The sequence below is a fragment of the Pinus tabuliformis genome, chromosome 7 (assembly GCF_031772625.1).
Source record: "Pinus tabuliformis cultivar Carrire ecotype Pingquan chromosome 7, CPIR1, whole genome shotgun sequence".
NCBI lineage: Eukaryota > Viridiplantae > Streptophyta > Pinopsida > Pinales > Pinaceae > Pinus > Pinus tabuliformis.
In genome coordinates, this window is record NC_142293.1 from 12,736,721 (window position 1) to 12,880,899 (window position 144,179).

General features: G+C 38.9%; 3 protein-coding genes across 3 annotated transcripts; 2 read left to right on the forward strand and 1 right to left on the reverse strand.

Annotated features, from left to right (window-relative positions):
* The first annotated feature begins 22,164 nt into the window (after positions 1-22,164).
* LOC149244890 (bidirectional sugar transporter SWEET16-like) lies at positions 22,165-23,778 on the forward strand. Its single transcript, XM_089455517.1, has 5 exons — positions 22,165-22,283; positions 22,387-22,423; positions 22,519-22,729; positions 22,937-23,098; positions 23,220-23,778. Exons 1-5 carry the CDS (start codon positions 22,250-22,252, stop codon positions 23,361-23,363), a joined length of 588 nt encoding a protein of 195 aa, XP_089311643.1. The 5' UTR covers positions 22,165-22,249; the 3' UTR covers positions 23,364-23,778.
* Positions 23,779-48,028: 24,250 nt separating this feature from the next.
* On the reverse strand, positions 48,029-51,214 carry LOC149244891 (uncharacterized). The gene has a single exon (XM_089436453.1). The coding sequence runs from the start codon at positions 51,212-51,214 to the stop codon at positions 48,029-48,031; it is 3,186 nt and encodes a 1,061-aa protein (XP_089292579.1).
* A 15,840-nt stretch (positions 51,215-67,054) lies between these two features.
* LOC149244892 (uncharacterized) lies at positions 67,055-119,040 on the forward strand. The gene is made up of 5 exons (XM_089457591.1): positions 67,055-67,398; positions 68,726-69,026; positions 94,197-94,355; positions 118,131-118,429; positions 118,534-119,040. Exons 1-5 carry the CDS (start codon positions 67,204-67,206, stop codon positions 118,744-118,746), a joined length of 1,167 nt encoding a protein of 388 aa, XP_089313717.1. The 5' UTR covers positions 67,055-67,203; the 3' UTR covers positions 118,747-119,040.
* The last annotated feature ends 25,139 nt before the right edge of the window (positions 119,041-144,179 follow it).

Consider the following 144,179-nt stretch of genomic DNA (forward strand, 5'->3'; position numbering starts at 1 on the left):
TTCTTGTTTTGCTTGTCACTCTTTGTTCTGTATATTTCAATTCTATATATAGTATCCGTTTGTTCGTTTAGACCTCATCATCTATAGATTTCATTATCATGATTTTTTTCTTCTTGATCACACATAGCTTCGTTTGAATTCTCTATTCATGATCACTTTTCACAGAACAAAGACACCACAATTGTACCAACAATGGTTCCACAAAACAACTTGGACTTCATAGTATTAACGACACCTAGTTGAACACCTTCACACATCTTCCATAGACTTCATTTTTCAGACTTAATTTGCACTTTTCATATAATAACCATCACGAATGATTGCATACAAAAAAAATGCTCTAGTATTAATTGAAAAAAAATCACACAACTTCCAAACTTCCCTAGCTTAGTTATATTACATTGGCACAACAGAATCTGGGTAGGCCATGCAAGATGATCCGAAAAAACTTGGAATATTTATTTTTTATTTATCAAATCGAAATCTAGTCCAAAGGACCTGGATTAAAATTATTTCAATCACCCTTGACTCCTCAAGGTATTCAATTTAATTCCTTGAAACCACATGATATGACCCAAGTTAAATAGAAATTTTATTAAATATATGTCTAGGTTCACTTGTATGTGAAAAGTTATTGGATACCGAGATCATTTAACTTCTCGGATTACTTTTAACTCCAACTCCAGGGGCTTAAAAATTATCTGATATGACTGAGTGCAAGGACCACTTGACAATACCACAATCCTCAAGTATGAGCTTATGATATCTGGGAATTCAGGTCTTCCTTAAGTTACACACTTGCTTGAGGCTCAGATGGACCGGAGGCTAGATACAATTCAATCACTACTATACAAAATCATGAAAACTAGAACATTGGCTAGTATTCATATGTAATTGAATCCATATTTCGGTTTCAATTTCATGTGCAAGTTGCTTCGACCCCAAAACCATTAGATGCTCAGATGGCTCTGTATAGTCCCTACTTAGGAAAATCAAAATACAAAAAAAAAAAAAAATATTGTCAAACCAACCCCTGGCACGAATCTCGAGACTTTAGGAGCTACCACGTCAAAATTTTGAGAACTAATCAAAACTTGCCGCATGTTTTTATTACCACCTCATCTCTACCATGTCATATCCCAATTCAACACACTACCAAGTCTCATTCTTTTCTACTGCCATGTGTCCAAGTACCTTCCACGTGGCATCTTCCACTTGTCCAATTGACCACCTAAAAGTGTAGAAAATGGGTGCCATGTTTCATCACCTTTAGCTGCCACATCAACATCCTATGCCACTTGCCATGTTGTCTATATCACGAATTCATTTGGGCCCCACTTGTTGGATAAGGCAAGGAAATTTGGATCTGGTTGTTTTCTTAAGAGTTTTCCTATCACACTCCTAGAGGTTTGGATTCCCAAATGAAAACAACTTATTCAGATGTATCTCGTACCTAGCTATTAAGTCAATGTGATGCACGGAAAAGGGCCTATATGCTCGAATTCCTTAATGCATCCCTGGATGGCCTAGATTCATCTATAGGATGGAACTTTGACCATTTGGAACCTTGCTTTAATTTCTTCACTTCAACTTCATTTTCGTATTGATTCCTGTGGAGTTAGGAGAAGTTCCATATACCATTGGAAAGGTCTTAGAACAATCTATTCAACCTTATAACTTTCATTCTCATCTAAACTATGTTGTTAAATAAGAAATGTCTTCAAAGATATATTATCCAAACTGCAACTTTGACAACATTATATTCATAATGATAGCACACATTCAAAAATCTCCCATTTTGTTGGAATTTGACATCAATGATACTAAACTTGACATCAATGGCAAAATATGTTCAAAGGGTTAATAAGAGAGGCTTAACATACTAAAAAAAAAAAAAATCACTCAAAAAATTAAGATGTGAAGTTTCAAGTAAATAACACATTTGTTTGGCAAGTAACCACATAAAAAATAATGGTCAAAGACAAATTTAGAAGGAAAATGAACAGTCACTTACCTAGCTTAAGTGGGCTAAATGTAACACTGACAAGGAAAGTGAGGTGTAATACTCTGTCAAAGAAGTGTCTTGCTCCAAGAACCAAGAGATGTGATTAAATAAGGAGCTATAGGGGATTTTTAAAGAGTTATCGTGACCTTTAGTGTATTAATTACTCTAGTAATTTCTTTCTTTAACTTCACTTTAACTCGTAGTCAACTTAATGTTACAAGAGAAAAGTTAAGAGTGGGTTGTCATGAGTAAGAAAAACTTGTGAGATTGGTTATATATTTTGATTGAGGCTTAACAGTGCATTATAACACTATGCTAATGTCCAATGAAGCATTGTGTCACTCCATTGTCCATCAATGGAGTGATATCGTAAGGTAACAAGACAAGAGGACAAGTCAAGGAGCAAAGTGATAGGTTGTGTAGTTTCCTTAATGCTTAGATGAGTGATATAATTCTACATTAGTGCTCAATGGAGTGTTATATTGAGGTAACAAAGCCATATGACAAGTGAAAGCTCACAAAACTAGAGTGTATCATTGATTTGAAGGCCAAAGGGTCGTTATAACATTGGGTAGAGGCTGAGTGGGGTGCTATGGATGTCCAAGGAAGAGGAAAAATGAGCTTGAAGATCAAGTTATGGCATTGTGTCACTTCCTTTATGGCCAAAGTGGAACTATAGTGTTAAGTAAAGGATCCTTGGGGCACTACACTCAGACATGAAGGTTGTAGAGTGAGTTACAATTCAAAACATGAGACAATGTTATTGAAATGTGGCTAACTTAAGTGTTATGTTATTGCCTTAGTGGTGAAATGGGTGCTACACTAGCTTGAAAAAATAAGGATTCAAGAGGAAAACGCAATTTAAGCCATTTTTTGGAGTTTTGTAGTTTCCTTAAGGCTCGTTGTAGTGCTACATGGCCCAAGAAGTAAGTTTACAAGAGAAAAATAAGTTACAATTTCCATTCTTAAGTGTCAATTCACTACGCTAAAAAGATGTTAGGATGACTATATAGATAAACTAAGGTGTAGTGCTCCTTAGTACTATTGGCCTAGCTATAGTACTCAATCACGCTTATAAGTCTTCCTCTAGGATTTCAAGGCTCTTAAATAGTTGATCATAGCTGGACCCCACTGAAACCCCAAGCAATGAAATACATGTATGGATTGAGGTTTTTCTTATAGCAACCGCAACAATTGGTGACACACTTGTAGGACCTATGAATTTATGATTTTCCCCAATAATTTATTCCAAATTTCTTGATATTGTTGTTCCAGTAAAGTATATTGGTTCTACCACAAGTGTACCACTGCATAGAATTGTGTATGCTAAGTTATATGACTTCCCCTTTCTCGATTTTGGTTACATCCTAAGGAAGGACCATAAGGGTATAACTTCAATAGGGGTTTGCCTCTTCACTTTGGACTTTAATGCCACTAAGACAATGATATTTCAGGAGATTAAAAGCTCAATCATTAAAGTTAAGATCATGGTGTTTCTCCACTACTAACGAGCATCCATAGCCCCAAAAATAAACACATTTTTATCACAGGTATTGCTTCACTACAGGTGAGCATCCATAGCCCCCACAGAATCACAGGCATCACTTCGCAGTAAGCGAGCATCCATAGCCCCAACAAAGTTACCTACATGTTGACCAGTGCCCTGATTTGTATCATTTTAGCACCAATCCAAAACCTATATGTCCATCCTTTTCCTGCTTCCATCTCATCTTAATACATTTTTCATCCACAATTATGTATTTTTGGTCAAGTTATGATTGTCATCTTAATATGCCATTTCAGTGCTTATTCTTATGCATTTTTAGGAAAATAACACCTTTTTGTACTAACAATGGTATACGGGAAATAAGACTGCACATGCACCCTCCAAGCGTAGGTGCTACAACTCTCTTTATAGTTGTTGCTAGCATCAGGTTTTCACCTTTCCTTAAAGGTCCAAAGGCTATATTTATCAGTTCATTATGCAATTTCATGGTTATGTAGAAAGCCTATAAAAAAAATGAGTAAATTTCTCTCTAAGCCTAGGGATATGTCAAAACAAGTCATTTCACGTAACCCTAAGCTTTGCATAAGTTTTCATAGCGAAATTAGCCTATCGCAAGCCTACAGCTACAGCTACGAAATATTTTCGTAGCACTCACTGAAAAACTTAAAAGTTAGTTTTTTGAGTTGCCAACCCCATCATTTCAAGTGCCTAAGTATGTTTTCATGAATCCCTATCCCTTTTCATCCATGATTTGACATCTAGATGCATTGCAAAGAAGAAGAAGGAAGTTTAAACTCAAATCTTAAATTGCTCAGTTTACCCTAAAATGGTAATTTCCAGCAAAGCCATAAATTTGTTTACAGTGCACAGGAAATTTCTAGAGGTGTTTGTAGCATCTGCCCAAAAGAATTCAAAACTATAGAAAGATTTAAAGTTTCAGAGACTTTGCAAGATGGGTCGATCAGGTCATGAAAATTAAATTTGAGCCTAATGGGATGAATTTTGAAGTGTATCCAGAGATGTTGGCTCTATTCATAAATGCAGGATGGTAACCAAAGTTCTAGCGCTTCAATGGACACAACCTGAGTTGGTGCCATGATTTCATCTATTCTTTGGATGGTAGCATATCAAAAATTAGAAAACTACATTTTCCAGTCACCGAAGAATCCATTACAGAGGCCACTGGTTTTCCAACTAAGGTTGAGAGATGGTTTAAGAAACGGAGATTGCAGAACGTGGACTTGAATTTTTTCTTGAAGGAGGAATGTCAGAATCAAGAGTGGAATGTGGGAGTCCTCTAGAATATGCTGAAGCCCAAGTGGTCTAATTCCCTCAGGACTATGTATCTTTTCTTCACCTGTGAAGGAAAGTATTCTAAAGCCTATTTGTATCACATGAGGATTTTATGTCATTTAGCAGGTTTTAGTAAGATGAATTTGCCTTATTTTCTTCACCAAAGTTTGTTAAAGGCGTCCACCAAAGCAAGAACCAAACTAGAGTTGCAACCTCATGACATATGTCATCACAGCCTAATAAAAATACTATATACAAATGTGTTAAATAAGCAAGTGGAGAAATTGAGACAAAGAAACATAAGACAACCTGCACCTAGAAGACGAAGGAGAGGCCAAACTAAAGTTTCTGTTCAAACCCTAGCCAAGGAAACAAAGGGAGATTCTAGCCACCCCGTTGAAGATAATTTCGAAAACCTTGTAAAGTAGATAGAGGTTAGGGTCTATGAAAGAAGGACAAGAAGACAACATAATAAGATGTTAGAAGAAGAGGAGGCAAAATAGAGAAGAACAAAAATTGAAAAAGGAAAACAAAAAATGGAAATAGGGGATGAAAAAGTGGAAACAAAGCCTTATTTTCTTCACCAAAGTTTGTTAAAGACGTCCACCAAAGTAAGAACTAGACCTGAGATGTAACCTCATGACATTTTTCATCACAACCTAATAAAAATACTATATGTTGATGCGTTAAATAACTAAGTGGAGCGATTGAGACAAAGAAACATAATACAATCTGCACCGAGAAGACCAAGGAGAGACCAAACTAAAGTTTATGTTCAAACCCTAGCTAAGGAAACAAAGCGAGAGTCTAGCCACCCTATTGAAGAGCATGTTGAAAACCTTGTAAAGTAAACAAAGGTTAGGGTCTATGAAAGAAGGACAAGAAAACAACAGAATAAAATGTTAGAAGAAGAGGAGGCAAAATAGAGAACAACACAAATTGAAAAAGGCAAACAGAAAATGGAAACAGGGGATGAAAAAGTTGAAACAAAGCCTAGGGTTTACTCCAGAAAACCTCACACTCACCTTACAAATAAACTAAGGTTGAGTTTCAAGGCCAAAAAAAACTATAAGTTGAAGGAGATAATGATTATTGATGAAGAGGAAGATATTTTCCAAGCTTCAAAGAGTAGAAAGAAAGCCACCAAGCAGAGGAAAACAGAGCACAGCAGTTGTTTCACCCGTTGATCCGGAACCACTAGTAACCGTTTACATAGAGTCATAGATTCGAGAGACGATTGACCGAAATGAAAACCTTAAACCCTAGATGAAAGAGAAGCTAGCACGCTAACAAAAAAGGGAAAGAAACCCTAAAAACTGGAAAAATATTGCAAAAAGCTACCAAAGGGATGACAAGAAGTGAGGATAAGTTAGACCTCCTTACTCAAGCTACAAAATCTATGGATAAATGATCATTTTACTTTATGGGGTAGATAACTATACAAAATCCTAATTTTGTTGAACAAACCCTAATTACACCTCAACATTTTGACCTACTCCATTTTAATTTCTTCTTACAGTGAGTTATTTTCAATGTTATGATAATTTTTCAAATGGTTTTTGTGGCTGAGGAGGTGCAGAGAATACGAGTCGCCAAAAGGAAAAAGTGCCTTGAAAGGAGAAATTAGTTACAAGCACAGTAGCACAGTTTCAACATTTTACAAGTTCATGTACTAGTTTTGCTATCAAGAGGGAAGATGAGTTGCAGTTCTAGATATCAAGCCTACAAAGTAGTAAACAGTTCTAGATCCTACAATGTAGCTATGACTCATCCTTGTTCCATAACAATAGCAGGAGATACGCACAACAATTCCACAATATAATTTGACCAATTGTTGGGAGCGGGATCCCCCAAGGGCAGTTTTGGGGCTAAAAGCCCATGTTTAAGTCAATTTTTGTAATATAATTCTAAATACTCCGCATTTTGTGGTCGCAGAGCGTGACGGTGTTATGTGTCAAAAAGGGTATTCTGCCCTTAGTTTTGTAAAGTAAAGTCGGTTGTAAGAGATCTACCCATGGTCCGCAGACCATGGTATTGTATAAAAAGAGCTAAGCTCTAAGTAGTTAGAAGAACATAGAATGATACACGATGTAATGGAGTCATAGCTTGGAAGCAAGAAGTTTAAGTCTTGGGTTGTAGTGTAGGTAGAGGCTCTACAGCTGAGTGCACAAAGGCCTAGGGTAGAAGTTCGCAGCTAAGAGCGCGGACCCCTGGAACTATGTGTGCAGGGTGGACAGAAGTTGTAACACTTGGAAGATATTAATAAAAGGAGATATTATGCAATTTCTGTGTCTTTGTTCTATTGATGCGTTTGGATATTTTATGTATGAATTTCCTTTATTATGCTTATATGATGCACGAATGAATGCAATTACATTGAATAATTGAACGCAGTTACAAATATCTTCTTGCGCAGTGTTAACTTTAAAGTATTTGATGAGATAATCAAATCACTGAGACTAAGTGGGAACTCTACACAGCACGCTGCCATAGCAGCGCGAAAGTACCTGAGTAGCAAGCTAGGGATGCGCGAAGGTCGATCGTATACTTTCGCAAAGGTATTGAAGGTTGGAATAGAGGGTTTGTCTTGCAAGCCTTAGAAGGAAGCAACCCATGTGAAGGCAGGGATAGAAGGAATCAAACGACATCACAACCATCATAGGGTGTGGAAACTTGGTTCCAACATTCCCCCCATATTGCTTTAGGTGAGATTTCGGTCCGCGCTCCGCGTGATGATGCCGGAAGGGCCAGTAGTGTATGGATTTGTTTGGTTAATCAACGTTGAACCTGGGTCAGGCCCCCTCAAGCCAACAAATGGTTCTGTTTCCAGGACCAGAATCTGCATAAGAGATGTGTGATGTCGTATGACTAGAATCCAACTAAGAAGGAGATTGGAGACTGGCTGGATAGAAAGATCCCTGGAGCTAATACAGAAATTGGAAGCATCTGAGGACAGGATCGCTCGTGTTGTCAATCATTGGCTCGATCACGTCATAGGACGATTTGTGACTGAATTCACGGTCGACACCTTAGTCAGCTACAACGAGGTGGAGCAGTGCTTTTTCAAAGGACCGCGAGGTAAGTACGTAAAATCTTTGAATACCTAGATTAAAATGCTATTGTGCGAAAAATGGGTTATGTAGCTACCTTGACGTTCGGGACTACGTAAAGCGGAAAAGCTTATAGGAACGAAGGAAAAAAGGGCCCGGAGTATAGTCCATTGATTTCACCTCCGCGAGGTTACGAGGAATGGATAGCGAAGATTTCTCCATGAAGTGCTATTCAGTTAATAAGACAAGGATTCCCACGAATACCACCTCCGCCCACACCACCTCCAACTTCACTGCCATGACCTCCAACTTCACCCGTAAGACCTCCACCTCCACCACAGTTCAGTATGGAAAATACAGTGAAGTTTCCTTTGTTCAAAGGCTTGGGAAATGAAGACCTAGACCAATTCTAGTTTGTTGTGAGGGCTGTATGGGAAGCTCAAGGTGTTACAGATGATCATATAAAGAAGGCAACGCTGGTTAGTTCTCTACAAGATCACGCGCTAACTTAATATATTACGTACTCTAATGATAACCTGAATGATAGAGTGGTAGACATCCAGGTAGCACTGAATAAAGAATTCAGTAGGCCTAAATCTGAGGCACAGTTGATTGTTGGATTCAAAGAAATCATGATGCAACCAAGCAAGAAGCCTTGGGAACTAGATCAAAGGTTGAAGTGTACAATATGTGAAGCCAATATGAATTTGACAGATGGACAACATTGCGAGTGGTTTGTGGCTTCACTACTACCACACTTAAGGAGTGCATTGTCGTAGCAGAAGATAACCACTAGGCAGAGACATTGGAGATTGCCATGAGACTACATGAAACTCTAATGCAAGATCCAAATCTAGGAGTTCAGCAGATCCATGCACAACTGAAGAATCTATGCCTTGAGATGTAAAGTCTGAAGCAGGATAGGATGGTTTGACCAGAGGTGCATGAGGAGGTATGGTGCTTGAAATGCAAGAGTCAGGGTCATGACAAAGACCATTTCCCGGTATTTGTAAACTATATTGCAGGAGGAGGATCGATGCCTTTAGGGCAAGAAGCTCAAGTAGGACCTAGTGTGGAGCCTACATTATGGTGCGCTATCCGTCAGGTAGCAGGAAAAAATGCCATGGATAATTTTCACTTGCTATAGAAGTTTGTACAAACACCACAACAGATGTTCTGCAACTTTTGTAGGTCGGTAGGGCATGATGAGTGTACTTGCAGGAGCTATGAATTGATGATGGATATAACTCCCGCTTATAAGGTTCAAACCAAAACAATGCCCCTTGAACAGAGCACAAGGATGGCGTGGACAAGGCCAAGACAGAGGAGGACCTAGCAGAGGTCAAGGACAGTTGATTTGCTACAATTGTGGAGGACCAAGACACTATGCCCGTGATTGCACTAATATAACGCGTCCATCATGCAAGTATTGCATGTTGTTTGATCATGAAACGGAAGACTGTCCTACGCTAATAGCTAGGATACGTGACAAAGGGCTGCTACCACCTCCGCCGACTCAAAACCTCCAGATGATGAGGTCTGAGCCGCGCGAAGAGGATCCAAATGTAAATATAGTGCTCAGAAGTGGAATCACGACAAGAGATGACAAGGGGAAATAGCTAGAAGACAGTATGTGGGTTCACAAAGCTCTGGAAAAGGAAGTTGAGTTCGATTTGGAGCGCACACATGAAACCTTCATGAAAGCTAAGAAAGGCTTCGCTGAGGCCTCCACCTCAAGAAGCAAGGGTAAGCCTGACCAAGAAATGGACCCCTTTATGCTCACAACTTTCCTGGAGACCTGTATGAAATTACTGCGTGATAGTAAGGCTATGAAAGGATTACAAGAGCTCATCAATAGATGTGTTGGAATCGTGTTGGGTGAGTTGCGCATAGTACGAAAGATTGGCAAGCATAAAACAAGGACGGGACGAGAGATGAGACTGACCACGCAGATAGGAGAGTATTAAATGGATCAGGTTATTTTGGACTTGGGGTCAGACGTGAACGTCCTACCGAAGTAGACTTGGGAATGAATGGGGAGACCTGCACTGCAATGGTCTCTGATTTAGCTAACGATGGAAAATAAACAGAAGATCATCCCCATGGGGCGACTGCAGGGGGTGAATATGGATATTGAGCGAGTGAGCGCGCTAGATGATTTTGAAGTGATAGAGATAGTGGATGACAACAATCCCTATCTTGCCCTCCTGGGAATTGACTGGGCTACTGATATGAACCAGGTAATCAATCTGAAGAAGTGAAAGATGACCTTTGAGAAGAAATCATTGTGCGTAATAGTACCCCTCAATCCTGTTGAAGGATTGCGCTATACTGAACTAGTCCGCGATTATGAGAGTGATGATGATCTGGACTGTATCTATAAGATAACAGCATGAGACCAAGATTGGGTGAATCCCACTGTGGATGGACAGATTATATGGGATCATGAGCGTTCCTGCGCTTTGGACTCCGAGGAAGAGATAGAACGTTGGCAGAATCAGTTGCATGAAGTAACTACGTTGAATTGCAACATGATGACCTGATCATTGCGTTGTGTGTCGTTAGAGGTCAGAAATTTGCCTACTTATGATGGTCTGATTGAGGAAGACATCGTTTTGGATGCATTTGAAAGGGAGGTACCAGAAAAGCAACACTTCCAGGTGTTGGATTGGGCACTGCGCGCTATGCCTGTAAGATGGTGGGGTACGCATAAACGAAGCTTTGATGATTGGCACGAATGCAGGAGGATGATGAGAACATGATTTGGGAAGCCTAAAATGCGAATAAAAGACAAGTATGATGGGCACGATGATCCGCGCACACATTTGGACAAATGGACCCGGGCTTATGGAGAAAAGCCCCGACCTGAATGGGTGCACTTGTTCTGTCACACCCTGGATATTGTCCTAATGAACTGGTATATAGAAACTGAGCTTCGCCATGGGACAAGTGAATGGGATATCCTACGTGAAGGGTTTATGCTAACATTCAATTTTGAAGGCGGATTTGACAGTATTGATGAAGAGCTACAAGAGGTGAAAGTAGCAATCTTTAGGATACAGCAGGATCCTTTAGACCCGATTTAGCCGAAATGGGCTACTTAGCTGAGCCGTGTGCTAGAATGTTATAATGTAACTACTGAAGAGGAGGATGAGGATCCATGGAAGATTAACATTCCAGAAACAGAAGGTCACCACAAGGTTGAAGGGTTGCAGATTGAGAACCCTGATATAACCGCATCATTGAAAACGAAACAAGTAAAAATTGGTACTGAGGTAGAGCCCAAATTCGCGAAGATTGGAGACTACTGGGATGATGTGATGGTAGATAAGGTCGTTGAATTGCTCCACAAATACCATGATTTATTCCATACCAAGTTTACGGATCTGAAAGGGATAATCGGGAACCTAGGAATGATGAAGATCACATTGAAACCTGACGCGAAGCCAGTTAAGCAAAGGCCTTACCGTCTCAATCTGAAATATAAGGAGAAGGTCCTCTTAGAGCTAGACAAGATGCTTGTGGCAGACATCATTGAGCCTATGGAAGAATCTGACTGGGTAAGTCCAATGGTGGTACAAGAAAAAAAGTAGAAGGATGAAATAAGGATATGCGTGGATCTCAAAAAGCTGAATGACGCTTGCTTGCATGATCCTTTCCCGACTCCATTCACTGATGAAGTGTTGAACAATGTAGGTGGCCAGGAAGCATATTCCTTCATTGATGGGTTCTCGGGATACCACCAAATCAAAATTAAGCCGAAGGATAGGAGCGGGACAACCTTCGCAACTGAGTGAGGTTGTTTTCAGTACACTATAATGCCATTTGGATTGAAGAATGTGCCTGCGATCTTCTCGCGCATAGTTGTTGTTGCATTCAAGGAATTTATTCATAAGTTCTTGGAGGTATATTTTGATGACTGGACTGTGTTTGGGCTGGTTAAATGCCATGTAGCAAGCTTGTGCCTGATGTTGGATACCTGTCGAAGATACCAGATCACGCTCAATCTCAAGAAGTGTATGTTTTGTGTTCCTTTTGGGAACTTGTTGGGGCATGTGGTTTGCAGACAGGGATTAATGGTAGACCCCACAAAGATCACGGTGATACTAAACTTTGAAGCGCCGAGGAGTGTGAAATAGTTGTGCGCTACCCTGGGACATATAGGATATTACATGAATTTTGTCAAAGGCTATGCCTAGATCACCGCGCCTATGGAGAAAATGTTGAAGAAGGATGTCACATTATGCTAGAACGATGATTGAAGAAGAGCTTGGATATATTGAAAGAAAAGATGGTCACCGCACTAATTCTAGTCTTCCAAGATTGGAAGAAAGAGTTTCATGTACATGTCGACGCATCATGTATAGCGCTGGGAGCAGTATTGACACAGGTTGGCGAAGAAGGCTTGGACCATCCTATCGTGTTCGCAAGTCGAAGATTATCCAAAGCGGAGAAGAACTATTCCACCACTGAGCACGAAGGGCTAGCTATGGTGTATGCACTCCAGAAGTATAGGCACTACTTGCTGGGAGGCCATTTTAAGATGTATACGGATCACTTTGCGCTGAAGTACATGGTCAATAAGCCTGTGTTGGGGGGGAGAATCTGCAGGTGGCTCTTATTATTCCAAGAGTATGATTTTGAAGTGGTTGTGAAGCCTGGATGATTGAACGCAGGACCAGACCATTTGTTGCGCATTGAAACAGGGGAGGAACCAACTAACTTGGAAGAAGGATTGCCTGATGCGCAGTTATTTGTAGTGTGCATCACGGATGATCATTTCAGGGATATTATACACTTCCTAACCACATGAACTACACCGAAAGGATACACTGTCCAGAAAAAGAGGGAATTAGTGGTGCGTGAGGCATATTTATCTGTCATTGCTGGGAATCTGTACAAGATGGGGACTAATGAGATATTGTGACGATATGTACATGAGTTCGGAAGAAGCAGCATCCTCATGGACACTCATGGGGGTGCCGCGGGAGGCCAATATGCAGGGAGAGAAATTGTGCAGAAGATTCTAAGTGAAGGGTTATGGTGGCCAACCCTTCATCGGGACTCAAAAGCATATTGCAAGGCATGCGATGTCATTAGGAATGGAATGCCCCCAAGGCATGTTTTAGGGCTTAAGGCCCAAGTTTTGACTGAATCTTGTTGTAAAAGCTCCACGAATTGTGGGCACGGGGCGCAAAAATATAATAGAGTCACAGGGTTGTCCACCCTAGTTTTTGTAATGTAATGTCAGCTGGATAGACCTACCCATAGTCTGCTGACCATGGGATTGTATAAGTAAAGAGAGGCTCTAAGTGTAAAAGAATAACTAAGAAACGAATAGAGGCATGAGAAGGCTAAGTGATTGAGTCAAAGTGTAAAAGTGTGTCTGCGGGTCATAGAGTAGGAGAAGGCTCTGCAGCTGAGTGCGAAGAGGCCTAGTAGTCCATAGCTAAGTGACCCCTGCAGCTGAGTGCGCAGGGCAGGTCAAGTCTGTAACCACTAGAGAATCAATAAAGAGAAGTTTTACTATAATTCTGTGTATCTTTTCCTGGTTTAATGCATGATTGAATATAATTTGCAAGTATGTTGTTTATTTACTGTGCGAACCTGTATGAATGGTTTGTATTGTTAAGTATAACTTAAGGCATTTAAGTAGGTGAAGGTGTTTAATTAATACTAGAAGATAACTAAGATCTCGAGTAATAGCGCAAAGCGCGAAATAGCCCCTGGTTAGGGCTGCACGAAGGAGGGATATCAGGTCGCGAGGAATAAAAGGTGCACGAAGCCACCTGCGTGCAGGAACAAACGAAGGACCAGTCGAACCTCTCAGACATTTAAAGGGTGCAGAAACCTGGTTCTAGCACCCTCCCATACTACTTTGGGTGAGACCTTAGTCAGTGCTCTGCGGGCTGTTGCCGAAAGGGCCAATAGTATAGGGATTTGTCTTGCTAATTAACTCCGAACTTGGTTCAGGCCCCAACAAGCCAACAAATGGTTCCATTGCTGGGACTGGGATCTGCATAGCTATGTCTGATGTCGTATCACTGGAATTCGATAAAGAAAGGAATTGAAGAGTGGTTGGACAGAAATATTCACGAGTTTGCGGCGGAGGAAAACAAGAATCCGCGCTTATCAAAGGAAGAGTGGTTAGATTTCTACTTGTATACGGAGATCCACGAAATTTTCTTTGCATCCTCCCCTACTGAGTTGTACAAGTGGATCGCGAAGCTAGCAGATAGCTAGGGTAGGTGTAAACTCGACAAACCTATTGTGTGGACTCTAGAATTGGTGCGCAGATTGGAAGCATCGAAAGATAAGATCACGCGCGCTGTCGATAACTAGCTTGATCGAATCATAGGAGGATTCATCACCGAATTCGTGGTGGATACTTCAGTCAACTATAGTGAGGCAGAACAACACTTCCCTAAGGGACCGCGAGGTAAGTACGTTAAATATTTGAACACTTGGATTAAAATGCTACTGTGTGAAAAATGGGTTATGCAAATAAATTGATGTTTGGGGCTACGCGTGTAGAAAGTTGAATAATATAACACTTATTCATAGAGATTATCCTGATTATACATTATTTGTGGAATGCATGCATAATACATAACCTCCTCTACCATTGATCATCAATTTGCGGAATTAAAACATTGAAACATAAATCACACATATCAACATAGTATGTAATGGGGAAAGCATACAGCTGAAAACCCCCAACTATCTGTATATTATAATGATAGAGAACATGTAACAATACATAGTACAATACTCCTCACAAGTACTCAGTACTATCTCCCCATGCTACACACAAACTAGCTCAGATCTGAACAAGTCACGGGTTCAAATCTCCTCCATTGTTTGCCTGCCTCTACTACGCAATCCAAGTTGAGAATAGATCAGATCCAAGTTCGAATTCCCTTGGCTTGTACTGTGAAATCCTCATTGGCAATCTCAATCAATGATTGTGCAAATCTCATGCACAGCTATAGTCACAACTAATAGTAGTCTCACCCTTCCACCGACCTCTAACACTTGTCTCCACTGAACTGTCCATGCACTGAGTTAACTGATGTATTCTTTAGTTGATTTATGAGTTAATAATTAGTGAATTAATTAATAACTAGCATTTGCACCAAATGTTGCAAAGGAAACGTCGTAAGGCATAAATTGAGGAACAATCAGGACATGGAATGGGCAAATCTAAATGAAATGTAGAGATGTAGTAGAAATGAAATTGATTTAGGGTGCCTTACACTATTTTTTATTAATTATTGAATTAATATTGCATATAAATTGTTGTTCATGACTATGAAGCTACCAAGTTGCTCAATGGGAAAGCTATAGCCAAAGGAGAGGAGAGGTAGGAAGAACACTATAAATTGTACATGTGAGTTAATTTGAATTTACTTTAAAATCATAGTAATTTAGTTTCAATTTGAATTTATTTATTTCTAAAGTCACCTTTTATTCATAAAAATTAATTAATGGTTGTGAAAGACATGAGCATCCTATTGATTGGTTGTATATCACTGAGAAAATAACTTGTAATCAGATATGCCAATCAAGAACAAAGAACTGGATGAAGGTTGAACACTTTCTCTGAGTGTGGACAACCGAAGAAGAACCTCGTGAGTAAGCCCCAACTGAATCATGGAATTCAAAAAGGATGAATAAAAAATAGCTGCCAGTTTTCCTCTTCTACCAAATCCCCCATTCTTATTATAGATGTCTTCGCAACTCCAATTTCTGACAGGACTTTGTGATTCCTTGAACTTACAACGAGTCTCGAGTTGGGGTGGTGGGTTAGCAGCAAAAAACCAAATTTCTTCCATCAACTGGGAACCATCTCTCAAAATTTTCCTTGGAAAAATGCTGGTAGCACGGACTGTTGAACATATATATATCGACCTCTCGCAGAGGGACGCTCCATCAAGAATATGTGAGCATTACAAGCATCCTCAGTGTGGACTAATAAAATGGAACCCATGATATCATGAAGCTCCCTTAACCATTCAAAATGTTCAGCGTTGCCGGAGAGATGTGAACATTAATATAAGAACATGAAAAATGGGCATTTTTCTGTTAATGGCAGATCTGAAAATTATGCTCTTACCCATTGGATACTGAGAATCAAAATGTTCAACATTGATACAGAGATGCGACTTTAATATAAGATTAGATGAAATGAACATTTTTATATTGATTTCAGATTTCATGTATCTTATTGATATGTAAAAAAACTATGCTTATACCCATGAGATACAGAGAATCCATAATCAACCTAAACTCAATGAAATAAAACAATCCATAAGAGAAACACCAAGCCATGAAAATTTACAAAAATAAGATCAAATATCTAATGAACGCATACCATACGTGTGACAAGATAAAAATGTAAATTACATTTTTCTAAATATCAAGAGATTTGCATTTCAAAGTAATTTCAAAATAATGGTTGAGAAGCTCATTTTACAGTCGAGTCAAAATATCAAGAGTACCATTCACCTAAGCTTCGATAACATTCATCTGTGTCTGAAGAAAAAGTACATTAAAAGGGAAAATTTATATCCAAAAAAGGGGTCAAAATCCAGTAATAAATTCGTTGTTTCCGGAAGTTGTGCATTTGGGTGGTTGTTAAAAAATACCTGTGCTTCAATGGCGAAATCCATTATAGTTTCCAAATGACAAATGTACTCACAACCCTCAACGGCAGCATGGAAGCTTCCCTCTTGGCGGAGGTCGGCTTTGAAGAGTCTGAGCCTCTCTTTTGCTCCTGGCAGGCACAGAATACGATGAGTTTTGCTATCGTTGCCTGCAGCATGTGAAAGACGGTTGACGGTTCGTATGGACCGTCGCGCTTGGCATTGTTCAATTCAAATCAACGGTTAATGATTACCTGATCATCTAACAACCAAATCGAATGGCACATATTTTGACACGACAACAGTTTGGAGAGTTCATTTCAGAGGGAAACGCCTTACGGCGTAAATATGTAAAGAAATAAATATGCTAGGCAATAAATATGTAAAGTAAAACTGAAAATAGAGCCGCGTGACGAGACACATCAAAAGGATGGATGGGAGGCTGAATTTTTATAAACAATTCATACTCCAATTTTTATAAACAATTCATACTCCAATTTTTATTCTGTGTAAATATAGACACAATGTGAAACAATTATCCACAATTATTTTCTCTAAATATCCTAATGGAAAAGGAAAAAAATATCACCTAGAAATTCCAAACTTATTATAGATCGATTAGTGGAACATTTGAAATAAGAAACTACACCTTGTTATCAATATATCAAAATATGATTTCAAATCTCATGCCTCTCCTATCAGTTTTCATCACATGCATAGAATCAAAGGATCCATGAATTGTGTAAGAACAAATCTAAATGCCATAGTTTAATTAGCTGATGAATTTTCTGGATTGTTATGGAAATTTAGGTTATATTTAGAAAATATGTGGTAAAGATTTTTGTAAATCCAAGTTATAGTTGTTAAATTTCAAAATTTTAAGTGTCCTAGACGTTTTTGATGGTGTTGAATCTATTTCTACTGATGGTGCTGAATCTATTTCTACTATCAAAAATAAAATTCAAACACTGCATCTACAAGATTTTTTGAAATTATTTTGCCCAGATTCCTACCACTTTTGGCCATCCAAACAATTCCTCCGTATCCAATTCAAATGGACAAAGGCAAAGCAAGGCTATTTAAACAAAAGGATCAACAATTCTCAGAACAATGTAATAAAATCAATTTTTCTTCAAAGAATGTAATAAAGTCAGTTTTTCTTCAAAGCAATTTACATGCTTTTTCTTTGATTGCAGATTATCAGGAGGACAATCTTATTTTCTCTATATTATAAACTTTGTGACTGGTTTTTATATGTTCAACAGAACTGATAAATTATATATCTTTCATACACACAACTATGAACCTTTATAAGAATTCTTATACCATATTATTATTTTGACATATCTGAGCTGGTACTACGGCCATATATACAACATAAACATGTTTTTAAGGCGGTAGGGTACTAATAACTGGGCAAAAATTATTGCATCTCGGGTTTTTTATACTTGTTTCAGTGGCTCAACATCAAAGATATTCAGGTATTTGGGGATTTAAAAAGTTGCATTGATGGGATAAAAAGGCTCAATTGCTTTCGGCCTCCAGTGATGTCATACGGGATGAAACTGTGTTAGTTAAAGGTTGTTGCGAGATTCTCACAAATCTTATATTCTCAGGATAAAGAGTGAATATTTTATGACCATAGAAACCCAACCTATGTAAGTAGGTGATATAAGTTTGAGAATATAGATACTTTGGAGATGAGTTGTTAGTCTAGTATGATGCTAGAGCCACATAAAAGATTTGATCATGGACAGATTTGTGATCCAGTGAATTAGTTTCCCTAATAAATCAAATGTCTTTTCTTCAATTCACTTACAACTTCATTCGTTGTTTGTATTTCATTCGGTTGTTGTTTTTCAATTCACTTATAACTTCATTCGTTGCCTGTTTTTCATTGTGTTGGATTTTTATTCCCAGCATGGCCAACTCCACCAGTTTCCACACTGTGCTCATATTGACCTATTTTACCACTTATTCATCCCAAAAGATTTCAATATTACTAACAAAATCATTTATCTCCCCGAGAGATAAAATTCAAAATCCAAAACACCATTACATTTCTCCAATATCTTCATACCCACAAATATGAATATATTTACATGAAAAAAGCTTACATACGAGAGGATATGACTATTTTTCCTCAGCTCAGAGACATTTGTATCCACCAGTTCTCTCCCAGATATTATAGATACTCTAATTCATGGCTTGCATTCAATGGAATGTCGAGTCTTGTTTTTGAGTCGGTCACTTCTATAAAACATTTGGTCCTGTTCAATAACAAGATTCTTAGTTAAAACGAGTGGACATATAGTGATTTAGAAATTGTTTTTTCCTATCAAACACAAGGTTGGACATAATATAGCATCACAGGGAAGTTTACCATGGACATATAATGGTAAATCAATATTTATAATTCTCCTTCACCGCAATATGCCACAAACGACACACGAATTTATGGTGGAATTTCGAACGCAAAGAAACTTATATTATACCTTGTTTTTCCCACGTGTCACTGTTTTGTTTTCACACATTTCTCCAAAACTGCCCAAAGAGAGATCAAACCATTTTATTTTTATGACAAAAAAAAATTTGACATTTTATTTTTAATGACAATTTTTTGTTTTTTATATATGAAAACATGAGACCTTAATCAATCAAGCAATTATATATACCTCTCAAGCAATAATATATGCCTCTGTTGAGGGTTCCTGCTCTCCTTGTTTCGATGTTTTTGACAGTACTTAGATGGCATAGAGACATGCATGGCGCAGACGCTCAAATCCTCCTCTGCCAATTTGCGTTACGAAGCCACCGGTTATTTTCTCGATCTCAACTAAATTTTATGCATTGGGATGATGCTAAGTCATGCGCAATTTTCACCTCAATCAAATGAATTTTAGCTACGGGAATATTGTAAGATGTCGTTACAAAAGTTTCAAAATCACTTACAAAGTATTTTTGACTGAGACACAGACCAAAGGAAAGCACGGTTCAGCCCCTCACTACTTCGAGAAGCAACCCCAACACTCAGAGACGGTTCCTTCGTTCTTTACGAGGCAATTGAAACATACATCCAGATAACTAAAGAAGCCTGTGTTGACCAATCTCTTTGTACAACATGGAGACGGTATTGCTCTCACATCCTTATCCAACAGTTGCGAAACAAGATCAACCATAGGTCAGGGAAGTTTACCATGGACATATAATGGTAAATCAATATTTATAATTCTCCTTCACCGCAATATGCCACAAACGACACACGAATTTATGGTGGAATTTCGAATGCAAAGAAACTTATATTATACCTTGTTTTTCCCACGTGTCACTGTTTTGTTTTCACACATTTCTCCAAAACTGCCCAAAGAGAGATCAAACCATTTAATTTTTATGACAACAAAATTTTTGACATTTTATTTTTAATGACAATTTTTTGTTTAAGGTTAAGGGCAAACATTTTTCCTTGCACAGGAGAAATTGCGATACAGGCTACATCCCACAGGGTCCTTTCATTTGCTATTGCAATGCATAAAATTTGCGAAATTGCATAACTGCATAATAAATGGAAGATGTCACGAAAAGTGTGTTCCACTTGCGAGCAAATCTGCCCAATCTGCCCAGGTTTTTCCTTACTATTGCAAGCCATCTCCTTCTCTCTTTCGGTTTCTGCCTTATGGGTATGGGAGCAGACTCCTGCATACGCTTAGCAAAGATTAAGCACGCAACCTTGCTTCGGAAAGCCTTTGAATTCTTTCTTTTATTCAAAATATTCCCGGCAGGGTTTTCGGTAGAATGAGAGGTCTCGGGTTCGAACTCTGTGAGACGAATCCGATTATTACTCGATTTACTCTTCCTATCCCTACCATCAGCAAGCGAAACACTAACCGTGGTTCTGTGGACCTCCGGCTCTGAATCAGATTCTTCTTCCTTCGTCTTAACAGAAAAGACATTTTCGATGTAGCTAAGAAGGCTGTGCTCATTTATGTTGTCCATGGAAACAACCTGAGTAAACTGAAAGGCCAGGTGCTTATCCACATCCGAGGAGTCATCGATATCCTCATCGAAGCTTCTGTCTGCATCAAGCAGCACCATCTGGCCTGCGAAGGAGTAGCCTGACCCCGAATGGTAGGACAACGCCAAAGCTAACAACTGATGGACGAAGCCACGAATCAAGCCGGGTACCCACGACACCGCCTGCGTCGCCACTGTTGCTATTCCTAGACGCTGCTTACGGATTCTGGGGAGCACTTGCCATACCAGAAGCGCTAGCCGCGTTATGTTGAACACATCTTCCAGTGGGCCGACCTCCAAGCCGGCCCACAGGGTGTACAGAAAATGCGCAAACGACATAAGCCTTGGGACGATATCGCTCTTGGAAACTATATGCACAAAGTGTCTTCTGTAACGCGAATTTATATGTTTTGCCAATTTTGAATCCGCGAAGAGAGGGCATCCAAACGAATAACATTGAACTTGTTCGTGGCAAAACTTAGGGCTCGATTCCAACAATCTGAGGGTCAGCAACGAGGCAACGGCTCCTCCTAAAGAATGGCCCGTCAATACAATTTTGTTCCCTTGTATTAACTGGCGCCTAAGATACTTCAATGGGATGCTCTTGGCTCTGTCAAGAAACCCCGCATGAGCAGCTCCCGCTCCCAGGCTCAAGGACCTCTGCATTATGTTGAGATCCGTTAGCGCATCCATAAACCCCGTAGTGCCTCTGCAGGTGATGATCATGTGATCTTTGGCCAGGTTTTAACGACCAAAAGAACCTGCTTTCGGCCGATCTCGAAGCCTTCTTTTCGCAGCTTGTCTTCTTCCATAAATTCATAGATCGCCGTTTCCGGCAAGCCGAATGTGGTATTCAGTGTTTCAAGTTCCTGCCGAGGATTGTCGCTGTATGCAACGGTTGAAAGAATCAGCGCATCGGCAAGCCAGATGGGATGACGGTCTTGCTTGATTATTTGGCTGAGCGTGGCCATCGATTTTGTGGTTCTGCGAGTACTAATGTCTCTCCCTCCACACCACCACGATGTCTCGCCTCCCCAGGCGCCTCACCTTCTCGTCTGTGCTCACCGCAACGTATCTTGTTGAAAGACGGTTGACGGGTCGTATGGAGCGTCGCGCCTGGCATTGCGCAATTCAAATCAACGGTTAAGGATTACTCGATTGTCTAACAACCAAATCGAATGGCACATATTTTGACACGACAGCAGTTTGGAGAGTTTATTTCAGAGGGAAACGCCTTACGGCGTAATTATATAATCTCATTGGTTTGATTTCTGCCATGAAATCCAGATCTGATTCTCATACCAAAAAGTTTAAATTGCCATTCAAATAAATTGGGTCCATGAAGAATGTTATATTACTTTACTGAAATTGCAGAATCTCATTTTGACCATCACCTCTCGTCCAAAAAGGCTATTAAGATAAGAAGCTATCTGACTTTTATCCTAAGACCAGAATAAGAAACGATCCAAATGGCATTTATCCCAGACATTTTTCAGGCCATCTGAATGGGCCACCTATGGCAGTTCCGGAAAGCTCCGGACTAACTCTCATGTCGAACTCATACACCTAACAGTAGGTACTGCCATCTTTGACGTGGCGCTCACTCCATTGCTGCAATTGTTTGGTTGGACGATGCATTTTAGGCCTTCAGAAGAAAAAGCCCTGCCTTATCATTAATCTCAGCATCTTCCACGAGAATAAGGAAAAAAATTGCATTGGTCCTCACCATATACTCGCTATGGCCGATGTGAGCTTCATTCTTGGTGTTGTCGGTCAGTACATACAATATATGATCAGAGTCGCATTTAATGTTTCTTTAGTGATTTGAATCGCTTGTTCATCTGAATTATTATATGTTTGGGCAATATGTTGCAGGAAATGTGATATCGTTCCTCGTTTTCATATCGCCGGTGTAAGCTCTTAAATGTTTTGAATGGTTAAATACATTTAGTTTCTAGGGAGTTTTGTCAATCTTGCAAGTGTTGTTCAATAATATTTTATTTACAGGAAGACATTTTGGCGTATAGTGAAGAATAAGTCCACACAGGACTTCAAACCTCTCCCTTATATCTGCACGTTGTTGAGCACTTCGCAATGGACATATTATGGATTAATAAAGCCCGGGGGACTGTTGATCTCTACGATTAATGGGGCAGGCGCGGTATTGGAAGCAGCATATATCATTCTGTTTATAATTTATGCCCATAAGGGACTTCGGGTTAGTATTTTTTTTTTTTTTTCAGTCACCTTCATATTGAGTGTTTCAGTTGATGCTTCCACGACTATTAGATCGAACACAAATATTAGTATGTCACATAGAGAACTGGAATTTTGATAACACTTCATAAATCCAAAGTGAAAGATGGATCTTGTCGACCAATAAATTTTATGACTCATGGTACATCTAATTGGTGTTGTTATGCAGCTCAAGACTATTATTCTGGTGTTGCTTGTGGATATAGTATTTTTTGCTGCTGTATTTTTGGTGACCTTTCTGGCACTAAATCAACAAACGAGAATAAACGTAGTAGGAATTCTATGCGTGTGTTTAACGTTAAGCATGTATGGTTCTCCATTAACAGTTATGGTAAGCTTGGTTTTCAACATTTAGGCACAGAAAAAAATTTGTCAATAATTCAAGGAAGATTAGTGCCATTTTGAATTTTACAGACTGACCTTGTAATCCCCACGTATGTGGGTGGCAACAGAAAAGTGTCATAGTAACGAAGAGCGTGGAATTCATGCCATTTTTCCTGTCATTCTTCCTGTTTCTTAACGGAGGAGTTTGGGCAGTTTGGGCAGTGCTGGAACGAGACGTGTTTGTTGGAGTTAGTGTTGAAGTTTTTCATTGAAATTAGATTTAGGTAGAATGCATATTATTCAAACAAATGTGTTGCTGTAATGTATAGATCCCGAATGGAATCGGCTTCGGCCTTGGAGCTGCACAGCTTCTTCTGTACTTGATTTATAGAAAGGGGAAGCCCAGGCGAGAAGGAATCAGAGACGAAGTTGTAAAGACTGAGGACTTTAAACTTGTGACGGATATCGAGATTGGCGGTGGAGGTGTACATCAATTCAGTGCAGAAGATAAGAAGTCCCAACCCAACAATCTAGAGATCTAGAGAAAGGATTGAGTATTCCTAAGGCTAATGTACAGGGTCTCAGAAAGCTTGTAAAATCCCTTTCTCTAGACTCTGGAATGTTGCAATCAGATGCAGGCCAAATGCAGTATAACCTTTCTCTAGTACCCCATCATGAAGGCGAAAATCCAGAACGCTATTGAAAATACTGAATGTGAAAAAGCAAATGTTGAATCTAGCCTGCACCATTTTTTAGTAACTAGGAGTTTACAAAAGCTATCCTTGGATCAATAAATCTATGTCAATAAAAGCGTATGTTATTGTATAATCTGCCACTGTAAACTGCTTAGAAAAACTCGCGCGTACCTTGAGCGTATCTTCATCTATCGAAATGTGTTACGATGCAACAGGCATAATTTGAGCCTTGCGAAATCTGCTATAATCTGCTATAAATTCGCAGCTTGTCTTCTTCCAGAAATTCATAGATCGCCGTTTCCGGCAAGCCGAATGTGGTATTCAGTGTTTCAAGTTCCTGCCGAGGATTGTCGCTGTATGCAACGGCTGAAAGAATCAGCGCATCGGCAAGCCAGACGGGATGACGGTCTTGCTTGATTATTTGGCTGAGCGTGGCCATCGATTTTGTGGTTCTGCGAATACTAATGTCTCTCCCTCCACACCACCACGATGTCTCGCCTCCCCAGGCGCCTCACCTTCTGGTCTGTGCTCACCGCCTGTGCTCACCGCAACGTATCTTGTTGAAAGACGGTTGACGGTTCGTATGGAGCGTCGCGCCTGGCATTGCGCAATTCAAATCAACGCTTAAGGATTACTCCATCGTCTAACAACCAAATCTAATGGCACATATTTTGACACGACAGCAGTTTGGAGAGTTTATTTCAGAGGGAAACACCTTACGGCGTAATTAATTCACATCACTCATCACTAGTGTATTTGGCAGTTAGACTAAATACAACTAGTTCAACTAAGTCAAACTAAACACAACTCCATCAACTCCTCAATCAACTCCACCAAACTCAATCACTTGAGTTCTGACTGAAGTCCATCATGCAATAGCTCAACTAACCCATAGGAAAAGCGTATTTAATTCTAGCAGTTGCATGTGCCACATCTGTAGCTCGAACTGAAGTGCTGCAAGAGGATAAGATAATGTTTATAGTCCAAATATTATTAAGAGCTAATAATATTCGACTGTTCTATTTTTTGACTGGCAGTCTAAAAATAGACTCCACCCATATGTCTAAAAATAGAGGTCCATCTATTTTTACCAACATGACCAATCATCCATAAATAGCATCCTGCAACTCATAGACCATGATCCATATGTCTAAAAATAGACTTTGCGCCAAAAATAGCATGTGGGCCCACTTAGTGAAGGTGACTTCTTTTCACTAAGCTCCATCATCTTGTTGCATTTTCAACAACGCGGAGTGGGATAATCTACAGAAACGAAGGTAACACAGAACTAGAAACTAGCCCCTTGATTTCACCTCTGTGAGGGGGCGAAGAAGAGCTCGCAAAGGTTTCTCCAAGAAGCGCGATCAATTTGATAAGGCAAAGAATTTCCGCGCATACCACCCCCACCCACACCACCACCAGTTTCACCATCTTCACCCCTAACTTCACCCATACAACCTCTGCCACCACAGCGAAGTAGTATGGCCAGCGCAATCAAGCTACTAGTGTTCAAGGGAGTAGGGAATGAATATCTAGACCAGTTTTGGTTTGTGATAAAAGATATATGGGAAGCACGGGGTGTCACAGACGACAATATAAAGAAGGTGACGTTGTTCAGCTCTACAGGATCACACACTGACCTGGTACATTAAGCATTCCAATGACAATCCAAATGCGGGGATAGCAGATATCCAAGCTGCGCTAAACAAAGAATTTAGCAGGCCAAAATCAAAGGCACAATCAATCATTGGATTCAAGGAAATCACAATGCTACCAGGCAAAACCTCATGGGAGTTGGATCAAATACTGAAGTGCACAATTATGAAGCGAACATGACAATAACAGATGGGAAACATTGGGAATGGTTTGTAGCATCGTTAACACCGCATCTACGAAACGCGCTATCATAACAAAGGCTAACTACTCAGGGTGAGGCTTTGGAGGTCGCAATGAGATTGCAAAAGACTCCAATACAAGATCCTAACCTGGGAGTTCAACAGATTCATGCACATTTGAAAAACTTGTGCCTTGAAATGCAGATTTTGAAACAAGATAGGACGACTCACCCAGAAGTGCGCGAAGAGGCATGGTGCGTAAAATGCAAGGGCCAGGGGCATGACAAGGACCACTTCCCGGTGTTCGCGAATTACCTTACGAGAGGGGGGCCAATTCCACTAAGACCGGAGGCACAAGCAGGACCAAGTGCGGAGCCTGCATTATGGTGTGTGATTTATCAGATAGGAGGAAAGCATGCTATAGATAACTGCCATCTATTATAGAAGTATATGCAAAATTCCCAAAAATTGTTCTGTAATTTCTACAGGTAAGTAGGACACGATGAGCGCACATGTAGAAGTTATGAACTGATGATGGATCGAACTCCTACCTACAGAGTTCAGGCCGAAACATGGGTCCTTGATAAAAACACAGGAATGGCACGCACCAGATTTCAGGGGCATGGACAAGGTCGAGGTGGAGGGGGACCAGGAAGAGGTTGCGGACAGCTGATATGTTACAGTTGCTAAGGACCGGGAAATTATGCCCGCGATTGTATGAATCCAACGCGGCCATCATGCTTGTATTGTACATTATTTGATCACGAGATAAAGGATTGTCCAACACTAATAGCGAGGTTGCATGATAAAGGAATACTCCAACATCCCCCGTCTCATAACCTGCAAATGATGAGGTCTGAGCTGTGTAAGGAAGACCCTAATGTAAATATCATGTTCTAGTGTGGTATTATGACAGGGGATGAAAAAGGCAAGCAACCTGAAGAAAGTACCTGGGTTCGCAAGGCCCCAATGAAAGAACCATAATTTGATTTTGAGCGCACTAAGGAGACCTTCGTGGAAGCTAAGAGGAGCTTCGTTGATGCCTCTACTTCAGGAAGTAAAGACACACTAGAGTCGGAAATGGACCCATTGATGCTCACTACATTCTTGGAGACATGCATGAAGCTACTGCGTGATAGCAAGGTTGTAAAAGGGCTGCAAGAACTCATAACTAGATGTGTTGGGACCACGTTAGGAGAACCGCGCGTAGTTCGAAAGCTCGGGAAACACACGATGCAAACAGGAAGGGAGATGAGATTGACCACACAAATTAGGGAATATGAGATGGACCAAGTGATTCTAGGTCTAGGATCGGACACGAACGTCCTGCCAAAACAGACATGGGAGCGCATGGGTAGGTCGATGCTGCAATGGTCTCCTATCCAACTGTGAATGGCAAACCAGCAAAAGATCCTACCTATGGGGAGATTGCAGGGAATCACAGTAGACATCGAAGGAGCAAGCGCGCTAGCATATTTCGAAGTGATAGAGATTGTTGATGACAGCAATCCCTACCCCACGCTATTGGGAATAGATTGGGCCACTAACATGAATGGAGTAATAAATCTAAAGAAGCACAAGATGATCTTTAAGAAAAAGTCACTACGTGTAGTGGTACCTTTAGACCCTATAGAAGGATCGTGCTACACAGAGCTAGTGCAGGACTATGACAACGACGACAATTTGGACTACATCTACAAGATAACCATGTGGGAGAAAGATTGGGTAAATCCAACTGCGGATGGTTGAATCTCTTGGGAGCGCAAAATCTCTTGCACATTAGATTCTGACGAGGAGATAGAACGATGGCAGAACCGGTTACACAAGGTAACCATGCTCAATTGTAACATGATGACAAGGTCATTGCGCTGCGTGGCAATAGAGGTAAGAGATCTGCCTATGTATGACGAGTTGAGCGAGGTGGATGACTTCTTGAACAAATTTGAAAGAGAAGCATCGGAAAAATAGCGATTTGACGCTCTAAAATAGTTACTGTGAGCTACACCCGCAAGCTGGTGGGGGACACACCAAAGAAGTTTTGAGGACTGGTGCGAATGCAGAAGGATGATGCTCATGCGGTTTGTGAAGCCTCAGATGCAATTTAAAGACAAGTATGACAGATGAACCGGCCCCAACACCCACCTATCCAGGTGGATACAGGCATATGGTGTGAAACATGTGCGAATACACATCGTCCTCGTGGTAGGAGAAATGATTGGTAAGCAGGTTCGGGTAAGGAAATGGTGTGAATGACCCCTCCTGTTGGGACCACGAGGTATGGAAAGACCAAGTGCGCAGAAGAATATCCATGCAGAAGCTTTTAACATAGTATGTGAAGCACTGAACAAGGTCCACAACATGAGGCAGACTGACTGGGACCTACGCACAAGCAGTGACTTGGCCATCGCAGATGCCATGAAGAAAAAATAAAAGGTGGTGAAGAAGAAAAGGGGCTACGCCATATCCAGCGTCAGTGACAAAGAAGTGAAAGTGGCAACCCAAATACTGGCTGGTAAGGTTATGCGCAAGTGCTGCACAGACGAAGTACCCACGCTGGTGGTCGCACTAGCTGAGTAGTGCGCAGAGGGGGTCTAGTTTAACTGGTTTGAGTTCCTCTGCAAGGAGTTTTTAGAGAATTGTCGCGAAGCTCAGGAATAGGGAAAAATGTTCCACTATGCATGGCTTCTGCTATCCATAGTGCTCGTGGCAGGGGAATTACCAGAGGATATTCAATTCCCCATAATTGACAGGGACCTGCCAAAGGCCATGAAGTATGCTTCGCTCTGGGCCACAAAGGATGCCAAGAGGATCCGTGACAGTAAAATATTCTAGGTGTTAATGGAAATGAGCCTTAGAATGGGGACCAACCACAAGCCGCGGTTGTCACCCACTATCTAAAACAACCTACAGAGTTTTGCGGAATTCAAAGCAAACATGCCAACAAAGGCGCGGATCCACAAGTTAGTAGTAGGGGTACGTGAGGCGAGGGAAGAAACGATAAAGGTTTAGCTAGAGATGAACCTTCAGATCATCGAGCTGCAGTTAAAGGCGCAACCTTCCACCCCCTGGAAGTCAGGAAACAGCACGCTAGCGCGATCACAGTGGGAGTGGAGGAAATTGGCAGTGCAGTGCAAGACTGCACCAACATGTTGGAAGAATCATTTGAGGTCCTCACAAATCTGCAGGAGGACCCCAACATCCAGTGCTTAGAGATAGAGGCATGAGAACTCCAACAGCAGTATGACAACATCAAAGGAATTTCACAAACGGTGGTCCTCACTTAGAGGCTCACGTAGATGCAATAGGCTAAAGCACTGAAAGAATAGGTGGACATGGCATGACACAAGGAAGCAGTCCTAAAGGCGCGCGTTCAGCCTTAGATCGACGAGGCCTTCACCATCATAGTAGAAATTGAAGGCAAGATTGCACAAATGCAGGGGATGCACACCTTAATGCAGAGAAGCACTTCCGACACAGAGGTCTTGGAACAATGTATGCAGCAGATCCAGCAAGCAGCAACTTAGTGTGTTGCTGACCTTGCCGCAGTTCGAGAACAGTTGGAGGGACTCCACGCAAAGATCTCTGCGCTGATAGAGTGACTCGAGGGTGAGTCAATATGTTTGTGTTGGGGGCCTGTTGGGCATGGAATCCTCCCAAGGCATGTTTTGGGGCTTAAGGCCCAAGTTTTGACCGAATCTTGTTGTAAAAGCTCCACGAATTGTAGACGCGGGGCGCGAAAATATAATAGAGTCACAGGGTTGTCCTCCCTAGTTTTTGTAATGTAATGTCGCCTGGATAGACCTACCCATGGTCCACGGACCATGGGATTGTATAAATAGAGTGAGGCTCTAAGTGTAAAAGAATAACTAAGAAACAAATAGAGGCATGAGAAGGCTAACTGATTGAGTCAAAGTGTAAAACTGTGTATGTGGGTCGTAGAGTATGAGAAGGCTCTGCAGCTGAGTGCGCAGAGGCCTAGTAGTCCGCAGCTAAGTGCGTGGACCCCTGTAGTTGAGTGCGCAGGGCAAGTCGAGTTTGTAACTGCTGGAGAATCAATAAAGAGAAGTTTTACTATAATTTTGTGTATCTTTTCCTGGTTTAATGCATGATTGGATATAATTTGCAAGTATACTGTTTATTTACTGCGCAAACCTATATGAATGTTTTGTATTGTTAAGTATAACTTAAGACATTTAAGTAGGCAAAGGTGTTTAATTAATACTAGAAGATAAATAAGATCTCAGGTAATAGCGTAGAGGATGCCATAGCCCCTAGTTAGGGTTGCGCGAAGGAGGGATATCAGGCCGTGAGGAACGGAAGGTGTGCGAAGCCACCTGCGCGCAGGAACAAACAAAGGACCAGTCGAACCTCTTAGACATCTCAAGGGTGCGGAAACCTGGTTCTAGCACCCTCCCATACTACTTCGAGTGAGACCTTAGTCCGCACTCTGCGGACTATTGCCGAAAGGGCCAGTTGTACAGGGATTTTTTGGCTAATTAACTCTGAACCTGGGTCAGGACCCAACAAGCCAATAGATGTGTGTCAAAGGACTGATAGGCCATCATGGAGGGATGAGATGCCTTTGAATCCACAAATGATGTTGTAACCCTTTGAGAAGTGGGCGATAGATTTTGTGGGACCTATTCAGCCACAAGGAAATACTGGAGCAAGGTATATTGTCACCGTGACAGAGTATTTGACTCGTTGGGCAGAGGCACAACCTATGAAGGATTGCACAGGTTTGACCACTGCATAGTTCCTCTTTGAGCATGTATTGATGCGATTTGGATGTCCAAAGATTTTGATGAGTGATCGTGGTACACACTTCCTGAATGAGACGATCAGCGCACTTACAGAGGAATTTCAGGTATACCACTAGAAGAGCACACCTTATCACCCACAGGGTAACAGGACAGTGGAGGCATTCAACAAAGTGCTCGAAAACACGTCGACCATGTTTTGCAATGCTCAAAGAAGTGATTGGGACCTAGGCATACCTGTAGTATTATGGGCTTATCAAATGACATGCAAGAAGTTGACTAGAAAAACCCCCCTTTAGGCTTGTTTATGGGGTTGAAGCAGTAATGCCTATGGAGTATATTGTGTTTAGTCTGCACATAGTAGCGCTCATAGGTATGACGCATCGCAGAGCCCTAGAAGATAGGTTCGCCTAGTTGGATGAATTGGAGGAAGAAATATTTTTAGCTGGATTTCACCAACAGGTCCAAAAGCAGCGCGAGAAGGCATGGCATGATCGACACATTAAGCTATGCACTTTAAGGTAAATGACCTGGTTTTGCTATATGATAGTAAGTTTGATAAATTTCTAGGGAAATTTAGGATGCAGTGGTTAGGGCCCTACGTCATTAAGGAAATTACCATTGGAGGAGCAATATAGTTGGTCAAATTAAATGGAGAACCCTTCCTAGGAAAGGTGAATGGAAATCGCTTGAAGCCATACATCGGCGGTCAGTCCAGGTGACTAAATGAAGGTAGCACAATCTTAGTGCTCTAGGAAGCTAAAAGGAGGTGCGAAACTATAAACTACATTGCCCAGGTTGGGGAGCTGCGCGATTGGTGAATGGTGCGTAGCAAGGAATTGTCACTGGGTCCACATTAGCGCGGAGGAAGTTCTGCTACCTAGGGAGAAATCGTGCAGGTTGGCCAAAAAGTGACCATTATGGTCATTGTTCATGAAAAGATGGCAGAAGTGAGGCAAAATGGAGTGGGCAACCGGCATTTAAGACAAAATTTATGGCTTAGATCGTTGAAAATCTGTTGCCAATCCGGCATTAATGAATCGATTTTGGGGGGAATGGTCGGATTTGAATTCGAAATGCCCTATAAATTACATGTGGCTATCCAGCAAGAAACACTTGGCATTTTGAGTATTCAGTTGTTGAGCTCTCAAGCGCCTATGAATCATGAGCAATATGAGCTTCTGATAGCCTCTGGGGTATTTGTGACTTTGCCGGCGGACACTCGGGAATTCTTGCAGAATATCATGTCTGCACCCCCTGAGATTATCAATACACAGTAAGTAGTAGAAGAGCTAGCACAAGAAATGGAAAAACAGGCAGAAGTAGCTGCTCCAAAAGTAGCTACCCCAAAGGTTGCTGAAGTATTGAGAGAGGTCCCTAAATCCCCACAAATGTTGAGACCGAAGCCAACCCCAACCAAGGAAACCAAGAAAGAAAAGAAGGGAAAGCAACCTGCCATACCAGTGCGTGCGTTGCCAAGGAGAAACCCACCAAAGCCCACTGCCCAAGAGAAAGGCAAGGTTATAAACCTAGAGGCAGAGGAAGAGGACATCGAAGACATCCCGATGGATGATGAGGATGTGGGGGTTGAAGTAGAGGAGGTTGAAACCCAAGGTGTGGACCCCATTTCACGGTTTTTAGAGTATGTCCCTCTGCGCAAGCCTAAGTCCAAGGTCCCAAAGGACATTGATGAGAGTAAGACTCCCCTGCAAACCCCTTTGCTACCAGATGAAATTACTTTTGACAGTTCACGCTTGGCCCAAGTGCCAATACTAAAGCTTGAAGATTGGGACTTAGCAGACCACGAGAAGTTCTCGCACCTGGTAACTGAGCAGCTGATGCACCGCATCATAGACACAAATACAGAAATGACCACCTTGGAGCCACAGAGGTGGCTCAGGGGGGTAGAGAAGGCAGGATTGTTGAACCTGCTCTGGGTGCCGCACTATAATGCACCTCGGTGATAGTTTTGGTCATCAAGTAGCTATTGTGCATGGTGCATGATTGGTGCCTGTGGCTGGAGGAGCCAATACCCATCACAGATATGTTAATCCACTGAATAATGCTCCTGATATATACAAGTGAAAATCCAGCCATGATCTTTGGCGGCAAGGGTGGTGAGCAGGTGCTCATAGAATTAATGAAAGAGAAATTCCAGCTGGTGAAGAAGTCGCACGGGTACACTATCTCCAGCATCTGCGACCCCGTTGTGAAGGTAGAAACGCAGATCCTTGCAAGAAAGGTGATGCGAAAGTGTCGTGCCTACGAGGTGTCGATGCCTGTCGTTGTGCTCGCACAACAGTGCGTGGAAGTAATCTAGTTTAACTAGTCAGACTACCTTCGTGGAGAGTTCCTAGCGAACTCCTGCAAAGCACAAGAGCAAAGCAAGACATTCCACTACACATGGCTCTTGCTATCGATTATGATGGTAGCATGGGAGCTACCAGAGGAGATCCAATTCCCTTCGGTCGTGCCAGACCTTCCTCAAGCAATGAAGTACGCTTCGATGTGGGCGACCAAGGAGGCACAATGGGTTTGGGACAACAAGATCTTCTAGATCTTGATGGAGATGAATATCAAGATGGCCATCAATCGCAAGCCGCGATTGTCACCCATGGCGTATGCTAACCTGCAAAGCTATGCCAAGTTTAAAGCTTATTTCCATCGAGTATCTATCAGGGCGCAGAAGGACCCTGCGCAGAAGTGGTACAACTTGTCGTACCTGGCCATAAATGATGCCATCGATGCAGTGCTTGATCAACAGTCAACAGAGTGGTGCACTACCACGGACTTGGCAGTGGGTGGAAGCAAGTCCGCCTTGTAGAAGAAGAAGGAGGAGGCCAAGCTGAAGATGGCGCAGCTAGTCAAAAAGAGGAAAAAGGAGGCCTCTGAGAAAGCCTAGGTGGAATAGGAAAGAAAGGAGGCAGGAAAAAAAATAGGTGGCACAAAGCAGGGCTCTAATAAAGGTGCGCGGCCGCCTTCACCTGAGACCGAAGAAGAATAAACAAAGTAGCACGACGCAGACCCTTAGGAGACATCCACCCGTATTAAGCACCCGAGAGAGCTAGAGAAGGGAGGGTCCAGAAAGAAATCGAAGGCAACCAAGACCTCGCTGGCCCCTATCACATTGACAGAGGGCGACTTATATGACATCGATGACATAGATAAGGATGTCACCGTGGAGGCCCTGCAGCAATTTGAAAAGCAGCAGCTAATCATACTAGGGGCCATCCAGACCGGGTTGCAGGAGTTGCAGACCCACGCATCGTAGGCTAGTACGATGTCTACTACCTTGGCCATCGGCACTTCAGAAGCTGCCGATATGCCACACACGAAGGCTTCCGGTGTGATAGTGTTGTCGGATGCAGCACTGATCATGAAAAATGAGGCTGACAGGCCCACTGTCAACACCTTGAAGGGAGTTGGACTGAACCTGGTAGCGCTTCTGCGTGAAGCACTCCACCTCTTGCATGATGGAGTAATTGTAGAGTTGAGGGCCCATGAGCATTGCGCCCTCCAGGTAATTAGTGAATAGTGGATTAACAATGAACAAATGGCCCTACAAAGAAATGTCGCCATCGCTGCTGAGACCAAGGCGACCAACCAAAGCAAGAAGATCATGCAGGTCATTAAGGAGGCATGTAGAATGGTCCCAGAGTTGGCCATTCCGAAGGAGGAGCCAATCGAGGTCCACATCCACAAATTGGCCACAGGGGTGCACGACACTTGGATAGAGATGGTGTGGGTTCAGCTAGAGTTGAACCTACATATTATAGAGCTTCAGTTGAGGGCCCTTCCTTCAATAGCGCCATAGGTAAAGGAACAGTGGGTGGTCGCTGTCATAGAAGCAGTCGCGGTGGTGGAGAGTGCAGTAGCAGGTTGTACACAGTTGTTCGAGCAATTGTTTGAGGTCCTGACTAGCTTATAGGAGGACCCAAAAATACGGAGGCTAGAGATGGAAGTGCTAAAGCTACAACAATGCTACAATGAAGTTAAGGGCACAACACAAACCGTCGCGCTGACACAGAGGTTAGCAAAGCTGCAGGAAGCCAAGAAGCTGAAGGAACAAGTGGATGCAGTGTTGCACAAGGAAGTAGTGTTGAAGGAGTGAATAAAGGCCTAGCTGGAGGAAGATTACACAATCACAGGAAACATCGAAATCAAGCTTGCGACTCTGCAAGTGACGCAACAAAAGCTTCAGGCTGACAACCCAGGAGCAGTAACTGAGAAGACAGTTGAAGATGCGAAGCAGGTAGCAACTCAGTGCATGACCGAGGTTACGGTCATCCTGGTTGACCTGGATGGGCTTCGCGCAAAGATATCTGTGCCTACCGAGTGGCTCGAGGGTGAGTCACGATGTTTGTGTTGGGGGCCTGTTGGGAGCGAGATCCCCCAAGGGAAGTTTTGGGGTTAAAAGCCCATGTTTAAGTCTTTTTTTGTAATATAATTCCAAAGACTCTACATTTTGTGGTCACGAAGGTGTTATGTGTCAAAAAGGGTAGTCCGCCCTTAGTTTTGTAAAGTAAAGTCAGTTGTAAGAGATCTACCCATGGTCTGCGGACCATGGTATTGTATAAAAAGAGCTAAGCTCTAAGTAGTTAGAAGAACATAGAATGACACACGATGTAATGGAGTCATAGATTGGAAGAAAGAAGTCTAAGTCTTAGGTTGCAGCGTAGGTAGAGGCTCTGTAGCTGAGTGTGCAGAGGCCTAGGGTAGAAGTCTGCAGTTGAGTGCGTGGACCCCTACATCTATGTGTGTAGGGCGGACATAAGTTGTAACACTTGGAAGATATTAATAAAAGGAGATATTCTACAATTTCTGTGTCTTTGTTATGTTGATGTGTTTGGATGTTTTATGTATTAATTTCCTTTATTATGCTTATATGATGCGCAAACGAATGCAATTACATTGAATAATTGAACACAATTATGAATATCTGCTTGCGCGGTGTTAACTTTAAAGTATTTGATGAGATAAGAAAATCACTTAGACTAAGGGGGGACTCTGCACAACACGCTAACATAACAGCGTGAAAGTACTTGAGTAGTAGGCTAGGGCTACGCGAAGGTCGATCATATACTTTCGTGCAGGTATTGAAGGTTAGAATAGAGGGTTTGTCTTGCAAGTCCTAGAAAGAAGAAACCTGTGCGAAGGCAGGGATAGAAGGAATCAAACGACATCACAACCATCTCAGGGTGCGGAAACTTGGTTCCAGTATCCCCCCATACTGCTTCAGGTGAGACTTCGATCCGTGCTCCACGAGCTGATGCTGAAAGGGCCAATGGTGTATTTGTTTGGCTAATTAACACTAAACTTGGGTCAGGCCCCCTCAAGCCAACACCAATGTTATGTGCGAGATAGAGATTCGAATAGCTAAAATGATAGGATTCTGATTATTTTTTGTTAATTAAACTTTCAGATATTGTGAATATTATGCAGTTATTGCTACCAGATTTTGTGGGTCTTATCTTTATTGTACTTTTCCTATATATTACATGAAAAATGAGGGAAAACGGTTGGATTTTGATGAAAATATAATTTATTGTTTGTGTTTTGAAAGCTTCATTAATTTATAATTTGCTAGGATTAGTAGATTTTGATCAGAGACACAAAGATTCATGTGATGGTATCTCTTAGTCTATATTTTCTACATGTTTTAGTTCTTCCATCTTTGTAATATCATTTGAATATATTGTCTTTTGATATTTGAATGAGAAAAAATGTTACAAAATTCATCCTGGTTTTTTATGATCTCTCTCGTAGAATCAAATATTTTCAATCCTATCTTCTAAAGCTACTTTAGGATTCATTTCATACGCCCTACTATAGTGGATTTTCTTTCTATTTTCCTCTTTTAGCTACAACAATGACTTGAAATGTCTATGATGTGGCATCTACCTTGCCTTTTCCAATCATTGATCATACAACCAGTATCTTGGTAAGTTGCCTCAAACCCTAACTTGTTGACTCCATTTCCAAATGGACTATCTCCCTCATGCCCAACCAAAGCCCATTTCAACACAACTCAACTGAAGATCTATCCATTGTGTGAATGTACAATCAGTCGCTAAATTTAGTGATTAGACTATCAGAGAGAGCCCTCTCTAGATTAAAGGGGCTAGCCTTCAATCTGTAATATTGGATTGAAAAGGTTACCTTAGAGAGTTCTTTGTTGCGTCCAAGAAAGTTTTATAGGTGATAATAGTTGTTACAATTCTCTTAATAGCTTTTGCAACTCCCTCAATAGTTTTTGCAACTCTCGAGTGAAGTTGTTCAATGTTGCCTGGGTGCAGGTGTTGTAACTCTCTCAACAACTACTACAACTCCCGAGTGTAGTTGTTGCAACTCTATCTGAGCATGGTGTTGTGACTCTCACATCACTTTTGCCACAACTCAATATGTTGTGACTCTCGCCTCACCTATGCTACAACCCTTGCCTTAGTTAAGTTGCTACAACTCTCACCCAAGTTTTGTTGCAACTCTAAAGAATGATGATGTAACTTTATGAAAATGACGTAAGAGCATCAGTCAACCAAACAACTCTCACCTATGGATCACCCAGGTAGTCAAAAATCGGATTTCTCACAAAGGAAAGTGATAAGGGAAAATGGGCACTCATAAAAGGATGATGACTCAAACAACAATTTTCACACAACTGATTAAGTAGGTTTATGCCGCGATTTTTTCTATGTTTTGGAATGTCAATGTAACAGGATGGAACAATATGATTCTCATGGTTGTCCATGAAATTATTTGATTAGTTTAGAATAAAAAAACATTATGTATAAAAAACCCTGCTCTCATTGAGTTGGGTAATCCAAGTTAGTTAGAATCATAATCAAAAGAGAATTAGAATTAGTCTTTTATTGTATTTCGATTTTCCTGCAAATACAAAGTTCCTTTCCCTTCTTGTTCAATCGATGGTGTGATAAGTATCTAGCATTCTACTGATTTCTTAATCCAATTCCTCATCTAAGGAGGTAGAACCCCCTCTTTAGCTAGGTATTGTTTGTACTCATATTGTAGCTATAACATTATTTACAATTTAATTTATTTTTGCAATTACTCGATCTTTTCTATCATTGCAACTTTGTATCGTAGGTTTATTTTTGAAACTCAATCATTAGTGTTGTTATTAATCAACAAATATTTTTTGCGGGGAGATTTATACAGCAATTCGTGACTTAAGCCATTGCAACAATTACGCGTTAACACGAATACTATGTTTTCCAAAATTGTTATTGCTTTATTTTTTATTTGGTTTAGTTTGACTTTTTTTATAGCATCTAATTCATGGTCCTTTGTTTTGAGAAATGTAGGGGCAGCTAGATTAGGTGATTTCTCTTACTTTTATAATTGCTTGTGATGTATTTTTACTTAACTTGATTATTATTATTAGTGTTTTCTATCACAAAATAGCTACAAAACAATGAAGATTAATGAGACAATAGGACACAAGATATGGGCTATCAGCCAAGGCAAAAACATCTCCTTTTGAGAGGAAAACTCACAATAACTCTTATCTTCTAATAGAACTTCAAATGACAAATTCCAAGACCTGGGACTCTTGTCAAAGTCCCCTCCAAGACCAAGAATCCTTCCTCCTTGATGAGCTTTCTTTTCTATAGCAACTTCGACCCCAGCAAATTTTGCAGCATTGACCCCCAATAGTTTCTTCTGCAACTTTGATCCCAACAATTGCTTTTGTAGAAATCCTAGCTCTTGTAATGTGGAGAAGATGGTGATTTATTCTTCTTTTCTTCTTTGCTTGAGATGGTAATTTCTTCTCAGAAACTCAGTTTGCAAAGTATGCCAATTGGAGCCCTAACTTGACTTCTGCAATTCAATCTTTAGTTGTTGCAATACATTCCCTAATTATCTCATATGTGTGAAGGATAGTAGCCCAAAGACAATCCCAAAACCTTGTTTTCTCCTTCTCCTTCTTAGTTAGGTATTCAACTTCCTTTTTCGTCCTCTTTTACTACTAGATCGAATTTCTTTAGAGTTAATTGGATGATCTTCAAATGAGGTAAAATTCTTCTTATGAAGGTTTAGGCCAACTTGTCCACTCATGAAGGTTGACTTCTTCTTTTGATGATGAAAACGTCTTGGAGGGTCTATTTGACACTTTTGACTTTACATAATTTTTCTTGACAAGATGTAAGGTTCCCAAGAGGGTCTTCCATACATGACAATGACTTAATTGACTTGTATACTTAATAACAAGCTCTAGAAGCACTAAATGGGTGTTGGACCTCTAAATAAATTTTCCTTAAGCATGAAACCCATGCCTCACGAATGACAATAATAAATTTATTTTTCTCTTTACATCAAATACATAAAATCATGATTATATATGTCATTATGAAGACCAAACCTAGTTACATATTTTACCACTCCTTCTTAAGTAGGGAGGTATTCATAATCCATACATGGTACTTGGACAATCTCAAACTGAAAAATTCTCATAAGAAGAGTCGGATTGATAAGCCATCTCATAAGCTACTTCCTTAGCTTATGCCAAAGCATCTCATCATATCAACCAACATTGTCACATAGCAAGGCCTTGACTAATAGCTCTATCTCTCCACAATATCAGAGCACAATGTTGGTGAGACCAATCACTGGTAGACACCATCATCATTGTCTCTCAAGGCACATACCCCACTTAGGTGTTCATAGGGTATGTCCTTTTAGGACAATTCCTATCATGGAATAACACATCCTCAAGGAATTTCCTCTTCGACTAATCTTACCTATTGGATGCCCTACAACATCCTCAAAGTGTATCAGAATCAATCCCATATGTTTACCTAATCCTCCATTCTTTATTCACAACATGAAGACAAGAATGATGTGTATATCTCTCCCTCTCAACTAGGGAAGATATACTCATTCCTATAAAAGGAATATACACAAGCTCCCTCTTACCCATGCACTTGTCCAAGATCCCTCTTAACTAGGGACTTGTTATTGTTGGGTGTGGAGCCTAATTATCTTTTGTATTCAAAGGTATCACCACATTGGACCCCAGTTCGAAATGGGGCCGGCAACGCCATCTGTAAAATATTTGCTGCAAGGGGGGTCTAGGGGGGTGGCTACGACCTTTGGGAGCCCCCCCTTGGTGGGGGGTTTCGGGGGCAGTGCGCTCGAAGCTAAGAATAGATGTAAAATTGCCTTGTAAAAGTATAGTAATTTCTAATCAATCTGGGTCGTTCATTAGGCAGAGATCTGATGGTAGAAGTTATGTTTAATTTAGGGTTTTTTGCCCTAGAAGGCAACCCCTCACTATATATGAGGGAATTGTATTGCGTCTATGTAGATCTGTATTCTGAGTGAGAAAGAGAGAGGAGATTGAGAGCGAAGAGGGTGTTACAGCAGATCTGCTGTAGGTTGTATCTCTTCAGTTTGCTGGATAATATAAAAGGAAGGACTGGTTGTTTCTCCGTGGACGTAGCCCAAACTGGGTGAACCACGTATATCTGTGTCTCTCTTATTTTATGCGTTTTATGTGTTTATATTTTTGCAATATTTTATGTGTTCCATTGCTCCGTAATATATAATTTTATAACAGTTACCAACATCATGTATTTTATCTTTGGTCGATATCATGGTATTATCAACTTCTTGTAGGGCCTTTGATGCCATGAACTTAATCTTCTTCATTATGGAGCCTTCATCTTCTAGATTTTCTTTGTAGGGCTTTAGCCATCCATCACTTTCCTTCAATGAACCATAGAGTTGAATCAATAGTCATGTCATTTTTCATTGGAAAGTGATCTTCTAGTCCACATCTAGCTTTCCTTCATACAGCTACCTCTTCCAGGTCATGTTTATTTTTGGATCTTCCATTCATTCTCATGAGAACTAGTTGTAGGTGACATCTACAACTCTCTTATGGTATCCCTGTTTCAACCCAACTAGATGTTTTTTTTTAATTAAAATGAACATCAAATCAAAGTTACCTTTTTATGTTGGCCTTTCATCATGATATTATCTTCTTACAACATCAACGTCTTTCACATGCATGATTCCATCTCCAATACACATATTACCAAGGTTTTTCCTTTTCTAGCATACCTATCAAGGTATTCATGCCTTCTTCTTCAGACTTTATCGGAGTATTCATACCTTTTCCATGGAGATGTCATAGCTAATTCTTCTAGTTATTGGATGTTGATCACTTTATTATCTTATGTGACAATGGTTGCATCTTTCACAAACTCTTCTTTCTTTCTTCACATATAGCTTCCCCAGGAACTTATATTCATAGTTCCTTCATCATCGTCAACCACCTCATATTCCATATGAGGTCATATTATGTTGATTTCATCTTATCAATATCTGAATGATTTCAAGGCATATTGTATTTGTTGGGTTGTGTTATAATATTTCCATGTAATTAACAGGCGGTTTGAGGGGCACCTGTAACCCCACTTTATGGGGTCTGGGGCAGCGACCCGGAAAATTTTGGTTTTGGACCCTATGTTAGGTTGGGCGGACCCACCTATGGTTTTGTGCATGATTTTTGCACATGTTTTTTGGACGCGATGGTTTTCGGTCCATGGTATTGGATGCTTCGGCATGTATCAATATGTATTGTAACATTGAAAGGAACATAATGAAAAATCAAGCTGGTAGTCGCAGTTTTGGGATCTAGGGGAAAGTTCCCAAACTCAGTATGATCATAGAGCAGATCTTACTTATCCCCCCAGTGTTTTAGGAACACGTCATCTAAGGCCTCAATGTCTGCTATGGACCTAGGGGCTAATTCGCTCAACCATTTTCTAGCTTCTCCCTCTAGGCTTTGGACAAAAACCCTCATCCACACATCCTCTTCATAGATATCCAGGTTATCAGCATAGCTATAAAAGGACTCAAGGTGCTCTTCAGTTATTACTCCTTCTGTATCAGTAAACTTAGCCATATGTTCTTGATAATCTCCTGCAGGCATAGCATTCAAAGGGACAGGCAAGACCAAAGGCCCGTACCTAGCAGCAACGATTCTTTCTATCTTTGTAAGAGCTTACTGACCTGCCATGACTGGGGTATATGAAAAGATACTGGTAGACTTAGTGGTATGGATTAGTGAAAGTGATTATAGAGACAGAGGAATATGATGGACAGCATGGATGCTTCTTTAGACTGAGATCCGAAAGGGAAATGAATGACTAAGGAGCTATATGAATCTTTGAAGGTGATTTCTTCACTAGCAGAGATACATGGGATTTTTAAGGCTTACCTGATCTTGATGCTCCTTTCTACTATGCTTTCTTCTGCTTAACGATCTTTAGGGTCAGGCACTGGTTCAACTGGTGATATCTGAGGAATTCTTCGAGCATGCCTCACAAACTGAGCTAGGACTGTGACGTGGAGTCGCCAAAGGTTGGTCTTCCTCCAGTGGCGTCACTAGATAGATGATTACAACCAGAAATGTGCCCAGACCTTGTCTATCATCAAAATCTGGAACTGTGTCGTTCTCCCAGGGAAGTTGAGCTTCAATCTCCTCCCCGGCAACGACGCCATTTTAATGTTATCACCCCTAGAAACTCTCCTAGGTTGTATCTCAGAGATGCTCGGGAACATTACAAACTCAACAAAATGTTGGAACTGGATGAATGGAAGGAATGATGCATATTCAAGCGAGATAACCACTTCTACTATGCTTAACCCCAAACATGGGTGAACACCCCCAGATTACAAGGTTTTAGACCACCAATTACTCACAGTTTGAGGATTAAGTGAACATGGAGAATATTGACCACATCAGCAGATGCACAAGACCATGTGATGGTCAGCTGCAACTAGTAAAGAGATCTACAAATCTATTTCCTAATGCACAGACAGGATGACAGCTCTCTGGCACTAAGTAAACAGAAACCTGCATAGCACATTCAATGATACATACTAGATTCTAACACAGAGGTGGGATGACAGCCCCTCTAACGCTAAACATCAAGAGCACATGAAAAATACATAACAAGCACAGCCTAAAACAGAGTAGAAATGGAAAGTGAGCAATTAACAACAAAATAAGCTTGTATTAGCTGAAAATGAAGACCAGATGCTGCAAGTATCACAGTAGTTACAATCTCCAGAAGTTGAACCTTACATTAAAACAACAACCATCAACGCTGATGACATCTATGTTCTGGGTATATATAGAGTTTCATTACAAATATATTTTTCTATTCTAGACGTGGATGGATCATAATGGACCACCAACCACTTTAACTCTCTGATGGAGTCTCTGCTACAATCTGACTGTTTTAATGAATGGATTTGATCTTTCTGGTGCTCGGCTGTCCTTCCTGAACAAATGGAGTGTAATATGAAACAAGCTCCATAATTGATAAATGCATTTAACTGCTCGAGGCTTGTCCTCTCGTTCTCGAGTACACAATGTGTTGAATGCAGTAGTTGAAGTAGTAATGCACCAGACACTGATAGATGGTCGCTTTTGTCCTTCGGGTGCACAAAACAGTCAAGGGTGCGAAGACCGCATGGCGGAAGCATGAGCATGATGGGAACAATCATCGGTCGTTGGATCACACAGATGAACGGTTGAGATCGTTGGCGGGAGGAATCGAGCAGAAATAGGAGGTCGGATCTCGGGCGGACAGATCTAACGGTGATCGGGTGGCAAAGATGCACGGGGATAACGCACAGGGACGGGCGAGACGACGGTAAGTGGTATTCCCTGCACCACTTTTCGGGGGTGGCGGTAAACGTACAACGGGCGTGCAATACCATTGAACGCGTGACACATGGCGTAGGGGACCGATGGCAAACCACTTTCCCCGTTGGTTAACGAGTGGGTAGCTCGCGCGATCGGGAGGAGCGACTACCGTCCGATCATGGCAGAGGTGATCAGACGGCGGGAGACAGGCGAGCAGGTTATGAGCGGCGGGGGAAACAGATACCGTTGGATCTCGCGGTGAGTGCAATCGACGGCTCTTAATAAAAGGCAGCAAAGGGTTATGGAGGGGCGGGGTCACGTGGTTATGGTGATATGAGGGTTCGGGCTTAAGAGCGAGGGCCCTCTACTATGGGTTTTATGAACCGAGAAGCAGGAGAAATAGAGATCATAGGAGGGCAAGGGGAATAGAATAGGAGAGGAGAACAACGATTATAGGTCTTTCCCTGAGCACGACCGAGGATCTAGCTTGCCTTCAGCTTCTAAGGATCACAGTTTATAACAGAGCTAACACTTGTTTGCGTTCAATTAATAGATATAATCAAATGCATTCGCGCATCAAATAAGCATTATAATGTAAACCCATATCATAATTAATTAGATGCATTAAACAGAGACAAAATACTTAGTGAATGCAGAATACTTATGTTTATTGATATCTCAAGTTTAGTACAGACTCTATCTACCCTGCGCACACCACTGCAGGGGTCCGTGCACTCAGCTGTGGACTTCCACCCTAGGCCTTTGCGCACTCAGCTGCAGAGCCTCTACCTACGCTAAGACCCGAGAACACTTAGAACTTCTTACCCACAAACTCTTTTTCCCTCCTTAGACTCTTCTAAGACTCCCTTTTTATACAATCCCATGGTCCGTGAACCATGGGTAGATCTTTATAGCCGACACGAGACTTTACAAAACAAGGGTAGAGAACCCTTTACGATTCTTGACATCTTTGCGCTCCGCGGCCACCAAATGCGAAGAATTTACATCTTTATTACAAAATTTGGGCTTTTTGCCCCAAAACATGGGCTTTTAGTCCCAAAACTGACTCTTGGGGGAACTCATTCCCAACAATGATCAAGAAAAGGCCTAAACAAATCATTCATTTCCCTCATAAATGTGGCCGGAGCATTACACAGTCCAAATGGCATCACCATCCATTCGAACAACCCCTATTTCGTTTTGAACACAGTCTTCCAAACGTATTGCTCAGCAATTCTAACCTGGTGATATCCAATACGCAAATCCATATTTGTAAAATAAAAAACATTTTTCAACTAATCTAACAATTCATCAATGCGAGGGAGAGGGTATCGATTCTTCGCCATATTCTTGTTTAGCACCCTGTAGTCTGCGCACATTCTCCATGTGTCGTCTTTCTTTGGCACCAACATGATCGATGATCCACACGGAGAAGAACTTGGTCTGATGACTCCCTAATTTAACAGTTCCTACACCTGTTTCTTGATCTCCTCCATCTCAATAGAAGCCATCCTATACATGCCAACATTCAGTAAAGGAGCATCCTGTTGTAAATGGATCTCGTGTTGGATTTACCATTTTGGGGGTAGTCCTCTCGGTTCCTGAAACAATCCATCATAGTTAGAAATAATCTCAAACAATTATTTCTTATGATCATGATCACAACCTCTGAAAGCGTCATCCGTCTCGGCCTCTTTCACTCTCACTACCATGAGCATGCACCCTTTATTGGAATTAATCAGTCGTTTAATCTGTCCCACACTGACAAGGCTAACATTAAATTTTGTATGATGAGCTCTGAATATATATTCTACCCCATTCTTTGTGAGGTGGTATTAGTTTTCATGCCGAAATAAAATTGCCTTTCTTTCGTATGGATATGGGCTTCCCAAGATGATTCCACAGATGTCTAAAGGTATAATATCTAACTCTACCTCATGAAATAATTTGGAAGCAATAACAAATCTGGCCCTACACTGCTTGGTTACTTGCAATTTGTCTTTATCGCTTACCCAACCAAGCAGGTATGGACTCGGATGAGGCTTAGTTTCAAGGCCTAACTTTTTCACCAAGGACTTTGAGATTAAGTTTGCTTGGGAACCTGAATCGAACAGAGTTTCCACCTTCATATGTTTTATAACAACTCTAATGTGGAATAACTCAATTCTCTTTCACTCATTACTTACGGGCTCATTCAAATAACTAGTACTTGCAATCAAATCAGAACTATCATTAACAGAAAGAGTACCTTTTTCCCCCACGGTTGTGATCAATGTCTCATCACCGTAATCTGATCCAAGGTCCTGCGTTATTTCCATTGTCTTTTGCTTCCCCTTTCCACTAAATCTCTTCGGTCTCAACTTCGGGTGCAACTTCCAGTAGTGATCCTCATCATGACCATCTTTCTTGCAATGAGTGCAATACAGTGTTGCTCCATCCCCTTTCTTGGCTGTGACGATCATCTTATCCTTTCCTTTGACTTTCTTCTAGAATTTTCCATGCTAGGATTTGAATAGTGTTTTCTTGGCTTGATCATCTCTGTCATTCTTACCTCGACTTTCAAGATGAATATCCTTTACACTGGCCGCATCAATTCTAGTAGGCTCGAACAGTAATAGTGAGAGTCTTATGTAACTATGTAGTGCACCAACATACTTAGTTATAGTCTCGGGCGAATCTAACGAGATGCCCAAATTCAATGCTTATTTCCGAAATTCTCCAGTGAAGCTTTGCACATTTTGGCCTCTACCTTGCCTTAGATATCTCCATTCCATAAGTGCCTTTTGTGTATAACCCAAAGGGTAAAATTGGTCTTTCAATGCAGAAATAAAACTAGACCAAGAGGACAGAAGGTTACTTAACTTTGTGTTGCCCTTCTGCAACTTACTCTCCCACCAAACGAAAGTAGTGTCCCTTAGCCGAAGAGATGCTAACTGGACTTTTGCCTCATCTTCTTAGATCTGTTGAATTTAGTAGTAAACCTCTATTTGTCTTATCCAATTATTAAGTTTTTCTGCACTACACTCTCCATTATACATGGGCAGGTCAAACTTTACATCTAACTTGAAGAACGATTTCTTAGATGAATGCTTGGAATTTCGATGAGAGTGATGAGAACTATCACTTGAAGAAGGAGAGGGAGGAGGCTCTTCTCCACCACCTTCATGATTTGTTAACCCATGGTCATCGACATCCTTCTTCTCATGCCCAAGTGCCTTCTCATACTCTGCGAACAACTTGTCTACTTTCCCTGCCATATTGTAGAATACCTTGTGGAAATTTTGTTCCTCTTCCCAACGAGCTTCTTCATTGGCCATGTTTCTTCTTCGTTGTGCACATCCTGCTTCAAGATCAAAGGGCTTAAGCATTCCTTCTCCTTTTCGTAGCTTGTTCCGGGTTAGCATAAACTCCTGCAATTCGCATATCCAAAGACCTGCTTTGATACCAAACTTGATCCAACATCTTTTACTTTTTTTTTTTGTGTAAGTCAAAAGTTTATATTATATAACAAAATATAGTACAAAAAAATCCGCCGAAGCAGATAAGAAGCAGGGATTACAGAATATCATCACTAGACACCTGCTCAGAGGATTCAAAAAGAAAGTTCAAAATGCACACCGCGCAGGGTGGCCTGAGCTAAAACTTGTATCTATAACCGAGACTGCCGAAACATTACAGTCCATTACATTAACACAGAGAGAGTGAGAACGAAACATAGCAAACGACGAAGGCAGCAGCAAAAGAGACTACCCTAGATAAACTTGCCCATATGACTGATGGTGTCCAGACCCATCTCCCGAACACATTTGTCCACCCTTGCCTGCAGTGCTTCGATTGGTTCATGCTCCTGCACCTCGGCGGTGGCCTGCTGCGGAGTTACTTGAGTTGTGTTTACAGTATCCCTCAGGATCCTGATGAGCAGAGTCAGCTTCCTATTGACTGTTTGAACAGCCTCATGTACAGTAGTGATTCGGCCGTCCAGAGCTTTGTTGTAGTCGATTATTTTTGCCATTTGAGCCTCCGTGAGGTTCACCTCATTCACGATATGTTGCTTTTCTTTCTCAAGCGATTCCAGAGCTTTGGCGATGAGAGTCTTGGTTCGCCAGCTCTCTGCTTTAGTTCTGATAAACTGAGTTGCCCTCTTCGAGGGGGTGCCCGGATCCTTCATCCAATCCACCTCCTCTGCAATCGCCTCCTCTGTGCGCCCCTGTTCCTGCAGCTTCACCTTGGCTTCCAGATCAGCCATTTTTCGTTTGTTCTTAGCAGCCGTGCGGGTTTCATAGCTTCTCTTTGCCTCTTGAAGGTCCTGATTGGCAGCAGCACACCGGCAACTTCCCGGATCCATAACAGACTCTCTATACCTCTCCCAGCTAATGCAATTGCCACTACAAGATGCGTACTCGACACTATAATGAGGGAATATGGAAAAAACAGAGTGTCTGCCCTCGGATTTATAGTGTTTTCCCTTGTGAATCCTCCTGAGGAGGGACTTAATTCCGCTGGTAGTGGGAGTACTGATGAAATAAATTTGTGTGAGGCTCGCACACGCCAGGCCGTCACCAATCGAATTGGCTCGAAGATGGCTGCTCATAATCCAAGTAAAAATATGCCAAGTGTCCTGTACGTTTGATCTGTTGCTATGGTGAATATTGGTGTTTGAAAAAACCTGTTTGCCTGCATGTCTGGCCGTCCTGTGCCAAATCTCGAGCCAACCCGCCTCTTTTGATGTCACCATAAATGTTATTGCTGCCACCCTATACGGAACCTTTCCATGTGTCTTATTTTTGATGCTGCTGACGCTACAAAACCTGTAGCTCGATCTGTTATGATCTTTCGTCTGGCAGGCCTGCCGCCGCCATGAATTCCACCTTCGGTGACGTCCTGTCATTCCATTACCTTGGTAATTATTGCTTCTTTTACCGGTGTCTTCAACAATCCGGTAATTTGAACCGAGACCTTCACCGGTTAGGTGTGATCGGCTTGGGTCAAATCCTTTTCCGCCAATTGTGCACATGTCACTTTGATGTTGGGGCAATTAACCTCCTGCCAACAACTGTCTAAAATCTCGTTCGGGTTGTCAATACCGTGGTTTGCCAAGAAATCTGCCACCCCGTTTGCCTTTCTTCTGACTGTCTGAAACACCATACCTCTCATTTCCGCTATCAGCTCCGCTATGCTTTCAGTAGCCTTAGCCAGCCTCCAATGTTTGGTGGCTTTACTGGCTCTCGTTCCTGCTTGTAAGCGTTTAGCCGCTGTGATAGCCAAAGAGGAATCCCCCTCAACAATGACACTCCCTTGTCGGGTTGTTCTAAGAATTCTCAAGCCTTGCTCAAGCGCCGCAAACTCTGCTTCATTGTTAGTGCTTTCGCCGAGAGCTCTGCAATAGACATGAACTATGTCCCCATCCTGATTTCGAATAACACCTCCAATCCCTGCTATGCCTGGATTGCCCCTCGAAGCCCCATCAAAATTCAATTTGAGGCCTCCTTCTGGCGGGCACTGCCAACTAAGGTATTGCGATGAAGGTTGAGTCCTGTTTCCCCCGGATGGTTGATTGCTGGAAGCGTCCAGTTGAAAGCTTTTCAATATTCGTAAGTCCTGATCTGAAGGTTGTTCATTCAATTCTATTTTGCATTTTGTTTGTATGAGCTGTTTAATGTTAATAGTGATAGAATCTTTTGCATATTCTATGTTTCTGACTTCCTCCTGAAAAATTCTACGATTGCGCTCTTTCCAAATTGTCCATAGAATAAAACCTGGGGCGCACTTCCATATACTTTCAACTCTTCGAATTTTAGAAAAATTTCTCCTCCAGTTGATGATGGTATCCTGAATGGAATCTCTGTTCCGATCCGAAGCCCCAAGTACTTCTTCCATCCATTGCCATAGCCGGGAAGCCCATTCACAGGAATTGAAAAGATGATTCATTGTTTCTGCTTCCTCCCTGCACATAGGACATCTGGAAGGTCCCCTGAACCCCTTTTTCATTAAGTTTTCCCATGTCAGAGTTTTCTTCTGCATGAGAAGCCATAAGAACGTTCTAATTTTTGGCCATTGAAGATTGTCCCAAACTTTTTCCGTCCAGGGCATTAGATTAGGCTGCTCTTCCCTCTCTATGATGCTCCTGGCTTCCTTCAAAGTGAAGTCCCCGTTGCCTTTCGGTCCCCATCTGAGCTTATCATTTTCAACAGCAATTCGGATTTTTCTTTTGAGGATCTGTTGATTTAAATCTTGAATGCTTTCCCGCATATCCTCGTTGTGGGTTGAGTTGAAAACTGTCCATTCCCTCCAAATCGGGTCTTCACTGGTTGGGTTCCAGTATTGGTTGACTTTGAGTTTGCCCTCATTTTGATTGCTAATCTTCACGGGAAGCAGTTGAGGGGTATCCAGTTTCGGGGCCTGTTGCCAGGCATCCTCCCAGAAGAATGCCTGATTTCCATTTCGTATCTCCCAGAAGCTATAGTCCTGAACAATACTTCTATTGTCTCTGGCATGGTTCCATATTGGCGAACCGTTAGGCGCTTCCTGCATTCTTATGAGTTCTTGAGTGGTGATGTTCGGCATATACTTTTCCTTCCAATGAGTGGCCCAAGGGAGGCTTGTTTCTGATACCCACTTCCACCAAATTTTGCCCCCGCAAATTCTATTAACTACTGAAGGATCAACCAAATTTAGTCCCCCTCTGTCCTTAGGTTTACACAGTTTCTGCCAAGCTACTAAAGACCACTTTTTCTTTTCACTGTTACCGCTCCATAAAAAAGATCGCTGGATAATTCTCATTTGATTTAAGATTCCTTTGGGAGCAGGAAGAATGGATAGCAAATACTGAGGGATAGCCTGCAATACCGCTTTTGTTAGTATTAATCTACCTGCAAAATTCAGAGCTCTGTTAGTCCAATGTTTACACTTTCTTTCCATATTGGCTAGGACTTTCTCCCAGTGAACCTTTTGCCAAGGTTTTAGAGTTAAAGGGGCACCAAGATATCTTGAAGGTAAGGTGCCAATTTTGAACCCTAGAAGTCGAGACAGATGAGATTGGATAGCTCGATGTGTATTGAAGAAGAAAATAGTAGACTTGGAGAAATTGATCTCCATTCCCGAGGCTTTGCTAAACAGATTAAGAATATCCCTGTAAGCTAAAGCTTCTTTGACTGATGGAGTACCATGTAACATGGTATCATCCACAAACTGTTGATGAGTTGTGGCCGGAATGGATCTGATGGGTTGCAGCCCTCTGATGTGACCCTCTGCTTTTCTCTTGGTTATCAACCTGCCTAGGCCCTCCATTAAAATGACAAACAAGAAGGGGGAAAGGGGATCACCCTGCCTGATACCTCTGGTAGGGCTGAAGGGAGCGGAAGGGGCGCCATTCACTAGGATAGAATATCTAGGTGATCTTATTAGGGCTAAAACCCATTTGATCCATTGTTTGCTGAAACCAAAAGCTTCTAAAACTGCTTCCAGATACGACCAGCTCACCTTGTCATAAGCTTTGGAAAGATCTAACTGCATGAGCATTCCGGCTTCTTTCCGCGAATGAAGTGAATGAATCATCTCTTGTGCCATCAAAATATTGTCTAGAATTTGTCTTCCTTCCACGTAGCCAGACTGTTCTGGCGAAATAATTCCAGGGAGGATCGCCTTCAATCTGTTGGCTATGACCTTAGAAATGATCTTGTAGATGACATTGCAAAGGGCGATGGGTCTGAATTTTTCTGGTGTGTTAGCTTCCTCCACTTTGGGTATAAGAGCAATGAAAGTTGAGTTTAGAGATTTTAGGATTGTTTTGGATCTTCTTGAGTCTTCCACTATCTCCCATATGTCTTGCTTTACAATGTCCCAGCATGCTTTGTAGAAATTGATGGTAAATCCATCCGGTCCAGGAGCTTTGTCGCTTGGCATACTTCTCACTGCCTCCTCGACCTCTTCCATAGTGATTGTTCTTCTTAGGGCCCAGTTCTGATCCTCTGTGATGGTTTTAGGTATATTATTGGTGACTTCTTTGATGGCCTCCTCTCTGTTTGTTCCTGGTTCTTGCGCTATGCTTCTAAAGTGATCCGAAAGGGCTACTGATATCTCGTTATGATTTCTAAGGATTTCTCCCTCACTGTTTTTTAGTTCTAGGATTTTGTTGGCACTTCTGTAGTCCATGGCTGATCTATGGAAGAACTTAGTATTTTGCTCCCCTTCCTTCAGCCAAAGGATTCTTGATTTCTGCTTCCATAGCGATTCTTCCTGCTTGCATCTATTGTGCCATTGTTGAGTAAGCTCTTTTTCTAGTTCATAGGTTTCTTCTTCTTGCATCCTGCCGCACCGGCTTTGTGAATTTGTTCCAGCTTGTTTTCGATGATAATTTTTTCCTGAAAGATATTTCCGAAAACTTTTCTGTTCCAGTCCTTTAACCTCATTTTGATGTTTTTTAATTTCTTTTGAAGATTGAACATTTTGGATCCTTCAATATCTAATGGTTCTGACCACCATTTTTCCACCATTGAAAGGAAGTTGGGGTGTTCTATCCAGAATTTTTCGAACCTAAAGGGTTTGTTCCTGGGGGTGCCCTGAAGCTCCACAGCAAGCGAGATCGGCCAGTGGTCCGAACCACCACTAGGGAGGATGTTCGACTCCACTACCATTCCATCTAAGATTATGCTTTCCGAGACTAAGAAACGATCTAGTCTGGATGATATTAGCCTTTCACCCCCCCTTCTGTTGTTCCAAGTAAATTTCCCACTCTTAGGGTAAACATCTATCATTCTTGCACTATCTATGAAATTTATGAAAGCCTCCGCGTCCCTGTTTAGTTTTCTGAGGCCTCCCTTTTTCTCCAGGAGGGAGGTTATCATGTTGAAATCTCCCCCCAATATATATTTAGCATCAGGGTGTCTATCTATAAAATTGGATAAGGACGCTAGGAAATTAATCTTGTCTTCTGACTTCTGGGGACTATAGACATTGATGCATAAAAAAGATGTAGAATTACCTGTGGGTTGCAGTTCCAGAGCTAAGTAGTTTTTGCTTGCTTCAGCTGTTAGAACCTGGTACTTCCTTGTGTCCCAGAACGTAGCTAAGCCTCCTTCTCGCCCTTGGCTTTCTATCTCTAGGACCTCCATGAATCTTCCTAGCTTAACTCGTAGGCGATCTATGATAACTCTATTACATTTGGTTTCTTGAAGAAACATAATGTTCGGGTTGTACTTCTGCATCTGCCTCTTTAGAATCCTCTGTTTAGCCTGGCTATTGATCCCCCTTGCGTTCCATGATACAATCTTCATGTTTAAACAGGTTTTTGGAAGGACGGGTAATCACTTAGCTGTCTGATCATACCTGCATTGTACAGAATCTCCCCAAGCTCCTGCAGATGTTCTCTGCTTGTCTTGCGACCTCTACGGCGTTTGTGCCTCGAAGCAGAGGCTCTTCCCAGGATTGCTTTATAGTTTGGGCTGTTTCCTTTGAAAATGCCTAACTTCTTTTTCTGTTTCTCTATTTCTGCATTCTGTCGTGCAATGAAGAGGTCATTTACCTTCCTGATTTCTTCCTCCGGTACTGCCTCAATCCCTTTGGCTTTCCAGCTTTCTACAATCGCCGTGAGGTCCATTCCTTCCATGGCTAGGGTTTCTTCCAGCTCCCGGTCTAGGTCTTCACTTCCCGCTTCACTTGTTAACATCTCTGTTTCTTCTTCCGTTTCTGCTGTTCTATCCTGCATATGGATTTCACCGTTTGATTCTCCTTCCGTAGTTCCTTTCTTTATCGGTTCCTCCTGTTCTTCTTGCCCTGCCACCACATGAGGTGTGTTTTGCTTTTCCTCCGAGTCAGTCTCAAGATCTAGGATCTCAAAGGGGTTACTGAAGTGATTTCTTTCTGTGCTACCTTTATTAATCCTTCTTCTGTTGGCACGCTGCCTGTTCTTTGGTTTTGTGAAGTTGTTCTTGTCTTTGTAGTTTTGTATTTTCTCGTCTTCCGCCTCCTTTTTGTTCAGTGGACAATCCCTTATCAGATGCCCATGCTCGTGGCATTTCCTGCATCTGAAAGGTATCTGCTCATAGTCTAAAGCCTGAAAGTATTCCTCATCCCTGTATTCGAGCCATAACCCTTCATGTAGAGCGCCAGATACATCCAGTTCTACACATATTCTAGCGTAGGAGGTGTATCTTTTCTGCATGGTTGCCTCTGATGCTTTAACAAAGGTTCCCAGCTTATCACCTATTTGCTTTAAGGCATTCAATCCCCAATAGTCTATTGGGAGAGAGAAGAGGCTGATCCAAACCGGCACCTGAGTAAAAGATTCCTTTTCTGGGACAAAGTTTGGCTTCCAAGGTCTCATGTATAAGCCTGCTGCTGCTAGAAAGTAAGGGCCACCTTCGAAAACTCTGTCTTTGTCTTCTAGACTAGTAAAGACAACTGTGAAAAATCCTTTAGCTCCTAGGTGCAACTGCACATCTCCTTTTGGCTTCCACTGCTGTCTTATCCATTGGCACAGAGTCCTTTCAGACGGCCAGATTCCCATAAACTTACAGATGATGGCATGTTCAGCCATGTGCTCCCTATAGGCCTAGATTTCAGGGTCAATAATTGTCACCCGCAGGTTGTCTTTTTTCTTGGGCTTGCAGGCATTACTGGTGATGGGGGTTCTGTTGGGACGCGCGCTGGATTCCCCTTCCTTCTCCGGCTGAGCCTCGCTGTTGTTATTTGGCTCTTTGTCCTCTCTTGGTCGTTCCTCCTCATTTTCTGAGGGTGGGACCTTTGCGGCCGTTTTGTCTCTTGTATCTGTTTGGTTCTGTTTCTCTTTAGTTCTGACTTCTGAGGTGTTTTCTGTCTTGTTAGACATTATTGGTGTCTTATCCTTGTTTTTTCTGCTATTCTGCAACTTGTTGTTCATTCCCTCTATTCTGACTCCTTCTTTCATTTTCTGTGGCTGTTTCTGCAAGACAACCTGCTTAAAGGTTGGGGTCCCACTGGACCCCTCTGCTCCCATCCAGTCCGACAGCAATTGCCCCTTTCGAAACAATGCTGCCAGTCTGAAACTGTGATTTTCCAGCCCTGTATCATGCGTTGTTTTGCATAAACCCTAGCTCGCTCTCCTCTCTTTGTTTTTGCTCATGTGGTCAAGAGTTCACATATTTTGTGACCCAACATCTTTTACTTACAAATGCATTAGAATTACATATAATAGAGCTTATTAACCATGGAACTTAAAAGCACATAAAACAATGTGGAAATAACACGATAAGCAAGAAACCATGACACAAAGATTTGATTACGGAGTTCGTCCAATTTGGACTACATCTTCGGGCCCTGATCAATAGTGGGGAGGCCTTGATTCATTAAGTGGCATAAAAAGAGAGAAACGTACAAGCAACATTCTTTAAAATCCTTATACCTCCAAGTTGGAAGATGGATGAAGAGTGGAGAGCCTAACTTCAGAAACGGACAGTACCACTGAACTCCTAGCGAAATTTTTGCAAAAACACCTATCCAAACACCCAATTTGGATAATCAAGCCTTCTGCAACTTCTTGGAACCTCCCTGCTGCTCAAGGTGAGGTCCCAACCTACTGCCAGGGTCAGGCTCTGTTGTACAATGGATTTTGAATTAATCGGTGCCTTCTTCCAACACAAAAGGGTCTTAAATAAGCATGGCGACAATCCCTCAAAACCTAGGTAGTTCAAACAATAGACCAAGTTAAGCAGGCGGGATAGTCTCAAGACCAAGGATCTCGAGCCCTGATTAGTATATGGAAACCACCAATTACATACATGGGAAAACCCCTTTAACTACGCTTTTATCTCGATGGTCTTCACTGTCGGTAGTTCTTCATCGGTGTTCCCAATCGACGAATAAACCAACCCATGCTTTAAGCACTCTACGAAATGGTGGACCCGTTGGGCTATAAAACACAACATATACAATTTTGGGTTCAGAAACCCCATCGCAAATCGCAATTGGTGTGGAACCAGGCTTGACACTGCCGGCTACTACTCCCCTTCCGTGAACTGCGATTACGATATGTATCACATCGCAACTGGACTCCACCAGGGCCAATTCGTATCCACTAGCCCTTCAGCAATTGCGATATGTGATATATCTCATCGCAAATAGGCTCTGTAGGGGCCAATTCTTGAATACTCATTCCTCCTCTAACCTGTGATATGTGATATCACAATCACATCCGGGATTCTATCGGGGCCGATTCTCCTTAAGCCGCGACCTCTTTTTCTGTGATAAGTGAAATGTGGGGACCCAATGGCAGCCTGCCACTTGGTGCTTCCCCATTCGTTGAGATTTTTCCATGTCATCTCCTCCTGCCACTTGGACAAGTCAAACTTGATCTTTAACTTGCTCTAACTTCTGCATATGAACTCGGATTTGAGTGTCGTTTACACCATTGGATTTAGGATAGCGAGCACTTCAATCTGATGCTAAGTTTATCCATATTATTCCACTTTGAGTTTTGAGCCTTTTATCATGCCACTGATACTTTTTGAAGATCCATAAAATTCCCTCGCACAACACTAATGAATGTTGCTTTAAGCAATCATTGTTGGCAGAGCTTAATGAGAAACAAACATAATCTGGCTCTAATTCTGATTTAGAACTGGATAAAATAAAGTTGATCATTGATGCAAAACCCAGTGCCACTATTGCCACCACCAAGGTCCACCAAAGTGAGTTTGAAGGCATAGAGGAAGGTGAGCGTCTCTTCCACTCACAAATGTGGGTGAAGGGTAATTTGCTACATTTCATTGTTGAAGAAGAGATTCAAAAGAACCTCATCTTAATAGAGGTCGTTAAGCGGTTAGACCTACCAACAACATCACATCCACAACCAACACTATTGAATGGCGCCACCAAGGACAAGATCTCACATCAACCAACAGTCTCACCTGCCTTACTGATCCGGATTTAAACAGGAACGCAACAAATTACAGAGGTAACCATATACACAAAGATGCAGCGGAAATAATACTTCATTAATGGAAAATACTGAAATATGCTTACAAACAGAAATGGCAATAAACTAGCTAGGGCGATGGTAGCTTATCTCTGAGAAGAGATGTGATGGCTACATGCCTCTAAACTGTTCCGAACTGTGTTACAATGAGGCTCGAAGGCCTATTTATTGTTGAGAAACAATGGAAAACCCTTCACATTCCAAAACCTAACCCTAGAAGATGAAACGCCAAATTGTGGGCCCCGTTTGGGTAAATTGGTACATCAATTTCCCGGGGTCGTAACTTTGGCATACGATCTCCGTTTGACGCGTATGATAGCTCGTTAGAAAGATCTATCCGAGTACTACCACTTTGGGAGGCAACATCGGTCCATGGACCCATGTTGCCCCAGAATCCCAAAAAAACGTCGTTTAGGGCCTCAAAACGGCTCCGGAAGTTCAGGACCCGAAAAACTGCTAAAAATAGTAAATTGTGCTACAATTAAGGAAACTGAAAATGCTGAGAAAGACAATGGTGGGGGTCCAGGTGGACCTGGCAGGTGGCCACCAATATCCACCTGGATCATTCCTCCCCCCTTAGGAAGCAATGGTCCCCATTGCGTTGAGTTCCTCCCTAAGATGAGGAAGCTTCTGCTGAGTTGGTTCTCTGGTGAGCTGTTCTGCAATCTCTGATGTGTCCAGAAATGGTGGAAAGCATGGTCGACGATGGTCCACATTGAATACTTGGTGCAAGCGAAGGAATGGAGGAATGTTGTGCTTCAAAGCATTGTTGCCCATAGCCTTGGTACTGCTGTGAGGACCATGTCGGAGTGGTCGGAGCTTCTGATGGGCTCTTGTAAGGCATTCTTTCTGCAGATGTAACCAAACTTTGTTGCCCACCTGAAACTTATGTGGTACCCCTGTGGGTGAGGAGAAGTTGTTCCTGTGTTCTGTCATGACCGTATCCCTTTTTTGCTGCTGCTGTGTGTAGGAACCCTTTGCAGGGGTCATGGATGTAGCAACGATCTTCCCCTTATTTTGGGAGTGAACCAGACAGATGAATTTCCTGGTCTGTGATATGAGCTTGCTGCCTTTCTTGGTAGTGATCAAAGATGTGGCGGTAGGTGGGGCTACCTCCGGTATCCTGTATAATGAATTATTCAAAGAAATAATGACAGCACGAGGCCTTGACTCATACACAGCATGTCGCCTCCACAAGTATGGCTGGCCTAATAATACATCACAAACATCTAGAGGTGTAACATCACATAATACCTCGTCTGTGAATGGTTTGATGCTGTAGGGAAGGCGGCATTGCTGGCGAACTTTCAGATCTCGTCCTTCATGAAGCCACCCGATACTGTACGGCTGTGGGTGTGGTGTAGTCGGTAGGCCCAACCGCTTCACGACCTCTGCTGAGACGAGGTTCTTTTGGCTGCCACTGTCGACAATGAATTGTAGCGGCGAACCCTTCACCCACATCTGTGAGTGGAAAAGACGCTCCCCTTCCTCTGGATTTTCGGGCTCATCTTTCTGGATCTTGGCAGTGGCAACAGTGGCGCTGGGATCCGCATCAATGATCTGCTTCCCTTTGCCATTCCCCTTGTCGGGTTCTGGCTCAGGATCGAAACATGCATCTGATTCGGAAGCCTTCAACCCAGCCACCAGCGACTGCTTGGTCCGACACTCACTTGTGTTATGAGTGGGACTCTTGTGGAACTCACACCACTTCCCTGTGTCCTTCTTCGGCTTCGTGGTGTTGTTCTTTTCTTGCGGCTTCGACGGGTTATCTTGGGTCACCCCGCCTTGGCTTTGTCCTTTGGCTTCGGATTTGCAGATCCAAAGTCTCGCTTCTTCTGTTTGAACTTTTGCTCGATTTTGACAGCGTATCGGTATGCTGTGCCGAGTGAGGGGATGTTCAAGAACCCCATCTCTTCCTGGATGTATCTGTGTAGGCAGCCGCGGTATTTGAGTACCAGATGCAGCTCAGAATCTTTGATACCCAACTGTGTGCGAAGGGTATGAAAAATGTTTGTGAACTCTGGCACATCTTGGTCTCGTCCCTGCCGCAGTGTGGTCCATTTGATGTATTTGTCCTCATAGCTTCCGACAGGGTAGTACTGCTCCTTGATGGCATCCTGGAAGTCATTCCAAGTGGGTGCGGCTGAAAATAGTGAGCCTGTACTTTCATCCTTCTGTTCGCAGTAGGTTTCCCACCAGTCCTTGACGTGGGGGGCTGCTTTGAGAAGAGCGAAAACAATCTTTTCCCGACTTGAAAATTCATGAACAGAAAAATACCCATCTAGCAGATTTAACCATTTATCTACGGCATCTGCGTCTATTTGACCCTCGAAGATGGGGATTTCAAAATTAACTTGTACCTTAAACGGCGTGGCGTTTCCAGAGTCGCTGTTGGAAGTCGATGCGTCGCCTCTGGGTAGTCGCTGAAGGATCTGCGCAAAGCTATCCATCATCGCGTTCCTTTGCCGCTCGAGCGCTTCTTCGAGCAAGATTTTGATAGGATCTCCTGCTCCCTCGTCTTTCTTCTGATCCGCCATGGGAGGCCGTCGGGATTTGCGAAGCTGATCTTGCAAAGGTTCGACCAGTTCAAGCCCTAACTCCTTATATCCCGACCTCGTTGGGGACATGCAAAGAAAAACAGAGAAAAAGCAGACCGCTCTGATACCACTGATCCGGATTTAAACAGGAACGCAACAAATTACAGAGGTAACCATATACACAAAGATGCAGCGGAAATAATACTTCATTAATGGAAAATACTGAAATATGCTTACAAACAGAAATGGCAATAAACTAGCTAGGGCGATGGTAGCTTATCTCTGAGAAGAGATGTGATGGCTACATGCCTCTGAACTGTTCCGAACTGTGTTACAATGAGGCTCGAAGACCTATTTATTGTTGAGAAACAATGGAAAACCCTTCACATTCCAAAACCTAACCCTAGAAGATGAAACGCCAAATTGTGGGCCCCGTTTGGGTAAATTGATACATCAATTTCCCGGGGTCGTAACTTTGGCATACGATCTCCGTTTGACGCGTATGATAGCTCGTTAGAAAGATCTATCCGAGTACTACCACTTTGGGAGGCAACATCGGTCCATGGACCCATGTTGCCCTAGAATCCCAAAAAAACGTCGTTTAGGGCCTCAAAACGGCTCCGGAAGTTCAGGACCCGAAAAACTGCTAAAAATAGTAAATTGTGCTACAATTAAGGAAACTGAAAATGCTGAGAAAGACAATGGTGGGGGTCCAGGTGGACCTGGCAGGTGGCCACCAATATCCACCTGGATCACTTACAACATCAAGCCTTTCGTGAACGAGGTATTGTGTGATGTTGTTCTCCTTGAAGTTTGTGATGTTTTTTTAGGACAACCTTATATGTGGAAACATTATGTTGTTTATGAGTCTTGACCCCGTAGTGTCATTGTTACTCCACGGGATCAACTCTACAGGATACTATAAGTATTTCTGACTGCTGCAATTTCATTGATTTAAGAAAAATAGTGTAAGAAGGTAGTCTCTCACACTTCCAAGTTTTTCCTTTCTACGGTTCAGTTAGAAGGTACACAACAAGTCACTACAACCACCACAACTTCAGTACAAGCTCTCTCTACAAAACACAAGTAGTTGGACAAAGGGCCCAGACATATATTCACATCACCTACAAAGGCGCCCCTACTCGGCCAAGTCACACATCCACTTACACTGGATGACAAACTTCCATAAGTTAAGTGTGGTTGCAACAAAACTCTTTACAACTCTATTAATTCTTTTGAGACATGTTCAGGATTCCAACTAGCATTCCCCATGGATGTCACTTATGAGACTACATCTTCACCAACAAAGTCCCCCCATCGAGCAACCAAATTTGTTAAACGATTTCAACACTTCCAAAAACAGGTTCATGCTTCCCCACCAATAGCCAATGCCAAGTACAAACAACGACATGACTAACATCAGTTTCGATGTAAGTTTCAAGGTACAAATGGTGGGATTATGGACACCAAGATGAAGGGTACGCACTAGCAAAACATACAACTCTATCAAGTGGTTAACACAAGGAAGCTTCTTCATCAGGGCAAGTGGTTCACTAAGAACCAAGTTCAACAAACATTTCCTTATCTAATGAGGGAACTTTATGCAATAGGGACCGATGTTTCCTAAGGGGAAGGATTGATCTAGGTGGAAAATGTTAGGTCCCTATACTACTAGTTTAACCCCTTATTGTTATTAGTACAACCCCCTTATTATATTGTTGTACCCATGTAGTCCCCATATTGTTATTATTGTGCCCCATAGAAGCCCACTATTGTTATTATTGTGCCCTTACATTATTATTGTTATGTCAACTCTGATTATATTATGACCCCTTAGACTCCTATATATAGAAAGGAGGTCTTGTCATTTGTATCATCCAAGAATTGTTGATTTATGTAATGTAAATGAGGTTGCCCCCTTGAAGAGGTTGATTTATAAAGCGTTCATCTATCTTTTCTATCTTTTTGTGAGCTGGTTCCATAACATTTGGTAATAGAGCTTTGGATTCTAGGGTTTTGCTGCTCCAAACAGGTCATCGCGGCATTTTCGCTATATATATATATTTTATTTATTTATTTTTTATTTCTTTGCGGCGTTTCAGAAGATAAAAACAAAACCCATTTGAGACTAAATTGCACTGAAGCTCGGGTCCAAATTTCAGATTTTGTCTTGCTATGTTTTTAGAGATATGATTTGAGGAAGGTAGGGTTTTTGCAAGCTCTAGAATTTCATCTAAAATAGGTCATCGTGGAAGTTTCACTATAACTCTTTTGCTACAAAGTTTCAGAAGCTAAAAAAAAAACCCATTTGAGAAGAAATCAGTCTGAACCTTGGCTCCAAATTTCAGATCCTGTCTCGCTATATTTTCGGAGATATAATCTAAGGAAGTTAGGGTTTTTGCAAACCCTCGAATTACATTCCAAACAGGTCACCTTGGGAAAATCATCATAACTTTCGCTCTGAGCATTAGACTGAATTTTTGTAAGATGTTACAGAAAGAGGACGGACTATAGCCTTTCGGGTATCATTTTCAGAACCTAAGGTTGAAACAATGACCCGCGGAACGTCGTACAAGTTCGCTTTACTGAACCAGTCTATACTCATGTCATCGTGGGAGATTTGGCATAACTCTTCATTGGAGAATCCAATCTTCATTAGACTTGCGGGGTTATAAAGACTACTCAGAGGGTTACCGCAGGAAGAAATTTCAGAACTTAAAGATCTGAAAATACAGAGTTACAGTTGTTTCAAGATCGACCTCCTAAAATCAAGAAAAAGCGAGATGAGGAAGTTTGATGGTAAGGATCCGGTAAATTGGATATTACAGATGGAGAAATATTTTGATCTACATGGTGTACCACTGTTACAAAAGGTATGTATTGCATCTAATTAGTTAGAACCGAATCAATTTTTATGGTATAAAGGGCTTTGTTCTTGTAAACCACTTGTCACGTGGTCAATTTTCACGGAGGAAATGATAGCACATTATGAGGATACAAAGAGCGACACCTTCTTTAGCCAATTGAAAAATCTCAAACAAAAGTGTTCAATAGCAGAGCACATTGAGGACTTCAAAAATTGAATATAAGGGTAAATGATATTCTAGAGAAGAAAATGGTTGATGTCTTCATAGGGATTTTAAATGATAACATTCAACACGAGGTTCGTCTTTGGGAACCTGATGCATTAGAGAAGGCATTTAGCTTGGCAAGAAAAATTGAAAGCAAAATTATGGAAACAAGGAATCCCACCACTCACGACTATAATTATGGAAGTGATTTTTCTCCTAGCCTTCCACAACCTACAAGGTTTACACCACAATAATTGGAAGAAAAAAAAGAGAAAAAGGGCTTTGTTACAATTGTGATAACAAATGCACTAAAGGTCATATGTGTGCTGAGAAGATATTATTTTACATAGATTATGAATAGGATGAAGAAAAGGATCAAGAAACATCAAAAGAAGAGGATATACACCAGGAACCCACCCTAGAGAAAGAAGAAATGAATCTGATCATATTGTAAAGCATTGGAAAGAATTACCACTCCTCAAACTCTCAAGATAGAAGGACATATCAAGAAGAAAAAGGTTCAAGAAGTGAAAGATCACATCGAGAAAGAAGAAATGAATCCGACCATATCTTGTAATGCATTGGCCGGAATTACCACTCCTCAAACTATCAAGATAGAAGGACGTATCAAGAAGAAAAATGTCAAAGAAGTGAAAGATCACATCGAGCATCAAGAAATGAATTTGACCATATATTGTAATGCATTGGAAGAAATTACCACTCCTCAAACTCTCAAGATAGAAGGCCATATCAAGAAGAAAAAGATTCAAGCAGTGAAAGATCACATTGAGCATCAACAACAAGTTCTCCAACTTTTAAAGGATAACACCACTTTGGTGCAGAATCGAATGAAACAACAGGCAGATCAACGTCGTAGTGAAAGAAGTTTTGATGTAGGCGATTGGGTATTTTTACGGCTACATCTCAAGCAAGCGATTTATGAGAAGGAAATGTTGGCAATACTACATGCACTTAAGAAATGGCGACCTTACCTAATGGGAAGACACTTCAAGGTGAAAATGGATCATCATAGTCTTAAATACTTTTTAGAACAAAGATTAATTTTAGAAGAACAAAAAAAAATGGGTCACAAATATGTTGGGTGATGACTTTGAAATCATCTACAAAAAAGGGAAGAAAAATTTTGTTGCAGATGCACTCTCAAGAAAGGATGAGGATGTGGAAGCGTTGTTTTGTTCTATTTCTATTATCCAACCAGATTGGATACATGAAGAAAGGGATGAATGGAAGAAGGATGAAGAAGTGTGGCCACTCATTCAAAAGTTGCAGAAGATCCCAGTTCAAACAATATTGCCAGAACTTGACGAGGAAGGGAAAATCATATTGGAGCGTGGAGCAGTCACAGAAACAAGAACCCGATAGCTATGAAATCGATCAATTTCAGAGTATCTCATCAAGTGAAAGAACTTACCCGCTGAAGATTCCACATTGGAGGACAAGAATTTTATACAGAAGCATCAAGAACTACTAAGCGTTGAGGACACCACTTTTTGAAGGAGAGGGGCATGTTAGGTCCCTATACTACTAGTATAACTCCTTATTGTTATTAGTACAACCCCCTTATTATATTGTTGTACCCATGTAGTCCCCGTATTGTTATTATTGTGCCCCATAGAAGCCCACTATTGTTCTTATTGTGCCCATACATTATTATTGTTATGTCGGCTTTGATTATATTATGATCCCTTAGACTCCTATATATAGAAAGGAAGTCTTGTCATTTGTATCATCCAAGAATTGTTCATTTATGTAATGTAAAGGAGGTTGCCCCCTCGAAGAGGCTGATTTATAAGGTGTTCATCTATCTTTTTCTATCTTTTTGTGAGCTGGTTTCATAACATAAAATAATTACCAGGGTTACTAATTATTTTTCTATCAATAGTTGTTAAAACCATGGATAATGCATGATAATAAACAAAATAAATCCTAATGTTAAAATGACAATTTAATTCGCACGATGATTTCAATTTTACCATCCTAATTATGATACTCACCCATGGATTTTGTAAACCAAGGTATTTACCCATGGGCTCATAATTTATTATATTTATCCATGGCGTCGTAATTTATTATATTTGCCCATGGTATTTACCCATGGATTTTGTAAATGATGGTATTTACCCTTTATTATATTTGCCCATGGTATTTACCCATGGATTTTGTAAATGATGGTATTTACCCATGGTATTTAGGCATGGCTCTCGGTGAAAGATACATGTAAAAAGTATAAATACAAAACTTCACTGTGAAGTAAATCATCATTTTCCTCGTAATGTAGTGTCATGGTATATTACCTATTTCAATAAATATTTGAGTTCCTCTTGTGTTATTTTATGAGTATGAGTATTGGGATGCATGACTTGTTGGGAAATTTTATTTTTTATTCTCGTATCCATATTTAACTCTCATTTCTCCTACTATCTAAATCAGATATTGGAAACTTTTAATAATATCCTATATGTACTTGAACTTTCATATGATATACTTAGAAGAAGGCCTTTTTAGAATCTCCAAAGTATGTAATTGCCATTATTCGTGTTAATGATTTTTCCAAGTTTCATGCTATTAACAATCTTGGATCATCTTCACCATCTTCACCTTGGATTATCTTCCCTTTCGCATATTTTCGTTGCTCATGGTTTGGGCACACTTTTTTCATGCTAAGCAATTTTGTCTCATGCTCCTTGCTACAATTTTTCGCTTTTTAGTGCATTTGCAACTTAAACACATCCAATTTTTTTGTTTGCCTCCACCTTTCTATGTTTGTACTACTTGTTTTTGGAGTTTTGATCATTGACAATTTTTTTGTCTTTTGGAGTATTCACATTTTGTCCTTCTAGCTTTTGGACCTTTAATCCTCTTGGCAATGATGATGGCAACCTTGTGTGCTTCTTTTGTGCATTTGCCTTTATGATGCAACGCGAGTTTGGTGCATGTGTTGTTTGGAACACATGTTCTTAGTATGCTTGGATCACTCTTGTGGAGCTTTGACATTTGCATGTGGCTTCATCTAATCCTTTCAACTTCAACATTACCATTAATTATGCCATCTTTTGAACAATGTCCTTTAGTAAATTTATGAGTTTTAACAACCATTTTGATTGTTTGTTCCTATGCTAGAAACCACTGACATCTTTGCCAATCTATGGGAAGCATTTTTGGTGCCTTGGAGGCTATGATTTTGATAGATACCATGTCAAGCATTGTTTTCACTTCATTGTGATTAATATGTTGCTAGATAGACATATTAGCATTGCATATTTGATTTCATTAAGCACGTTGACATAGACATACATTTTAGTGAGTAGTATATTTAGGTCAAGTTATTGACTTGGCATTTCCCAAACATAGGATCAAGTTGCAAACATCTTTCTTCATCTCCAAGCTTTATTAGGTGTGTAGGAAGTCATCATCAAGGGAGAATAGACTTAATATCACCTCCCTCTCCTTTTGTTCCTTTGTAAATCCTTCTTTCTATCCTAAGTTTTTCTTACAAAACAAAGTTTCATTATAGACATTCAAAGAATAAGATCAACTTAGTTCAACATCTCGCAATCATGTGCGTTGGATGGTTATTTTCCAACACAAGTCATCATCTTTTTGGATGGCTTGTTCTCATAGGTTATAGAGATAAGATTAACTCTTCTATTATCTCATATTGATTCATCATGATTCCAAGTTTGGATGATTGCTTAACTTGGTGATTCTCTTAGCATGCATGTTATCCTTGATAGTCATAATATAAACTCATTTTGGTTGATCCATATTCCTTATTTAAAGAATTGGAGAGGACCACTTCGATGATGGTCATGATAGTGGGGATGTATTAGATGTAAGCATTTAAGTAGTAATACAACTTTGTTTGCATGGATGTTCCCCTCTTTGGGGGTTTTACCACATAAATTGGTGTCTTGATCTTTGATTTATGTGACTTGTTTCTCTATGGTGTTTGTTCATGTGGGTTGCCCACCTATAAAATCCTACAATGCCATGCATGCTAATTGAATTGTTAATGGGAATGTTTCTTTAGTGATAATTGCCAATGGAAAATAAAAATGGCCACTTAACATCCTAAATTATCACCCAAATTGTGAACAATATGTGATTAAGTGCAAAAAAACCAAAGATAAAGACTACTATACTAGCCATCGAGGTGGCAAATTTGGTGGCAACTTGCCTAAAATCTAGTAGTTCTATATACATTACCTTGTGATAAACCTTCAACGTAAACTTATGAGGGTGCTTGGGTGGTATCATTTTATAGATAGCTATAAAATGTTTTGGAACAACATAACCATGAACAAATTATAATGAATGTTTGTGTGCATTAAGAGACATGATAAACTCCATTCAACCCTGTCACATAAAGGTGCAATGTCTATGGGACTCGCAACGCCACACAATTATAAGGATACACAATAAAGATGATTACAAAATAGATTAAATGACCCAAGGCATAAAAAACTAAAGCACTCAAGCCATTGACAAAGTTCAAAACCATTTTAAGCTCCCTTACTTGGGGAACTATCCTTTGTATTTATGTATTTTCTTATTAAGGGATAATCATATGACATTCAACATTCTTTTTATTTATAAGTGATTCCTAGCCATCATGTCCAAAAAACTATGACATTGTTCGTTGTCATGGAGTCAACTATTTACAAAAGGTCAATTATTAGGAAAGTGCCAAATTAACTTTTAAATTAGATGCCATAAATTATAATATGGTGTGATCTACTTTCATGGGCCAAGTTATTTGCAAATGATTAATTTCTTGAAAGTGCTAATTTTGCTCTTTGATAATATGCTATTAAGTACAATATGATATATTTTTGTACAAAAAAATGACCACAAAGTTTTAAGTTCATAGAAATTGATAAATTTACTCTTAGCTAATATATCCCGGCGTCTGTTAGATCTGTTATGTCTATATCTCTCTAGGTTTTTGATCCCAGCTAATGCTGGAGATATTTTGTGTCTTGGCTATCTGCTCTGTAGACTCATCCTATGGGTTATATGTCCTATATTTTTATATTTTGTATGATTGTTCTATTATACAAACTCAATATAATACAATTTAGCTTTTCTTTCTAAAAAATAACAAAAACAAACCATTTTACCCCTATTAAATTAACACGAAATTTAAATATATAAATATATTTATACCTTCTTTACCTATAATTATAATTATAATTACCATTACAAATTATGAAAAGTTCAAAATAACTCCGATGGTCATGGTTGACCACGTAAAAGCCCGAAAAGAGTCCTCCAAAGAAACCTCAACTAACCATAAAGGTGAACCAAAAGTTGCTATCAACTATCAATTCAAGAGTAATACGAGTAATACCCTAGTTGTGTGGAACATTTGAGAATTCTTTTTTTTCTTCGCACCAAACCGACAGCAATGGCCTGCTTTGAAGATATAGTATTTTACTTCTTCCACAAGCAAAATATATGCCTCAACCGCATTCGAGATATACACATTATATATCTATTTACAGCTACGCAGCGGTTCTTATCATATAAAACCCTGCATTTCTTCGTGGGTAGTTTGGCAACATGGCGCGCAAGCAGGCTTCATTTGCACAGGAATTGATATTATACGCCATTAGCGCTGCCGTAAGTTGTCTGGTTCTAGTTGTAGGGCTCAAGCATCTCGATCCTAACAAAGAAGCCTCAAAAAAGGCGGCAGAACGAAAGAAGGAAATCGCAAAACGTTTTGGTCGTCCTCGGATACTCACAAATCCTTACGAGGTATTCATCGGAAACTCTTGAGGTACTCATCAATATTTGAAAATTCTTGTTCCCCAATCAAACCCCAAGAAGATATACGAATTTTACTGGTCTGATCTTTTGGTTATTGCATCAGCCCTTGAAAACTGAATTCACGGATGTTCTCAGAAATTACGAATTATTCATACTTCAAAAAATGGAGATTTTTGCTTTAAACCCTGGGCTTAAAAAATGCTGGATTTTACTTCAAATCCAAGACCAATGGGTCATAGTTTATCTTCACAATTTACCCAGTATTCATGCCATAACTTTTTGGTTTATTTCTTCTCATACATTGATTTTCATTTTGAACTTTTAACTGGTTATTCATTTACTTCTATGCGTTTTTCTCTATTTCTAGTTCCAAAGTCATTGATGTTAATGTTGTTGATGAAAGTTCTTGCCCTAGACTCTGAGAGCATTGCAATTGGTCTGAATAATTCAAGCACCACAAGCGGCCTATTTCCATGGGCATGATACCCCTCAAAGGGTAAATGACTACTCACATGCACTTCTTTCATCTAAAAGTGCCGTGTCAGCGGGTATTCTTCCGTCGAAATCATGCTCCCCCACCAAATAAGTAACTTAGGGCCTACCAAATAAGTAAATTAGGGAGAACCTTACCTTTCTTCCCCTCAAAAAGCTAGCTAGAAGGTCCCCGAGATTGAGTCCCCTCAAGATTAGCTATTACGCTTTCTTTGAAGGATGGCTGCTTCCAAGCCCGCCTTCTTTTCTGTTTGTGATCGCTCGAGCACCTGCCCCCAACTGCTTTTTGTGTCTTAGGGGAATTGGACCTTGGCAGGTGGCCTGCCACATCACCATTTTTGCTGCTGAAACATAACCCCATTGACCAAACCCTGAACATAGGAATCATTTATGCTCTTGAACTTGTTCCCTCGGTGTTCTCCTCCTTCATGGACGAATTTTTTAACGAAGTCTAAATTTTCAACTTTGTGTAGAACTCTAATTTTTTCCCTTTCAATTTTAATTCCTACGTTGCAAGTGCTTGATCACGCCGCTCTGTATTACTGCAACAAATGTGCTTTTATAGGATTTTAGCTATAATTTCCATTATGACAAAATTTACCTGTTTGGAAATATGTGAATACCAACTGTTGCTATGTATGGATGAGAGATATTTGGAAGGTTGAATCATTTTGATCTCCCTGTAGACTTATCAATATTTGTTTAGCTACATATCCCAATATTATTACACATATAGTATTTTTCTGTTCGCTGTATTCTTATTTTTATTCCAGTTTGATTGTTACAACCGTGATTTTTTGATTGTGATTCCCTTCTCTTACAGGATGTGATAGCTTGTGATGTTATCAATCCAGATGAAATTGATGTAACCTTTGACTCAATTGGAGGGTTAGACAAGGTTAAACAGGAACTTTACGAGCTGGTTATTCTTCCATTACAGAGGCCTAAATTGTTTGGACAGTGTAAGCTCCTCAGCCCTCCAAAAGGTGTTTTGCTGTATGGCCCACCTGGAACTGGGAAAACATTACTTGCAAAGGCAATAGCAAGAGAATCAGGGGCTGTTTTCATTAACGTAAGGGTAGCCAATCTAATGAGCAAATGGTTTGGGGATTCTCAGAAACTTGGTATGTTAACATCCCTGTCTCATTTTTGTTTGAAGTCTTATAAGTTATAAGCACTTTATTGCATTGGCAATATATTTTTCTGCTAATTTTCTCTTTCATTCTGACAACTTGATACTTGCTGGGGCGTTTTTTTGCCTGTTCTGTTGGTTTTTGTTTTAGTACAGATTGTTACGATAGTATGCCATTTTTGTATATATGCCCTGTTTAAAATCTAAGAAATCAAAGAATTTTCCCTTCCTGCAATAGTTATCATTTCTGTGGTTCTTAACTTTATAGTGCAATGTGTTTCACTTCCTGTAGTGAACCTTAATCTGTCTTGAGATCAGCTCTCATTGTTTAAAGGACGCCTATTGTTGAAACTTTATAAGCCTCCTAAACAGTACAGTGAGTCAAAATTCAAGGATATAGTTGAGAATAAAAAATAAACCATACACAGAAAATGTATATTGCAGAAATCCCGCCACATTCAGTAAGCAAAGATATTTTTTGGGAATAACTGCATTAAAGTTATTCAATTCTATTGACCAAAGGATGAGCAATTTGAGTTTTCATAGCTTTTATAAGGAAAACCTCATGTTGACAAGGGTCTTTAATTTACTGTTTTTTTGTTTCCTGTAAAAGTTTATTTCCCATACAATTGGGCAATGCATGTGTCAGATTGCTTTATTTACATCTTTCTAGTTGGAAACTTTGCAAGTTCTTCACAAACTTCTCTTATAATGCTCAACAATTTAAGTTCATTAAAGCAGATTTCTTGCAAATATTAGGAAAATTTGAATGAATTGAGATGCTATCATCTGATCCTAATGCTCATTTCAAGTTTTCATAGATTTTATAAAGAAAAGCTGAAATGTTCCCAAAGGTTGTCCCAAGACAACACATGAACATTAATAAGAAACAAAAGTGCTCTATCTGCTTCTTTCTCTATTGGTGCGTGCATTAAGATTTATTATGTTGGGATTTTGAGAGTCAACGTTTTGTAACTGTAATACATGATCCATCTTTAGGACAAGAGATAGAGAGTTAAATGCAGAAATCGATTCATGGTGATTATGATTGTGGCTTGGGATTTAAAACATGCACAAAAAACATGTAATCTCATGTAACAAGAGGACTAATAGATGTTTGTTCCTCTAATTGCCATGGAGTATTGTCAAAGATTAAATTGATTTATGTCAAAGCCAATAGTGCTTAGAACCATAATTGAACTATACAAATTGAAGGATAAGTCATTGAATTGTACAAAGGGCGGAGTTGCAAACCTTTTCAAAGTGAAAATTATCAAACAAAGGTCTTTTTGTAATTGAATTGGGTGGTCATTTTCATCAAAGTCTAATCATTATAAAAAGAACACTTTGTGGTGCATGATTGGTAATACCCAACACCCTAAGGTTGTCAGAGACAATTGCAAATGAGGGAGACACAAAAGCATCAAACAAGTGCAAGTAAGGGAGACACAAAAGCAAACAAGTGCAAAAGAGGGAGACACAAAAGCAAACAAGTGCAAGCTAGTGAGTGCAAGTGAGTGTGACACAATTGCAATTCTAAAATGGGTAAAGGAGGAAAGCGTTAGCAAAATTCCATAAAAAAAATTAAAGAACTTAAAGACTCCTTACATGATTTAAATGATTGGATTGTTGATTTTCACAAGCAAATGGGTATATGAACGATAAATTAATCGAATCACTTTGGTGATGCCCGACATTTTAAGATTGCTAGAGACAATTGCAAGTAAGGGAGACACAAAAGCAAACAAGTGCAAGTGAGTGAGCACAAGTGAGTATGACACAATTGCAATTCAAAAATGGGTAAAGGAGGAAAGTGTTTGCAAAATTCCAATAAAAAAATTAAAGAACTTGAAGACTTGTGATTTAAATGTTTGGATTGTTGATCTCCATAAGCAAATGGATATATGGAAGGAAAAATTGATCAAATCACTTAAACAAAAATAAAGTGACAGAGCAAGAGATGCTAACAACGCAAATTGGAAATATAAAACAATATAAATCAATGGTTGATGCTATTTTTGAGAGAAATGACCTAATGCAAGTGGTTGATATTGTTAAAATTGGTAACTAGGGCCAAACTCCATGTGGGTCATTTTATTAATGGCAGCTAATATTTTTCTTGGATCCTTCTCATCGAGAGGTGTAGGATTGATCTAAAGATCATCCATTTCCGATAAGTATTCATGGAGATATGAATTTATTTGTGTTTTGGGACAATTTGTCAAGGTCAGCCAGCAACCAAATAACCCCCTCTTGTGCTCAACGTTTTAGTATAAAAGGAGGTGGCATGATAGCCATTTAGACACACTCTTGAGATCTCTCCTCTCCACTCGTCTGGGTTTTGGTGGAAGGAGACATCACCAAGAATCTTCGCTGCCCTAATGCAAAGATGCTCTATGCTAAGGCTGTCATGGTAAAGAAGGCCTAAAAAGCAAACATGAAGATGATGAGGATGCCCTAGCTAATACACTGTCCAGAGAAGCCTAGCCGCAGTCATGAAGGAGATCTGGCCGCAGGAAAGAGGCTCAAATATGCTACTCAAACCTGCGCTAATATGCTGCCTAAAGGATGCCCTAAACTGCAGTCAAATGAGGCTTCTTAGCTGCAGCAAAGAAGGGAGATCTACCCACTGTTTAGGGGAACTTCTACACACAGCAAGGCAGCCCTAATTCGTACCCACTGTTTAGGGGAACTTCTACACACAGCAAGGCAGCCCTAATTCGCAGATCTAAGGAGCCCTATACGCAGCCAAGTGGAGGCTGTAATCCGCAGCAAAGAGGGAGCCCTATATTCAGTCAAGTGGAGGCCCTAATCTGCGGTTAGAGAGGTCCTAATACGCTGTCCAAGAGGAAATCATACGCAGTCCAGAAGGAGCCTTAATATGCTGTTAATGTAGGCCCTAATACGCTGCCTGAAATAGCCCTTATCCGCAGTCCTAAAGGAGCACTCATTCACTGTCAATAAAGTCCTAATTCAACAACAATCACAGCAATGTTTGCTGTAGGTGACTAAGTGTTAAAGGAAGCTGATATAGACATTAAGCCACAATTATACAGTGAAGGAAAGTGTTGAAGTCTGCTCCTTTGTGTTGTTGCGTTAATTTATTTCAGAGTTGCTATGTGCTAGGCCATAGGCCATAACATCATAGCAAGGGTTTCTTAATGACTGTGTGGAGGGTTGTTAAATGCTACAGCTAGGCCGAGTTTGAAGAAAGAAGGACGCAGGTCTGTGTGGGCAGTTTTAAGGTAAGGAAAAAAAGCTGATTTGGTTGGCTGTAGGTGACAGCTAGTGCAGCAACATGATGATATACTGCAGCAGCATGATGATATGGTGCAGCAGCATGATGTGTGCAGCATGATGATCTAGATGCAGCAGTTGGATGCAACATGGAGTGAGAAGCAGCAGGATGATGAGGTATTGCAGCATGCATTTGGATACAACTTAGTGCAATGAAGAGCTCAGCATGGTGCAGCATGAGGAGATGCAGTACAGTTTCTTTGCTGAACTATTGAAGAACATATAAGAAGAATTGATCAAGAGTTTCCCCACATTGGGGTTTGTCCCTGACTAGTGCCACATCTTGTGTGCTCTTTTCTTGGCTTGTCTTCTGCGATTTATGTTTATGTTCTATTTGCAGTTTACTTTAATGCTGATGTGATTGTTAATCTAGAAAAGGTATTGAGCTAACTATGAAAATTGAAATAAATTGCTCTAAAGCATAGAACATACCTAAAATTAACAGATATGGATGAAACAAAGGATATGATTAGTGATTCCTTAACTGGTTATGAGATAGAATCATTTATTAACATTGAATGGATGAATCACATGTAAAAGATGTCAAAAGTGCAGAGTAATATGAAAAGCAGTCTAGGTGAATGTGAACTTGATTTTTCTTTTGAAGTTATAAAACAAAACTTTCATGAACATCAACAAGTACAAAAAGATATTTCCTATATCATTGTTAAACCTTGGGACGAATTGGAATTTAACAAGAATCAATATGGCTTATGATATGAAAAAGACACGAGCTTTCATATTCTATACTACAAACTAATTCAATTTGTAAGCATTGGATTTCCTGTCGAAAATTTAAAGAGACAATATTCAAATGTTTTACAAGTTGGTGCAAGATTTAATGATGATGATGTACAGTTGATGACAAACACATTGAGGATATTCTTGAGTGCTAGCATTGTCATCAAGATGGCCATACGGATATAAAGTGTTTTAATTTCCATCTTTAAATTTATTGTGGGAAGACAAATCATACTTATGAAAAATGTCAAAAGAAGGTTGAAAAACAAAGAATTCATTATGGTTGGATTAGTTTTTGGCAATGGCATTTAGAGTCAAGATTTTTCATATGTCTTACCATCGAGTTTAGACCTCATGTGAGTAATATAAACCGATTGTTAGATGATATCCTCTATAGCAGAACAAGAAGTTCTTTTTCTTAGATAGTGGCAGAACACTCATTTTAGCTTCTCTTCCTATTGTTCCTCATAATAGACATCTATTTTGAGTTTCTCCATTTGGCCTTGGATGTCAGGAGAGATGGTTCTAGTGGACTAGTTGCTTTAGTGCTCTTGCTTTGTATAGACATCTTTGTATCTAATAGTCCCATTGACCGACTCCATTAGTTGTGTACTAACATTATACATTTATCTTATCTTATTTTGCACCTCAAGAGGGGGAGTTCATTGATAGAGTGAAAATGGTTAATGGTTTGTTAACTTTCAAATACCGAACCAAATTTATTTATACCTCAACATTTTTCATTCCCAAAAAATTATTTAATAATGGAAAAGAAAATCACTGGTGCAAGCCCCAGAAGTGATGATTGATGCTGTGTGATTAATTTTGTGAGTATCAATTCCACTTCTTCACCCTTATGAGCATCGCTCGATTCAATGAGTATTATGTGGACTATACAAAATCATGAAAAATTTGGTTAGTTGAGACTAACACTCATGGATATGCTCATAGTTTAATGACTTACTCTACGTAGTTAGTTAATCTCAAAAATGATATCTAATATGTTGCACTACGAAAGCCCCATTCTTCTAAAAAGTAATTTGTAACAAAAAAATAAAATTAGAGTGATAAATCACATCGCAATAGTAAGTATACACCCATGACAATTATCCTTCATTAAAATTCTTGGGAAAGTTTAGCCTTTGACCCACAAATAAAATACATAGAAAAATCCATTGCTGGAATTTGTAACTTCGCCCCACTAGGGAAATCGGCCCAAGGAATTCGACCCACTTGAAAATCGACCTCCTGAAGAAGTTGGCCTTGAATTTGGCATTCGACATCAACAAATTGACCCTCTCTTTTCCTCATGTGAGCCGTGCGCACTCAAGGAAATCAACGCACTAGATAAATGGACCCTCCACAAATCAAATTCCTCTACGCTGTAACTACTCAACCTCTCTATTTCTTGAACTTGGCCGCATGCGATTACTCCCGAAATTTCCATACACTCTTCCTCCCTTCTCTTCAGTCTAGCTTGTTGATTTTTGGTAGCTATGATCGATATTCAAGTCGGCCCTGAAAGGAAATCAAAGGAAAGAAATTTAAAATTTGAATTTTGAATTTAATTTGCCTCTGAAAAGGTTTCATCAGCCCTAAAGTACAGGTCTGCCTTAGACCACTATAAATACAAACTCAACTTCCCTCATTTGGACATAAAATTATCTTTTTTTGTTCACTCGTGGGAAGGAGAGAGAGGAGAAAAAGACAAAAGTTTGACCAATGTTGACCACAATTTGACCAAAATTTTGAGGTTGTTGATTGAGTTTCCTGAGGTCAGTTTGATCAAATTTTTGAGATTGTCGACCGAGTTTCTTGAGGTTTGTTTGACCGAGCTGTCTGAGGCAGCTGATCGAGACTTTTTGGGTAGTTTGGCCACAACCTTGATTGGGTAGTTTGAATGAATCTAGCCAGAGTTGACCGAAATTCTTTTGGGCGGAGTTCAGAAGAATTTTAGGCAAAATTCAAACCTATTTCAAGGATGTCTGACCAAGTTTGACCTAGGTGGACTTTTGTGGTTTGTTTGACCTAATTTGACTTATGAATATTAGATTGTAACATTGCTGAACTGAAGAATTTCTCTTAGAAAAGACTGCTGGGTTTTCTTCCGAGTTTGGGTTTCCCAGGTGAAAAAATTGTCTCTTTGAGTGCTTAGTTGTCTCTTTATGATCCTACTGTCATTATTACATCATTGTTGAGATTTTCTATGTATAATTGCTTAATTATGTATGCTACATAAGTAAACTTGGTTAAAAAAATCATTGAAAAGTAATTATTAGATTATAAGATCATATTTCTCTTAGAAAATCAACATGGTATCAGAGTCTAGGTGAAAGAGAAACCAGGTTTGAAGGCAACTTGTTTCAAGTTACTCCACTAGGGGTTGTTCTCTCACAACTGTTCAAACTCCAATCCTAATTAACTTTTGGTTGAGATTGAAATCCCTACTCCGAACTTTGTTTTATGCCGTAGAAGAGGTCTAAAACCTTTATTCTATGAATAAATCCCATGGACAGAAGCACAAAAGAGGACCGCAACCAACCTGAGGTAAATCAACAGACCTAAAAGGGGTCGAAAGGTCTCAAACCTTAGAAAACACAGTTTTGAAGTACCTTAGGGCCGAGGAAGGCCAACAAAACAATGTTTGAAGAGGTAAAGCTTCAACAAAGTTTGAGTTCAAGCAAGGAAGTAATCTCAAAATTTGAAAATTTGCAAGGAGAAACTTGGAGGTTGTTGATGATTTTTTATGGAGGACATTGGAATGCCATATTCCCTCTTTAATGAAGACATCTTACTTTCATGAAGCATGCTATATTGGAGATTTGTAAATATGGCTCAACTTGCAATATTTTGTCTTTGTTGGAAGGGCTGAACAAAACTCTAGAAATTAGAGTAGTAGGGCCAAGTTTAATCTTAGAAAAAGGCTCTTGTTTAGGCCTAGTTGGGCAGCTTCAAGGACAAAGTTGAAATTTGTTTAGAAAGAGACAAAATCAAGAGTGTTGCTAATGTTGAAGTTAAAAAAATGTATTGGCTGCCGCTAGGTTTTTTCCAGATTTACTCTAGAGTCAAGAGCCAAAGAGAGCCGAGGAGAAAGGCTCTCTCATATAAAGCAAGAAAAGTCATAACTCTTGTGCTAAAGATGACCCCTTCTTAGAAGAGTTGGTAGACTTAGGGTATGTAAACCCTAAGAAAATGTTGAAGGTTATGATTTAGAAAAACCCTAGGGTTTGTGGATAAAACCCTAGAGCTAGACAAAGAAACCCTAGCTCATGCAAGGAAGAAAAGGAAAGCAACATGCTGATGATGAGGATGAGGATGATGAGTTTGCAGATGGATTTCAATGATTTCTACATGAAGGCAAGGATCAAGAGGGAGTTGACAATTCCCTACAATCCTTAGACTAAAAGATAATTTCTTTATATCATTCTTCCTTGATTATTGCTTTATTTTTGGGTTAACCTCTTGTCTTTGCAACTTTTGCTTGGTTATAATCATTTCTTTCATGACCTCCTAATGAACTTTGCAGGTACATTGTGAAGGCTGCTAAGGCTTTGGCAGCAGATGGAAGCATATGGAAGAACAAAGCAAAGTTTGTCGCAAGAGGATTCTCTTAGGATCGAGCATAAACTCAACCAATGTGATTTTGTGCTCAAGAGGGAGAAATTGTAATGACATCTAGAGGAGTGCTAGCTGGAAGAACTCCTAGTTCTAATGGAGCAGGCTGACCAATAGATTTGAAGGATGCCATAATGGAGGAAATTGTGCTGAGACTTGAAGTGAAGTCAATGGTGACTTCCAAGTGGATCTACAAGATCAAGCATATGGTAGATGGCAACATTACGTGCCAGTTGGGATCATACCTCTATTGGTGAATCCCTTTCACAACGGTTTAAAGAATATAAATTATATAAAGCTCTACCTTTTTATATTTTTTGGAGCATTTAGAGAGGTAGGAATTCCAAGATTTTCAAAAATAAGGACCTAGATGTTTGGGACACATGTAGGAAGGCCTCGACCTATTTCCTGGGGATAGGTCAGGCGAAGAAAAAGGTTAATAGACGCTGCGACTAGAGGAAGGACATGTGGGTAAAATATCTTGTAAGTTTTTTTGATGGTGCTTTTGCAGATCAGATATGCGGAAGTGGAGTTGTTATTGCTCTGAAGCCAAGAGAGGAATTTCACTTTTGCTGGTGAAGTGGGTCTAGTACAAAGAACAAACTAGAGTTATTGGCTCTATGGGGAGTCATAAGATGTGCAAAATGGGTTTCAATTGAAGAGATTGAGATCTTTGGAGACTGCAAAGTGATAATAGATTGGGTTAACAAAAAAATTGTTTTTTGAGTCCATAGTCTTGTCTAATTGGATGAGGAGGATAAGGTTGTTGAATAGCGCTTTCAAGAGGATATCCTTACACATTTTGAGAGAACAAAATGTGGTGGGGATGGCTTAACGAAAGAGGGGAGCAACATTGATCTGAGAAAGGATCAAATATACAACTTCTGTCAATGGATACATCCAAAATTCCAGCTTCATTACATTATGATGAAAAATAACAAACTTAAAGATAAGTATTCCTATTTTGGTTTTTTGTATCAATGTTGTCTAAATCTTTTGAGGATGAATACAGAGAGCCTTAGAATCGTGTGATGTTTATTTTTTGTTAACAACTATAATGCTATTGAAGAATCTTTAAGACAGAGACCTGATACATATTATAGCAGATAAGATATAGATTGAACTCTGAATTAATTTGTATATGTAGTCTTGAAGGGATGAACCATTGAGAAGTCCATGTCATTTGTACAACTTTTTTTTAATGAAATTCTATGTTTTTTCCTCTAAAAAAAGATGGCAACATAGAGAATTACAAAGCGAGATTCATGGCAAGAGGGTTTCCTAGAAAGAGGGAGAGGACAATGAAGTGACATTTGGTCCAGTTGCTAGGTACACTTCTATTAGAATTATTATTTCTATTACTTTTGTTATGGATTGGATATTATATCAGATGGATGTAAAGACCGTTCTCCTCAATGGAGTGATTGAGGAAGAAGTGTACATAGAGCTACCTTAGGGATTTGAGGTACATGAGAGGGAATCTCATGCTCGCAAATTGAATAAAGCTTTGTACGAAGCTCATGCATGGTATTTTCATATTGATGGATATATGTTAAGTCTTGGTTGATCTTGTTATTATATGACTTGTTTTTTACGAAAGCAGGAGGACTCGTGCGATAAAGGGAGCAATAGTGGCGAGAGGATTTGCTTCCGTGGTAGAGGGAACAATCAAGCCTTGCTTCAGTGTTAGAGGGAGTTAACCTCTGAGTTTAAGATGAAGGATCTAGATTTGATGCATTATTTCCTTCGTCAAGGGAAGTATACTATTGTGATCCTTCAGATGATGAATTGCAATATTGTCAAACTAAATGCTCAGAGACAAGAGTAGTATGCCTTCTATGAGTGGACCATGCTAGACAATATATATGGTTCAGTGACTAGGAAGCAACAGTGGCAGAGGGAGCAACCATGATTGCCACACTAGGATTTGTTTCAGAGGGAGCACCTAGTTAGGGTGACCAAAAAGTAGTTGTGGTGATGGATCCAGTGAAGGAAGTTGATCAGTTCATGGTTGAGTTGAGGCATGCGACACGACATGAAAAAGATGAAGTACAATTACATCGATATACATATTCAAATTGAGCAAAGAGTGCACAAGACAAGAAGAGCACATTAGGATTTTGCTTCAGTTTGGGTTCTGTTATGATATCTTGGATGAGCAGGAAGCAAACATGCACTCAACGCTGTAGAGGTTGAGTATATTGCAACTAGTTTGACGAGTTGAGAAGTAATGTGACTTCAAAAGCTGCTTGTAGGATTGTTTGATAAGGTGCTGGAGATGACCGTGATGGCATATTGAAAGACACTGAGATCAAGTACCGAGACATGGTACAAAATGTAGTATGGCTCTAGACGAGCATATTTCTGACATTCTCACAAAGCCTCTGCCCTAGGATGAAGTTTGTTTACTTTAGGGACATGCTTGGGTGGTTGAGGATGCTTCCTTCAGTTAGAGGGAGTGTTGATGTTGTAACATCAAGGACAAACATTCTCCCTAGGTCATGATATTGACAGGTCAAGGGTATTAACTAGGGGCAATGTAATGTGGTTAGGGAGAATGGCCCAGAGAGCATCAGGGCCCAGAGTGCTCTCCTAGTTAGAAGGTTTTGACCATATTAACAAGAGGTACTTGGCTAGTGGGTAGAGTGAGTGCCTTTAGCATCTGGCAAGTGTCTTAACATTCAATTGGCATGCGAGAATGGTAATTGGCCTAGGGTTTTGACATTTTTGGTCAAAGGTATTGACCTTGCTCTAAGTGAAGACTTTTTGAGTTGGTGACCCAAAACTAGTCTTTTTGACCACGGTCAGAAGGTTCTCACCATATTTCCAAAAAGTTTTTGGCTAGTGGGTGACTAGATCCATTTGCAAAGGGGATTTGACCTGTAGGTGACTAGATCTTTTGCATGATGCTGATGCAGGATACTTTCCACATGATTCTAGATTAGAACATGATGTAAGAGCATCGACATCTCCAAGTCAAAATTTGAGTTCTCAAAGTCTTCCAGAGGGAGAGGATGTGGTAGCGTGGCAAAAAGAACGAGATTTCCTCAATTCGTTGAGTGTTTGTTGTGACATCCCAATTTCTTGGGATTGTGAGTTATTTTAGGGATGAGATCAGATCCTTTTCAGTGATTTGATCCATACTGTACTGTATTGTTATATTTCGATCCATTATGTACTATATTGTTATATTTCGATCCATATTGTATTGTGTTGTTATATTCCGATCCATACTGTATTGTATTGTTATATTCCGATCCATACTCTACTATATTGTTATATATTGTAAGCCTTCAAGCATTGAGAGGATACAATGTAGACTGGGCCTCGGGCCTCAACGCTCTCATTATGTAATCAAGCTCGATTGTAATGAATGAATTATGTATTTTGTGTATTCCATGTGCATAAGTCGAGTGTATGAATTGAATGCAAATGAATGCGTGTTTAGTGTGCAATGAATGCTTTTTCTTTCTTTCTTGTGAATCGAGCGGAAGTGATTAGATTGGAGTCTATCCCGCGGAACTCTTCACCACTCAGAAAGTAGAAGTCGAAATAGAGTGTTGCAACAAAGAGTGTGAATAGAGGTTGAGACTTAGTTTTTTCAACCCATCGACGAGAGTGCAACACTTGACAGGAGTCAGGAAACAAAACTAGAGTTATATCGAGAGAACAATGTTAATAGATGGAGATTTCCCGTAGAATCTTCCTCGGAAATCTTAACTTGTGCTAATCTCCAAAATGCCAGGGTGATGTTGAGGCTACTTTATGTGGAGATTGGTGGACGTGTAGAAACCCTGCGGGGTGACGTGGTTTATTAAAGCGCGGTAGGTTGTAAAGAGATGGAGACGAAAATTTTCTCGTTCCTCGGGTTCTGTCTCTCAGAGGTTTTAAGTGGAGCGCTTTGAGAAGGTTTTGGAGTCCTGTGTGCGGGGACAGTAATTGATGGGAGCTGAGGATGACAATTGACAAAGATCTTTTTCTGTTCCCCAGGTTTTGTCTCCTTGGATATTTTCAATCCAAACCACTTGCGCTTGCTTCCAAAGTTCTAGGGTCCCAGGTCACGACAAAAGGTCATATGGAGCCAATTTTTCGCACTGTTGCTAGAGTGGATTGTTCGTAGATGCATAAGTTACAAAGTTATATTGGAAGTGATACTTGGAAAGGGCTTTCCCCTTAGCGCAAGCATGTCATATCAGGCTTGGCTCCGGTGGTTATTGTTATGAAGAAGGCTTGAACTCGGTGGTTTTGGGAAATGGTTGCACGTGTGGAATAAATTGGGGCTTAATTGCTTGCTGTTGTCGCTACACACTAGAAGAGTAATAAATTGGGGGCCACAACCCATAGGTCTCATGATTGAATGAGGACATAAAAATTCAATCTGAAGGAACCCCATATCCCATTTTCATCAAAACATGAAGTGGATGGATAGATTAACATAGCTAGCTCATTCAATCTCTTCTTTGGATGGAGAAATTGTTTTGCAAAGAGGACATCTGAGAAAGTGAACATTGAATACCTCCTTAGCTAATAGGGAGTGTTGATTTTTGGAAGCTACGGTGGTATTCAAGTTGGCCTTAAAATGAAATCAAAGGAGACGTGCCCCTTGGGCACCGCTAAACCACTATAAATACAAACTATGCGTCCCTCATTTGGACATCAATTTGGAACATGTAAAATCATCTTTTATCTATTCACATGTGCGAATGAGAGAGAGGAGAAGAAGACATAAGTTTGACCAACGTTGACCACAATTTGACCAAATTTTTGACTCTTTGACTGAGTGTCTTGAGGTTAGTTAGACCGAATTTTTGAGACTATTGACCAAGTTTCCTGAGTTTAGTTTGACCGAGCTTTCTAAGGCAATTATGGAGACTTTATGGGTAGTTTGACCACAACCTTCATTGGGTGGTTTGATCAAATCTAGGTAGAGTTGATTGAAATTTGAATGTATAAAGTTGACCAAATTTTGGGTGGAATTTGGACTTGTTTTTACTTGAATTTTTGTGGTCTATTTGACCTAATTTTACTTTTGAATAGTATATTGTAACTTTGCTGAACTGAAGAATTTCCGCTTGGAAAGATTGGTGGGTTTTCTCTCGAGTTTGGGTTTCCTAGGTGAAAAATTTGTGTCTTTTTGAGTGCTTGGCTATCTATTTATGACTATTATCATTGTTGCATTACTGTTGATATTTTCAATGTAGAATTGCTTAGTGATGTATGTGACATAAGTAAACTTGGTTAAAGAAATCATTGGAAAGTAATTATCAGAATAGGAGATCAGATTTCTCCTAGAAAATCAACATAGTTGAGCTTCTCGCTTTGGAGAAAATCACTTCCTTCCCTTGAGAAAATTGCTTTCTCAATGCTATGTTAAGTCACCGAGTTTGGCAAACAAAATCGATTAAATTCAATGTTTGCCGAATTTCATTGTTGGTTGAATTTATATGATAATGCACGTCAAGCTGAACATGGATGCGAACAATTTTACACAATTCTTTTGAAATTCTATTCAATTCGTTTGAAGTTCCTTTGCAAGTGTAGGAAATTCAAGAAAGTTCATAATTAAAAAATTAAAAAGCAATTTTAATCATAAAACCTACTCTTGTTCTACTGGGGTGATGCAAAAGCTGAGACTATTAGACATGGACGATGGATGGCTTCAGTATCTTATCTTTTGTATCTAAGAGCAAGCGACTCCCCTACGTAAGACCTTGACCTTGTTGGAAAATGGATAGTGGCAACTATTAATCTTATTTTCCTTAACCTTGATATTTGCTTGTGAATCTTATTTATCTTCTTTGTGTTCTTTAGTTAGATCTTTTCTTCGAAGAATACCAAGAACAATAATAGCAAGAATAGAGGACACAAATATTAGGTTCTTAGCCAGGGAAAAACCCCTCCAAGGGGAAAACCTGGAAACCCTTCTCTTCTTAGATTCTGCTTCACATGAGATAGAAAGACCCAAAACCCTAGACCAAGTCCTTCTCGTAGTACCAAGTTGGCCCTTCCTCAAGTCATTGCTTTGATATGCACCAACTAACTTCATTACTGCAACTTCCTTAGAAACCCTAATCCAACCTCTTCCTGCATCCCAGGAACCCTAGAATTTTGCACGTGTGAGAGAGATAAAGTCCAAAAACAAGATATTTTCGCCCGCCCTTGCCTCCTAGACTTTCACTCTCCTTTTCTACTTCTTCCTACTACAGATAGAATTTTTTCTTTAGATATCGAACTTGTGGTGTGAGTGAGTCCTAATTGAGGTCGAACTGCTTCTTTATATGGACTTCTCAAAGGGTTGAATTCCCTCCTCTAGGCCGACTTGTAACTGATACGGCTGACTTGTACTTTTGGAGTTTCCCAAACTTTCTAGACTCAAAATAATTCGTTTTTCAAATATATCTTTTGCCCGGAAGGGTCTTATAAACATGATGTCGACACCTTTGACTCATGACAATAAATCCTAAGACCTAGCAAACCTTAGAAGTATAGAGAACATGCTTTTACGTAGAAGACCATCAATAATGAGCATGAAACCCAAGCTTTAATAATAATAACTTTTTCTTTTCTTTTCTTTTTTATTGATGATGATGATGATGATGATGGTTAACGTCTGCTGAGACCAAACAATGGTCTATCGGACCTAAAGAAACAAATTATTTATTTTGATTTAAGATTTTATTCCTATACTCAAAAAGCTTGGAGAGAAGCCTCCCGAGCTCACTATAATTTTGACATTGTAAAAGGCTAGGAAGGTCATGCTCATATTGAAATGAGTACAACAACAATTATGAAGACCGAAACTAGTTACATTTCCCAACACTCCCTCTTAACTAGGGAGGTATTCATAATTCTACAACCAATACAACATCATATCTCAAACTGAAGGGTTTTCACAAGAAGAGTCAAATTGATAAGCCATACTATAAGCATCATCATCATACCAACACTGTCTCTGAGGCCTAACTAGACAAGCTCTTCTTTAATCAAGATCATTATGCTGGGAGGCTTTATGTGTGATATCACACTACCTCTACAAGGTACATGCTCCATCTGGATGTCTACAAGGTATGCCCTTTTAGGACTATTATTATCTCGGATCTCCAAATCTTGAGTCCTCAAAGAATATCGGTCCTCTTCGACCACTCTTCTTTTGGATACTTGTCATATCCTCAAAGAGTGTCAGTACCTTTCCTTCTTTGGATGTTTTATCCTCAAGGAAACCACAAATGCACATGTAAGGTGAGAATGCACATGTGATGCCTAGTATTACTCCCTTTCAACTAGAGAGGACATCCCTATTCTCCGTCAGAATAGAACCTTGCTCCTATACAAGGAGACTCCTTTACTCCCTCTCAAAATCAGAGGAGATCTATGTTGAAAAGTGTAACTAGGTTCGGTCTTCATAATGACATGTAATTATGATTTTATGTAATGAGATGTAAAGAAGAAAAATAAAATTATTGTATTGCTTGCTTCATGGGTTTCATGAGCAAGAGATTTTATTTTTTGAGTCAAGGCTCCCATTGAGAGTCTTTAGGAATTATTTGTCATCTAGTCATAAAATGAAAGAGTCATTGTCATGTAATGAAGTCATGTTACACATTATAAAAGGTCAAACTTGTCTATGTAAAGTATCTTCCAAGACCTTGTCACTTATCCTCTTCAAGTTAGCCTACAACAAAGAAAGAACTTGCTAGAAGATGTCGGCCTTCCTACTTGTGATCATGTCAGCCTAAGGGACATAAGATGATGTGTATAAGTAGCCATATCCGGCCTCACTTAGAGGCAGGAAACTCGGCAAGCATTTTGATCAAGCAAAAGTGCGAAGAAGGGATAGTGAAGGAAGGTTTCTTCTGGGGTCAGCGAAGGAAGGATTCTTCTGGGGTTTTGTCTTGGGTTATATAATCTCTCACATACAAAGGAAGAAGGAACGAAGGCATCACAAGAAGATCGAAGAAAGAACCTATTGCTGCAGAAGGAGGTCAAAGAAAAGCAATATATGTCTCTCTTAAGGAGACTAGGGTTTTTGATCTAGGGTAAACCTATGAGATCGAGATTCTCTATGTGACCAAGATAGAGATCGAGATTCTCTAGAGGAAGCTAGTGAAATCCTAGAGACCGAGATTCTCTAGAGGAAGCCAATGAGAGCCTAGAGATCAAGTTGCTCTAGAGGAAGCCAATGACAACCTAGAGACCGAGTTTCTCTAGAGGAAGCAACTGAAAACAGAGACTGAGACTCTCTAGAGGAAGTCCAGAAGAAACAATGTGGAAGGGTAGAGATCGAGACTCTCTAAGAGGAAGCCAAGGAGAGCAGTTCAAGATCAAGAAGAAAATCATTTTTGAGAAGCTGAGTTCCGACTTTCTTATAGTTGGGCCCCTTGTACCCTTGAGGAGCTTTGTTAATTGCCCTTATCATATCTTGCCAGTAAGGAGAGTGAACAACATTGAATGGGATACCACATGCATAGATGCACCTAGCCACTTTGGAATCAGTTTCTTCTCTCCCACATTCACCAATTTAGCAATTTTGCTATCTTGAACTGAAGCGGATGCCCCTTTGGTAGTTTTGGATGATGGTTGTTCATGTTGTTGAGTGGCACTGACTCTCTTTTTCCTTGCTTCAACTACAATTCTTGGCTCAATGTTAGGTGGAGCTTGAGGAGTAGCTTGACTAAGCTCGTCATGCCTTCTTTTAATTCCATACGCCTCATCTTGCTCTCTTTGATATGCCTTCCTTGCCAATGGGTCTATTGTTTTTGTGCAACCTGCAATACCCTGTCCTCCTCCATGCAAAAGATGCGCCTTCACTCTTGGGTAGGAGCTCTTGCACGAATTACTGCAGGGATTACATCGCCATTCCCATGAGCCACCACCTCCACATGTTTGAAGCTTCTGAATATGCCTCCAAAGAGGATAATATTAAGCCCTTGGGTTGGACTTGGGGCTTGAACTTGCACCTTGGTTGGAAGCCGTTGTTGCAAAAAAAAATTTAAAAAGCAAATCTATAAAGAAAAAACGTTTTTCATATATTTGGAAGCATAAACCCTCGAAAAATAGACGAAATAGTAGGGAAAAACTAAGGAAATGAATGCTTCTTACCCAAATTAATTTTTTATAGCTAAAGCTACCCCAAAATGCCAGAAAAGACAAGAAATATTGCTGTAGCTGAGCCAAAAACCAGGAATGCTGTAGCCGGAAACTCTTCACTCCAAATTTGCTGCTGAAATCTCTCTCGCTTGCTGTTGAAAATGTCCTAGCTGAAACCACTGCTCTCTTCCTCTTTTCTTCTTGTTAAAATCGTCCATCTCCAAGTGAAACGACTTGCTCAATTCGTGTGATGAGGGAATGAGGCGAGAGTCTTTTTATAACTTGACAGAAGCATCTAGAATCATCCACAAGATATTTTATTCACCCAATCAAATAGTAAAAGCAAAAAAACTCAAAAAATAAATCGGAAAAAGCGTCATTTTAAGTGGAAATGCCCTCGTATGGTCTGAAACTCGTTTCTGGCCGTACTGGCCACATTTCCCCAACGTGAAACATGCCATTTCTGCGTTTCCAGTTCGGTTCTGGCCTGAAATGCCCTTGGGGGCAACATTTCCAGCAACATAGCTGCCATCATTTATGCTTTGATACTGTGTTGATTTTCAAGTGCTAATTAGACAAGCACAGTTTTCTGCAATTGATAATTACTTCCAATGATATATAATATTACTTTAGCACACTCCAAAACATTATTAAGTAATTACCTACGTTATCGGATCCGGCCGCTGATGGTCAGAGATCTCTGTATCCTCGGATCTGATACGGATCCGGATTCGGATACGAAGAAATACCTGGAAAAAACGGCACGTGGCGGATGTCAGTTTTTGGAAACGGCTCATCTTTCCTGGAAACGTATGGCTAGTCGAATGTCGGAACCTGCATAACTTAAAACCGAAAAAGCGAAAAAGTAAAATCGTTGTATGCGTGGGAGTTTAGTTTAGGGTTTTTGCTTTGATGTATGCGTTAAAGTTAGGTGGTCCCCTATTGGTCGGCAGTTAGGCGGAACAGAACAGAACAGTGGAACAGAAGCGTTTGGCGTTTACCTTTGAGTTTCTTGGCGTTTAGCTTCAGGGGGCCAGCGTTCCAGTTCAAGTTTCAAAGTGTGTCGACTGGACCAGAAATCGCGCAAGGTATTTTAAGTTTTTAATGTCATCGCCATTGGAATGTGCCGCATTGTTTTTATATGATTACAGCCGCATTGTTTTTATCGAGGGTTCCAAACTTCCAAGCGACTGCGATATATATTATAACCATTGTTACGGTTCCATGGTTCTGGGTTTACGACAGCCGCGTTAATTTTTTTTAATTTATCAGCGTTTACAAATTATAATTTTACCCACGGGAGCCACGTTTATTGGTTCGGACATTTGATCTGAACTACCCTCTATTCGATGTGTTCCCAAGTCCAGTCCACAGGCAGAAGCATAAAACTACCCTCTATCCACCTCCGTGTGTGGCTGTGGAGTATCATATGGTCTAAAACTCGTTCGAAACTTGAAAGTCATGTCCCTACCTTTTAATTTATCAGCGTTTACAAATTATAATTTTACCCATGGGAGCGTTTATTGGTTCAGACATTTGATAGCTGCGGCGCTGCCCTTCCATCGGATTAGCGTAGAGACCATAGGGGGTGTGATAACTGTAAAAATTATCAGCGTTTATAACTGTAAAAATTATTAATTTATTACTATCAGTGTGATAAATCATAAATTATCAGGGTTTATAAATATTAAATTATTAATTTAGTAAAAATTATCAGCGTTTATAAATATAGTAGCATTGTTTTCTGGCATCAACCTGTTAAATTATCAGCATTTATAAATATAAATTATCAGCGTTTATAAAACAATGCTACTATAATTATATATATAATATATGTAGCTTTCAATTTTTCAAATGAATATTTAATTTTTTAAAATCTCATATATATTTTAGTTTTTGTCTATATATATATATATATATATATTAGTTATTTAATTCAAATTGTGTATGGATAATTAATATTATTAAATTTTAATACATTATATTTTGAATTTTATATGCAGTTGTGAGTAACGTAATTTATATATCATTATGGAGCCATCACAGCGCGAGCAGAGTGAAAGAGAAATCATCAAAACAGACCCAAAATCTCCTCTATGGCAGTATGTGGAGATTATTGGAAAAAATCCCGGAGGTGGTTCATTTAAATGAAAGTGCAATGAATGCCAAGATATAAAAAATGGCTCATATACTAGAGTGAAGGCCCATCTCACTGGTCAAACTAACACAGGGGTGCAAGTATGCACCGGACCAAAAGATGCAAATGGCAAACTTGGCAAAGGTTTGAGTCCTGGAAAAATGCAATTCTATGCATCTTTGCAAGACGTTGCTGATAGGAAGCATGCTAAGGGAAAGTACCCTGTGCAAAGCTCTACAACTAGGTCTCCATTGCCATCTAGGCCTATTGCCACAACTAATAAAAGGCCCACTCTAGGCCCTCTTGAAGCATCATTCAATAATCAAGGTAGAGAGATAGCTGATGAACATGTAGCTCGTTGCATCTATGCAAATGGGCTAGCATTCAATTTGGTGCGTTCCCCTTATTGGCAACAAATGATTAAAGCAGTTAATGAAGCGCCGAAAGGGTACAAAAGCCCTGGATATGAAAAGGTCTGCACTACTTTGTTGGCATCAGAAAGACAATCTGTGGATAGACAGCTACAGACAATCCGGGATACATGGGCAGAAACAGGGGTGTCCATCATTTCTGATGGATGGAGAGATCAAAGAAACCGTCCATTAATTAATGTTGTTGCAGTATGCCCCCAAGGGGCAATGTTTTTGAAGGCTATTGATTGCAGTGGAATAGAGAAAGATGCATCTTTCATATCCACAATTCTTATTGAGGCAATAGAAAGTGTGGGGCCACATAATGTTGTCCAAGTCATTACGGACAATGCACAAGTTTGTAAAGCTGCAGGTTTGATTGTGGAGAGTCAATATGATCACATCTTTTGGACTCCATGTGAAGTACATTCGCTGAACCTTATGCTTGCCAAGATTGGTGAGATTGAATGGATTAATGAAATATATGTAGCAGCAAAGGAAATCCAAATGTTCATAACCAATCATTCAATGTCCCAAGCTATTTATAGAGGTTTTGCAAAGTTGGAGCTATTAAAGGTATTTTATTTTAATCAATATTATTTGTATTTGAAATTCTTTTAATTGCAAATTTATATATGATTTCTCATTTCAATTTGAGATTTGACTTTTGTACTTTTTGAAACTTGTAGGTTGCTGAAACTCGTTTTGCCTCCCACACTCTTGTCATAAAGAGGCTTGTGGGGGTGAGACAAGCATTACAAGCAATGGTCATTGACCCTCTTTGGGAATCATGGAGGACTTCCACTTCTGATAGAGGGCAAAAAATCAAGTCCATCATTCTTGATGATGCATGGTGGGACAAGGTCCAATATCTTCTACGGTTCACTGAACCAATCTTGACCTTGATCAAGACATTTGATATAGATACACCTTGCTTGGGGGAAGTTTATGAAAACATTGATAGTATGTTAGAGAGGATAAGGGAAATTATCAGGGCAAGTGAAAATGACCCTGATGAAACATTCTATTATTTAGTGAAAGACATAGTTACAGAAAGGTGGAACAAAATGACCACACCATTACACCTTCTGGCATATGCATTGCACCCTAAATACTATCATTCCAAAGTTTTGTCTTTACCAGGTAGAACAACACCAAACAAGGATTCTGAATTGGTACAAGGATACAAAACAGCTTTGAGGAAAATTTATAGAGATATGGGAGTTGCAATGGAAGTCCGCCAAGAATTTGGAGGGTTTGTACAGTCTACAGGTAGCTTTTCAGATCTAGTAGCTATGGACGATCGAGGACATCTTGATCCTATTACTTGGTGGGGCTTCCATGGTGGGGATAGCATTCATCTCTCTACTTTAGCCACCAAGTTATTATCACAGGTTGCCAGTTCCTCATCAGCTGAGAGGAATTGGAGTACATATGGCTTCATCCATTCAGTGAAGCGAAATAGGCTGGGAGCGGCAAAGGCTGAGGATCTTGACCTTCTACGGTTCACTGAACCAATCTTGACCTTGATCAAGACATTTGATACAGATACACCTTGCTTGGGGGAAGTTTATGAAAATATTGATAGTATGTTAGAGAGGATAAGGGAAATTATCAGGGCAAGTGAAAATAACCCTGATGAAACATTCTATTATTTAGTGAAAGACATAGTTACAGAAAGGTGGAACAAAATGACCACACCATTACACCTTCTGGCATATGCATTGCACCCTAAATACTATCATTCCAAAGTTTTGTCTTTACCAGGTAGAACAACACCAAACAAGGATTTTGAAGTGGTACAAGGATACAAAACAGCTTTGAGGAAAATTTATAGAGATATGGGAGTTGCAATGGAAGTCCGCCAAGAATTTGGAGGGTTTGTACAATCTACAGGTAGCTTTTCAGATCCAGTAGCTATGGACGATCGAGGACATCTTGATCCTATTACTTGGTGGGGCTTCCATGGTGGGGATAACATTCATCTCTCTACTTTAGCCACCAAGTTATTATCACAGGTTGCCAGTTCCTCATCAGCTGAGAGGAATTGGAGTACATATGGCTTCATCCATTCAGTGAAGCGAAACAGGCTGGGAGCGGCAAAGGCTGAGGATCTTGTTTATGTTCATTCCAACCTCCGTCTTCTATCACATGTTGAACCAGAGTATAAAAAAGGTCCGAATAGGATGTGGGATGTGGAGCCTGAGATCTCTGACTTGAACCTGACACTAAATGCCATGACTCACCTCAACCCACTTGAGGATATTGTTCCACCACCAGTCCAGCCTACTGATGCAACTTCCTACATTCCAGGACCCCCATCATCTATTCATGATGTAGAGTTGCAATATGCAGAAGATAGAGATCCATTTGAAGATATGTAAATGTATTTACTGTTAACATTTATGATATTATGATCCTTTTTGTTACTTTGTATGACGGATGATGCATCATTTCAGTGTTTCGGTCTTCCTATTCATAATATATCTAATGGTTTCGGTTCTAAAAGTGTTTGATGGTTCAATGGAGTAATTGATTTTTGAACTCTAAAGTGTATTTTAAAATTTAAAAAATATTATTATATTTTATTTTTTTGTACGTGACGTATCCTTGCCGTATCCGGATCTTGGATTTTCAAAAAACTAGCGGATCCGGATCCGGATCCGTATCCGGATCCTGGTAACTTAGGTAATTACACTTTACCCGGCTATTTCTGCTGTACGACTGTTTTGGGTCTGATTTCTTGCTGCAGAAATTCTCTTGCAGTTTTCCTCTGCTACTTGGATGAAAATCCTTCACCCATTCACTGAGATTTCTTCTCTCACTAGTGTGTCTTCTCTCACAGCCCATCCTTCTTTTTATAATTTTGAGTTAAGTGATTGGCAGTTGATAAGATGAGATAATTTTATTAATGTCCAACGAATGATCATAAATAGGTCAATGGGACCGAAGGATACAACCAGTGTGATGTGGGAGTGAAACACAACTACTAGAAAATACCAAAGCTAAATATGAGATAAAATGAAGTAAAGGAGGATACAATTGTTGAAAAGTGTAACTAGGTTTGGTCTTTATGAAGACGTGTAATTGTGATTTTATGTAATTGATGAAAAAAGGAAAAATAAAATTATTATTGTAATGCTTGTCTCGTGGGTTTCATGAGCAAGGAATTTTATTTTTAGTATGGCTCCCATTGTGAGTCCTTAGGATTGGTCATAAAGTCAAATTGAGTCAATGTCATGTATAAAGGACCCTTCTTGGGCATGTTACATATTGTACGAGTCACTAAACAGGTATGAAATTCCTCCAAGACAAGCACAAAGTCGCCTCCTTCAAGTCGGCTTCAAAAGAATAATGAAATCTCTCAAAAGGACATGTCGGCTTCAAAAGAATAATGAAGTCTTTCAAAAGGACACTTCGGCTCAACCTCAGTCCATGTCGGCTCATTATGGAGGTTTCAACGACTATAAATAGGCAGCTCGGCATCATTTCAGGTCATACAATGCGAAAAAGGTCAAGGAAGAAGTCTCCCAACCAGCGAAGTGAAGAGAAGGAAGAGAGAAGTCCTTAAGGTCATATTTGGGTCTGTTTTAAGGGCTGTAAACCTCCACACGTGCAAGAGATCTCTGCTGTCTATTGCAGGAAGAAGGCCGAAATATCAGTCACTATAAGGAGAGTATTTTGGGTGAAGAACAAGGGTGACATCAAGCCGAGTTGACAAGCAAGCAATCTCCACCTAAAGCGAAGGGTATCAAGGGCTCAAAGGTGACACTTCACACGTGCTAGGATTTCTGAAGGAAGCCAAGAAGTTGCAGATCTGAAACAGAGAAGAGGAAGCCAAGATCTGGAAGGCAGCAGTAAAGGAGGACAAAATTTGACTTTCGTTGAAGGAAGAAGAAGCTTTGTGGCTTGGTCTTGGAGTGGCAAATAGGTCAAGGGTCTTGGTCTTGGTATTCGTCTATTGGAATCTCTATAAGAAGAGTTTGTTCGGGTTTTCCTCAAAGAGTGAGAGGTTGTGGCCCTGGCTGATAGCCTATATTTTGTGTCTCATGTTTCTTTATGGTTTATGTATTGGTAGCTGTTTGATGAAGAAGAACACTAATAACCTATGTAAAAGAAGATCCTAATCTAAAGAAGCAAAAATCACTCACAAGCAGTTACTAATAGAAGAGAAATCACATAATTGCTATGCCCTAGATTTCTCAACAACAATAATAGGACAGCCTCATAAACATGTATAACTAGATCATGTAGAATGTTAAGTGAATAAGTCAGGGCTGGAGGTCAGATTAATTCTCAACTTCAATTGATATCAACAGTTGTGATTTGTTTAAATTCACTAAAGCAAATAACCTTTGCATTCATTAGATTAACTCACTTTTCTCATAAAAATAAACTAGTTTAATAATTAAAGTAATTGCTATGGTTAAGAGTCTGTTAGATGACTTAAACAGTCTAGACAATTAGACCTGTGCGGAAGTCCCTGTTTGAGCTATAAACATCAAACTTTATCATCATTGATGTGGTACTAATTGTATGATCAAATTTACATGATCATGATGTAAAATTGTAAATGTTTTCGTTTCTAAATTCTGAAGAGATTTGAATCTTTGTCTATATTTCATTTTCTATGTATGTAATAATTCACTAATTTGTGTTATATATAACATGTCCTCTGTGTCCTATTTCTGGGGTTACTGTGTCCCGTGTTGAAGACATAATTCTGTGTCCTCATATCTCATGTCGTCGTGTCAGGTGGCTTAGGTTCTACCTTGTGTCTAAAAATTTAAGATGAGCAATTGTAAACTTAACAGTCTTCTACCCGGCGGAGCCTTTTTATTTTGGGTATCTTTCTCTGTATAATTTGTGCTCTGAATCAGTGATTTCTCTGGTTGCTTGTAACCAATAGTCATCATTTGACAAAAGCTATTTTCTGTAAGATTGTGCTGTGAATAGTATTTTATTTACAGTTTGTACATAAGTCTGTTTGCGCTACAGATATTGTTTCTTCAAGTATTTCTTGGTAAAATAAAAGACTATAATTTATGTTGTGTGAGATGATCTCATCTGTTTGTTTTGGTAAAAATTTCAAAGTTTCAAGTCTTTTTCAGCCATCCACTTTACATTCTGGTGATTTTAAGCAGGAATTCTGACACTCAAATGCAAGGTCTTCTGTATAAAAATTTCTGAACTTCTTTTTTCAGTGGTTAAGATTTTTGGAAGTGGATGCATATTATTGGCAGAGCTTCAAGAAAATAGTTATTGAACTAATGGCCTACAGACAACTTGTGTAGAATTTCCTGCAAACTAGATATTTGAGGAACTCAGACTCATATACAGATTTGTTTGAAAATTTCTGTACTTTGCTTTTCAGTAGAAGTTGGGTGTTGGAAGTGGATGCCTTCCTTTGAGTCCATAGAACCTAAAGGAAATATATATTGAACTAATGGCCTACTGCCCACTTGTGGAATATTTTCAAAGCAACTAGATATTTGTCTTCTTGAAACTCTACGTACATGGCTCTTATGCATTGACCAAATCTAATTTAAGGACTAGAGAAGACCTATTAAGAAAGATAGGGAGGAAATTATTTTTGGATAATGTATTGTTAGCTGAAATAGAGAATGTGAGTGAGATTGCATTTATAAAAGCATCTAGCATTTTGGTAATTCGTGTCAATTTGATCAGACATAGATGTAGCTGGCATTTTCTATTATGCATAATCATATTTGGATACTATATATCTTATTTGAAATAATGTGAGCTAGGGTGCATTTATAATAAAATGTGAGTGTAGCATCTAGAATTTTAATTGCTGGTGCTGATTTGATCACACAGCGACATAACTGGCTTTTTTTATTGTTTATTCTTGCAGTGACTGCTGTGTTCACACTTGCACAGAAGCTTCAACCTGCTATCATATTTCTTGATGAGGTCGATAGTTTTTTGGGGCAGCGCCGTTCTACTGAGCAAGAAGCTTTCACAAATATGAAGACAGAGTTCATGGCTTTGTGGGATGGCTTTACAACAGATCGTAAGTGTTAATTTTTTATGCTATTTTGTGGCAGTATGCAACTTTCAGGATGTCGTGCCAAAATGGCCCTCTTACAAAAATCCAGAGGTCAATTTTTTTTACTGCATCATCCCATGGTATCTTTGGACCAGCTTCAATGGAAATTTTACATATTATCCATTTATGCATCAGTAGATCCTTCTCTTTATAATTTGTCCCAGAGAGGGTAGCTTGTCGAAGCTGGCCATCTTTGTTCTCGTGTCTCTCACTTGATTGCATATATGCTTTGTTATGGCATACCCTGTTTGAAGAAATTGCAATGTTCCACAAAGTTTCTGGTATGGGTGGATGTGGGAACAGGGAGACATAGGGGGGACATGTGCAAGCACCCACAAATTTTAGGGATATATATATATATATATATATATACCATGATGACCCCCTGAATTTCCCTAAAATTTGGGGGTTTATATATATAAACATGATTCAAATTCAATAATGAAATACATTTATTCTTACACCATAAATGATTCAATGAAATAGAAATAGTAAAATATTGTATACATTGATTTAAATTTATTATTCATTATTCTAAAATCTGAGTAGTACTAAGCAAAATAGTAGATATTAAAGTTTGAAGACTGGAATAGTAAATTGAAATTACTCAAAACTAAAAAATAGTAAAAAATGACAAGTCAAAGACTTGGTCTTAAGGTCATCAGTATCTAGAGTCAAGACTCAAAAGTTAAAACTAAAAATGAACAATGATTAGGACTAGATTGGTGATCGAACTGGTCTACCCCAAAACTGAGAACTGGAAAAAAACTGGACCACAAAACTGATCGACCAAAAAATACATTAATATTCAAATTTTGAAAAAAAAAATCGTAAATATTCATCTGCATCTTATATGAATCCAAGCCATTATAAACAAATATGCAAAGTTTCTCATATAAATAGCAAGGGTCCATATAACCAGAATAGCATCAATTGCAATCCATATATGAACCAAAAATACATCAACAAAGAAGCTCTAGATGGCCTATATAGTCCAAAAAACTCATGCTATAACAAATACCTACATATCATCAGAATCATTGCGTAGATTGGGATCCTCATCATGAATATCACCCTTTAAGATTTGAAATAAGATAGAAAAAGATTAACATGTTGAGTTGATATTTTGTTAGAGTAATGTTGATGTGAGTAGCATTGGAAGGTCTTCTACAATTTCTTGGTGTCTTAGCATGCATAAAACATTATTTGCCTCTTCTAGTGATTAATGTCTTCTTTCTTGGGTTTAACTTGGCAAAAGTACAATAATTAAAATCAATTAGTTATTGTGGACTATTGAGTTATTTTCTAAGGATAAATAATTTAATTACTTGAGTGGCTAAGAAATAATTGCAACTATTGATCTTCAATATGTTGGAAATACTGAGAGGGGGGTGAATCAGTGTTCCTTATCAATTAGTAACATATTAATCTTTCAGAGCATAAACAACATGTGAAACATCAATACATCAAGAGAATAGTGCACCAAATTTTTTTAGGTGGAAATCCTTCCAAGAGAAAAACCACCGAACACTTTCCCAATAATTTTGTGAATACATAAATGCTCTAGCTCCAATTGAAAAGGAATCCCCAACTCCCTAGTACTCTTTAAAAGCGTTGAGCTCCAACTGGAAGTATGCTCCAACACCCTGGTTTAATCAGCTTCTGCTGAAAGGATGCTCCAACACCCTTGCAAGCTCCAACTTGCCCTAGCACCACCCTACCACCCTGAAGTGTTTTCAGGCTACAACCTGAAGGTGACTTCAACCACCTGCCTAGCACCACCCAACCACCCTGAAAATGATAGTAGATCAAACCAATTGTGGGCTCCTGTACTAGGGATAATGACCCACTTACAAGATATTGTGGGCTCCCGTACTAGGGACAATGACCCACTTACAAGATATTCAATGAAGCCCTAACTGCTTATGAGATCCTTGCACAAGTGATGAAACCCTTAAGACTTGAACTGAAACCAAGTGACCTTCTGCTAGATTGCTATAAAATAATATGACAGTGAAATGTTACACAAATGCACCTTTATCTGGAGATATTCTGAGGCAGTACCTTTGAAGCTACTTGTGAAATGAAGCCTAGACTTGATAATGAACTGTTGTAGGATGTGAAAACCTTTATTATAGGTCTCTTTAATACAAGTGTTCAACTGTTATCTTCTTGCTTGTTAAAATGAATGCCATTGTACCTCCTTATTCTAGATAGCAACAAAAGCTGGACACATTCAATGCACTGAAAGCCTGACCTCAACAATACTGCATCAAGGATATAGTGATGAAATTGCAATTTAAATTTCTCATTGTCGAAGTGAATGTGTGGCATTGTAGGTTGTAGATATTCTTGCTCACTTAAGATACCATTGATTACTCCATATGCTGTTAGAAGTTATCAAGAGCACTTAATCAACTAGCCTTTTGGCAGATTTCTTGATGAAGCTGACAACTCAAGTTAAGAGACATCATTTTGCAACGCTGTCACTCTGTTAGCATACTTCTTCAGATTAGGCTCATCTCTAGGATTGAATATAGCTTCATACCTGCATTATCTCAAACACCGTTCTTCAACTAGGCACTGTTACTTCTTGCCTCAAAACACAGGCCGCAAGTATATGCTGGATATGCGGCTAGGTTGGCTTAATTAAGTAACCGTGTGTATACATATACCTTTATTTCCAACTGATTAGCTCGATGAGTATGCAGAACTTTAGGGTAGCATGACAAAAGACACTTGGTCGACTACTTCTGTGTAATCGGCTTCTTCCATAGGACCGAGTATTGTCCTCAGGTATTGCAATGAATAAAGGTAATAAAGGTCTCAAACAATTGATACTGGAAGTTAGAACCTTAACAGTGATACTGACTTGCAACAAGAAGTAATAAATAATGGTTGTTTCTTCTTCAAGCTTCAAATAATAGGCCGATAAACTTCCAGGACTAAGACCTCATGCTATTGAATGTAATTCAGTGAGTTTAGGTTTCATTTTTCAAAGGAGACCAAGGCCGCAGGGAGACGCAATTATATTTGCTTCAGGATAGACTGAAAATTTTAGAGGTAAGACTTTGTCCACTTTAGGAGTAATAGGAGATCTGCTCTCAATCGAACGACAATAATAATAGCCCGACTAAGTTTCTTTTATGCTCAAAATTGATAATCGTAGGGACTTTTGGGAGCCCCAATAAGACCAACTGAACTTGTCATGTTCTGTTCAAAAGGATGCCCTAAGGAGGGTCGAAAATTGCAAAAGGAGGAGGTGGCAAGGCTGCTTCAGACTTTTAAATAAGTTTGTCTTCAAGCCCCTGCAAAACAAGCCTAATGAATCCCATAGATATGCATCATAAACCCAAAAAGGCTTGCTTTTCCTCAGATCTGATTTGCACAAGAAAACCAGGCCTCTCTTTAGATAGTCCTCTTCTCCACAGGGCCGAGATAATTACTGAGTTTGATCACAAAAGATATGCGTTCAAATGCATGCTTTGGAGAGCTGGACGAGTGTCAGTATATAATTTTTGGAGGGCTCCAAATGGGGCAACCGACTTAGTGGTTTAGGAGGGAAAACCATGTTTAAAATTTCAAATTTGTTGTAGGGAAATCCCTTTGTGATGAGGTCCTCTGCCTCTAGGGGTTAGAATTTCATTTTAATTTGAAGTCAAAGACACCCTCATGGCTTATGGATTAAAAAATAAACTTTGAGACCCTCCATAAAATATTTAATCATAGAATTTTGATGAAAAACCCTAATTTCCTGATTTGTATAATATGTTGGCCAATGATAGGGTGCCACATCATCAACTTTTGGGGTTATTGCCCATAAGTTGGGGGCTTCACCTTCAAACAAGGATATCTCGCAAATGGTGAGGGCTCTCATGGTGTGCCATATACCATTGGAATCGGCTCGACGAGGAGAATCCATCAAAGATGATCTAGACTTGAAAAACTATGATTTGCCATGTCATTTTGGTCAACAAAGGCGATGCATATTTTGGTGCTTCTTGAGTTGACATCATTGACAACCACATTTCAACGAATGTTTCTATAAGAAATGTTCAAAATGTTTCTAGAAGGAAGATTCAAGATGTTTCTAGAGGGGAGATTGGGGTTAGAGATTTGGATTGAATGAAGATTATAAATGGGAGTCTAATGATGGAAGTGAAGATACAACGAACAGCACAAGTTGTGTGAGTGAGTCATCACGAGAGAAATAGCGATTCTCTTTGCAATGCAAGTGGCTGAACAACGAAGGGCACGAGTTGTGTGAGTGAGTCATCACGAGAGAGCAATTTTCTTTGTAGTCTGAGTGGCTCAACAATGAAGAGCACAAGTGTGTGAGCAAGTCATCACAAGAGAGCGATTCTCTTTGCAGTGCGAGTGGCTCAGTGATCAGTGCACAGGGGAGGAGAAGTGCAAGTGGATTCAAGTGGATCTAGGAGGGATGAGTTGAAGGAGATTGTAGGGTCGAGTTGCTGGAAGAAGATTGAGTTTTTCTGGAGGAGGTCGAGTTGCTGGAGTGTTGGGGTTTTTCCAGTTTGCATTAATGGCAGGATGCAGATTGAGGTGTTGAAGGGCAGAATTCTGGTTGCTGAAGGACGATTTCTTCAGAGAGATTTCATCTGAAGGTAGATTTTCTTGAGGCCGATTCACCTAGGTCGAATTCATTCAGAGGGTGCTGAGTTGCGGGTTCCAATTGTATTTCTCCTTAACTTTGTGGGTCGAAAGACACATTTTGCAGATAATAATGAAATGACATTTTTTTGTTTTATTTTTTTTTCGAGGAAATGTTTGGGTAGATCCACCTAAAGGGATCACTTCTTGCCGGCTTATTAGCAGAGCCTAGCCTTGAGTGCATTGAAGAGAGTTGACCCTGTGACCTCCCATTAGGGAGGTGCTTTTAGTGACGGGAACTCGATCAATTGAGCTAACCCTTGGGGCTATGAAATGACATAGAATTGTTTGTGGGTTATTTAATTTTTGCAAATGTGTGATTGCTTTCTCTGTTAGAAAAATTATCGTTGATGTCAAAGAATGAATGGGTGAGCATTTGTTTGGTGATTTGCGTGCACAAATTAGTGAATTTGGGTGCAAGGACTTTCTAGATCGGTAGCCCTCGTCATGCCATTTCGTTTGATAGGTGGCTCATCTTGTGGGTCTTGTTGATCGCTAGAGTTGCATTTAAAAAATTGTCATAGATTCCATGTTCAATGTACACTTACTTAGAGCATGTTGTAATATTTTTTTCACATATACAATTTTCTTGCAAAGAATTTTTTTCAAAGCAAAAGGTAATACTTTGCACTTGTAATAAATCGGCATATTTTTATAAATGTCGCATCAAGTTTAAGTTTCCCCAAATAACATAGTTTTTTATTGGGCTTTTTGTCAATAAACAACGTGATAAACTTTGCACAAGTTTCGACGGCTCCGATCTCATTAGCCGTAATCGACAGTTTATAAGAATTGTGCGACCCCCCCACGCTCTCGACATTTAATGAAGGGGGGTGTTCTGCAATCCATGGTTTCAACAAACCATGGAAACTACCGTGGCCAACGCTCGTGCATTGCGCACCCCCCTCACTCAAAACTGTATATTGCTTTACCCCTCCCTCCCCGTAAACCGCCTTCCTGCTAGCCGTTGCCTTCACTAATTTTATACCGCCACTATCCCATTAAGTATTTTTCCACCAAATGAGTTCCAACTATTTCCTAATGCATAACCGCCAAATGCTACGTTTAATTTCCGCCAACTTTCAAATATTCGTTAAACGCTCTGATCATTAAAATTGTCAACGAATATTTGATTTCATCTAAAGCTGAGTTTGTTCCAAATTTGTTCGGTCAATTTGTTCAAATTTGCAATGTTCACAGAGCGACTAAGCAACAAAAAAGTTTTAAGATCACACAGGCGTTTCCTTCACTGCCTGCAATCTTACCAGGAATTCAAATCTTGCTACTCTCTGTTTAACTTCAAAATGAGTACTTTGAAAGGAAAAAACAAGTCACAGGTTGAAAATCTCATGCTTCTTGTAGTCCCGAATTTAGATGAATTACCATTAGTAGACTTAGATTTTAAGATTGTAGAGACCAAGTGTGAGTTTGATTTATATGAATTACATAATTAGGCTTTTCAAAAGTTTGAAGATGCTAGTCACAAGTTCAGTGTTTGGGAATCCATGTTGCCTCAGTTTGTCTTTTCTCAAACTCATCATTTTCCTAAGTTTGTCTCCTGGTGCGAAAGCAAATATTTACCCAGTCAGAGAACAGTAGTAGCCATAAATGGTGAAACTTTGTTTTATATAACACCAGAGTCTATTCTTCAGGCTTTACAAATTAGTCCTCCAAGTTCTCTTCATTCCTTTTCGATCGAGTCACTAATGGAAATTTACCAAAAGCTTACATTTCAAGAGATCCAATATTTTGAGTTATTTTTACCAGAAGGATCCGAATTTGCCTGTCATAAGCCGCCTTATTCCTCAACCATATTTCCTGAAATGTCTAGACAAATAATTTCCATGGTGTGCTGGTCTTTTAGGTTATCAATTGATGAATGGGTTGAGGTTATTCTAGGGTTCTTGTTTGTCTTTTAGGTTATCAAATTGATGAATGGGTTGAGGTTATTCTAGGGTTCTTGTTTGTCTTTTCATTTAGAAAAAAGCCTTTTGTCCTATTTAGTTTTAGCTAGTTTATCTCAGATAACATTCATGAGCAGTGCTTAAAGTTCAATGCTGAAAGAGCCTTCAAACATCAATCTGTCTTAGTATACCTATTCTTATACCATCAAGTTGAGAGGTTTAAGATGCCATTGCAGAAGCTAGATTCAGAGGGGAAACCACAATCTGTTATCCACTGGACCTCATTAGTTAGAAATTATTTAGAAGAGTATTCATTCAGTGATTTTGTGGACCAATTTTTGTATTTATCACACTGTCTTCTTAGTAGTGATGCAGTCCAAAGGTTCCCGCTGAAATTAAGAGAATTTTGCATTTATGTGAGCAAACAAAGGTTGGAGATTGGTATTTATATCAGAGCTTCAAAGATATTAGGGTTTATGGTTGTGAATTGTAACCCTATAAGCTATGAATATTTCTTCCAATGTGAAATTTCACTTTGGAGTTCATAAGGCAGAGCTTGAATGTAGATGAAGTTCATTTTGTGTCAAGGAAACAAAAGGCTCAGTTTAAAATATAAGCTCAGATTGGCCCCTTGATAGCAAATACCAAAGCAACTGATAGAGAAGTAGAGAATTTGCTAAACCAAATGAAATTTAAGATGACTTTCAACTGGCCTTATGATCCTTTGCGAATGATTTCAGCTATCAGATTTGAGCAGAAGTCTGCTCCTTATATTCATTTTTCAAAACTAGAATTTGAACAATACGCTAATAAGGAGGTTTGGGAGGAAAACACTTTACAGGAAGTTGAAGAACATGTGTCAAGTTAGACAACATTGGAAACACCTCTTCTAAAGGAAAAGGAGCTGAAAAGAACAAGTGAAAGCATTTCTTCTGCTATTTCAGGGTCTAATTCAACAATGTTCAAAGTTTTCAAAAGAAGAAAAAACATGGAAGCATAAGAAGAATCATATGAAGTTATAAATACAAAGGTTTCAACTACAATGATGGTGTCAAGTGAACCTGTGTTTACACTACAACAGATTGAAGAAACAATTGATGCATTTGGTTCTCCTTCTAGTGGCCAAAACATTTTTGCTAAATTCAAAGAGATGGAGAAAAAGAATGAGCTTCTAAATGTTGGGTTGTGTTATATTCTTTCCACGACTAGCCCACGTAGTTAACCGGGGGGTTAGGGGGGGGGGCTCCGCCCCCCCCTTTGTTGCGTTGATTGCGTATTGGGGGGGTCACAGGGGGTTTGAGGGGTGCAAGTAAACCCCTATATGGGGTCTGGGGCAGCACCCCGGGAAATTTTGTTTTTTGGACCCTATATTAGGTTGGGCGAACCTACCTATGGTTTTGTGCATGATTTTCGTACATGGTTTTGGACGCAATGGTTTTGGATGTAATGGTTTTCGGTCCATGGTATTGGATGCTTCAGCATGTATAAATATGTATTGTAACATTGAAAGGAACATAATGAAAAATCACGCTGGTAGTCCCGGTTTTGGGATCTAGGGGAAAATCTCTGTGTATATGTGTTATGCTCTCGCATTGTTTATTTTCTGTGTTTTAGAATTCGTATGCAGGTAATTTGTTATGAAACCAGCTCACAAAAAGATAGAAAAGATAGATCAACGCCTTAGAATTCAGCCTCTTCGAGGGGGCAACCTCCTTTACATTATATAAATGAACAATTCTTGGATGATTCAAATGACAAAACCTCCTTTCTATATATAGGAGTCTAAGGAGTCACAATATAACCCAGTTGACCTAACAATAATAATATAAAGCCACAACAATAACAATAGAGGGATTCTATCGGGGACAATAATAATAATATGGGGACAATAGGGGCACAACAATATTAATAAGGGATACAACTACAATAGTAATGTGGTAGTCACTAGTATTATAGGGACCTAACATGCCCCTCCTTCAAAAAAGTGTTGTCCTCAATGCTTGAGTTGTTCTGGATGCTTCTATATAAAATTTTCATCCTCCCTTGTGGAATCTTCAGCGGATAAGTTCTTCCACTTGATAAGATACTCTGAAATTGATCGATTTCGTAGCTGTCGAGTTCTTGTTTCTGTGACTGCTTCCGATTCCAATATAATTTTTCCTTCCTTGTCAAGTTCTGGCAATATTTTTTGAACTGGGAGCTTGTTGCCTATAACCTTCTTTAAACATGAAACATGGAAAACTGGGTGCAATCGAGAAGTTGCAGGAAGCTCCAATTTGTAAGCCATAGTACCAATATTTTGCAACACCTTGTACGGAGCATAATACTTTGGTGATATTTTATTATCCTTCTTAGCTTGCTTGAGGGACATTTGCTTATATGGTTGTAGCCGTAGGAATACCCAATCACCTACATCAAAACTTCTTTCGCTGCGATGTTGATCTGCCCGTTGTTTCATTCTATTCTGTGCCAACACGAGGTTATCCTTTAAGAGTTGGAGGACTTGTTGTTGATGTTCGATGTGATGTTCCACTGTTTGAACCTTAGAATTTTCTCTTAAATATGATGTGATGGATGGTGGCTAATATCCATAAAGTGCCATAAATGGAGTCATTTTTGTTACTGTATGGAAGGAAGTGTTATACCACCATTCAGCCAGAGGCAACCATTTGAACCATTGTGTCTGTTTATCAGATACAAAGCAACGAAGATATCGTTCCAAACATTTGTTTACTATCTCAGTTTGCCCATCAGATTGAGGATGATAAGATGAGCTATGAGCTAACTGAGTACCAAGACAAGAAAATAATTCTGTCCAAAAATTTCTAGTGAAAATGGGATCTCTGTCACTTACAATAATCTTTGGGCTTCCATGTAGCTTTTGAATTGTTTCCATAAATGCAGTAGAAACTGTACTGGCTATAAATGGATGTGATAATGCACAAAAGTGTGCATATTTGGTAAGTCCATCAACTACCACCATGATGACACTCTTTCACTCAGATTTGTGTAAAACTGTGATAAAATCCATTGAAACCTCTTCCTAACGTTGGCTTGGAATGGATAAAGGTTGTAATATACCCGGTGTCTTAATTGTTTCAACTTTATTTTGTTGGCAAACCAAACATTTTGCCACAAAATTTTGAATATCTGATTTAAGGCCATCCCAAAAAATTTCTTTCTTAACCCTGTAGTAAGTTTTTAAAAATCCCGAGTGCCCTCCTAAGGGAGAAGTGTGCAATTCCATAAGAATTTTTTGTTTTAGTTGGGAATTCTTAGAGAGGTATAAGCGATTTTTGTACCATAACGAATCATTTTGCCAGCTAAATGTATCAGATGTACTGGAATCTTGTTGTAACTTTTGAGTAAGTGCCCACACTTCTTCATCATACTTCCATTCCTCCCTTGCTTCGTTATCCAATCTGGTTGGATAATGGAAATGACGCACAACAATGCTTCCATATCCTCATCCTTTCTTGAGAGTGCATCTGCCACTGCATTTTGCTTCCCTTTTTTGTAGATGATTTCAAAGTCATAACCCAACATCTTTGTGACCCACTTTTGTTGCTCTTCAGAGGATTATCTTTGTTCTAAAAAGTGTTTAAGGCTATCATGATCCGTTTTTACCTTGAAGTGTCTTCCCATTAGGTAGGGTCGCCATTTCTTAAGTGCATGGAGTATTGCCAACATTTCCTTATCATAAATAGCTGTGTAAAAACTTTCCCTTGATTGGACGACTTTCAAAAGCAATGGGTCTTTCATCTTGTATTAAAACACCAATTCCATTTCCTGTAGTATCACATTCCACAATAAAGGTTTTTGTGAAGTCCGGTGTAGCTAAGACCGGTGCTTGGCACATTGCCTCTTTAAGATGTTCGAAGGCCTTTGTTGCTTCTGGAGTCCATGAAAATGCATCTTTCTTCAATAATGTTGTTAGAGGTGCTGCTATTCTCCCATAATTCTTAACAAACTTCGGATAATACGCTATCAACCCGAGAAATCCTCGCAGATGCTTTATGGATGTGGGGATTTTCCATTCCTTAATGGCTTTAATTTTGCTAGGGTCTACCTTAACTCCTTCATGAGATACAATATGACCCAAATATTCCACCTCTTATACTCCAAAGAAGCATTTGGATGTTTTTGCATATAATTGTTTCTCCTCCAATAGTTGTAGCACCTTGTCGACATGTTCAACATGATTGTTCCAAGACTTGTTGTAGATTAGTATATCATCAAAAAATACTAACACAAATTTTCTAAGGAAGGGTTTAAAAATGGAATTCATCAAACTTTGAAATGTAGAAGGTGCATTAGTAAGGCCAAAAGGCATGACCAAAAATTCGTAGTGACCCTCATGAGTTCTAAATGCTGTTTTTGGAATGTCTTCAGTATTCATTCTGATTTGATGATATCCTGAACGAAGATCCAACTTGGTGAAGTAAATTGATCCATGCAATTCATCCAGTAATTCATCAATGACGGGAATGGGAAACATATCTTTAATAGTGAGCTTGTTGAGCTCCCTATAATTTGGACACATGCGCCATGATCCATCCTTTTTGTGCACCAATACTACTGGAGCAAAGAAAGAACTTTGACTAGGTTGAATTATACCCGCTTTTAGCATTTCTGCAACCATACATTCAATTTCACTCTTTTGGGCATAGGGATATCTGTATGACCTAATGTTTAGAGGAACACTTCCTGGAATCAGATGAATAGCATGATCATGATCACGAATAGGTGGGAGACCTTTGGGAGTCTCAAATACCTTGGAATGATTGTCCAAGACTTTTTGGAGAACTGGAGAAATAAATGATTCCAATGTGGAAACATCTAGCGAACATAATTGTGCAATTACACCTCTTTGTTCCTTTTTTAGAAGCTTTGTCATACCGTTAGAGCTGATTATCTTTCCCGGTTTCCTTGCAATACCTCTTAATTCAACTTCCTTTCCTTCCACAGAAAATTTCATGAAAAGTTCTTGAAAATTAAAAGCTATTGTACCCAAGGATTGTAGCCATTGGACTCCTTGTACAACATCAGCGCCTCCCATTGGAATGGAAAGCACTGGGCTATTCAATACATATTCTCCCATGGATAGCTTGATATTATGGCACTTTCCAGAGCAATTTATCGTTCCTTCATTTGCAACCATCACTTGACACTCTGGTGCTGGATATAGAAAGCAATTCAATTCTTTTACTATCTTACAATGAATAAAATTGTGGGTACTTCTTGAATCAATTAACACTATTACCTTTTTCTTCTTGACTTGTCCTACTATCTTGATGGTTTGAGGAGTGGTAATTCCAGCCAATGCATTACAAGATATGGTCGGATTCATTTCTTCTTTATCTAGGTTTTGTTCTTGGAGTATATCCTCTTCTTTTGACCTTTCTTGCTCATTTTCTTCTTCTTCTTCACAATCGATGTAGAATAATTTCTTCTCAGCGCACTTATGACCTTTAGTGTATTTGCTATCACAATTGTAACAAAGCCCTTTTGCTTTTTTTTTTCCAATTGTTGCGGTGTCAACCTTATAGGTTGTGGAAGACTAGGGGCAACAACACTTCCATCTTTATAGTTGTGAGTGGTATGTTTCCTGGTTGCCATAATTTTGCTTTCCATTTTTCTTGCTAACCTGAATGCTTTCTCTAATGAATCAGGTTTCTAAAGGCGAACATCATATTGGATATTATCCTTTAAAGTCCCTATGAACACATCAATCCTATGCTCCTCTGGAATTTTTTTTACTCTTATGTTCAATTTTTGGAACTCCTCAATGTGCTCCATTATTGAATCCTTTTGTTTGAGACTTATCAATTGGCTAAAAAAAGTGTTGCTTTTTGTATCCTCATAATGTGCTATCAATTCTTCCGTAAAAATTGTTCAAGTGATAATTTGTTTACGAGAGCTGTAGAAATTTCTGTTTTCCCACCTCGGTTTTCAGTTTCTCCTTATTTCTCCCATATAGTTAAATGCCCTTTCTCATAACCATACATTTAACAAGCTGAAAAAAATAAATTTGCTGAAAACACAAATTCTGGAAATTTTACAGAATGCTGGAAATCGCAGAAATAAAAATCAACAGTAATAAACAGCCATTAAAACACATTTAAACACTGAGATTTTTGGTCAATGTGACCCTGGAAAAACCCTCTACAACTCTTGGGGAAAACCAGTTTGAGAGCTCTTCTTTATTTCTGAAAATTTCCTTTTACAGTGAGAAATTTTCAGCAAAAAAATCAGCAAACAAAGTTACAACTTATCTCTTTTCCCATGCTTCACAGCAAACTGGAAATTACAGCAAACAGGGCAGCAATAAATGCTGTACGGTCTCCTCAATTTTTGTGCCCACTTTCAGTGTTAAATGCTGCTGTATGGCTCTCGTTTTGCGTGCAGAAAAACCAACAAACTGCTCCTCGATTTTTGTGCAAACCTCTCCTCAAAAATCGTGCCAAAATCTGCTTTTCACTGTGCTGAATCAACTGTACAAATCTGCTCAACTGCTGCCTTGGAATGTGTGCCAAGCTGTTGTCTCTTTCTCCTCCCTGCTCAAAAATCTCTCTTGCTCTCTTGCTCTCCTTCTCCCAATCTGCTCATGAAAGAATTGAATCGAATGTGATCTTTTCCTCTTTTTCTTCCCTTAATATAACTCCAAATGACTTTTGGGTGACCCAAGTGACTTTTGGGTGATCTCTAAATCCAATGGCTGAAATAGATTTAGATCAATGGCTGAGATTAAATGCTCATTTAAATCTCACTTTTTATTTTTTAATTCACCCCACTTTAATAAAGACCCACTTAGTCATTTATTTCCAAAGTCACTTTTCCTTTCTAATTTTTCATTGACTTTATAAAAGTCAATTTAAAATTAGACTTAGTAACTTTATCACTTAAAGTCACTTTTAAATTAAATTTAACTTTATAAAATTATAAAGTCACTTTAGGAGAAAAATTAAATTCTTTTGGACACTTTTCCTTAGGCCAAAGATCAAAGCCTAAGGGAACCACCTGTCCTTCCGTACCAAATTTCAACACTCCCTCTTACCGAGGAAGGTGTTCCTCACCACACCCATTTTGTCTCTGAAGTAGACATGCTTGCCCCGTGGTAAGGCTTTGGTAAGGATATCTGCAACCTTCTCATCAGTGGAAATATACTCAAGCTTCACAACTCCCTTCTGAACATAGTCTTTGATGAAATGATATTTGATCCCAATATGCTTTGACCTGTCATGAAATACTTCATTCTCCGTGAGTTTAATGCAACTCTGATTATCACAGTAAATCACTGAAGATCTCAACGGCTGACCAAATAAGCCAAACAACATCTTGCGAAGCCAGATAGCCTCACAACTAGCTAGACTGGCTGCCATATACTCTGCTTCCGCTGAACTCAGTGCTACTGACTGCTGCTTCCGGCTGAACCATGACACTACTGCTGAACCCAACCCAAAACAGCACCTTGAAGTGGTCTTCCTATCAGAAGCACAACCTGCCCAATCAGAATCAGTGTATCCTGCCAATCTCACTCCATCTCCCTGCCTGTAGTCCAGACCATAATCCACTGTCCCCTGCAAGTATCGCAAAATGTGTTTTGCAACCACCCAGTGAACCTTCCTAGGCTCACACATAAACTGACTCATCGTGTTGACTGCAAAACAGATATATGGTCTAGTGTTGACCAAATACATCAAGGAACCAATCAGCTGCCTGTACAATGTGGGATCCACCAACTCGGAATCCGAAGCATGAAGCTTCTTCCAGTTGGTGATCATTGGTGTCGACATGGGTCTACAATCCTCCATGTGGAATCTGCTAAGGATGTCCACAATATACTTCCCCTGCCCCAGGAAGAAATGCCCCTCCTCCTGCCACACCTCCAAACCCAAAAAGTAATGCATCAAGCCGATGTCCTTCATCTCAAACTCCGTCGCAAGATCTCTCTTGCAGTGCTCTATGAGTCTCTCTGCACCTGTAATGATCAAGTCATCCACATACAACACCAGAATGAGAGGCTCCTCACCAATCACAATAAAGTAAAGGTTCGGATCTGCCTCACTGTTTGTGAAACCCATCCCCTGCAAATATGTATCTATCCTGGAGTACCAAGCTTTGGGAGCTTGCTTCAGGCCATAAAGGGCCTTCTTCAGTCTGCACACATGGGACTCCTTCCCATGCACCTCAAAGCCCTGTGGCTGCTCAATGTACACCTCCTCCTGTATGAAGCCATTGAGAAATGCGGTCTTCACATCCATCTGGTGGATCTTCCAACCCATCTCTGCTGCTATCGATATAATGGAGCGGATCGAAGTATATCGAGCCACGGGAGTGAAGGTCTCTTCATAATCAACTCCCTCTACCTGGGAGAACCCTCTAGCCACAAACCTTGCTTTGAATTTCTCAATGCTGCCATCTGCAGCATGCTTTACCTTGTAAAGCCATTTGGAAGTAACCACGAATTTGCCCTCAGGCCTCGGCACCACCTCCCAAACATCATTCTTCATGATAGAAGAATAGTCCTCCTGCATGGCCTCTCTCTAGACCTGCTGGCTAGCTGCCTCCTCATAGCTAGAAGGCTCAGAGTCAAGGATGCTGGTAACCATCGCCATATAGCTACAAAACCTCTCAGGTGGTCTACTCTCTCTGACCGGCCTCTTCGGCTCAACAATAGATGTGGCATCTCTCAAGGTGTCCTGAAGCCACTTGGGCTTTCTCTTCCCTGAGCATGCTTCTCCCATAGGAGATTGAAACTCCTCCTCATCACCATCAGTAGCCTGAACTCCTGACTGTCTGTCTGTTGTCCTCCTGCCTGCACCTGAACCTGTAGAAGCTGAGGCACCGTGTGAACTGTCCATCAATGGACTCCCTAGTGAACTGCTCTGCATGTTGCCCGGAGCACCACCCCTCTGGCTCGGCGAGCCACTGCTCACTGACGGACCTGACATCCTCATAGATGTACCTCCGGATCCTCCTGATCCCTGCCCACTGGATCCCTGCGACTGACTCAACTGCTGCTGAGGGTCTGGCTGATGCAGATACTCTAACTCCCGTGACCTCCTAAAGGCCCTATCCTCCTCGAACTTCACATCCCGTCTGACAACAACTCTCCTTTGTGCAGGAATGTAAATTCGAAAGGCCTTTGAGGTTTCACTGTAGCCCACAAAGATACCCTTCTCTGTGGTGGGCTCTAGTTTGGAAAAATGTTCGTCAGCAAAAGATATATGGGACAAACTTCATGACCTTCACTCAAAAGGAGCATTGACCATGACCTCTAGTCAAGAAGATTAGGGAAAGCAAGAAGTAAATCTAGTACCCGTCAAGGAAGCTGGAAATAAGAGTGATGACATCAAGGCCATAGAAGACCTAGAAGAAGAAGGTAAAGAAGACTTTGAAGATCTCCTGACTAAACTTATAGTTAAGAAGAAAACTCAAGATGGTGACCTGGACAAGACACAGAAGAAAGTTGATCTTTTCAAGCTTCAAGTACAAGAAAGAGATGAGGATCTCACCAAACTTAAGGAGGAATTTCATCAAAACAAAAGAAAGCATCATGAAGAAGTCGTATCCATGACAAATCAATTGGATAAGGCAAAGAAAAGGGAAGAAACTTTGTCAAGCCACCTTGAACAAAGACTCAAGAGCTTGAGCAAACTTGAAGCAGAGATTGGTCAATACAAGGAAGAGGTCTCCTCCTGTAGATCTCAACTAGAAGAAGCAAGGAACCAAGCACAAGGAGCTGAGAAGGTGATGAAAGCTTTGGCATTCATAGAAGGACAAGTTGATGAAGCAAAAAAGGAGAGAAACACCATGATATGCCTACTAGAAGAAAATGATGATGACATCGCCAAGTTAAGATCATAAATCACTTCTCTTAAGACCCAATCATATGAAGCAAGCAAGATGAAGGAAGAAATGGAGATCATTCTATCAAAGAAGGATGAGGAATGAAAGAAAATGAAGGAAGAAATTGTCCTTAAAAAGGAAGTTGACTTGCTGAATAAGAACTTGAAAAGCTCTCAAACCCTAGATGACATCCTAAGTCATCAAGGGACTCCCCTAGATAAATCAGGTCTTAGCTATGTGGGTGAATCCTCAAGCAAGAATGATAATGCTTCAAACATCAAGGATGCGAGGAAGGCTGGAAGAAATGTTGATGCTACCAGTTCTAGCAAAGTGAAGGAGAAGAATCAAGACACCATTAGAATAAATTTTATTCCAAGGAGACTTGCAGATGGTGTCAAGAATACGAAAGGTAATGAATATCATCAAAGAATCCCAAGGCAAAAGGAGTTCAAAAGTACATCAAGGAAATGTTCATCTCCCTGGTATCAAAGTATATTTCTTGGTTATTGCTATCCTTGTATAAACTTTGGGCACATGGCAAAATATTGTAGGGCATATCACAAAGACAAATATAATGGTCCTCGTCAATCTCCTAGAAGCAATTTTGCAAGAAGAAGTCGTGATTTCTTATTCATGAACAAGATGGAGTGCTTCAATTGTCATAACATTGGACATATGGCACGTGACTGTAACTTGAATTGGGTCCCTCAACAAGCTAAAACTATGTCAACCAAGCCAAAGAAGAAAGTTATTCAAGTACGAAGAAGGAAGCAAATTGGATCCAGAAGTCTCTTGATCACTCCAGCCAACAATACATGTTGATTTGATGAAGTCTTTCTTGATATTCCAAATATTTGATGGTGATACTCTTCCAAAATGGAAACCATGCATACAGTTAGGGGGAGTTTGTGATTCTTGAGCATTCTTAGAGAAGCTATCCATAAATGGGCCCCCTATGAAATCCCTGTTTAGTCATACATGGACAATCATCCTTTGATATATCTTCTCTCGGGAGCAACTCCATTGAAGAATATGATCCCTTTCTCATCTGGTGGACTATTGTTGAGGATCTCTTTTTTTTATGACTAAACAAGTAATCTTTCTTGAGGTAGAGGAGTTTATGCAGATAGGTGATCCAGGATCCTTCAGCTACTGGAATTATCCAAGATCTTTTACTTCTGCGATGTTGTTAGAATTGCATTTAATAGAGCATAAAAGAACACATATGCATGCTTAAGTAAGAGGAAACATGACAACAATTATTTGCGAAGATTATGTCTTGAACAGTGTGCCGACATAGTTCCATCTCACTGCAAATCATGGTTCCGCCTTGGTCACGGTTCCATAGGCTTAGGGTTCAGCGCCGAGTTTTGCTAGACTCCAGAACTTCGTTGCTCTCTGCTCTCCGCTTGGTCGACCTCCCCCAACCGACTGAGAAGTATGGCTTATATATGAGCTTGATGTCGGAATTTACGAAAAGAACCCGTGGGCCATTGGAGACCATTTAACAGTTTTTGGGTGGCTTATATATAAATATGCACATTTAACAGTTTTTGGATGGCTTTAGTTGGAGCCATTTGAACGGTAGCGGTTAAACATAACGATTAATATTTGTTATGTTGTGTTTTGTGGAACCGCCGTGTGGGCTGGGCCCCCGAACCCACTAGCGTTGGGTTCGACTCCCACGGTTTCGGTTTAATACATATAATATATATTGAATGCGATTGTGCATATTTAATACAATATGACATGATCTTTTGGGGTGGCAGCTCGCCACCTCTATTTTGTAATTTTTTTTTTTAATAACAAATATGGTTATTTTCTAATTTGTCTAAACTGAGGGTTATTAGACAAATTAAGTAGGCAACAATTTCGCCTGTCTCGTGGCCAGATTCCGTATGCCGGGTCTCGGTCAATTTGTAGGATCATTAAACTTGTCACTTGTCCAACTTTGACTGACTTTATCTCCCTCATACGAGCTTCGGATTTGAGTGTCGTTCGCACTGTTGGAATAAGGGCGACGTGCACTTCGATTTGGTCCTAGTATAAGAGCGATCTGACCACATATGAATTTTGACCTATTTTCAGTGTTTGGGGCCATCTGGATCAATAGGGGGAGTTGGTTCATCCATGGAGAAATGCAACTTGGACCATATTGCCAGATGAAAGAGCAACTTGATAGGGGGAGTACCATATCTATAAACTACTATTGATGAAGAAAATATGATGAAAAGAAGTAGCTTGACAGTGGGAGTACTTGGGCACCTCGTTTGCCATTGATGACAAAGGGGGAGAGAATGTTGGAAGGGAAAGAATATTGCCATCAATGACAAAGGGGAAGAGAATGTTGGAATGGCAAGAATATGGCCATCAATGACAAAGGGGGAGATTGTTAATCAAGGTTGTCATTGATGTCAATATGGCATTGGCCGAGATGGAAAATATTCTTGAGATGCTTGGTTCGAGATGATGATGTCATGACTCTTGTTTGACAAAGATGCCGTCAATTAATATGTCAAGCCACTAATGAAGAAGTCTTAAGAAGTGCCAAGTGCCAATCACGTGCCTTATTTGATGATCTAGACCTTAACCCTTGATGACATATGGAGGAGTACACTTGATGAATGACCACACTGATGATGGCACTTGATGAGGTCTTGATAACATGGTTGAAAGACTAGATGATGACGGGGAATATCTCATTTGATGGTTGGAAGACTACCTTGGAACTTTCCTAATGATGCTGCCTATGACATATCATTGCACCATTATATGATCACACGGGATGATACACACATTGTTGGATATTATCATGATGCCATGGATGTCTTACATGATCCTATGATGATGAAGAAGCCAAACAATGGAGAAGCCATATTGTCCCAAACATTCCTCTTGCTGCCCCAAACCTTTTATGCATAAAATTTAAGGACAATCACAAAGTAAAAATATTTTTGCCACCTTAGAGACATCTTTTCTCAATGGGACCTAGACCATCTTAAAGAGGTATTTTTCCTCTTTCTAATGAGCCCTTACTTGCCTCGAAACTCCCTGTGGTTGATGAGAATATGAATTTTTAAGTTGAGAAATATATATTTTAATGCAAGCTGACATGAGCCGACATGGATACTATCATGATGGGATCTAGACCATCTTAAAGAGGTTTTTTTCCTCTTTCTAATGAGCCCGCTCTTGCCCTGAAACTCCCAGTGGTTGATGAGAATATGAATTTTTAAGTTGAGAACTATATATTTTAATGCAAGCCGACATGAGCTGACATGGATACTATCATGATGCCATGGATGTCCTACACGATCCAATGATGATGAAGAAGCCAAACAATGGAGAAGTCATATTGTCCCAAACATTGCACATGCTGCCCCAAACTTTTTATGCATAAAATTTAAGGACAGTCACAAAGAAAAAATATTTTTGCCACCTTAGAGGCATCTTTTCTCAATGGAACCTCGACCATCTTAAAGAGGTTTTTTTCCTCTTTCTAATGAGCCCTTACTTGCCCCGAAACTCCCAGTGGTTGATGAGAATATGAATTTTTAAGTTGAGAAATATATTTTTTAATGCAAGCCGACATGAGCCGACATGGATACTATCATGATGGGACCTAGACCATCTTAAAGAGGTTTTTTCCTCTTTCTAATGAGCCCTTGACCCGAAACTCCTAGTGGTTGATGAGAATATGAATTTTTAAGTTGAGAAATATATATTTTAATGCAAGCCGACATGAGCTGACATGGATACTATCATTAGCCATGGATGTCCTACAAGATCCTATGATGATGAACAAGCCAAACAATGAAGAAGCCATATTGTCCCAAACATTCCTCATGCTGCCCTAAACCTTTTATGCATAAAATTTAAGGACATTCACAAAGAAAAAATATTTTTGCCACATCTTTTCTCAATGGGACCTAGACCATCTTAAAGAGGTTTTTTTCCTCTTTCTACTGAGCCCTTACTTGCCCCGAAACTCCCAGTGGTTGATGAGAATATGAATTTTTAAGTTGAGAAATATATATTTTAATGCAAGCCGACATGAGCCGATTCATGCAACTTGGCCTCTCATTCAAGTGACATGTCTCCTCACCTTAACGGAAAACCAATATAAATATAAGTCTGTCTCCTCATTTTGGCCATCAGATTTCGGTGATCTTTTCTGAGATTGAGCAAGAAATTCGGACAAGAATTATAGGAGCAAATAAGAGGCCGAGGAGGACATTGAAGCTTACTGTTTGGGCAAATTTTTAAGGAAGTCGTGGTCGAAGTTGGCGTAGTTGTCGTGGTCGAAGCTGCCATAGTTGCCATGGTTGCAGCTGCGTAGTGGAAGCTGCCATTGTTGTTGTGGTTGAACAGACCGTGGTCGAAGTTGCCGTGGTCGAACAGACCATGGTCGAAGTTGCTGTAGTTGTCGTGGTCAAATTTGCCGTGGTTGAAGCTGGTGTGGTCGAGGTTGTTATAGTTGTCGTGGTCGAAGTGTTGATTTTTTGGGATTGGACAAATAGAGCTTGTTGAAGTCTTCTCTTGAGAACATAATAGGCCAGAGTTGGAGAACTTTTTGAAGCAACCTATTAAAGATTGAAGCCATCATGAGGTAACCTTGAAGAAGTTTTGTTTGGGTAACATGAAGAGCAGTGGTGACACCTTCATGTGAAGAACAAGGTTGTCATTGATGACGAAACATGGAGACTAAAGTGAAGGGATAGCTAAATATTGACATGGCTTCATTGAAGAAGACATTGGGAGTCGTAAAGTATAACCAAATATATCTTGACGAAGTAAGGCTAAGGTTTGGAGCCTCGAAAAGACAAGGCTAGTGCCTTTCAAGATAGGGTTGGAGCCTTAGAGGATTGGAGCCCTCAAGAAACTAGGTCGGGCCTTGAACCAGATATAGGGTTGGAGCCTTTGAGGTTGATACCTCAAAATTGACAAGGTTGGAGCCTTGGAAGTCCAAGTCGGTGCTTAGCATATTATAGGTTGGAACCTGGGAGATTGAAGATCGGGGTTTTCATCTAGGGTTGGAGCTTTGGAAGTCCAAGTCGGTGCTTGGCATGTTACAGGTTGGAGCCTGGGAGATTGAAGATCGATGTCTTCATATAGGGTTGAAGCTCTACATATATTGTACTTGATTTATTGGAAAGAATAAATTAATAAAGACATTTATTCTTATTATTCATTTTGTATTTTAAATATAAGTGATCTAACTGGTAAAAGTAACAATTGAAAAGAAATATTGGTTCATCCCCCCTCTCAGTATTTCCAACAAGGTTAGGCTCAAAGAAGGCAAAGAACTTCGTGTACATTCATAACACACTTCGTCTCATATCTTGAAAAGACCCTGGGTACAAGGAGGGTCCTTTGAAGAGATGGGACCACAAAGATGATTCTATGTGTGTGGACAAGGAGATACAACTAGATGGCCTTATTGTGCTACCTCCAATTGCTATGGATGAGCAAGAGCCTTAATATGAGAGTTATTCCTATTTGGAGAGCATGCTAATTGAAGATATGAGTGATGCTGATGACATGGCTTGAGGAAGCCATTGTTCACTACTAGCTATTTTTATTTTAGTATTTTAAAATTTTGAATGTAGTATGACAATGGACATATATCATGATTTTTATTAATATGTGAACTCCAATTTGCAATTAATATGAAACTAGAAATTTCGAAATTTCAATGTGAATGTTGAATGTTCAATGATGTGCATGTTTAAATATTTGAAGTTTAAATCATAAATATTTTAGTTTTCTTGTTTAAAGTTAAAAAATATACAAATTCATATATATTATATATGTAAATCATAATATACTCTCGAAGAACCCACGCACCTTGTTTCAAAAAATGACGTTCTCGTTTCTTGGCAACATAGGAATTTAACATTATTATTAATTACATAGTATTAGTAAGGCCCTAGAGTTGAATATTAGGCTTCCCAACTTATAATTATTATTTTCAAGCAAAATTTTGGGGGGACACCCAACCATTTTTGAGGGGGTATGCCCTCAATCACCCCTTTTGGGGAAACACGTCCCCCATATTGGGGAAATGTTTCCCTTTGCATTTCCCGAAGTTTTCCCCAAAACGGGGATGTGGGGAAATGTTATCCTTGGTGTCCCCTCATCCCGGGTGCATGGGAAATGTGGAGAGCGCCACAGCCCACCCTAGGGGATGTGTCCCCATGTAACAATGAGAAATTGGTCACTTTCATCATTTTCTCTTCTCATATTGGTCTTCTTTTCATTATTGACAATAGATCTCAAGTCTATAGTAGTAAACTTGATATTGTATGAATGTACTCATTGTTTGCAGAGTCTGATAATGTGCCCATTGGGATTTTGTCTTGTATGATCTCATGATATCTACTGCCTATGTCACATGGTTTGTGTTCATGTTTGAATAGAGCAACCCTGAAATTTGTATAAAATTCAGTGCAAAACAACTTTTAAATTTGCTGTCATGTTCTTGCCCCCCCTCCCCACCAACACACATACCCCCCCACCCCCCACCAACACACATAAAGATTTTGAATTTTCCCTTTCTCTTATTAAACATAAATGAGACGTGATAAAAACTTATGCCCTCATTAAACATATATGATACACGATGGTATTCCGTGACTCACAGATTCAGAGAAGCTTTTTTTTTTTGTTTTTTCGGTTGTCCCTTTTTTTTTTTTAAATTAAAAAAACAAATGAATTTCAAAATTCCTTTGAAGTTTGGGTTTCAAATTTGACATGATTCGGTTAATTGAAGTCTGCCTATAATGATTTGATTTGGTTTGTAGTTTGGCTATCAAAGTTGACGAATCAGTTTGAATTTTTTTGTGTCGGAGTTTTGCCAAATTTTAAATTTCAATGAAAAATTGCTGGACCCTGCAACATAGCCTACTGCAATATCTAGTTGCAGTTAACTTTTTATTTATTTATTTATAATTTTTTTAAAATTTTCCATTCTTTAAAAAATATTTGTAACTGATTTTATATTTTTGGTTGCTCAGAGATATAGTATTTAATTATACCAACGGGCCCTGACACAGTTGTGAAGTGTGGATGATCACTTTTCTCGCATGTTCTCAGTAGTGATTTGCGTTTTTGATGCATCTGTTCTTTCTAATTGTGAAGTTGATAGACGTTGTTTACCTGGACCTTGATTTTAAAATCTGTTTATTAGGACTGTTTTTCCTATGAATGACTTGTGCTGAAACATATAGTTTGGGTCACATTATTATAGAAACAATTGCTCTATGCATTTTTGATGTCATGGCCAAGTCTTTTGATGTTTGGATTTGTGCAGAAACTGCTCGGGTTACTGTTCTTGCGGCAACCAACAGGCCTGAAGAGTTAGATGAAGCAATACTACGCCGTCTTCCTAGGGTATTTGAAGTTGGGATGCCTAACTGTATAGAGAGGGCCAAAATTTTAGAAGTGGTTTTGAAGGGTGAAAATGTGGAGGATGGTATTGGCTATGATCACATTGCAAGTTTATGTGAAGGGTATAGTGGCTCTGACTTAACAGATCTATGTAAGCAGGCAGCTTATTTTCCAATTAGAGAATTGCTGGTGCAGGAAAAGAGTGGCCAGCTAACTTCTGAGGTCAGTGCATGCCATGGATATGAATAGTGAAATATCTGTAATGATTTAGGTAACTAGTGTTGGCTTTGATGAAACTGTATCTTCCTTTTTGTTTTGTTTGTCAGGTACCAAGACCCTTAAAGCAGTCCGATTTGGAAAACGTACTCTCTATTGGAAAAACATCCAGGGTCGCAGCCGCAGAGTATGGTAATAGGAAGCAAACGGATATGCAATCGAGATTAGGATCATCAAGTGAGCAGTCAGGAGTCAGTTTAACTGATTTTGTCAAGTTGCTTTCCCTGATGGGCAATGCACAGCGAACGACTGCAGAAAATTGAAAAGTCCCCCCCACCCCCCCCAAAAAAAACTTAATTTAATTAGAATATTCCTAATATTTTTTTGTTTTTCGTGTTGAAATGTAAGAGAGTCGCTGTTTCGACAAAAAATAATTTTGGGAAAGAGATTACCATGTAGCTAAACGGGAATTGCTTGCTCAAGCTTCGCAAAATCTGGCTTTTAATTTTTCAGGAAGCCTAGATGGAGGCAGACATTCTTGTCTATCATTTAATAGCTAGTCAGTGTTTGCTTGGAAACCCATGTATTTCTAAATACAGAGTGTTTGTTCAGGGATATTTTTTAGTTGATGATTATTTACGGAAAAAGGAGCTTTATTTATTTCTGCTCCTAATTTCTGGATTTAAAAATGTCATGCCTCGTTATTTTTGCAAGGCTGAGATGGAGCTAGACAACGTTATCTATCTTATAGTAATTGTGCAAAGCTTTTCCTATTCCATGCATTTCCAAGTGCAGAAAAGGTAGGCTGAGTTTCAGCTCCGCATATCCTGATTTCAATACTCATTCTCGCACGGCATACAGTTCAACTATGAATTGATAGGTGTAAAGGTCTTCTAGCAGAGAACACAACCTCAGAAAAAAACTGCGACTAAGATAAACTTCTCCTTGGCAGCTGCACTATACATTGCTAGACTCATAACCCGCAAGTCTAAAGATTATATAATAAAGCCATTGTAATAGTCGGAAACTCAGTTAGGTGCCCATCATTTTATTGAGTTTTTTGTTGCACATAGTTTAAATCAACCTGTCTACCGTAAATCAGATTTTTGACTCGTTATAGCTAACGGTGCTATTGTTTTTTATTTGTGAAAAATGCCACAAAATCGGAGTTAGTCGAGATTGGACTAATCAGATTCCTATTTATATGCTTCCATTGGGATGGGCGGTGGTTGTCTGCATATAATCTTCAGATGGGGAGGACAAACAATCCAAATTTCTGCTTTCAACCCCTCCAATTCTATTGTTATATCGTCTTGAAATAAGAATGATATCAAGAGAGGAACACAAGCTATAATAAGAAGCGGTAACAACATTATGTTATGATGCATAATAAGACACGAAAGCAATCCCAATAATGAGACGTTGAGGCAGTGCTAAACTGACTCGACCCAACCAGAACATGGCAAAAAGGAAAATATGAATGAAACGTCAAAAGATGCCATATTGTTAGGACCTTAACGGAGTTTACAAGGGTGAATTCCAAGTAAACACTAGATTGGCCTGTTAGTGGTGAGTGGGTACAAGTATTTGTAAAGGCCAATGATCAGTGAGTGAAACATTGTGATAAGGATCATTGTAAATTGTTTAGGGCTGTATTCCGTTTTCATGTTCGAGACATTGTGATAGGGATCATTGTATATGGACGTGTTTGGATTATTTAGAATTTCTCATAATAGTTGGTGTGCAACTCACTGTAATATTTTAAGCATGTATTCAATGTTTACTTTTGGTCCATTTCATGTTTTTCTAATGCTGTTTTTAGGTACTATAATATGTGCACCTAATACTTGTCATCTTTTTTCTTTTGGTTTTGCTTTTTACAAAGAGAATCCACTTTCTGGATGGTAAACCCAGTAACACTGCTTTGGAGAACAGTGCATTCAATATTCTCAATAATTGTTCAGTGGCTACACTAATATCAAAAGTCATATCTAGCAACGTCATGCAAAGAGGTGTGCATGCCAAGATTTTAATCTGGATCATTTACATCCATGTCAAGTTGTTTCTATACCATAATCTAATGGACTTATTTTTACAAGTAGTGCGCTATATATCTTCACTAGGATCATAACCTTCTTTGCATGCCAAGATTTTAATCTGGATCATTTACATCCACGTCAGGTTGTTTCTATACCATAATGTGATGGACTTATTTTTACAAGTAGTACTCTATATATCTTCACTAGGATCATAACTGATAATGGACATATGTCCAGGTATAAGTTGGAGTCATGTAATTTTTATGTCATCATCATTTAAAACTTGTTATATCATCATCATCATTTAAAACTTGTTAGGTCATCATTATATCATCATCATCATTTAATTTTAAGGTCAAACACAAATCAGATACCAAATTGGTGTATGAGGACCCTTTCTTTGTGGGAGAAGGGAACTTAATTTGCACCTTCATTGTAATTATCTCACATCAATTTTATATAATATTCAATATACAATTACTTGTTTTACTATGGATGTTTATGTCTTCCAAGTGTTTTGTTCGTTATATTGGTATCAAAGCATTTTTCCGAGTATACGAATATTGTTTGTTACAGTGGTATCAGAGACGACACATTCTCCAGTCCCGGCTTTTGGCCATCAACTCTTTGTCAATCTTGTTACGGTCATAGTTGAATCATTCACTACACCAAATTTGGAGTTATTCCATTCCGCTAGGCTTTTGGCCAAAAGAAAAAAAAGATATATGTAAAAAAACAAATTAAAGAAAATAAAGGAGCATATATTAAAAAAAAGAAAGATTCAAAAAATTGACAAAAAAAATAAATCTCAAGGAAAAAATAAAAAATAAAATAAAAGAAAAGAATAAAAATATAAAAAAAAATAATTAAAAAGAAATCATATAAAATATATATATATATATATATATATATATTCATTCTTGCCTATAATAGTCTTACATGCTTTCGTTGATATACGACTATTGTTTCTCGTATACTGCAACACCATTTTGTGATAGTCGGGTGCCCCGTTGTATAAAAACATAGATATTGTTGCTTCTCTTCCAACACCAACCACATAGCCGTTGAAACAACTCGAACCCCACTTGCAACACCTTTAACTGACACACCCATTTTGTAACCACTGTTTACTACAACTACAACCTGTTGAGCCACCACAAGTGCTATCACCATTGTCCAATCGTGGTAGATTGCCATCCCTTGAACCATCTCTATTGTCAGGGAAAATTTTAAGAAGCCCTCATAAATTTACATGTATAATAAATGGGCGAATCTCCATGGTATATAGGAAAAATGGAAGGCGATTTTATCAATAATATGATATGTATATATAATTTTTTGGCGAATCTCTCATCAGGGATGGCAAATATTTTACTCAATTATAAAATCTTGTGTTTATTGAATACACAAATGAAATCATTGCATTTCTTTAGAATATCTTTTGAAATCAAAATTACCGTTCTTGTGTTTATTGAATACACAAATGAAATCATTGCATTTCTTTAAAATATCTTTTGAAATCAAAATTACCGATATTTGATACCTTTCGGGGGTTAGAGTAAAGATGGATCTATGCTAGTTTAATTCCCCCATTTAAATAGGATACATTCCAGGTGAATACCATGGGTCAATACCATGTGCCATTTTGGTGAATACCATGGGTCAATACCATGTGCCATTTTTATTTTTATTAATACTAATATTAGGGTTAATAATGTTTTTTTCATGGTATTAATAACAATCTAGTCCATGGTATTTGTCCCATAGTATTTTGCCCATAGGTCTCACATAAATATATAACAAATTTTTTGAGTGTTCGTAAATATAAGGTGACTTATGGAGTAGATATAAAAAAAAGGTTTTATTTGTTTACCATACCTCTTGTTTATTTATATTTTTATTAATTTACCATATATCTTTTACAAATATGGTATTTGGCCCATAGGATTCACTTAAATAAAACCTCTTTATTGAGCTTTCATAAATAAAAAGAGGTTTTATTTATTTACCATGCGTCTAGTTTATTTATATTTTTATTTATTTCCCATATGGTTTTATTTATTTACCATGCGTCTAGTTTATTTATATTTTTATTTATTTCCCATATCTTTTGAGTAAGTATATAAAAACATTTTATTTACTTACCATACTTCCACTTTACTTATATTTTTATTTGTTTACACCCTTGCATGTATATAAGGTGACTTATGGAGTAAATATATATATATTTTTTATTTATTTACCATACTTCTCATTTATTTATATTTTTATTAATTTACCATACCTTTTTTATAAATATGGTATTTGGGCCTTTGGCCCATAGGATTCACTTTAAATAAAACCTATTCTTGAAAATGGGCGAATGGATTCACTTAAATAAAACTTATTCTTGAAATGGGCGAATTGATGGTTGTAACTCCTAATTTCAAGGGCTAAATTTACCTTTTTTACCCTCTCCCTTAAAAGAAGGTGAGCTATTTGAGTTGATTTGTAAAAGTGTACTATGATACAAAATAATCTCCCACTAAAAATTTAAAACTCCTTAATTTCGCCAAAGGGCAAACATTCGCCCCTAAAATCACCCCTATCTATCGTGTTGTGCCGCCAATTAAAACAAAGTACTATCACATTCGACCCCGTCCTTGACTCTTAAACTGCGACCATTGTTCATAGAATCCACCATCATTGCCGATTGACCTGACTTATTGTCATCTCGTGGCTCAATTTCGCTGTGTGGATACACTGCCATCGTTTCAAATAATCGCGGCCTTTCACAAATCACTGAGTAAACATATAGTTTATTTAATAAAGTAGACCAACTTTTATATTAGATTAAGTGAATCAATTAAAGGCGTAGGGGAATAGGCTATTCAATTTTGAAAGGTAAATTAAAAGAAAATTATAAATTAATTTCATTAGGGAAAGTATACGATAAGTGGTTTAAAAAAATTAGTTTTAATGTACTTGTGTGAAATCATAACTCGAGAAATAATAATTATATCAAATTTAAAAGGAAGTTATCTAAATAGTATAAAAGGGCACTCAATTTCTTTTTTAATAAAGTATTAAAGTATTTTTCATAAGTATCATATATTAAAGAAAAATATAAAATAAAGAGAATTATTGAACGAAAAAGATTGGAAGGAATAAAGTTTTAAAAGTCACTGTAGTTTATTTAATAAAAAATACCAACTTTTATATTAGATTAAGTGAAAATAGGCTATTCAATTTTGAAAGGTAAATTAAAAAAAAAATTATAAATCAATTTTATTAGGGAAAGTATATGATGAGTGGTTTTAAAAAAATAGTTTGAATATACGTGTGAAATCATAAGTGAAGGAGAAATAATAAGTATATCAAATTAAAAAGGAAGTTAAATAAATAGTATAAAATGACACTCAAAATAAATATTTAATAAATTATTTGTTATGAAATTAGCTCAAGAAAAGATAGAAAAGATAGATCAACGTCTTAAAATTCAGGCTCTTCGAGGGGGCAACCTCTTTTACATTACATAAATGAACAATTCTTGGATGATACAAATGAAAAGACTTCCTTTCTATTTATAGGAGTCTAAGGGGTCATAACATAATCAGAGCCAACATAACAATAATAATGTAAGGGCACAATAATAACAATAGTGGGCTTTTATGGGGCACAATAGTAACAATATGGGCACTACATGGGTACATCAATATAATAAGTGGGTTATACTAATAACAATAAGGGGTTACACTAGTAGTATAGGGGCTTAACATGCCCTCTCATTCAAAAAGCGTTGTCCTCAATGCTTGAGTAGTTCTAGATGCTTCTGTATAGAATTTTTGTCCTCCCATGTGGAATATTCAGCGGGTAAGTTCTTCCACTTGATGAGATACTCTGAAATTGATCGATTTCGTAGCTGTCAGGTTCTTGTTCCTGTGACTGCTCCAGGTTCCAATATGATTTTTCCTTCCTCTTCAATTTCTGGCAATATTGTTTGAATTATGATCTTTTGCAACTTTTGAATAAGTGGCCATACTTCTTTGTCCTTCTTCCATTCATCCCTTGCTTCGTTTATCCAATCTGGTTGGATAATATAAATAGCACAAAACAATGCTTCCACATCGTCATCCTTGAATAGTCTTCCCATTCGGCAAGGTCGCCATTTTTTAAGTGCATGTAGTATTGCCAACATTTCCTTCTCATAAATAGCTTGCTTGAGATGTAGCAGTAAAAATACCCAATCACCTACATTAAAACAATTTTCACTGCGATGTTGATCTACCTGTTGTTTCGTTTGATTTTGCACCGAAGTGGCGTTATCCTTTAAAAGTTAGAACTTCTTGTTGATGCTCGATGTGATCTTTCACTGCTTGAACCTTTTTCTTCTTGATATGTCCTTCTATCTCTAGAGTTTGAGGAGTGGTAATTTCTTCCAATCCTTCACAAGATATGGTCGGATTCATTTCTTGATGCTCGATGTGAACTTTCACTTCTTGAACATTTTTCTTCTTTATATGTCCTTCTATCTTGATATAGTTTGAGGAGTGGTAATTTCGAACAATGAATTACAAGATATGGTTGGATTCATTTCTTCTTTCTCGATGTGATCTTTCACTTCTTGCACCTTTTTCTTCTTGATATGTCCTTCTATCTTGAGAGTTCGAGGACTGGTAATTCTTGCCAATGCTTTACAAGATATGGTCTGATTCATTTCTTCTTTCTCGATGTGATCTTTCACTTCTTGCACCTTTTTCTTCTTGATATGTTCTTCTATCTTGAGAGTTTGAGGAGTGGTAATTCCTGCCAATGCTTTACAAGATATCGTCTGATTCATTTCTTCTTTTTCTGGGGTGGGGTCCTGGCGTATATCTTCTTTCTTTGATGTTTCATGATCCTTTTTTTCCTCCTCTTCATATTCTATGTAAAATAATTTCTCAGGACACTTATGACCTTTAGTGCATTTGTTATCACAATTGTAACAAAGCCTTTTTTCTCTTTTTTCTTCCAATTGTTGTGGTGTAACCCTTGTAGGTTGTGGAAGGCTAGGAGAAACAACACTTTCATCTTTATAGTTGTGAGGGGTATGCTTCTTGGTTTCCATAATTTTGCTTTCCAATATGTCACAAAGTGCTTTTACTCTTTCCAATTGTTGTGGTGTTGCTCTAAAGGAGGTGTTGCTCTTTGTATCCTCATAATGTGCTATCATTTCCTCCGTGAAAATTGACCACGCAACAAGTTGTTTACGAGAACAAAGCCCTTCATACCATAAAAATTAATCCGGTTCTAAATATGAAGATGCAATACATACCTTTTGTAATAGTGGTACACCATGTAGATCAAAATATTGCTCCATCTGAAGTATCCAATTTACCGGATCCTTACCATCAAACTTCCTCATCTTGCTTTTTCTTGATTTTAGGAGCTTGATCTTGAAACAATTGTAACTCTGTACTTTCAGATTATTAAGTTTTAAAATTGCGACCTATAGTAGCCCTCTGTGTCCTCTTTCCAATGCCACCAGTCTGATCCAATTTGGATTCTCCAAGGAAGTGTTATGCACAATCTCCCAAGATGACCTGATTATAGACTAGTTCAGTAGAGCAAAATTGTATGACGTGCCACAAGTCACTGTTTCAACCTTTGGATCTAGAAAAGATATACAAAAAACTACAGTTTGTCCTCTTTCTGTACCTTCTTACGAAATTTCAATCCAATTCTCAGAGAGAAAGTTATGACGATTTTCCCCAGGTCACTTGTTTGGAATGTAATTCAAGAGTCTGCAAAAAGACCAACTTCCTCAGATCATATCTCCGCAAATATAGCGCGAAAAGCTCTAAAATTTGGACCAGAGCTTCAACGTGATGTCTTCTCAAATGGGTTTTTTTTTAGCTTCTGAAACATCGTAGGAAAAAAGTTATAGCGAAAATTCCACGATGACCTGTTTGGAGCAGCGAAACCCTAGAATCCAAAGCTTTGATACCAAATGTTATGAAACCAACTCAAGAAAAAGATAGAAAAGATAGATCAACACCTTAAAATTCAGCGTCTTTGAGGGGGCAACCTCCTTTACATTACATAAATGAACAATTCTTGGATGATACAAATGAAAAGACCTCCTTTCTATTTATAGGAGTCTAAGGGGTCATAACATAATCAGAGCCGACATAACAATAATAATGTAAGGGCACAATAATAACAATAGTGGGCTTCTATGGGGCACAATAGTAACAATAAGGGCGCTACATGGGTACATCAATATAATAAGTGGGTTATACTAATAACAATAAGGGATTACACTAATAGTATAGGGGCCTAACATTATTAAAATATTTTTCATAAGTATATATATATATATATATATATATATAATAAAGAGAATTATTGAACGAAAAAAATTGGAAGGAATAAAGTTTTGAAAGTTATAAAAAAGGTATTTATTAAAAATAAATAGATTCAAGAGTTTTTAAATATTTGAGAGTAAAATGGAACCCATTAATGACAAAAAATGGATTCTAATTTAGGAAGGAGGGAAAATTTTCTTGTAAAAGTCTTCCAATTCCATATTGTAGATTTACATTAAAAGGGAATACCCAATGGAAAGAGATAAATATCGCTATCAACACAAGTGACAAGAAAAATTACATCAATGCTAATTTTGCGAATCAACCATTAATTCCAGCGTCTAGCATTAGGAGAATTTTTTTTTTTTGGCAAAAAAGAGTATGAAATTAATGATTTACAAGTATAATTGTCCACTATGAATGCATCTTTCAATTCTGTGTCAACTATGTTTAACCCAAAGATAACATAATTCTTGGTCAACTTTAGTTAAAAGAATTGGGTACGTTCATGTTAAATGTAGAAAAAAAGATTTTGATGTTTCTTTATAAAAAAAAAGATCGTCTTCTAGGACAAAACCATGAAGTTGAAATCGATAACACTCTCATAAAAAGATTTCAAGGACATTTCAAAATCGATGTTTTAAGATAATAAAAAGAACTATATGAAAGAAGCAAAAGGAACAAGAAGCCATCTCTAGTAAAGACGAGAATTTCGCGCCTCAGAAATCATAATGAAAAACTACTCGAACAAGTCAAAAAAGCTAAGGTCACAAAGAAGGAACTCAAAAAGTGCTTATCAAAACAAAAAGAGGAAAATGTATGTTTAAAGAACCTTAACCAAACATTATTAAAACAAATCTGAAGTTCAAAGGATGAAGATGATACTAAGATTAAAATCAAAAATCCAAAAAGCAAAGAGCTTTCACGTCGAAGGAATCATAACCAAAAATTTCTTACGCAAATAAAGAAGCTTAAAAGTGACAAGAAGTCACTAAATGACAAAATATAATGACTTACTCAAGAGGAAGTCTTGAAGTCTCCAGTTGTAGCAATCCAAGTTGAGGATAAAATATCAAATATCGATCTAGTCAATATCACAACTCAAAAAGATAAGAAACCAATAGAAGTTAAAACATATTCGGATGTTGCAGTTCAAACAATGGAAATTCCAAGTGATGATTCAGTAGCCAATTCAGCAACATCAGTGCCTGAAGTAAATTAGGAATTTTCTACACACTTGATAAGGGAAAGTCCAACCAAAAGAACTCCTTATCGACATCTGAATAACAAGCGCAGACAACTAAGACAATGTACATATTTGAACCATTCACAGATTTATGTTCCAAAGGATACCGAAATTTGTAGAATCCAGTCCTATGATAACATTTCATTACAAATTTCTAGTGATCAGAATATTCCACAGAGGATTAATCTAGGTTCGTGAGATCCATTCTCAGTCCGATAATCTTGTTTATCACTCGGAGGATCATATCGTCTTATATCAACGAAGATGATAGTTATAAAATGAGAAGACATTAAAAAAACATCAAACCTTTTCATCATTAAGTTTTGAGGACAACTTTTTGAAGAGGAAGATAATGTTATGAATATAATTTATAGTAAAATAATGTAAATAATGTAAATAATAATTAATGATTAATTAACTAGTATGTAATGAAGAGGTACGTCTTAAGGACATAACTGTGAAGAGGTACCTTCCTAGGGTATATAAGCAGGATATTCAATATACAATTACTTATCCTACTATGGTTGTTTATGTCGTCCAAGTGTTTTGAAGATTACTTTGTTGCGTATACGAACTTTGTTCGTTACATTTGTATCAGAGCATTCCTTTGAGCATAAGAATTTTGTTCATTACATAGTCATTGACAGAAAAAGATGGTAGGCACAAGTTATATGAACCAACTCTAGCAAAGACAAGATAGATTACTGTTTCTTAAACAAATCATCATCATGGTATTGTAGGAGACTGCAAAAAATAAATATAAAAAACAAAGCTGTATGATTTCTGCAGATGATATTTAAGTTGAAAAACGCATAAATGCTTTGCATAACACGAACTTGAGAATTTAGTAAAAATTCTAATTCATAAAGCTTTATTCAAACACTGGAGATTTAATGATCAAAGTTTTGACTAAGAAGAAAAGAAAAACAATGGAAAAACGGACATGTAACCATTCACACATGAATTTACGGAAATTTGCACATATAACACTGCTGATAGAAAATATATTAATCTCAAAAAAGTGTACACAAGCTCTGTCTCTTCAATAAATTCTTGACCCTTAGTCCTCGTTCATGATCTACTTTATAGAATATTTACAAATTGTTCAAGATAAAAAAATAATGGATCTCAAACCTCTTCATCTATCTTTAGCTTACTAAAATAAAATAAAATCAAGGGGATAATATTTGATCCCCAATTCGAATTGATAAGGTGGCTCTCCAACTAAAATTTGATTAGATGTTTTTCTAAACATAGAAAAAATTAATTCCTGCGAATTCCTGAAAAATAAGCTTCAAAGATCCATTCAAATCTCTCAAACCGTGGTAGATGTGTAAAAAATAAGAGTGGTTTTTGTTAATGGGTAAATTCCCAACAAAAACCCCTTTTGGTTTTCAAAAGTTCATTTCGAGTTGTTCAGAAACCGCGCCCAAAGTTACTATTTTTTATAGGAAAAAAAAAGTAAAACAAAGTGCTGCCATTTGATTTGTTAGCAACATCGTATTAAATTTTTTGAACTAGCGCTCGCAAATTATCTTTCAACACACATGAATTTTCAGTAGAAGATTTTAAACTGCTCCAAGCCATTACCCCTGAAGTCTTTACCTTGAAACTAAACTGTGATAACAACTGGCTCCAATGGGGATTTTATCACCATGAGAGGAAACAAAGAACCCTTATAGACCAGGTGCCTAGTCCACTGAGTTTCAAATTCCAAAACAAATCCTACAACTTGAAAACTGACCTGTGACTTCCATCCACCCTATTGTACAACTGAACCACACTCACACTGAAAATTTTTCACTGCACAACTGAAACTGAAACTGAAAATAATGCAACTAACCAAATTGAATGAAATGCTGAAAGGATGCTCAAGTGCGAGCTTATTCATCTCATAACTTCCTACTATAAATTGTTGAAAAAATGCTCAATCAATTGATACAAAATTTCCAGTGCAACCATGAAATGAGATGGTTACTCACTCGAATTTTGCTTATGCTTTACTTGAGCACATAGAGAAAATTAGAAAGTGGCAAATTAAACTCCAAACTTAATCCAATCCCGTTAATGGTGAACAAGACAAACCTGACATGCACCAATGATTCCAATAGGTTCGACAAAGGATCTTTGAAAACATGAAGAAAAACCTCTTGTTGATTAGCAAAAGGAGAAAATAAAACTTCATTCCTAACTGTTGGTTGTTCTTGTTTTATACCCTCATTTTCAAAATCATTCTCAAACATAGCAATACATTGTTCATCATTCTCATCATTAAAATTTTGAATTTCAAAAGAATGAATGAAAACAACTCCTTCCACATGGTCTTCTTGCAAATGTGGGAAGTGACCAACATGAATTAGTTCACTGCCTAGAGTTTCCATGCATACAATTTCAGGGATCTGATTTTCATATGTTTATTCAGGAGATAAAAATGAGAAAATGAACGGTATGAAGAACAAAATGATTGACTATCTTCATCCCTTTCTTGGTTGTTTGAAAACTGATGAATATGTTCACCAAGCTCAAGAGAACAAACCTACTGTAAATTATTATTGAACTCGGCAGATGAATCATAAATGTCTACATTAGGATGTTGATTTGCTTCATTTTCAACAAAGGGAGAAGCTATTGTTCGCTGAAAATTTTCCAAAGTATGACGACTAGCCTCTAATTCATGTTCATGATACTAAAAAGTGTTTTCATACAAAGCTTCAAGAATATCTTTATCCATAAACTCCTCGCCACCATAAAAACTTTCCAGATGCTCAATGACATTTCAAAATGTGCACAACAATTTTCAACCATCAACAAAGAGGATAACATTCTTTAAATTCTCATAGAAAACTGTGTGATAATCTTTCAATGAATATAAGCTACTAGGTGGTAATTTTTTGTACCAAGATCTGGCACTTCCCTCTAAAGACACCATGAACATTTTCATCAAATAGTCTTCATGAAATTTAACCCCCTGTCTACATATATGCATATGAAATTTTACCAAATGAAGAGCAACATCATCTCCATTTCTATCTTTGAATCTAAGCAAGTATGTTTTCCAATCTATACGAGGTAAATGATTTGGAAAACTAGGAGTGTGTGAACGATTCATAGGAGCATACCTTATAGATCTGCAAGCTTCTAAGGATTCCATTTTCGGCTAGTGGAGTCACCAATGATACTCTTTAGGCTACCAATCCTTTGGACAATGGAGTTGTAGAAATTCCTTTTAAATTCAAACTGCTAATTGTAATTTAGTAATAGTGCAACCCCTTATTTTTATTAGTACAACCCCTTATTATATTGTTGTGCCCATGTAGTCCCCATATTGTTATTATTGTGCCCTATAGAAGCCCGCTATTATTATTATTGTGCCCTTAGATTATTATTGTTATGTCGGCTCTGATTATATTATGACCCCTTAGACTCCTATATATAGAAGGGAGGTCTTGTCATTTGTAGCATCCAAGAATTGTTCATTTGTGTAATGTAAAGGAGGTTCCCCCTCTAAGAGGCTTATTTCTAAGGCGTTCATCAATCTTTTCTATCTTTTTGTGAATTGGTTTCATAACATTTGGTATCAGAGATTTAGATTCTAGGGTTTTGCTGCTCCAAACAGGTCATCGTGGCATTTACAATATAAATTTTTTTCTGCGACGTTTCAGAAGCTAAAAAAAACCTATTTGAGCTGAAATCGTTCTGAACTGTGGGTCCGAATTTCAGAGCTTGTCTCACTATATTTTCAGGGATATGATCTGAGGAAGTTAGGATTTTTGTAGACTCCCGAATTACATTCCAAACAGGTGCCCTGGGGAAAATTGTCATAACTTTTGTTTTGAGCATCAGATTGAAATTTCGTAAGAAGTTTCAGGAAGATGACGACTTTTAGTTTTCTGTATATCAGTTTCAGGTACTAAGGTCGAAACAGTAACACGTGGCACTTCGTACAAGTTCTCTCTACTGAACTAGTCTATAATCATGTCAACGTGGGAGATTTGGCATAAATCTTCCTTGGAGAATCCAATCTTGATTAGACTTGAGGGGTTAGAAAGAGGACTCATGGGGCTATTGTAGGACGTGATTTTAGATATTTGAGATTTGCAGTTACAGAGATACAACAAATTAAATATCAAGCTCTTACAAAGTGAAAAAAAAGGTGTGTAGTTTTTTTTAAAATTTTGCATAAGATTGGTTTGAAAAATTAGTTTGAAGGAATTCAAAGGGAATAATGAAGAATTATTAGCATTAATTGATGCCCCGAAGAAATAAAATGGAAACACCTAGTAAGAAACCTGAAATATCTAGCATGACTCATGAAGAAGAGGAAGAAATGCAACATGATATATTAAAATTACAAGACCAAGTACAACAAATTTCACTCTCACAAAAGGTAACTGAAGCCAAGATGAATGGCGTGGAAGCTAATATGAATGGTGTGCAAGTTAATATGGATGGTGTGGAAGCTAAGATGGATGCATGGAAGCTAAGATGAATGGCATGAACGCTAAGATGAATGGAATAGACGCTAACACGGAAGAATTGAAGATAAATTTGAATAAGTTGCTACAAGAGAGGGTTACTAATGGTGAAAGGGTAGTAAAGGAAACTCATTATGAGAAAAAAAGAAATGTTAATCATGATTTCATAGACTCTAATGTTGGATTGAATACCCACCATGTTCCAAAAATGGATATAAGGAAGTTTGATGGCAAGGATCCCAGAACATGGATACTATAGATGGAGCAATTTTTCGATCTCCATAATGTGAAAAACACACAAAAGGTATGTATTGCAACTTTATATTTGGAACCAAATCAATTTGTATGGTATTGATGGCTTTGCTCTCGTAAACAAATTGTCACTTGGTAAATTTTTATAGAAGAAATGATAGCACATTACGATGATACAAAAACAACACATTTTTTAGCCAATTAATAAATCTCAAACAAAAGAGTTCAATGATGGAGCACATTGAATACTTCCAAAAATTGAACATAAGGGTAAAAGATATTCCATAGGAGCATATGATTGATGTGTTCATGGGGAATTTAAAGGATAATATCCATCGTGAGGTTTTCCTTTGGGAACCTGATTCATTGGAGAAGGTATTCAGATTAGCAAGAAAAATGGAAAGTAAAATTATGGCAACTAGGAAACCTACCACTCACAACTATAAAGATGGAAGTGTTGTTTCCCCCAGACTTCCACAACCTATAAGGTTGACACCACAACAATTGGAAGAAAAAAGAGCAAAAGGGCTTTGTTACAGTTGTGATAGCAAATACACTAAAGGTCATAAGTGTGCTGAAAAGAAATTATTCTACATAGATTGTGAAGAGGAGGAAGAAAAGGAACAAGAAATGTCAAAAGAAGAGGATATAGTCCAGGAAAAAACCCTAGATATAGAAGAAATGAATCCGACCATATCTTGTAATGCATTGGCTGAAATTACCACTCCTCAAACTATCAAGATAGAAGGACATATCAAGAAGAAAAAGGTAATAGTGTTGATTGATTTGGGAAGTACCCGTAATTTTATTCATTGTAAGATAGCCAAGGAATTGAATTGCTTCCTATATCGAGCACCAGAGTGTCAAGTGATGGTTGCAAATGGAGGAACCATAAATTGCTCTGGAAAGTGCCATAATATCAAGCTATCCATGGGAGAATATGTATTGATTAGCCCAATGCTTTCCATTCCAATGGGTAGTGCTGATGTTGTATTAGGAGTCCAATGGCTACAATCCTTGGGTACAATAGCTTTTAATTTTTAAGAACTTTTCATGAAATTTTGTGCGGAAGGAATTTTTTTTTTAATTAAGGGGTATTACAGGGAAACTGGGAAAGATAATCAGCTCTAATGGTATGACAAAGCTTCTAAAGAAGGAAAAACAAGGTGTAATTGCACAATTATGTTCACTAGAGGTTCCCACATCGAAATCCTCTATTTCTACAGATCTCCAAAAAGCCTTGGACAATCATTCCAAGGTATTTGAGACTCCCAAAGGCCTCCCAGCTATTCGTGATCATGATCATACTATTTATTTGATTCCAGGAAGTGTTCCTCCAAACTTCAGGCCATACAAATATCCCTATGCCCAAAAGAGTGAAATTGAACGTATGGTTGTAGAAATGCTAGAGGCTGGTATAATTCAACCTAGTCAAATTTCTTTCTCTGCTCCGATAGTATTGGTGCACAAGAAGGATGGATCATGGCGCATGTGTCCGAATTATAGGGAGCTCAACAAGCTCACTATTAAAGATAAATTTCCCATTCTTGTCATTGATGAATTATTGGATGAATTGCATGGATTAATTTACTTCACCAAGTTGGATCTTCGTTCAGAATATCATCAAATAAGAATGAAGACTGAAGACATTCCAAAAACAACATTTAGAACTCATGAGGGTCATTATGAATTTTTGGTCATGCCTTTTGGACTTACCAATGCACCTTCTACATTTCAAGGTTTGATGAATTCCATTTTCAAACCATTCCTTCGAAAATTTGTGCTAGTATTTTTTGATGATATACTAATCTACAACAAGTCTTGGGAGGATCATGTTGAACATGTTGACAGGGTGCTCAAACTATTGGAGGAGAAACAATTATATGCAAAAAGCTCCAAAAGTTTATTTGGAGTACAAGAGGTGGAATATCTGGGTCACATTTTATCTCATGAAGGTGTTAAGGTAGACCTAGCAAAATTAAAGCCATTAAGGAATGGAAAATCCCCACATCCATAAAGCATCTGCGAGGATTTCTCGGGTTGACAGGGTATTATCGCAAGTTTGTTAAGAATTATGGGAGAATAACAACACCTCTAACACCATTATTGAAGAAAGATGCATTTTCATGGACTCCAGAAGCAACAAAGGCCTTCGAACATCTTAAAGAGGCAATGTGCCAAGCACCGGTCTTAGGTATGCCAAACTTCACAAAAACCCTTATTGTGGAATGTGATGCTTCAAGAAATGGAATTGGTATTGTCTTAATGCAAGATGAAAGACCCATTGCTTTCGAAAGTCATCCAATTAAAGGAAAGTATTTATACAAAGCTATTTATGAGAAGGAAATGTTGGCAATACTACATGCACTTAAGGAATGGCGACCCTACCTAATGGGAAGACACTTCAAGGTAAAAGTGGATCATGATAATCTTAAATACTTTTTAGAACAAATATTATCTTTAAAAGAACATAAAAAATGGGTCACAAATATGTTGGGTTATGACTTTGAAATCATCTACAAAAAGGGGAAGCAAAATGTTGTTGCAGATGTACTCTCAAGAAAGGATGAGGATGTGGAAGCATTGTTTTGTGCTATTTCTGTTATCCAACTAGATTGGATAAATGAAGCAAGGGATGAATGGAAGAAGGATGAAGAAGTGTGGCCACTCATTCAAAAGTTGCAAAAGATCACAATTCAAACAATATTGCCAGAACTTGACGAGGAAGGAAAAATCATATTGGAACCTGGAGCAGTCACAGAAACAAGAACCCAACAGCTATGAAATCAATCAATTTCAAAGTATCTCATCAAGTGGAAGAACTTACTCGCTGAAGACTCCATATAGTAGGACAAGAATTTTATACAGAAGCATCAAGAACTACTCAAGCATTGAGGACAACACTTTTTGAAGGAGAGGAGCATGTTAGGTCCCTATACTACTAGTGTAACCCCTTATTGTTATTAGTACAACCCCCTTATTATATTGTTGTGCCCATGTAGTCCCCATATTGTTATTATTGTGCCCCATAGAAGCTCACTATTATTATTATTATTATTGTGCCCTTAGATTATTAACAATGTAAACTTTGAAACGAGAACTATAAACTCAAAATGGGAACTCAGGCCAAAAAACCTCATAAAAACATCAAAAATAGTGCTAAAAACAAAAAGTGTTGATGCTGGAATAACAAATTTTTTTTTTTTTTTTTTTTTTTTAGGGTAAATTTTCAACATGTTTTAAAAATGGTGGTGAAAACCAATTTTTGTACAAAAATTGTTCAAAAAACACCTCAAAACGAAAAGTGTTGATGTTCGAATAACACTTTTTTTTTTCAATGGTAAATTTTGTGTAAAAAACACCCTCAAAACGAAAAGTGTTGACGCTGGCATAACAGTTTTTTTTTCAAGGGTAAAATTTCAACATTTCGAAATAATGGCATAAAATATTTTACATGACCCCGAAAAACATTAAAATTTCAAAAAAATAATGAAAACATAAAATAAAATAAAAAATAAAAAAATTAAAACAATGAAAAAACACACAACAAAAAAAAGTTAAAAAAAAACAAAACATAAATTAAAATATATACTTAAAAAAAAATCAAACGTAAAAAAAAATCAATCATAAAAATGTAAAAAAAAAAACAAAATTAACTTATAAAAGATAAGAATTAGAAAACTAAAAAAAACTTAAAAATTATAAACAAATAAATAGTATCAATAGCATCAACACGTTTCCAAATCAGTGTGAAAATCACTAACATTTAAAAACAAATATTTATATTTGATATATAAGAAAATTTAAAGTGTAAAAAATATGCTAAAAAAAAGAAGTGTATTCTGCATCACCACTTTTCAAAACCGGGTCACGTTTTTACTACTCCTACGAAATGGGGAATCATATCGGTTATTTAAAGTGCCAAAAACTATGCTCTAAAAAAATATGTGTGTTCTGCATCGCCGCTTTTCAAAATCAGATCAATTTTTTGCTATCTCTACGAAACGGGTAACAATATTGGTTCTCGTTTCAGAGTTTACGTTGTTTATTATTGTTATGTCGGCTCTGATTATATTATGACCCCTTAGACTCCTATATATAAAGGGAGGTCCTGTCATATCTAAAATTGTTCATTTGTGTAATGTAAAGGAGGTTGCTCCCTCGAAGAGACTTATTTCTAAGGCGTTCATCTATCTTTTCTATCTTTTTGTGAACTGGTTTCACAACACCAGATGCTCAATGAAATTTTCAAAATGTGCACAACAATTTTCAACCATCAAAAAAGAGGATAACATTATTTAAAATTCTCATACAAAACTGTGTGAAAATCTACCAGGTGGTAACTTTTTGTACCAAGATCTAGCATTTCCCTCTAAAGAGACCATGCATATTTTCATCAAATAGTCTTCATGAAATTTAACTCCCTGTCTACATATATGCATATGAAATTTCACCAAATGAAGAGAAACATCATCCCCATTTCTATCTTTGAATCTAAGAAGGTATGTTTTCCAATCTATACGAGGTATACGATTTGGAAAACTAGGAATGTGTGAACGATTCATAGGAGCATACCTTATAGATCTGCAAGCTTCTAAGGAATCTATTTTCGTCTAGTGGAGTCGCCAATGATACTCTTTAGGCTACCAATCATTTGGACAATGGAGTTGTAGAAGTTCCTTGTAGATTCAAACTTCTAATTGTAATTTACTAATACAATAAACTTGAATCTACTATAATAATCAACTGAAAAAAATTAAAGAATCGCGAAATCATGAACCATACAAGAGAAAGAATTCAATCAACACATTACACAATGATTTCCTGGGGAAAACCACAACTAAAAACCCATGCCATCTGTATATTTCATTAATAAGAAAATATGAGAAGATTACAATGCTTTTCTCAAGCTCGAGCAACCTCTACACTATTTCTATATGCCTCACAACTTCGTAGACAAGCCCAGGACAATTCTCAACCAAAATTTGGCTTGCCCAAGTCCCTATTTCCTCGCATTTTTTCCTTAGGAAATAGATCCCTAGTAATTAGTGAAATTCCTCAACGTGAATTGCGCAATCCTCATAGGTCTTCCTCTGACTGCATGCACCACATGTACAATTCAGATAATTATAAAACTGATAGTACACTGCGCTTGAACTCTAATCTCAACTGGGTAACTCTCAAATCTGACATGCAGGAGTTATTTATGAGTGAATCATCAATTAACTGGTTAAACACATGAAGCAACACCCATTGTCTGACCTCCTACTAGTTCCTCTATCAGTTGGAACTAGTTTAACTAACATTAACTCCGTTAAATTGAATTAATTAATTACAACTCAAAATAAACTTAACTAGGTCTCCTATAAAGTAGGAGACACTATACATGATTGACGTTAGACCCTCAACTCAAACTAATTGAGCCAACTAATTCAATTTAACTTAGTTAACTCGTACACGTTGTCTTTTGATGTGGAATTACAATTTTATTCCTAATTTAATTCAAGGACAAAATTAAATTAGGATTTTCTTGTTGCATATTCAACACTCCCTCTGAACAGGAAAGGGATTATCAGATACCCCAATCATGCCTCTATGGAAATTGAATTTACCTCTTGACAGTGCCTTAGTCAAGATGTCTGCATCTTGTTCCTCTGTAGGAATGTACTCCAGTAACATGATTCTCCTTTGCACAAAATCTCGTAGATGGTGATACTATATGTCGATATGCTTGGAAAAATCATGAAAAACTAGATTCTCAGAGAGTTTGACACAACTCTGATTGTCACATCACTGTAGTATCCATTTGCTAGAAAAATAACCTAACAAGGATCTTCCTTATCTAGATAGCCTCACAGGATGCTTGACTAAAAACCATTTACTCCTCTTCTTGATGTACCAAGAAACTATTGCTAACTCAATACTGAAGATTCCCCTTGATGTGCTCTTCCTGTCGGATGGTATCCCTGCTAGAGGAGTCACTTCCTCCAATTCCCTGCTAGAGGAGTCTCCATGGGTTTTCTTCTCTACATGTGCAACTTCTTCAGTATCTCATTGGTATACTTTCCATGAAAGACAATCAGTTCCTCATCTCCTTTCCATACTTCCATACTAGAAATATGCACGAGCCCTATGTCCTTCATCTTGAATTCTCTTGTAAGACCTCTTTGCAAGATTTTACCAACTTCTCATTACCTGTTAGAATTAAATCATCAACATAATACTATAATCAACAATTTATCTTCAACCACAATATGGTAAAGGTTTGCATTTGCTTCACTTTTGGTGAAGCCCAACATGGTGAAATAGATGTCAATCCTGATGTACCAAGAACATGGTGCTTGTTTCAATCCATACAACGCTCGCTTGAGCCTGCACACATGCGACTTTATGTAGAAGGTTTCAAGTACTCCCAGTTGCTCAATGTACACCTCTTCCTCAATCACTATTTTGAGGAATGATGTCTTCACATCCATCTGATGTATATTCCATCCCATCTACACTAAAAGTGCTAGAATATATCTAATTGAAGAGTACCTTGTTACTGGAGCAAAGGTCTCCTCGTAATCAATTCCATTCACCCGAGAGAACCCTCTGGCCACAAATATATGCTTGTGTTTCTCCACACTCCCATTTTCTTCTTGCTTTACCTTGTAAATCCATCTGGAACTCACCACTGACTTGTCTACTGGTCTTGGGACCAATTCCCAAACATTTTTCAGATAATGGAGTCATACTCCTCTACCATGGCATCAACCGATATTGGCTGCTACACTGCTTCCTCAAAAGAGGATGGCTCAATCTCTACACTCTCGCTCATCAAAGCCATGTAGCAAGTGTACCGATCTAGTGACCTCGTCTACCTACGTTGTGATGTGGGTGCTCCCACAATATCTCTAGCATAATGTATCAATATGTCAACTTCTCTGGTGGGCTTCCTTCCATCTCTGGAAGTCTATGCATGAGTGGGATCTTCCACTCTCTGCTCCACAACATCCTAAAGTTCTTCCTTTGAAGCTAAAAGATCCTCATCTACATGCAACTGAAGCTCTTTCTCAAGGGAACATCTCATGGCCTTCTCTTCATCGAACTTCATATCTCTTCAAACCACTATCATCCTGTGAGATGGCAGGTACACCCGATAGTTTTGAGGTGTATCAATGTACCCCAAAAATATGCTCAAATCAACTGCCGACTATAGCTTTTTCCTTACATCCTTTTTAACATGACAATATATTGATGAACGAAATATCTTGAAATGTTCCACATCTGGTTTCTTACTTGAAAAATCTTCTTTTGGTGTACTCATCCCGAGAATCCAATGAGGAATTCTGTTCTGCACATATACATATGTGTTGCATGCTTCAACCCACAAGTGAAACAATAGGTCATGATCATGTAACGTTGCTCATTAAACTCCCAAAATACTTATGTTATTCCTTTCAACCACCCCATTTTGTTGTGGGCTATGGGGTGCTATTAACTCTCGTTGAATGCCTTCTAATGCACATAAGTTCTTGAATTCATTCGACACATATTCTCGATCGTTATCGCTCATGAGAGCCTTCACTTTCCTACTAGTGTCTTTCTCAACAAGTGCTTTAAATTCACAAAATTTAGAGAACATATGAGATTTCTTCTACATGAAGAAAATCCAACACTTACGTGACAAATCATCTACAAATATTACACAATACCCGTGCTTGGCCATGGAGGCTGTCAAAAACGATCCACACACATCTGGGTGAACTCTTTCAAGGATCACTTGTGATCCACTGTCCTTATCATGAAATATGGATTGGTGTACTTCCCTAATATACACCCTTTGTATGTATCTCTCTACGCTAGTGTACCCTTGGGAAGTCCCATAAAAACGTACTACATGATCTTCAAAGCTTCGTGGTGCAAGTGGCCCAATCTTCTATGCCACAATTCACCGATACTTTTTACCTTCTATGCTTTTGTGCTCAATGTAACACAGTCTTCTATATCCAATTTGTAGAGGTTCTTCACCCGAACCCCGATCCAATTCACTTGTCCCGAGGCTATGTGACGAAGGAAAAAATTTCCTTTGCTAAATATCACATTGTATCCATGATCCTCCAACATAGCAACTGAAACCAAATTTTTCTTCAGACCCGAAAAATACGTGGAATCTTTCAATGTGAGAGGAGAACCAAAATCCCTCTGAAAAGTAACAGTACTGATGCTGGTTACGCTATACCTTCCATTATCTCCCATTTCGATGTGCATCTGGAGGTCCTTATCCTCAAAGTCACTGAAGAATTATTGGTTTTCGGTTATATGGAATGAGGCTCCACTATCCAGATACCACACACTACCCATCATTGATGTCACCATGCAAGCAATGAGAGTGAAATCCAACTCAAAATTTGAAGCAAGTGATTCACCTGCCGCTCCTCTTGAGGGCTTCTTGACGACCTTCTTGTGCAGACACTTCATGGCATAATGTCCTAGCTCATGACAATTAAAACATTTAATCTTCGACAAGTCTTCTTCTTGTTGCCCTGACTAGAATATCCTTTGGATTGGAATTTATTTCCTTTCCCTTTCTTCGCATTTCCATCTAAGGCACGATTCTCCTAATCATCATGCTTGGATGAGGTTCCATCTCTGGTGCTTCGCATTATCTCTTCTTGCACCAATTTGGACCACAAACGCTCCCACTTTGGTAGATTCTCCCTCTGATTTACCGAATCCTGGTAGATGTGCTAGCTCTTGGGAAGGCCTAGAAGTGCTAGGGTGACCAAATCATCTTCAACAACTATAATACCATCACTCTCAAGCTCTTCCCGACATTGGATGAATCTGATCAAGTATTTTGGTATTCTGTCGGCCTTCTTCTTCAGTGCTAGCTTCCTGTGGTCACTGCTATTTTGAAACGAGTTGATCAAGGAATGCACATTGGATATGGTGTATTCTTCTCATGGAGGTTCAGGACAATATGGTCTCGAACTCCTAGTACGATCCTTCTCGCCTCCGCAAAACATTTCTTCCACTCTGCCAGATGTTGAGCATCTGTTGTCGGAGGCTTTATCAATGTCTATGAATTCTTTCAGCCTGTTGTATTCCAAAACTACCTCCATCCCGTCCTTCTAAGAAATATAGTTCGAACTACCCTCAAGGGAATATTCGAGTCTCAATCCATAGAATGACATCCCGCTGGATTTAAAGAATGATACTGCAAATTCGTTTTCACTTGCAAAAGACAAAGTTGTATTCTCCTCTTCTAGAGTGATTTTTGGTCTGATACCATGTAGAAATTCCTTGTAGATTGAAACTGCTAATTGTAGTTTACTAAAACAATATACTTGAATCCACTATACTCATAAATGGAAACAATTAAACGAGCCTAAAATCACGAAGTGTACAAGAGAAATAATTCAATCAACACATTACATAATGATTTCCTAGGGAAAGACACAACTAAAAACCCCTGCTATATGTATATTGCATTAGTCAGAAAATATGAAAAGATTACAATGCTTTTCTCAAGCCCGAGCAACCTTTTCACTATCTCTATCTGCCTCATAGCTTCCTAGACAAGACCAGGAAAACACTTAACCAAATTTTGGCTTTCTCAAGTCCCTATTTCCTTGCATTGTTTCCTTGGGAAATAGCCCCCTATTAATTAGGGAAATTCCTCAATATGAATTGCGCAATACTCATAGGCCTTCCTCTGAATGTATGCACCACTTGTACAATTCAGATGATTATACAACTGATACACTGCCCTTGAAATCCATTCTCAATTGGGTAACTCTCATACCTGACATGAATGAGTTATATGAGTGAATCATCAGTTAGCTGGTTGGACACATGAAGAAACAACCTAATGTATGGCCTCTTACTAGTTCATCCATCTGTTGGAACTAGTTTAATTGACTTTAACTCAGTTAAACTGAATTAATTAATTACAATTGAAAATAAACTCAACAAGGCTCCTATAAAGTAGGATATGCTCTACATGACTCAAGTTAGACCCTCAACTTGAATTAATTGAGCCAACTAAGTCAATTTAACTTCGTTAACTCGTACAAGTTGTCTTGTGATGTGGAATTACAATTTTATTCTTAATTTAATTCAAGGACAAAACTAAATTAGGAAATTTTTTGTTGCATTTTCAATAGGAGTCACCATTAGTGCTTTGATAGATGGATCTCACTGAAAATGGAGTTGCCAGGTGAAATATGCAATCCCATTCTCATGAGTCTGACTGTTGTTCAACTTCAACAATCAGATCTGAAACATTGTCGTTCTTTCCTAGGGCAGATTCAACCTTTGTTCCTCGTTAACGACACCAATATGTTATAATTTATAAGTTTTCCTTTGATGTGGAAATAAACTCACCCAGGAAACCATTCAAACCACTTTGGGATTGAAAGTTGGCCCTTTAATCTGGAGAGCAGTTTCTCCTTAACTCTACCACTCTAGGTCACTTTAGCAGTAGGTTAATAAGCTCATTGGCCAAATTTAATTGGTAATATATGAAATTGGTTTGGAAAGAAAAGAGAAAGAGACCATTGGGAACGGAGTCTTTGACATAAAAAGATGCTAGCCACAGGTTATATGAACAACTCTAGAAAACGCAAGATAGATTATAGTTTCTTAGACAAATCATCATCAAGTTATGGTAGAAGACTACAAAAAATAAATATAAAAACATAGAAATATGATATCAGTAAATGATATCTAAGTTTAAAAACACATAAATGCTTTGAATAACATGAACTTGAGAATTTAGTAAGAATTCCAATTCATAAAGGTTTATTCAAACACTGAAGATTTAATGATCAAAGTTTTGACTAAGGAGAAAAGAAGCATAGTGGAAAAACGGATAAGAAACCATTCACACATGAATATATAGAAATTTGCACATATAACACTGCTGATAGAAAATATATTAATCTCAAAAAAGTGTACACAAGCTCTGCCTCTTTAAAGTATTTCCAACCCTAAGTCCTATTTCATTATTTGCTTTATAAAATACCTACAAACTATTCAAAATAAAAAAATAATGGATCTCAAACCTCTTCATCTATCTTTAACTTACTAAATAAAAAAAAATCAAGGAGAAGATAATATCTGATCCCCAAGTCGAATTTACGAAGTGGCTCTCTAACTAAAATTTGACTAGATGATTTTCTAAACATAGAAAAAAATAATATTGGCAAATTCTTGAAAAATAGGCTTCAGAGATCCATTCAAATATCTCAAACTGTGATAGATGTGTAAATCATGAGAGATTTTTTTGTTAATGGGTATGTTCCCAACAAAATCCCCGTTTTATTTTTAAAAATTCATTTCCAATTGATTGAAAACCACGCCCAAAGTTACTCTCTTTTACAGGAAAAAAAGGGTAAAAAAGAGTGTTGCCATTTGATTTTTTAAGGCCAT

Excerpts from the sequence above, each read along its gene's own strand:
- LOC149244890 (XM_089455517.1), top strand. The coding sequence starts at position 22,250 with ATGGCCGATGTGAGCTTCATTCTTGGTGTTGTCG. Across the intron at positions 22,730-22,936 it reads ATGCCCATAAGGGACTTCGG|CTCAAGACTATTATTCTGGT; the intron begins GTTAGTATTTTT and ends GTTGTTATGCAG. Across the intron at positions 23,099-23,219 it reads GTTCTCCATTAACAGTTATG|AAAAGTGTCATAGTAACGAA; the intron begins GTAAGCTTGGTT and ends GGGTGGCAACAG.
- LOC149244891 (XM_089436453.1), bottom strand. The coding sequence starts at position 51,214 with ATGGACTACAGAAGTGCCAACAAAATCCTAGAACTAAAAAACAGTGAG.
- LOC149244892 (XM_089457591.1), top strand. The coding sequence starts at position 67,204 with ATGGCGCGCAAGCAGGCTTCATTTGCACAGGAATTGATATTATACGCC. Across the intron at positions 67,399-68,725 it reads TACTCACAAATCCTTACGAG|GATGTGATAGCTTGTGATGT; the intron begins GTATTCATCGGA and ends CTTCTCTTACAG. Across the intron at positions 69,027-94,196 it reads TGGGGATTCTCAGAAACTTG|TGACTGCTGTGTTCACACTT; the intron begins GTATGTTAACAT and ends TTATTCTTGCAG.